Raw genomic sequence first — 144,179 nt, 5'->3', positions numbered from 1 at the left:
TTTCCTTAAAATCGGCTTATTTTGATGCTGGGTGGCTTATTTACTTGAGTTTTTACTACTCGGTTTGATGACGTCGCGACTTTGATCGTTGTGACATTTTTATGCTGAGCATTACTTAATGAGTCTTTTACCAGACGGTTTGTAGTAGACGCATCACAAAAAAGATATACGGGAAGCATTTAAAAAGTATGTAAAGTTGTGTTGTGAGGGGAGAAGATACAAGCGCAATACATTGTCGGCGTCGCGACGCTCCATTTAAAAATACATCGACGCTTCGCAAAAGCTTTTGAACACTATAGTATTAATAACTGTACTTTATAACTCTATTTAGAGAACGTGAAACTGTGAGTATTTAACTAATATATTTAATTAAAAATATGTGACTTACCTATTAGAATTTATTATCTGCCCACCATTGGTCATTCTGATACATAAAAACAAAATGTAAATACGATTTTTTACTTAGAGTAAAAACATTAAAATCTAATTATACCGTCCATAATAAGTCATTAATTTAATAGGTATTTAATAAGTCTAAATATTTATATAATCGTTAGGTAATGTATGCATATTTTTTAAATGATATTGTGGGGAGGTAACTCTCATGTATTACCATTTTTCTATCATAGTAGTCGTAATTCGTCCCTCTTCAAATGGATAGCTTTAACTTACATTTTAATCAAAATAGTTTGATATATAATATAGTTTTACAATACTGATGTTATTATTTTTATAATACGACGTAATTGGTCATAATTTATAATAAATTATGTGAATTAAATACTGTATATTATTATTTCATTTTATTATAATCAATAAATAATTTAATTCATTTGTATAAATCTGAGAGATTAAAGTTATTCATCTCCTAATCGCCAAATATGATATGAGAGTTATTTATTTTTATAATGCTACCTACCTGCGCATCAGTCAAATATATTGAAGAAACCATTTTTATATGGAGGTGGAGCCTAAATGAAGGAAAATGAAGTAAAACAAGAGGAGAAGAACCTCTGGGATCTCTCATATTCATACAAAACAATGAAATAATATAGTTGGTAGATGTTCCTGTACTTTTTCCTATAGATACTATTATTGATTTGAATTCAAACTGGAACTTGCTTCAATGTTTTTTACAGAAAAACTACAGAAGGTTGTACCTACCTGAAAGAATTCAAAATCTTTAGCATTAGCAATGTTTTTTCTAGCTGTATGGTTTTAAATATTGATTTTATTCCTTTTAGATGTGTTTGATTTATGTTTCCAATAGTAAACAATATTTCTAATTTGTATTATACTTATGAAAAGAGACTGTGTATGAAAAACCAAATTAACAGTAACTCTCGTCACCTTACCTCGGAAATAACTTTTATAGACGTAATCTGATTTAGAACTCAACCTTTGTATATTAGATGCCAAGTTACTGTGGTCTCAAAATGAGACTGTCAATAGATAGCTCTAAAATATTCACTATTATTATAAACTTAAGCGTTCCATTTCCAAATAATCATAGAAAAACTACCGTATGAAGGTGGCTATGTTACATTAGCTTAAATAGACATTATCATTTTAACCAACATAAGAAATTAATATATTATACCAATGATAATATTAACACATGAAAAGTGATATCCCATCTTTCCTGGAGTGTTAAGTAGATTTTTTTTTACAATTTTAACTAGGCACATTGGCATTTTGTAACACAATAATAACGGCGGAGTCGAAACCTGACAGTCGGAAATTTTGTATGGGCAGACTCAGCGGTGTCGCCAGATCGCTTGCAAGCAGAATGTTCATTTGAGCGTAGGATACCGATATTAAAATATGAATTTCGCCATCCGACAGACCCGACACAAAGTGAGTGTCATTTTATTTTCCAGATGCTTCGTTCATATTAATGTCATTGTATTATACAGATTCATAGATAAAGATTATTTATTAGTTTTTTAAATTATAATAATTTAAGTGTTAATAATATAAATAGATTTAGAAACATAAGAGGAATTTGAAAGAATATTTGAGTGTCGTTTAACCGCTTACTAGCAGCTAAACGATCACTCCTCCTTCCCAAACTACTTGAAAACGGATGTTGACATGTAGGTACACGTGAAACGTTGTTATGTTTAAAATTTCAGTAATAATGTTTATTAATCTTTGATAAATTGCCAAAATATAAAGTTTTCGTAAAAACGACCTGAAGATTGTGAATAATTAAAATAACATACCTAACAAATATCATATTTAAATAACATAATTTATTATGATAGGTACCTATAATACATCTTTCTTTTTCTTCTTTCGACCATGTCCGATCCTAATAGGATCATATGGGCCTCCACAGAGTGGAGGTTTGTATTGATAGACTTTTGTTTTTACGAGAAATGGATGTCAGCCACTTGCTCAACCTATTAGGTCCATACTCTGACTCATACACAAATTTAAAAACAATATGTGTACTAGCCAGACCCAGGATTCGAACCTGGGACCCTCGACTCTATGGGCCGGCATTTAAGCCACTCGGCCAACGTGGGTGCAACGTGGGTACATCAGGGTTTTATAACCTTTTGAGCTGCAACCCAGATTAGGGTAGGTACCTACGTAATAGTTTTGGTTTCGCGACCCAAGAAAATATTAATACATACAATTAAATAAATTAGTTTAATAATAAGATACCTCAATTATTATAGTGGTAACAACGTTAAATCTCATTATTTATTTATATGAACCTTGGCTTTCAGGCTACAGTCTGTTTCTGTTTTTGTTATACTAGAGATGAAACTACACAGTATGTTGTTTCAGATGTTAGTTTTACAATAAATTATTTCTTAACTAAATTTGGTATTTCTTTTTTGTTCAATATAAATACATAAAAAGGCTCTTTTTTAAAGTTGTGCTAAAACTGTTGGTTGTAAAGTTATTTATATTAAGAAAATCACAGGTCAGCAGCGGCATCTGACAGTAATGCCAGATAGTGACACATATATAAATACAGCATGTGTGGAGTCGTCATATTGGCATGTTATTAACATAATATGGCAGATTACATTATATCATCTCAAAACTATCGTTATTGTTGAAAATAGTTCGCAAACTAGTCAATATGCCAATCGAGCCAACCCAACGACCCATAAGTTTAAACCCATGTCAATGATCTACGCCGTATTTAGCTATGTTGACTGATGCCATCCTCGTAGATGGGATGAAAGCTGACTTGCAAGATTATACTCTCAAATACCTGAGAATTGCAGCGTAGCACAATAAAATTAATACTGGTCAGTGGCGTTTTCCGTGAAGCAGATGAGGTGGACGCTTTGTCAGAAAGTACGAAAATCTTAAGATGACGCGTATATTTTAGAAACTGTGTTTAAGAGAATCAATCAAAGTATAAAACAACACATTCAACAATAATTTATGTGTTTTAACACTCATTGATGGATTATCACGTGGGCAAACAAAAATATAAGGGGGTTCCAAACTTGTCAAAATCTAAAGTATCTACGTACCTGAAATGACCTCTGATATTGGTATTTCGCTGGTCTTAATAATTTGGGTGATTGTAAAGGTAAAAAGGTAGGTATGTATGTTAATTAATTTGAACGAAATATTCAATTGAAAATCTTCATTTACTACAAACAGATTACCGCATTGCATTTGAAGATAAGCAACAGTTAGCTCTACCATCAGTACTCGCAATTCAGTGCCGCGGCCTGACTATAGTGGAACTTGGATATTTAGTTTCAATACCTATTTGAATTATTTACTCTTGTTTCTGAAATTTCTGACTTTAATAATTAATGTGTTCCTAAATTTTAATAATTGTATTTTAGATAGCCGTAGCAGTGTGGCGCTGATTCCTTTGACGTGTTCATACAAACGCTCGGAAGATGTATCGTGGTGTGGGGACGGCGAAGCGTTTAAGTTTAAACCGATCAGGAGGGGCAAACGACACAACAGACAAACGGCTATTAAGAAAAACAGGAAAATGCCACCGAAAAAAACCTATTTAACATGTGTCCCCTTTTACAGGAACATCGTTCAGAAAATGTTCTCACACCGGTATAGGTTATTTAACGATGTTTTCCGAACCCAGTCTCCAAACTGTGTAAAATGGTGATTGGTGACACTGGAACACATGTTATAAATATTTCCATTTATAAAATTCAACTCACATTTCTCAATGCGCTACGATCAGGATCACAGATTGATGCTTGTCTAGTGACACACTGACTAACAGCAGTTGCGATTTTCTTTGACGGGGATGACGTAATCGATTCGTCAGAAGATTTAAAAGGGGGTCTCGAAACAGTTCCAATCAACCATTCAATTTTACATTACAAATAAGTAAAAAAATATTACCCAAACCATAACAAAATTCCTGCAACTAACATAAAAAAGGGCATATGGAAGCGCCGAGTTTCAAAATCCCCAAAAATGATTTTAGGTAGTGGTGAGAAAAATAAGAAAAACAAATATCTATTAAAATCTGTGAACTTTATGTAGTTATTATTTAATAATTCGTACATTCTAACGAGTATGTTGGCTTATCCATTTTAGGGGTATTTGCAAAGCACACCCAACCATTTTAGTAGGTTTTGAAAATTACCCTAATTTTTGATCATACGTATTGACGGTTTTTGGCGTTTTTTAAGTACAACTTCGGCCATCATATAGTTAATACAATTTCCATCTAAATACAATATCTAACTCAAAAATTTTCAAAAACCGTTTTAGGGGGATTCGAAACTAGGCGCTTCATATAACACAAATGGATACGGAAAATATTATTGATCAAGGTGATTTTTGTCGTTTAAATTTTAATCTCATTCAACTTCATAATAATTGATATCTCACTGTAGGCATGTCCCTTTGAATTTTAATGTAAATGTTACAATACCTATCAATTCTTTCAAGCAGAAATCAAATTAAAATGGATATATATCATCAGTAGGTAAGTAATGAATAGTACCTACATACATACCACATTCATAATATTATGGATATTTTGAATTAGGTATCTAATATAAAATATTTCATGACAACTTCTTTTTCTGATGCTTTAGCTGTAGTCGACAAATTCAACCACAGTAAGTCTAAAAACATTCATTTGGTGACAGAAACAGCCGTATATCAACCACAAACATTTTTCATTGCCTAAATAGCTTCATACTTGACATGTGTACGGATAAACAGACGCTCAGATGGACGAGGAGGGAAGTCAGCCCAAAGGTCTCCATGGATACTTACTTTTCGCTCAGTCTTTAAAGTCATTACAAATTACGTCATTATAATTAATTGGGTAGGTACTTGCCTATTATTTAAAACCTCCCTGGAAATTTCAGGTTATATATCAAATCCTATTTATAATTTAAATTTATGACACAGCAGGGATACTAGTTTTAATATTTTGTGCTGCCCTTAGATAAACTAAGAATGCCATCCCCTTTCATTTAAAGTCTCAAATATTATGCAAAATCGTTAGGTGCATACCTATCTATGTTATCATGGGTTTAGGACGATTCGGCGCCGGGACAACTGGGCACTACGCAATCGAATGAAATTGCAAAATAAATAGACTTTCGTGAATTATATGTACTTTGAAAATATATATTTAATACTTGGGAGAATTTAAATATACACACGTAAATAATGATTTAGTTGTGCATATTATATTTGTTCCAACGAGAAAAGAATTCTTTTATTTTTATATGAAGAGTCGGGCATAATAATTCTCAGTTAAGAGCAAAATCAATTAAAACTACTAAGTAGTAGATAGAAACTTTTCATCTACTTTCTCTATCAAATCATTACGAAGTCAATTTATTTCATTAATACGTTCACTACTGACCTGTTAATTACTTTTTAATTACCACATTTAAATATCATGTTAATTATATCTAATGGCAAACTACTGCAAACGCGCCAGTCGCGTTGTTTGCACTAAATGAGTTAATTAATATTCTGAGAATTAGAGCATTTAGACGAAAACTACTCTCGGTATATTATCTGTCAAAATTTTCTTTTCATATTTAACGTGCACGAAGTCGTGGGCAATCGCTAATTACAATTAAGAAAAAGAGATGCAGACTCAAACCCCAAACTCAAATTAACCTAAATTAAGCACACAAGGGCTTTATCAAATAACAATTGATTCTTAAAAATTCATACAACAGCATCAATTCTAATCTTGACACAATTTCCAATCAAATCCACTTGATTTTTTCTATATTTTCTGATGAGGAAAACTTAACGTTTGGATTATGTGTTGATTATAGGTTAACCATATATTATTATATTTTTATAACACGACACGATTACCTATCGTTTCGGTTTGTTAGAAACATTATTCATTGATTAACTCTAAATGAAAGCACCTAATTTATTTTTATTCCATTTCAAACTGTCATACCGTCATTAAAATGGCGTCTCAGGGAGAGAAATATTTACATATCGTTTTGACAGGCGATCTCTGAACAGATTCCGAATGCCTATGGCATGATTAATTTCTTTCATTCTGGAGTAATTTTTTCATCAGCAGATGCCGACAATACAATTATTATTATTATGAGGTCTATAAAACGGCAGCCAATTTTCTTTTTATTCTCATTTTTTGCTTTTCGAACAAGGATGCTGCTAGTATCACTTCAATTGGATTCGTATAGAATGCATATTATCACTTATCTACCTAGGTATCTATTATTAGGTATAGTTGTACCAGGCTCATCGCAACTAATTATTTTTAATTAAGACAGGCGAAGTACTTACCTAATGATGTATTAGGTACATCCCCTTATTTTATATAGGTTCAAGAAAACAAGATTGTGAATGAAAATATGTAATTGAATTAATTGGCTTAATTTCTAGTCAGTGCCTGAAGCCTCCACTGCAAAGAAGCTCACGAAGACAGACCAGATGAACTCAATTAACAGTTTCAATTTTAACGAAGCTAGATTGACAGCGGCGATTTTACTGCAAATGACGCAATCGATTCGTCAGAAGATTTGAAAGGGGGATCGAAATTACAAATTGAGTATAAAATATTTACACAAAGCATAACAAAATCCCTGCAACTAACATCAAAAGGGCATACAATATAACCACACAAATGGATACTTACGTAGGTACTTGAACACAAAAAAATCATTAATACCCACCACTGCGAATCTAGATTAATATCTTCACTCACTTAATTCTTCGTGTTATAGGTAATAACATTTAAATACTTCTCCGGTTTACTATTTAATAATTTTCCTTTTTTGAAGTATTTAAATAAAAAACGTCCAAAGGCGGTAGAATATTGGTACTTATAGTATTTTTTATTTGTCTTCAACGTTGTGGAAATTGAAACGAAATGAGAAAATATTCCATTCTCACTGCTGTCATCATAGCACTACCAAGCCAAGTTGTCTCTGACTGACAATAATTAAATGTGGATTTCGAGGAGAGTTCTTTTTTTGAATGCTGGTAGATTGAGCGGGAAGATTAAGAGATGAGCGACATCTGTCAAAACACATGTTTTTTACTGCTTTGAAGAGACAATAAAAAAATGTCAAATTATCTTTCATTTTCTTTATAATTTTAAAACAATGGCTCACGAACGAGTGCGTAATTAAGAAAAATAATAGACACTGAAAGAAGATAAACGGTGGCTAAACGCTTTCGAATAAAAAAAATATTTCCGGAAAAAAGCTTCACTAAAATAAAAAATGTTAAACTTTTATTTACCTTTCTTTGTGTTTGTTAACTTTCATTATTTTTCTAAGAAAATATATTCTATCTATCATTGCTATTTTAATAGTTAACATTAATCTATTGAAGCTATAGGTATGTGGACTATTTTTTTAAATCAAACTGAGCATGGCTAATCAGGTAAAATGTTGAAAAATACTTCGTTCTATATATATACGAAACTTAAGCATATTTAAATAAAGCTCAAAAAACAGTTTCTAATATTAATTATTAAAATAGTTTCGTTATGATGTTCTCCCAATGCTCTTCTATAGCATAAAGATATGAAAACCAGAGAATATCACGGATAATTGAAGCCCTCGAGATGTTGCTGTAAGGACGTTTCCTCAAAATTCCATGGACTGTCATTTTATAAGTAGTGACAAAGTGTAAACTTTCTCAAACAAATGAGAAAAGACCGTACACTTCTGCATAGTATCAAAATCAAAACCACAGTAGGTATCTCAGCCAAATTATGATACGACAAGAAAGCAGTATTTTCATTATCCAAGTAAATAATATTAGCATATGTAACAGAGGAAGATGCCGTAGTTTGTAGCGAAGTCCGATATCGATACTTACGAGTCCAGCTCCACCAAACTGTTCCGTCCGGAGACCAGACGATACAGAAAAAGATTGCCCATATGGTGGCTGACCTCCGATAGGGGATGGCACAAGAAGAATAATGAGCCGATTTCAAATTGTATTTTTACTTTATAGCACCCATGTTTTTTTAATAAAATAAAATTCCCCTTACCCTAAATTTCTGGATACCTTAATACCTTATTACGATCGGTGAATTCTGATAATCGCTAGAGGAATACACCCTCCCAATGAGAACTAGGTGGCCATTAGAATACCCTAAAAGGAAACTTGGACAACTGGACGCCAGAACAAGTGGGCGCCGCACTGTCTATTGAAATAACGTTCGTTATGTTCGATACAGAAAGTAGACGAGGAAGTTTAATAAGTAAGTATCTATCAATTATTTAGTAGTTTTAATTGATTTTGCTCTTAACTCATTACGTGCGTCCAATGCAACTATTGCGTTGCCCATTAGATGGCCATTAGATATAATTAGCATATTATTTAAATGTGGTAATTAATTAGTAATTAATGGGTCCGCAGTGAATGAGTTAACATTATATTTTTTTATTACGGATTGAGAATAATTACACGCCCTACGCATCATATAAAAATAAAAGAACTCTCTTCTCGTTGAAACTTAAACATATCACAATTAAATCATTATTTACGTGTGCATACCTATGTTCTCACCAAGTATTAAATAAATATTTTAAAGGTACCTACCTATAATTCACGGATGTCTATTTATTTTCGAATTTCATTTGATTGCATTGCGCCCAGTTTCCCCGGCGCCAAATCGTCTTAGACCCCCTAAAACTCACTAGATCGTCAAACTGATTAATCTCTGTTAAAAATATGATATGATAATAATTGTGGACTCAATTCTTAGAGGGATGGAAGGAACTAGGGGACGCCATCATCCAGAAGCAGATAATATAAATTACTTATTTTTGTTAATTAAGTTTCAAATTCAATCCCCTGACGTTATGTTTAGGATCCGCGAGTGATCGTTTCGAATTGCTTTAATTTCTAACTACAATTAAAACAAAAATGAAGTAGGTATATTAATGTTATATTTCTCAATCAAACAATATAACTCAGACTTGTATAAGGCTTCATAAAATATGAGTGTGTCTATCCAATTCAAAATCATCAAAATGGAGATTAAACCAAAAACAGACATTGCCATCGAATAAATCTTTTTTTTTGTTGTTGTATGTTTGGAATGATAATTAATTTCATCATTATAAATTAATTTGATTGAAAAATATACAGGGTTTTCCGAAAAATCTATTCAGTTTTTAAAAATAGATTTGGCAATTTTATAAAACTATTTAAAAGTGCATCGATGATCGAGTTAAGTGATCGACTTCAAAGTAAAATAGATACCTACATATGCAATCAAAATTATATTTTACGGTTTTCAACATTCTATAAATGAAGTCTTGTTCTCAAATAGTCCATTATTACTATTTATGATTCCAAAAATTATCTTTCTTTATTTTTAATTTTGTGTTCAGTATGTAGGTATAATCAGTCCAAAACATTAAAACTAAAATAAATAGCAACATTTTATATAGGAAGCCTGTCTATTGGTGGTATTATACTTAATTTAATGTTGGTAATAATTTAATGTTGGTAATAAAATTCTCTTAACTTTTCATACAAAGCTGTTAGGCAGGTACATATTTGAACCCTATTTGACGCGCACCCCAAGAAAGTTTCAACTTGGCCTGTCTTTCCTACAAACCTACCGGATTCCAGCGTATTGGAAAGCCTAAAGACTGTGAAGACGCAAGAAGTCGACCGACAGGGCTTATTGAAGGCCGTATAGTGTCCATATCCTCCGACTTAGGAACAGACATAGACTAAGAAAAAGGACCTACTTGATATTTTCATTTCTATGAATACCATAGTTTTCCAATCTAAATCCATAAATATTTAAGACTATTCGATTGCATTTATTGAACATTATCGGTTTTTATTATTAAAACTATTAAGATTACAAAAATAAAAAGCACCTTCTTCAATTAAACTAGCAATATATTAGAATAGATAATGTGCAGGTCTCGAAATGACCGGAGCACAGTTCCTGTTCATGAATTTCCCGAGATCCATATAGTGGAAAAATTAAATAATGGATGCCGGTTAGTGAATTTTTAAAAAGCAATTAAATTCACTTACTTTTATGAATTATTCATTTATTTTTGTATATGTTACGCCGAATGTGCGAAATTGACTATTACGTGAAATGGGTAAAATCTTGCCTAAATCATGAAAAATGCAAGCCCGTTGCCCAGTAACGTCCCGTGGGGGTAGGCAAATTGGGCGTCGCTTGGGGGCGGCAGTTACTTGAAGGGCGGCAAATCGAGGAGAATCATTCAGTATAATATATAGAAATAGGTACCTACCTAAACTTAGTAATAACGGAAATATCTTTCCATTAAAAATTGAGCTCACTTGTTGGAAACAAAATGTATTAATTAACATAAAAGGTTTAACAGGTATGAATTTTTTTGTCGAGTTCGCGATGTCTAGTTAACTTCCGTTGTCCTTGGACGTCACGTACATGATGACCAGCAATGACACGTGCATATTTGCGAATTATAGGTAGGTACATACTGACCTAATTAATTTATCCAAATATTATTGAGAGTTGTCACGTGTATATATAAATGTATCTGAAAACGTGGACACGCAATATTGTCTGATGAAGTAGAGATGGCATTTAAATTAGATTTAGTGGTATATGTTTTGTTAGTAATGTATCTGTTACGCCAAATGTGCGAAATTGACTATTACATGAAATGGGCTAAATTTTGGCTAATTCATGTAATAGTCAAGCCTGTTGCCTTATTCATGAATAAGGTAAATTTTCTGCCGAGTACATGAAGTCGCCAGGGCATGGAATTCTTAAACTGTCAACATGACAGCAGAAAAAGTAAATTTAATACGGATGATTTTATTAGTTATAATTGGACATAATATAATATTATTAGGTTAGGTTGGGTTGGGTTGGGTTAGGTTAGGTTAGGTTAGGTTAGGTTAGGTTTTGTTATTTTGAATTCAACTGAATGTCCATTTTGAGATTAGCTAACAAGTGTCAACAAACTATCACAAACATACAATCGACCATTGCATGATTGATACCCAAGCACGAATCAAATCGCGAAAATACCTTTTAATAAAATAATAATAATAATATTATATTATGTCCCATTATAACTAATAAAACCATCCGTATTAAATTTACTATTTCTATATTTATTTCTATATTTAAGAATTACATACCCTGGCGAATTCACATACTCGGCAGATAATTTACCTAATTCATGAATAAGGCAACGGGCTTGACTATTACATGAATTAGCCAAAATTTTGCCCATTTCATGTAATAGTCAATTTCGCACATTCGGCGTAACATTTATATAACATAGATAAATATGTCATTATTTTAGAAAAAATATCAAACGGTTTGTAAAATTTTCCATTTTGACCATTGATAATGTGTAATATGACTACATTACACAATTTTTGATTTTAAAATAATCAATAGGCACTCTTATTCATATTTTCATAATTACTCAGAATAATAGTGAAACGCCGCTTTCTCCAAGCATGACTTAATTGAATTCTTATCAAGTATTTATATATACCTATATATTTTTATTAAAAAAAAACGATAACCATATGTATATCATGGTAAATTAATACCATTTATTTTCTAAATTATTTTCACGTACCTATGTTTTTTGTGAATATCCTATGCCTTATCTTGACTGATTGTGTACCGTGTGGGACCAGTTTTTAGACTTCTTAATTTAAAAAAATGTCTTCTAAAACGAAAACCGGTAGCCTGGCTAATTATATTTAAGAAAGACGTATTCACAATATGTAGTTACTAATAATAATTAATGATTAGGCGCTTTTGATTTATTCAATCTCCAATTGAGAGCAATTTGTTACACAAATCCGTGCACTAACTTTCAATTAAAAAATAATAATTAGCGGCAACAAAATTGGCCACCTTGTTTAGCTGCTTCTATATATGGGTACATATAAAGCATTGTCAATTACTACAATATTCAAAAATTTCAAACAATAATAATATTACAATAATGTAGGAAACAGAGAACACATAAATAAGCTGAAAGGGGTGGGGTCTTCTAGGTGTGGCTTTAAAAAGGCGTTCAATAATAACGCAATTATAGCTTGTCGCGTAAAAAAGACGCGCATTCAATATTGGTAATATTTGAGCACACTCTGGCGGCTTTGTATTAATTTCGTTTTATAATATTATAGATAAACCAATACTGACTTCAAAGTCTTGGTCTATGGCGACTGGCTTTTTAATTACTACTATCCATATTAATTTGTTCTGTGGTAAGAACCTACCAACCAAAGAGAATGCCTGTACAGGTACCTATATTGAAAATAAGGTTCGATATTCGTACAGCTAACAAATATCCGGTGATACGAGAAGAAAAAGGTAAGCACCGTCGGCGATAGCGACCGTAGACAGTATACAAATTAGGGAATGGGACGATTTGACACCGCGAACTGGCCTCCGCCGATTGGCCTCCGGTACAATCAGACACCGACCCAATTGGCCTCCGGGACGATCGGACGCCGGTACAATCGGGCGCCGACCCAATTGGACACCGGCCCAACTGGCCGCCGGGAGATTGGACGCCGCACGGCTGAATTAAATGCGCAAAGGAAAAGACCTACGTAACGACTTGGTAGAGAAAGTAGACACGACACTTTAATGTGCTTCTATCTACTTAGTGGTTGTACCTTATACATTTTTCGCTTATGATTGATAATAATTATTACTTATGCTTTATGCTGTTTATAAAAAGAGAAGAATTCTTTCCTCGTCAGAACTTGAAGATGTGCATAATTAAGTAAGTTATTTATTGTGTATTCTATTCATATTAAAAATATATAATATATATTAATAATGAATTGGTTAGTGAAAATAATATCTTTCGGCGTTTTCTCGATTTCATGTTATTATAATTGAACTTTATATTTATTCATCATCCATAAATAAGTATTTTGAAGTTTATGAAATTACAAACAATATAAGTAGGTAAAATACTTGAAAGGTACCTACATATTACATTATATATTATATTATTGTTTGAAATGTGTTGGTCAATCGATCTTTAATAATTAGGTACAATTTATATTAATCAAGGCGTTTACGTAATAAATAAAATAAGTCTATAATAATTGACAAACTATACCGTATTCAGTACCTACATGTATTCTGTACCTACATTATTATATATTATGTTGACAAAGCGAATTTGTATGTAGGTGCATATTATTATCAATAGACTATCGTTTGAAATAGGTGTTAGGTTTCTTCGGCTTAAAATTGCTTATTCCATTTTTATTACTAAACGTATTTTATAAAAAACGCGCTAATTCACATTAGAAAAATTTCAAGAAAAGTTGACTCAAAAAATTCAGCACGGTGCATAGGTAAATGAATATTTTTTCATAGTGTGGTATATTTTTTTACATTATTTTTAAAATAACTGGAGTAGAGTGTACTAGATATTAATTTAAGTCGAAATGTTCATATGTTAAAAATTTCACCTTTAATTTAAAATGTGTACACATATTTTTGTTGAAAGATAAATAGTATGGCTAACATCAATACATTATTATAAACATGGTATTATGGACGCTAAACCAATAGATGTTACGGAGACTTGAAGCTTTCGAGATGTGGCTGTATAGATGCATCCTCAAAATTTCTTGAACTGACAGGGTGACAAATGTTGAAATTCTCAATCGAATGGGAAAGGACCAAGAAGTTCTACGTAGTATTAAAACCAGGAAACTACAGTACCTCGGCTACATTCTGAGAGGACAAAAGTACAGTATTCCCCAACTTATTATTCAAGGAAAGATCAATGGTAAGCGTAGCAGAGGACGGCGCCGCATTTCGTGGCTTAAAAACCTCCGTGATTAGTACGAGTGCAGCTCCACTGAACTATTCCAGGTAGCAGACGACAAAGCTAATATTGCCTTGATGGTTTCCGACCTCCGCTAGGAGATGGCACAATAAGAAGAAGAAGATAAATATTTATTTCTGAAGAAAATCTCACAAATGGAAAATTCACTGTTGGAATATGAATACGTATAATATAACAAAAACAGTAAAACAAAATAGTAATAAGTAGCAGTGTAAACTTAATAATTATATATCCTCTTTGACAACAAAAGTCAATACCACCACCTGTCACCTGACCAAGGCTACTAAAAACCATCCACACATTATATATATGGTGGATACAGAATGGTGACATGACTTGGGAAGATAATAAGAAAATAAATAATCTAGGGAAAAAAATTATATTGACTGGTGAAACATTTCACCAAGCATGGATTTATATTTTATGAGTTGTATTGTTTTGTGTAACTACGTCGAAATATATAATACCTATTATATTAATCACTAGGAAGCCGATGTTTGTAATAGGGAATTATTTTTAATTTTTCTGTGGAAATACCTGGGTACGTGGGAAAGCCCCAGATATTTAAAAATAATCTGATCTAACTACCTCATTAGCTCGATCAGGGGTTAAAAAATGATTGGCCTTTGTCATGAGAATTATACAACATATTTTAATAGCGTTAAAAATATTTTTAATAGGACAAGAATTTCGAAAAATGTCTAACTCATCGGCTAACAGTCTAAGAGCCGGCTGTCCAGTGAATTCGTCCAAAAATATCAGCCAAATATAATATAAAACATTGGAGTGATCCTGAAATCGATAATTCAATACCTACTTTGATTTAAAATACAAAAGCCGATTGCCAATAAGTAACGCAATTTAGAAAGTGCTTCAGAGACAATTATAAAAGCATTAGCTCACTTCGATACAAGTAGATAGGACTCGTATAGCTTAGTGGCCAGAGCACGCATCTGGGCGCGAATCCTGTTGGATGTCGTATTTTTTTAGTTAGGTTAAATAATACTGGGTAATTATTGAGTTTGGAAGAAAATAAATCATTAAATCGACATTGACTGATTATATTGCAGCACGTTTTTATAAATTAAATAATTAGTATAACACAAATTATGACTTAATAAGTAGAATTGAACAGTAAACATATTATTAAATATATCGATGACCCAATCACATGAACCTTTTTTAACTGCAACCGGTTTCGTCCACCCAGAGGCTAGTCTAGTCAGTACGATAAAAATTGCGTTTTATTAAATTAAATCAATAATAGGATTCATTTCCACCATGAATTTACAGTTAACATAATTAATAAAAGAAATATTATATTAAACAGAATTATACGAATGAACACAGTTTGAAAACCCATTTTTTTGAGAAAAAAATAGGTTTAATAGTATTATTTCGATCAGGGTTGGCGAACCTTTTTACGTACGTGGGCCAAAATTTCCCTATTATAATTATTCGACTGTCTGACATACCGAGATTCATGAGAAAAAAATGAAAAACAGTTTTTAAGAATGCTATTGATAAAGTTTAAAGATTATAATTGAGTTCTTGAGATTCTATTGTCACTGTGTTTCTAGCCGAAGGCTAATCTTTTATTCGTTCAATAATTTTTTCCTTGTTTTCAAAATTTCAAGGAGATCGTGGAAGCATTTTAGCAACGTTTCTTTCATATTATTATATTCCCTATCACTAACTAAGCGGTTTTCCGTTTTTAGCGATTATATTTGAGGTAAAATAATAAGCAGCTGTTTATATTTGAATGACTGCCGATAAATTTCACCAAGTTGTCATCATTGTTGGATGAATATTTTTATTTTTAATCTGTCATTTTTGCCTGACTTTCGTTGATTGGTAAAAATAATATTAAAAACCGAAGAAAACATTGCTCTGTCGTCATCATTTTTTAATATTATATACTTACTTATAAGAACATTAATTTATTTGCAAAACTTTCTTGTATATTATTAAATTATTGTAGGTTTTTTTCTCTTTTCAAAATAAAACATTCGCGTGCCATGAAAAATCATCTCGCGTGACACTAGTGTCACAGGTTCGCCATCACTGATCTAGATTCATTCCGCTGTAGGGTTAATGCTTTTAACTTTTGCATTATCTACTTAGTATTAGTATTTTGAGATGTTTAAAAAATACCTAATGATTATTTACCTTTGTATATATAGACCATAATTTCGGAGTATATTTTCGGGGCAAATTTTCATAACAGCTAAATATGGTAAAATAAAAAAATGTATAATCCTCGTCATAGACATTTTCTTTGATCATTGTAAGTGGCAATATAATGCAAATCCTTACTGCTTATTTTAATAATAATCTAGTTTATATTCTAAATTTAATTAAACGTTAAATTTTTTTTCTAACAGTGCTTTAATGAATTAAATTTACAGAAAAGATGATCGCATATACATTACAAGTTTTAGGTAGATAGGTAGGAAGGTACCTAATATTGTATTATTAGGTTCCTCCATTTATTCCTTTATTTTTATGGATAGTAATAAATATTTTGTGTAGTTTTCGTATGTTTTTTTGTTTTGAGGTTTTTTGAGATGAATATGTACGTATATTATGTTATTTAAATATCATAAGCAGGATTATAAAATACCCATACGATGTGTATTAATTTATGAACTGCATTTTGTTTTTATATTATTAAAATGTATTGTCTAAAATAGGTTGTCATTGAAAATAAATGTATTATTATAATTGTCGTTTTATTTATCAATTTTGCTTAGCACTGCATAATATTGTGTTTTATTTTATTATTTAATATTGGTATTGTCTTTTCATCAAGGCTTCACTGTGACTTAATACCGTTAAAGAAATTCATATGTAAGTATTATTATAAAAATATGACTTAGCAAATAGTGAATATTATTAATTACTATAAGGTTACTTTACATATTTATCCATCAACCTACTGAAATATTTACAGCAGATTATTTTCTTAAATTTTTAAAGATATTTTTATTTACCCTAAAACACACTTTAAAATGTATTGTTTTAATTTAAGAAAAGTCTGAAAGAATATTATTTTCATTCAAACTGGCTCAATTTAACTAATAAACTAGAAACAGACAAAAAAATAAAAAACACACGACGAAATAAATAACAATAGCTTAAGTGTTTTATGGTTGTATTTTAAATCATATACATTTAATAAACTTTAAAAAAATATGTACCATATACGAATACATATATTTTGGTTACTTACTGTTTTTATTTGGTGTTTTTCCTCGCTTTCTGTAAAGTTGAGTTTCGCATAACATATACTTAATTATCCCCTTTATAGGGACACCTACAGATTCGTAAATATAAATAAAAATACGTAAATTTAATTGTGCACATCTTTAAAATTTTTCCATTATTTTTATAAACATCATATATATACTATACTTAAATAAAAATGACTAAAACTTCCAATAAAGTTACAAATTCGCTTTGTCAACATAATATCTAATGTAATATATATATATACCTTTCAAGTAGTTTACCTACTTATATTGTTTGTAATTTCATAATCTTCAAAATACTTATTTACGGGTTATATACACATATAAAGTTCAATTATAATGACATGAAATCGAGAAAACGCCGAAAGACAATATTTTAACTAACCAATTCATTATTAATATTTGTTGTTTTTAATATGAATAGGTAGGTATACACAAAAATTACTTAATTATGCACATCTTCAATTTCTGGTGAGAAAAGAATTCTTTTCTTTTATAAACAGCATAAAGCATGAATAATAATTATTATCTATCATAATAAAAATATATTAAGCGCAAAATGTATTAGGTACAACCACTAAGTAGATAGAAGCATTTATTAAAGTGTCGTGTCTACTTTCTCTACGAAGTCGTTACGTAGGTCTTTTCCTTTGCGCATTTTATTCAGCGGTGCCGCGTCCAATCTCCCGGCGGCCAGTTGGGCCGGTGTCAAATTAGGCCGGCGCCCGATTGTACCGGCGTCCGATCGTCCCGGAGGCCAGTTGGGTCGGTGTCCGATTGTACCGGCGGCCAATAACCGGAGGCCAATCGGCGGAGGCCAGTTCGCGGTGCCAAATCGTCCTAGACCCTACAAATTAATCCCGTGTACTTGATTGGTATCTACGTATCTTACTTCACTGTGGAGTATGGTGACACTATGGAGTGTGTTTTAACCGTTTTGTATTACAACTCGTCGTTGCATTGGGCGCTATAGAAATTTTATATTCTATGCGTTGGGAGCATTGTATTTTTTACAACGTTTTTCTTATCTCGTATTCTTATTTGTCCCGTGGTTCTTTGTCCGGTACAAATCTTGCAATCGATTTTTAACTAACTTCCCGACTAGCTAGAATATATCAGAACACGATGCCAATGCATTTTTAATACTTTTAGCCATCTTTAAGTAGAATTGAATTCATTTCCAGTTAATTCTGTTTTGTATGAAAAGTTATTTCGACACCATTATTGGTTGCTAGAGGGGTCTGGGGTCCTAGCAACTAAATTATTAACATATACGTGCGTTACTATGGAAATCAATATGACATGTCAAAATGACATTTCAGTATTATTTCTATCAGTACAAATTGTTTTGATCGTTTAAGCTAATCAAGTCAAGTTTATATGATTCAACCGAAAATTTAAAAACGTTGTATATCAAAAGTTCTTTTTATCTTGTAATTATTTTAATATAACGTTTATGATGACCTATTTGAATATGTTGCGTTTTACATGCTTACGTACCTACATACTGTTATTTGCCTTTTTGTGACTGCTTATATAAATAAAATAATATATTGCATACAATATTTTTTGTATGCATGTAATACCAATGTAAGGTATTTCTACCACAGTGCATCTATATAATAGTATACCTACAAGTGTACCTTGTCAGTGATTTTGAAATGTCAATGACTATTTCCATGATACTTATGCACCAAATATAGTTCCTTGTTGGTTCTATCTGTCTGTATATTCCTTTAAAACTCAATAACTATTGGTCTAGTAAATTAAACTTGGGCGGCTTATAGATTGTCAGTAACAATTTACCAGAGTTTCATCGTGATACCTCAAATTGTTCCGAGGTTAAGATAAAATCCAATAATTAATCACAAGTAGGTAAAGCGATCAGAAAACACCGGCGAGTGGCCAGGTGAGGTGCGGTTAGAGGGGCGCCTACCTAAATTTTAATCAAAACAGTAGGTACTTACCATTTCTTTAATCTGCATAGTTTTATTTCCGTACTTCACGAGGGCAAAGTCACGAGATATCGCAAGTATAAAATATATCAGCGCATAAAAGTGTGAATGTGCTACAAATGTATCTGCAATGCAAACTGACTTGCAGAAATGCTTTTCTTTTCATAATTGTTAATCTTTTTTTAATTTATCTGTTTAAAAAGGAATTTCCTTCGTACTAATAATAACAGACCACCCTACATCACAGTAAAAGTAACAATCAATAGGATTAAAAATGTGTTTGGCCTCCACGCGTGGCAGAAGTAAAATTAATCGGAGCATATACCTACGCTACGCCTCCACAGAGCGGAAGGTGTATTGACAGATTTTTTCACGAGTAATGGATGTAAGTCATTCACCCAACCTATTGGTTCTTAAATTGGATCAAACACGCGTTGAAAAAACATTTGATTGGTCTGTTGGCAGCGGATTCGAATCCGTGACCCATGGCTTCGTATTTATACAAATACGGCCGCTCTACGCGCTAGCTCGGCTAGCTAGACCAATGTGTGGGTGCAATTACATCACAAGTTATGAAAAAATATTTACCTAATGTGTTTTTTTATTATTAGGTAGTAAATCGTATTCTCATATCGAATAAAGATATATTTTTTTAAGTATTGGTGTATTCGTATTGATTGTTATAATACCCATTTCATTTATTTTGGACAATCAAAATTGTTTTTTTTCTGGTTCGTTAACCCCAGAATCAAACACCTTCTTGGATATCATTGTGCCCTTATATTTTATGATTATTTCATGATGGAATTTCGGTAACATATTCCATTTCTTCGTGCGATTTACTTTACACGACTAAAAGAAGTTTTACTTAAAAAATTAACCATATTTATTATATTCTGATAATGATCTTTCGATATGTTTCCTGTCATGAAAATCATGAGTTATTTGCTACGATTAGGTGAAGAATAATACCATTATGAATATAGGTAGGTACCTTCTGAATACCACCTCTAATAACGGCCAGTGACGAATTAAGATTTTTTGTTAAATAATATAAAGATAGCCACACAATATGGATATACCTGGCCCCTACAAGCAGTGGCGAAGGGTGGAGGTATGCTGTTAGATTCTTCATAAATAGTGCACACTAAACTTTATCAGTCACGCGTATTAGTTGTTATTGAAAATAAGACTTCAATTTACAGATGGTGTTGGTCAGTTTTTAAAATTCAATTAAGCCCTGCGCAACCAAGTCATAATAGAAAAAAATAGTCAAGAAATATTCGTCTATCTATAATATAATAATTATGCAATTAAATCATACATAACTTTGGATATTTTATAGATAGAATAATATTTTTATTTATTATAATTTTGGTGAGGCAGGGTTTAACAAATTGAAAAAAAAAGATCCAACAATATGTGTAGGTAATAATGTCGTATCGCCCAAAGTGTACCTAAGCCATTGTGGTTGAATTTATGGCATTTATGCAAAATACATCACGCAATTAAAATATTTTCTATCATTGAAGAAGCATTTATCAAGTACCTATTGAACGGCTCGGCTCGTTAATGTTTTTTTTTCTAGATGCCTTTATGGATACCTCGCATTTACTATCAAGGTTTCTTAAGGACTTTGGCACGCAAACTACTCTACTTGATGCTAGTCAAATGAAAATTGTGCCAGCTGAGAGAATATGCCTTATTGAAAACTATTCTTCTACCCGCATCGGGTATTGCTAATTTGAATTCGGCCAGGGCCTATGAAACCGCCTTGCAAAAACCCTGGAAAATTCTTTGTAGCGCAAGGCGGTGATGATTGTGATGAATATTTTGTCGTATTCACTGGGAACTGAGGACTGCGATTTGTAGTCGAGTTTTTTCCTATGGTAAAAAAAATGTCGCATTAATGTTATAATCTAATAAAAATAACACGCAACCCATCACCTAATCTCAACAGCTTTAAATTTCTTTGATAATAGCATTACGTACTCTGGAATAATATACCTACATGTTCACGGTTTGCGGTAAAAATGTTTAGCAAAAATAAAATTATTTGGCACTCGTCGACTTGGGACTCGCCTAGCCAATCCGCCCCTGCCTTAAGTGGCGGGTTAGGGACTTGAAGGCCCAAACCACTACTGATTTTGAGGCTCCCCACGTTGAAAAAATAAATAACTCCTGCAACTGCAAATAATTATTATTGAATAAAGTACCTACCTAAATACGCACCTATCTACTTGAGTGGTTGGTTATGTTGTGGAATCCTATTTTAATGATAGTTTCAAGGTTTTTATTTAGCCTTGGGTGTATCTAATTGTAATGTCGTGGGTCTAATTCCGGGTCTGGTATTTGGACCCAGACTTTGAATATTATGTTGAGCAAAATACTAACATACATTTTTCGTAACAAAAAAAAACAAAAATCTGTTCATCTGTGAAGGGCCCATATTATATTATGAATTTGTCATGATCGGACATGGTTTATAAAAAATACTTAAGTACACTAAATTTTAATATTTTTGAATGACTGGTTTTAACTATTTCGAGGCCCCCTTTTAAATCTTCTAATTAATCTATTTCTTTATATGCGTCAAAGAAAATCGCCGCTGCCTTCATGCCAGTGATTTTTAATAACAAAACATATAAAATAATGAACAATGATTTTTTTTTTTGATTTTACCGAGACTTTGACTGCGACTCGCTGTCATATCGCCTCTTCTCTTCTAGAAGGGGATCCGTCGATCAGGTCCTCACTCCTATTCTGTTAAATAACTTTACAATTTTGCCTAGCTCTTCCATCTTACCCGCCGCCAGGACACCTTTCAATTCGTCGACATTCTCATATATATCCGCAATTCGCAACTGTACTCTGTGAAGTTCATATTTAGGGCATTGTAGTGCTATATGTACAATGTCCTCTAAAACATGACATTCATCGCAGAGTTGCAATTCGCTTCTTCCCATGAGGACATCAAATATTTTGCCCTTTGTGTGCCCTGTTCTTAGCCTCAGTATTAACTTAAGCTCAAAACTATGATTTTACTTTAATAATTATTTAAAAATAAAATATTGAACATCGGGCGATAAATGCGTTGTGGTTCGGTTCTGGTGGTCATTGGTCACGTCATACATACATACAAACATTGATCCCTATCGCAATCTAGTGGTCGATCGAAAACAGTAGCATTTTGGTGGCTCGAAAGGCAGCTATACTAATTTAATTGGCCGACAACAAGTCCGGTCGAGAATTCCACAAATGTTTACCTGTAATAATTAAGCAACCTGATTAATCGATACATCAGTCGATTTCAATTATTGAGCTCGACTCGCATTCACGTATCGAGTATTAGAAACTTCTCAACGATCTCTCGCGAGATAAAGCTGCGGACTGACAAGTCTTCGAGCTACGGATGATGGCTGAATGAATAGGTACATGTCAACCATTTATAAAATAACAATTAAAAATTAAAACAAGTTTTGTAAATACTAAACTTTTGAAGGGACCGAAACGTCAGAAAATAGAATCATGTTGAACCATTGCTAATTGAATGAACGTGATAACAGAATCGAATTAATAAAGACTGAAAATAGGCAGTGGCATGTTTAGTTTAGTGATATGACGCCCCGACGTACAAACTGATCACATTTAAATAACATTAATTAAGACTTTGGTATAATTTAATATTTGCATGGCTGGTTTGTCCTGTTTCGAGACCCCTATTTAAATATTCTAACGAATCGATTGCATCATCTGCGTCAAAGAAAATTGACGCTGTAATAAAATAGGTTGGCATTTACGTTTTAAACGTAATAATGATGATACTTTTTTTTCTTAGTACATATCCACTCATTAGTTGGAGCCATCGGCGGGTTTATGGCCGTGGAGACCCTACGCACTCACTGATTTTGAGGTCCTCCACGATAAAAAATAAATGAAGTAAACACTACAAATTCCAACTAGGTATGTATTTTTAATATGTTGTTTACCTTAAAACGTTCAATGAAACGAAATACAAACCCATTTACAAAGTTACCTAGAATAATATCACCGTAAGTAATTCTTTTATATTTTCCTATAACTTATAACTAAAGTATATTGTCTATGTTGATTCAGCGCTCGAAATGGAAAAGTTCACGAACCGGAGCGCTCGACAATTTTCTGAAGATATTTCCATAGTCATCAAATTTTATATGTATTTTATAAAAATAAGTGTGTTAGATTTTCTATTATATGACATATCTAGCTCAGATCGATAAAATATTTTTTTCACGAGACAGCGATAATTTTACCGATGTCACGAACCGGAACGGCGCTCCGCTGCGCTCCGGTCCATTTCTAGCCCTCGTTTGATTGGTTTACAGACCAATTGGACCCACCAACATCGTCTGTGGTTGTATTTTTATGTAGTTATGTACATTTATTTCCCGCGCAGGCATACCGAGCCGACTAACTAAATTTTCTACGACGGAAGGGTCGACAGGCAAGCAGGGGGTCAAATGCACCGTACGTTAGTTCATATATGCTTTGGGTAATATTATATATCTATTCAATCTATAAGAAACACCTTCGTAGGTATCTTTAAAAATCTTTTGACAAATCGATCACGTCATCTGCGACAAATAAAATCTGGTTAGAGCATACGTACCTTCACCACGTTGAGCCTCCAAAAATCTTTGTCGCTCGACAGTTTTCTTGAGGAAAAATTGCAAAAAAAAACTTTTGGCTTGATTGATTGATTTCAAACAATATTTTTCTAAAGCATGCGAGGCATACAACAACTTAGGGATCCCTAGTGTATATAACTAGATCAGGTGTGGTGAACCTTTTTGTGCTTACTCGAAGCGTATAAAAATATTTGTAATAATGTGTGGCGTGCAAGAGATTAAAAAGAATTAGGAACAGGGCGTTTAGCTTTGACGAAGGGTTTTTCCTCCAAATAAATTTTCCCTTACTTATAGGTGTCTAATCTTCCGACTTCCGACTTGTGTGAAGACGATTCTCAAGCGGCCACCCATAGAAAAAAGTCAAAAGCATTTTTAGTCTTTCCAAAGAAATTTTCAGTGCGATCTGCGTTTTCACCGATCTACGTTCATTCATGTTCATTCATGATTCATGTTATAACTACGTATCGTCAAGAACCTTTAAAATTCCAGAGCGTTGAGGTTTTACAATTTGTTTCGCGCGAAAGCAGAATTGACAGCCGAATTAAGGCATAGGTAATTGAGAAAACTTATTCGATACCTCACCAGAAATACGGACCTACAATCGTATCTCAAAAATGGATCGGGGAGCCACTTGCTAAATCTACCCAATCAAGACTCGCAACTGGACAGAATCTGATATTCGAATGACGTTTTCAAAATGGCGTCCATATAGTAGTTGCTAGTTCCATTTTTGACCGTTCTTTAGATAAGTTTGTAGGACGTAATTCAAATGCTTCAGTGATGACGTGCTAAAAATATTATACTAATGTAATAGATATTTTTCGGTTTGATTTATTATTATAATATTATGCATATCATTTGCCGACATCTAGTGATGAAAATGTCTTACTAACATATAAAAATTCAACCTTGGGCGCCAATAAATAAAAATATTATAATATTCGATGAGGTTTATTTTAAATAGTCAATGAAAAAATCTTGGCTATGCATGTCATCAAAATTTTATTAATTGATGCCGAAGTACAACGTAAGCAGTGATAATATGGCAATTTAATTAGCGGCATCTAATGACGAAATAGAAAATCTTTTTAGTTATATTGAATATAATAATGAGACTCGATTTTTTACTTACTTTTTATAAAAAATATATAAAAAAACGTTTTTGTTTTTAATGATTTTAGATAGATAGGTACCAACTATTGATTTTTTAATTAAAATACTTTAACATGTAAATTATCAGAGAATTGTATCGAATTACAAACTTCTTATTCCGTCGCTAGATATCGCTGGTATCATTATGTCCCCCCGTAGCAAAATATATAATGATAAACCAAAATAATGTAGTAGGTATCGTAGATTTAATTTATTGTAGAGAATTTTCTCACACTTATGTTCTTGTTCCTGTCCTTGTACTAGGGACACCTACCAATGAAATTACGAAGCATGCAATTAAATTATATATTTATTATACAATTAAATTATATATATAATTTTCTGAAAATTTACCGATAAGTGTTCAATTAATTAATAGGTAAGTACAATCAATAAGAACAATCTTGTCTAAATTGCAAATGGTACTGGTTAGTTTTTAAAATTCAATTAAACCTTGCATAATGTTTTCATTGAATTAAGAGTACAGGTTGCAGATGGTGTTGGTTAGTTTTTTTTTAAATTTATCTTATAGATAGGTACCTAATCGATAAAAAAATATTCAGTACAAGTATGTTTACTGGAAGATGACTGGAAGCCAGACGGGAACAGGGTCAATAATTTTTATAGCCGATTTTGAAATCATGACTTCTAGAAAGATAATATAAACTAATGATTATATTATTATGGCTTGGTTACACAGGGTTTAATTGAATTTTAAAAACTAATCAGCACATAACAGAATGACTGACAAAGTTTAGTGTTCACTATTTATGTCGGATCCCAAGAGCATACAGATCCCAAGAGCATACATCCACCCTTCGCAACAACAATAAATACATTACCAATAACAATGAATTGAAAAATGTTCATGATAATAAAAAATATAAGGATTTATAATATTCTAAAATATGTAGCTAAAGATTTTTTATTTTCATCAAAGATTTGATGATATCGTTTTTGGACTCTTTTTCATGTATAAACACATGAGATTCTCTAAAATTACCAGAAGAACTTATATATATAGCGACAAATAAGAAATGGAAATTGAAATTGAAAGACGCCCACCAAAAGTTCCGAGTGCAAAAGAAGACTCCAGAATTTTATCGTAGATTATGAGCTCTAGTACAAAAGTGTTAAATTCCATTTCCTAAATAATATTCTGTGGAATGTGCATTCTGCGGAATCAGAAATCTGCTTGCAAATAACTAATCGTGGTATGGTTTAGAATACTGCTTATAAAAATAGAGCCAAACATTAATATTATGGTGGCAGCGCACCAGTTCATTTTTAATGCAAATTATTATTAATTTTTTTTTCTAATTTTGTCATGATATCTTAATTTGTGAATATTATTATGGTTGATTTTAGTAAATAATTTTATAATTTATGTATCAGGGTATATTTTTAAAAACGTCTTTAATAGGTTTAGAGGTGAATAATAACCAAAGGTAAATTTGTCACTGCATCTTTTTGTTTGTTCATTTAACGCTGTGTTTCTTAACCTTTTTGATCTGTGACCCAATTTAGGGTAATAATTTTGATTCGCGACCCAAGATAAAATAAATAAAATAGCACATACTGACAAAAATTAATTTTATTTCAATACTAAACACAGATTCGGTAAACAACATTTGATCCTATTATTGTGAACCTTGGCTTTGGATAAGGTTTGAGAGCTCATCAAAGTTTAGTGTTATATTACACAGGCTGCATCTTAGGTCTTCTTCTTGCTGCAGCCTATTTCGAAATGTGCAATATGAATGAATATATAAATGAGCATCCAAACGCTGTCTTCTGACCTGTTCTTGTCTTCTCTAAAAAAAAACTGCGATCTTTACCGGTAAACTTAAATGTTTTATGTTTCGTTTCAAAATATCTTTTACGTTTATTTGGTTTCAACGATACATTACTTAAGGCCATGCATTAGTTGAGGCACGGTCTAAAAAGATCGTTGCTAGGCGATGTGCGGATTGCGGGTCGCGGGTGAAAATGACGCCTGTCAAACGAAATATTATTTCTCATATAAATCCAACATACGTCCATTTTATGTTCTGTTTATTATTCTATTAGTATCAATAATAATATATTCATTGACATGTTTGCTTTTTAAAGTAAATGGGTAAAGTTTTTAGTCATCTTTACACGATTTTAGAATTAATTGGCCCGTCGCCATCACGCAGCAAAGTGACGTGCGTCCGACTCCACGTTTTCTCAATGAATGCGAAGCAAGTACAAATTTTCGTCGCGCGTACAGTTGAACATTATTTGGCGTTTCACTGATGCGTCACCTTAATACTTCACAACATAGTACACACTGTGGCTTGTCTTCTCCGTGATCATTAATCCAGGTGAAACCTATCTCTAAAAATGCTTCTTTGTATGCACGTTTTGCCGGTGTGGATAGAATAAATTTTAAGAACTTTAATATAACCAGACTAGGTATAATATAATGGTAACAGAGAAACTGAGAAACAGAGAAGAGAACGTCGCCTCGAAAGAAATTATTAGTTTTGTTTTGACCACTGCAATCGCGTGAAATGTCAACGCTAAACAGTATTGCCATAATATTGTTATTGTATTCAATACAATATTCTTGGGTGTACTATAAAAAATGCTGGCAATAATAATATTGTTTTGTTGAGAATATTTCACGACCCACTAAATATACCAATCAACCCAATTTTGGGTCATGACCGTATACCCCGTTTACACGTGCATGAATTTACTATTCACAGTAATAAAATGTATGGGTAATATTACACCCGAATTTCTCTTTACTTCAATCCAGGCTAGCTCATACGAAAGTCATAGAGTAATAATAATCATTTATTCTCATTATTGTAGTTGAATTTTCTACTTAGTGTATTATCTGAATAAATTAAGTATTTTTTATTCGGTTTATTCCTGCGAACCTTCCAGAAGGTGTGTACGGGCACAGATAGGTAATAATTTCATAAAACACTCGTTATTCTTTCCTTTATATGATTGGTAGAACTTTTCGTATTTATTCCCTTCACAAGTTTTATAAACATAAGAGTCAGATTATCAATAATTATTCCTTTCTTCAATCACTTATTCTTTTAAACAAAGTTGTTCTTATTAACTTCTTAATTATAGTAACTATTATCCCTTATCATTATTTTTTAATTGTAAAGTTTCACTAATAATTTACATTTTTATTTAGTGCGAGTGACTGGCTAGTTTCATAGAGGGACGCCAACTAACTATTTTCCACGGGGTTCCCGCGGCTTCATTATCCTTTCTTACTGACTTAAAAGGTCTTTCTCGATTGGTCAAGTCATCAGGAGTTTTTTTGAATCGCCCATTTACGAGGTAGGCCATTTATTTGAAAATTTCCCCCATCAGAATTGTGTCGACTGAAGGCCATCTAGTGTTAACATTTTGTAAATTTTAATAACCGGTACACACGATGATATTATTATAATGAAGCTACTGAATTTAATTTGTAATAGTTTCTTTGATGATATTTGTTATGCCCATAGATGTATAAATATAGAGATAGGCAAAGAAACGGCTCACTCATGCAATCGAATGAAGCATGCCGACAATAACCGACAACTTACGAGAAAAAGCGACGGGATAAAAAAATGCAGGGCATCACGGAGGATTTACGTTGGCCCTTTGACCGTAGTTATAACGTACTCGTATAATAATATAATAATGTTCAGCGAAGGAAGGTTTAAAATAATAATAACACTGTTTAGTATAATTAATTAATTAACTGGGATTTTAGTATAATTATATTTGAAAGTTGGGAATTTATGAAAAGATTGGTAGGTTATTTAGGTACTTACTATATATGTCTTTCAAAAGTAATACAAGTAATAAAGTAATTATAATAATAGCAATAAAGTAATTAAAGTAAATAAAATTATAATAATCATATATATATTTATATTATAATAATCAAATCAAATCATATATATATATATTATAATAATCAAAAATAAAGTTTACATAAAGATATACTACCTACACATTGAAAAATAATATGAAATTCTTGCAAATATCCCATCACTGTAATTAATTCAGCCTTAATTAATTTTAACTTACATATTTGTAATTAGTTCGGGTTTAATTAGGTTATACTTACCAACATTCCAATATTTCTGTTGTGATAAATATTAAGAGAATTAATAAGTAATTTTCGAATTAATAACATCAACTAATCATTTAAAAATAAGAAACACGGATATACAAAAACATAATATAAGTAGTACGTACATATATATAGGTATATGGATTATAAATATCTGAACACAAACACGTCTCATAATCAACTAATTTGGTAAACAAAATAAATATATATACCTATATATCTTAAAAAATCTTGTGTACTGGGATTCCACGAAGAATTAACAAAAAATAATATCAAAGAATCAACGCATACAATGATATAACAATACTCAAATATACGATAAAATCAAAACGTGTTTCTTATATTCAATTATAATATTAATAATTAATGCTTTCACATAATGCGGTCCTGAGCAATACATACACAGATGCTGTGTAAACAGAGTAATATGAAACGAATTTCAGCACGCGTTATGCAGTCGAAATTATTTAAGATTATTATTTTAACATGTATAAATTTAATTAAACATACTCATTTGTGATACGTCACGGCTCCTAAGCGTTTATTCTTTTCATTGCTGTCGGTTTTACAATTTAACACGCTACACACAACCATTTTTACTGAATATTACCTACCTCAGGTGAACCTTTCACGTTGACGTACCAATGCAAACTGAGTGTCAATGTGACGCACGTTGAAGTGCTACCATAACTTGATTACCAGCCTGCCTCACCATACTTTCATATAACCTGCCGTCCCTAGGTTATGCCTATTATAATATATTATAATATAATATTATATAATATATCTATATATATAAAAGAAAGTCGGGTTAGTTACACCATTTATAACTCGAGAACGGCTGTACCGATTTTTACGATGTTTGATTTGTTGGATTTGTCTCAGCCCCGAATAGCAGAATAACTATTAAAACATCGGAAAAATTATGAAGAAAATTGACTTTCTCATACATTTTGTATGGAACGGCTTTTGAATGATTTCGATGAATTTGAACGATGAATTTGAGCATTCAAAAAGTAAGAAAGTCATAAAAAAATTTAAATCCGTATACAACGCCATCTCTGATACATGACAGAAAGAATAAACAAGAAACAAACAAACAAAAGAAAGGCGTTGTGTGCATTATCCTTTGACAGTTGATTTAGTTCAGGCTCAGATAATCCAGAAAGATTTTCGTAGTATATAGTAGTAATTGTAGATCCCGGAGAATTTTGGAGGAAGTAGTCCTACCTAAATCTCCTTTGCTTCTCCGACTGCGCTATCAAATAAATCAAACGAATGCAAACATCCCAAAATTTTCGTTCGATTAAATTTAAAGCAGATTGGTCGATGCAACTGCGACGCTCCTGCATGCGACGAGATGCGTTTGCTAGAGCCTTCATGTGATATCGACAAATGTCGACTCTGCGCATGCGCACAGCCGCACAATCGGCAATTTCTGTCTCTGTCTCTGTCTACACTGTCATTGCTCGCTCATCGCTGGTCACCGCGTTTGACGTTTGTTCATACAATCAACACAATAAAAATGGCAGACGAGAGACTATGTCTCCGGTACCAATACATAATAATCGCTGTTTCCGCGACTGATGACATATTTGCGCAATGGCGTCGTCTAGCTAGAGTATATTTTGACGTTTCGGGAGATTACGCGCGAATGCGGCGAATGTCAATGTCGCTAGAGATGTGCGAGGTTGTATCATGCAACACTGACCGGCGGGTCTAGGAAGTTTTGATTTATGGCCGTCAGGCACACAAGGCGAGTTGTGATGTGCGAGCAGGCTTCGGACTTGATTCGACAATCAATCTCCGTGAATAATCATTGAAAAATCTCTCTCTCGCATCGGACGCCGGACAGCTAGCATCGCCTCTGCTCGCCTCGGACGCGAAGCCATGCCAGCATCTTCACTGCTCCAGCCAACAAGACCGCATCGCCAAGCCGCAAGCACTGACTCTCGCCTCGGATGCCAAGCATTAGGAGCCCAGCCCGCGACACCACGTCTGCAACCCGCTAAATCGCCATTACCAACCCACCGCCAACGACAAAACCCTGTATCTACGATAAAATAAACCAGCCTCAACAGCATACACCGTGCGTTTCTCCCACCCCCGCTTCTTTGGCCATGACATTATCACGGTCTGCCATCTCCGCCTAAGCGCGAAGAAGGCCGGTGATAACTTGTATACACACGTATTCGCCAATTCTTTCCAAAACATTCAAGGCGCATTGTAACGTGGAGTATTGCAATTCAGTGAAGTTCATTAAATACATCTGCAAATATGTCACTAAAGGCAGCAATATGGCGGTTTTTGGCGTTCAAACTCCCAAAATCAAAGATGAGATCACGCACTATCAAGTTGGTCGATATGTGAGCTGCAATGAAGCGATTTGGCGTATTTTCTCATTCTCTATTCATGAACGTCACCCAATGTTGTACATTTGGCGGTGCATCTGGAGAATGGTCAACGAGTTTATTTAAACGCATCGAATGTTGCTCAACGTGCTGAAACACCTCCAGCGACAACACTGACCAGTTTCTTTTCGATTTGCCAAAGTTCCGTTTTGCACGAACGTTGCTCTACTCTGAGATGCCACGTTATTACGCTTGGAATGCTTCATCGAAGAAATTTCAACGTCGGAAGCAACGCGATGCGGTTCCTGATCATCCGGATGTGCGTTCTACTGATGCTCTTGATCGCATTAACACAGTTCATCCGAAGAATGACGAATGCTTCTACTTGCGGTTGTTGCTGGTGAATGTTCGTGGGCCGACATCATTTGAATCACTTCGAACAGTCAATGGTGTAGTGTGCCCAACATTTCGTGCTGCATGTCAACAGCTCAATTTACTTAAAAACGATACTCATTGGGATATGACAATCGCCGAAGCAATTGTTTCTGGATCTCCAAGTCAGATACGCACATTATTTGCTATCATTATTTCGACATGCTTCCCATCGAATCCACCTGAACTGTGGAACAAGTACAAGGATGACATGTCAGAAGACATTTTACATGGAATTCGTGTCAGTTCAGGGAATCCCGATCTCGAAGTGAATGAGGAGATTCATAACCAGGCTTTGCTTTTGATCGAAGACATGTGTTACCTCATGTGCGGCAGTTTGTTAGTCAAGTTAGGAATGCCAAGGCCACATCGTGGAATGAACGACGCTTTGAGAATTGGAACGTGAACGTGAATATGATCGAGATACATTGAACCAATCAGTTTAAACGAATGTACCACTGTTGAACCCCTAACAGAAGGAAATCTACGATACGTTAATGAAGGCAATTGATGATGGAAATGGTGGCTTATTTTTTCTCGATGCACCTGGTGGAACTAAGAAGACATTCCTCATGTCATTGATTTTGGCCACTGTTCGTGCGAGATCCGAAATTGCTGTAGCAGTTGCTTCTTCTGGGATAGCGGTCACGTTGCTAGAAGGATGCCAAACGGCTCATTCAGCGTTGAAATTGCCGTTAAACCTTCAAACGACTGAAAAACCGACATGCAACATTGCGAAACACTCAGCAATGGCCAAAGTTTTGGTAGCAAGTAAAATCATCACCTGGGAGGAATGCACAATGGCCCACAAACGCGCGTTGGAAGCACTCAATCGAACTATGAAATATCTGTATATATTCTACTATCTGGTGATTTCCGCCAAACACTACCAGCCATTCCAAGATCGACCGCTGCCAATGAAATAAACGCTTGCCTCAAATCATCGACTCTGTGGCGCTATGTGAAGAAACTTCAGCTGACGATAAATATGCGAGTTGCATTGCTAAACGATCCATCTGCTGAAGATTTCTCCAAGTAATTGCTGACTATTGGTAACGACCGTGTTCCTGTCGACGAATCAAACGGATTGATTTCTTTTGCGCTAAATTTTTGCAATTTCGTCTCAACGAAGGACGATCTCATCGACAAAGTGTTCCCGAACATCATTGCTAACCACAAAAATCACAATTGGTTGAGTGAACGAGCAATTCTTGCGGCAAAGAACAAAGATGTGGATCACTTAAACTTCACAATTCAAAATCAAATCGTTGGTCCACTGCATTCCTTTAAATCTATCGACTGTGTCAACAAACGAAGACGAAACAACCTACTATCCAAGTGAATTTTTAAACTCATTGGATCTGCCTGGCTTGCCACCGCATAATTTACAACTGAAGATTGGTTCGGTAGTCATCATGCTTCGAAATCTGAACCAACCAAAACTATGTACTTAACGGAACGCGTTTAGTGCTGAGAAATATCATGGGCAATATGATTCACGCGACGATAATCAAAGGAATGTTCAAAGGTGAAGAAGTTCTCATTCCGAGAATTCCGATGATCCCAACCGATATGCCATTCGAGTTTAAACAAATTCAATTTCCGATTCGTCTTGCATTTGCCATGACGATCAACAATTCACAAAGCCAATCCTTGAGTGTTTGTGGCCTGAATCTAAAAAATGAATGTTTCTCCCACGGTCAATTGTACGTAGCATGTTCACGTGTCGGCAAGTCATCCGCTTTGTTCGTTCTCGCACCTGACAACAAAACAAAAAATGTTGTATATCACAAGGTGCTTCAATGAAGGGAATCGACTCGAGTGCAACCTATCCAACAAATAGTTTAACAGAAAGTAGTGCAACAATGCTACGCGAATCATTTCGATTCGCTTCAATAAAGCAAATCCCTTGCTGCCACGTGAATTATATTCATTTCAATGTAATTAAAATACTTTTCATTTTGATTTGATTTTTACACATTTATTGAACTCAATTCATTTTGAGTATTCATTTTAACTTACTAAAAAACTGAATTCAATTCCTCTAATAAATTAACACAAGGTTTATTGGTTCTGAGGCGGTACGAGGTTCGCCGGGTCAGCTAATATTCTATATAAAACCTATTCTTTATTACAACTTATACCCAACACATTTTATTTCTTATTACTATACTGCCGTCCTAAGCGAAAGAGCAGTATCTCATTTTTTTGCGTTTTCTGGTTTTTGTTGCCTTATGTACATTCAGGGGGCTCCCAATCTATTTTCCTAAGCGATATAGCCGTATCTCATTTTTAAATAGGTATTATAAGCTAATTAAATATGGCGTATCTCAAAATCACAATGAAATCCTAAGCGCAATAGCAGTATCTCAATTTCCTAAGCGGTTTAGTAGTATCTCTGAGATACGCCCTTTTCGCTTACCATTATGACCGGCAAAGCTCACAATATTTCGCTAGCGACAATGCCATCATTGTCGGCTTGACGTTTTGGCGTGTATTATTGTGGGTTTGCCAAGCGTGTTTTTATCAAAAATATATCAAGAATGTATTCAAGAGCGATGAAAATGATGATTATGTGTCTATAAAATATAAAGGAATTAAGTAAGACAATAATTCAAATACAATGCATTTAAATTTATCAAAAAATGTACCTATGTGAGGTTATGTCAATCACTTGTCGACATTTATATTCTTTTATACTACAATACTATCAGCTATTGTTACGAAATTTGGTTGTTTTCATTTCAGAAAGTATTCAAAAATCTATATGTAAAACTGAGAAAGAATTAATAAAGAATAATTCAGCTGTTGCTGAAACGATTTTTGTTTTCAGTTCGGTACATGTTCAAACACGCGCGTTAACATGATCTTACTCCTTACTTCATTTATCGTTTGTCAACTTATGTCTACGGCCGTATCTTGTAGCTTAACCACTGGGAAATGCCAATAGAAATGGCGTATTTCAAAAAAATACTACCTTATTCTTAGGTCAATAATTATTATAAAACATCATTATTCGTAGGAAGTTTATCACATTTGAATGGTCAAAGACATAGCATATAATCAGTATCTCTAGAATTATCTTCAAATGTGTTAATAGTGCCCATTTTTTTGAATAATAAAATGACTAATTCTTGTCAAATTTGGGATCACAGAGATTATAAGTAAATATTTCACTATTTAATGTTAATATTAATTTAACTAATGATCGAGAGGTTTAAAAGAATACTATTTTATGTATTAAAAATACTTTATGTAGTCATCAAATGTTAAAAATAAATATAAAGGATAATAAGGCTTCAAAATCATTTAAACAGATTATCTACAACGTTTAAGGAATATCCAGGCTTATGCTCTTAAAATACCATCAAATCATTTTGACCTACGTGACGCACGTGGGCCATTAAGTGTGGACTAACGTCATTTCAGAAACTGTTAAATGTTCGGAACCTGATGTTGATCAAGAGGCAATGCAGAACAATTTGGGTGGGTATGGTTTCGGAAATGCCTCAGGATGAAAACATGTGTTTTGAAGGTAACTTGACAGGTTTTGTTTTAATCGATATAATTCAATATTATGTCCGTATTTATAGTGTATTTTTATTAGATAAAGACCAAGCAATAAAATAATAAAATTACGTATTATAATACGTGATTTTATTATTCCAGACCAACGTGGATGTAATATGAAACTATTTTTGGGGAGGCCGCCAGTTAGTCCTGCTACTGCTACTCCGACTATGTATGATGCTACTTCTTCGGATCAAGCAGAATCTTCAATAAATTATGTTATAGTTGAAAAACTTTCATTACTATTATTATAACTTGAGCCAGTTAATCCAGTCAGTTTTAATAACACTGTCACCGAAGATATTCGACAAATATTTATATTGGATGAGGGTGAGATCAGTGAGAATAATGGCACAGGTGAAATTGTTAGTGAACGTGAACGCAACAGTGATGTCCTTCACACAAAAAAGGGATTAATTAGAAAGAGGAAAAAAATTGATTTGTCTTTAAAAGAACGAAAAAAAAACAAAAGTTGCAACCAATAGCAGAAATGCATGCGGTAAAAAAATGGTTGTGATAATGAAAAATGTGCACATAAGTGCGCTGAAATGATATCTAAAGAAAGAAGGCAGTTACGTAACAAAGAAATTTGGAAAATAGATAGTTCTATGACAAGAAAATCTTTCATATTACATCATGTTTCCAACGTTCCTGTCAAGCAAAATGACAGTTAGTAGTGTATGCTGAGAACGATTTTAGAAGTAATAACACTTTTAACTCATTTAGTGCTGACAACGCGACTGGCGCGTTTGCATTAGTTGGCCATTAGATATAATTAACATGATATTTAATTGTGGTAATTAATTAATAATTATCTGGTCAGCAGTTTAATTATACTTTAAAAGATGAGAGTGGAATTTCTCATCGGTTTGTAAAACATTTTTTTCTAAAATGACAAGTCCTTCAAACATCTTTAAAAGTATTTCTAATTTTGTAAACATTTATTTGTACGAAAGTGTAAAAGAAATGCAAGTTTTTGAAAATAAGCGTAAGTTTTCCTACAATGTCATAAAGGCCTAGGTCGTATCTATTATTTCGAAACCAAATTTACTAAGCAAAATGGACGTATCTCATTTATTAGCTTAAGTTTTTAATTTTTAATTAAAATTAACCCATAAGCAGGTAGGTAAGTGTGCGAAGAGGTATTATATTGCAATTAAATATCAAATAAGAATTTACAAAGTGGTGCGGTTTGTATCTTTACAAAATTGCTCATAGCCAAAAGTTAACATTTTTGAGATACCGCTCTTTCGCTTAGGACGGCAGTATACATCTTTTATACAATTCAAATCAAGGCAATTAATATTATTCATCATTCATTAACGTGGGAGAAGCCGTCCAACAACAGGGGTGTAACAGTAACCATGTATCATCCCACAGTTGGAAAGATTGCGTGCATGCATCAAACAAGTTTGGAAGCTTCTGAATTTTAACATGCAAGTAAGATCTGCGCATGAGCAGTAGAATGATGATGGCAAACCTGCCGGTAAAAAAATGAACTACTCATTTTGAGGTTAACCGATTTTCAATACGTCCTGTCAAAAAAAGTACTATAAAATGACAACATCGCGTCTTGCTTATTCTTGAAGAATGGGATTGAAGAATGAGAATGAGAGTAATTTTTTTTTCTAAAACGGGGGCGGTAGGGGACCGTCCATATATGACGTCACACTCTAGGGGGGTCTGGTATGATGTGATGATTTTTGACGAAGGGGAATGGGGGGGGGGGTTCAGAGAAAATATGACGTAGTAAACAATATGTATATCGTCAATCGGTTATTTTAGGATAAATATTTAAAAAAAAAAAAAACAACATTTTTTCTGTTTTTAACGTTTGGGGGGTGTCAAAAATATGACATAATATTGACAAGATGGTAGGTACCTAAAAGGTTATGCGACGAAATGTGATGATGGAGGGGGAGAATTAAAAAATTCCCAAAATAGTGTGACGTCATAAATTTAAACGACCACTAGGCCAAATCAGTTTGGGAACTTGTGTAGATAGGTACTCAACTCATACTATATTTTTTGCCGAAATATTTGTTTAATCGTTTAATGCATGGTTTCCCAAACTATGGGTCGCGAGCGAATATTGAGTGGGCCCTCGCCACTGTATATATGAATTTAAAAAAATAGGAAGTGATAAATTTGATATTTCATTCAGCTATTTATAATTCCTAAAAATTGAAATAAACTTAAGTTACGGAAAATATTGTGATAAAATAATAATAATGCTATTATAATAAGGCTATGTGCGGGAAAAATAGCAGTGTGGTTACGAGAGCTCTTGAACAAAGTCCCTGTGCTTTGTGGACATACTGTAGCATTCATAGAGAAGCACTGGTTTCCAAAGCATTGCCTGATATGCTTTAAAAACAGTACTTGATACAGCTGTGAAAATTGTAAATTATATTAAAAACAAAACCCTTACAAGCCCACCTATTTCAAAAACTATGTGAAGAAATGGGTAGCCGCCATACATCTCTTCTTCTGTATACAGAAGTTCGCTGGTTATCCAGGGGAGAAGTACTGACACGATTAGTGGAATTGCGTAATGAAGTTACAATTTACTTGGAAGGAAAAACTGAATATATTCATCTACTGGACGAAGAATTCATTCTCAAGCTCACTTATTTGGCGGATATTTTTTTGAAATTAAACGAACTTAATTATTTGTATTTGCAAGGATCAAACGGATCAGACATTTTTACAGTTCCCGATAAAATTCGAGCGTTTATGAAAAAGCTTATGTTGTGGAAAAGTTGTATTGAAAATGGTAAGTATGATTGTTTTGAAACACTTGAAACTTTTATTATTGAAAACCAAGTGCAGCCTAAGATCAACGTACTATCTGAAATTTCCAGTCATGTATCACATTTTGGGGAAGAGATGAAAAAATTTGATTCATTGCGTTGGATTTGTAACCCATTTCAAGAGAACTTACCAACTAGTATGTCAACAAAAGCAAGTGAAGAACTCATTGATTTATCAGAAGATACGTCACTGAAAAAGAGTTTCAATCGTAAAGAGTTAACGAAATTCTGGCTCTCAGTTGCTGATAATAATTATCCTTGCCTGTTCGATGAAGCTATGAAAGTCCTCCTCCTCTTTACTACCTCATATCTATGTGAGGTCGGATTTTTGGCTATGGTTAACATTAAAACTAAATACCAAAATAAATTGGATATATCAAACTCACTGCGATTAAAATTAACTAAAGTTGAAGTTGATGCTAAAACTGTAATAAGAAACAAATACATCCTTCCCATTGAAATAACTTTGTAAAAAAACCTTGCAGGTATAGGTATTTAAGTAATATTTTTTTTTTATTTAAGTTGTGTTTCTTATTTCAACAGTCTTTCATTCATATTGGTAACATATTGGGAACACAAAAATATTTTTTTTATTTCGATTAGAACAAATAAGACAGCATTAAGTAGTTCCACGACTCGCGACTAGGGAATCTGAGCATTACCAATATTGATGCCCTCTTTTCTCTAAGATTGGAAATTTTTCTTAGATGGGTCGGAGCCCAGTCAACTTTGGGAACCACTGGTTTAATGTATTATAATTGGGTGCACTAAAAAAAGATTTCTCTATACTAAAGTAAATAATAGAAAGGTATTGGTTTTGTGGACAGAAATATCTTGACTTTTATTTGTTGAGAGAAGGTACAATTTATTAAAATTTTCCCCAAAGACTATAATGTTTAAATACCTACCTAAAGTAATAAGTCTTGACCAACTACTATAATTTAATATTAAAAAGATGGCAGCACTGGTTGGCATTGTAGGCAATAGACAAGAAATACATATTCCGTTATCATGTTTGTAAAGTAAAATTAATACAAATAAATACGCTGGTTTTTAAAAATGTATCAACCTCGTTCTTTGAAAAATTATTGTTTCACTGATGACATACATTTTTATTTTTAATTGTTTTCTCAAAATATTTTTGTCTATTACCATGAGTTTAAATTTTATCAGGCATCAGCGGAAATTGGCAACACTGTCTAGTGCGCATTTTATTCTGTGGTGTGATTGCGGAAGGTGCCGTTCTGTTTAAAGAAGTAAATTCTTTAACAATTCTATAATAATTCCATGTGAAGGTAACCAATTTTGCGTAGTATTCGTTGTATACTGTAATTTTCTTTCGATTTTTAATTAAACAGTCCTGTCGGGAGCCTCTCTTAACCTCACTTTCGACCTCGTTTTTGAATAGCGTCCTGTAAGCCAACCGCATTTTTAAAATACCTACTTAATTTAGAATCTTCGAGTTGACCGTTTGTCTGTAGGAGTATTCAGAAAAAATGTCTGGAAAGTGTGTAATTCGAAACAATTTTCGATATGTGACACTTTTCTGCTTAGTGCGTCAATCAGCATCCAGTAAGTAATGTTTTTCTAGAATTGGCGCTCAAATTGCGCATTCGCTTCATCATCGATGAATTCACGTGCTTTAACCTTCATAACCTCAATTTCATTTAAATTCACGAAGCTGTAAGTGCCCGTTTGTGCATAATTTCATAGGAAATTTTACTAAACACTATATTTCTAGAAAAAACCAAAAGATGCTATGCCAGTCCTCAGCTACAGCGATCTATTTTGGTACGCGTACCCTCATTATTTCAACGATATTCTCATCACTGTATATGGGCCTTTTATCACAATTCGGATATCTCGATTTTCGTGTAGATATACCTACATCCATAATATCCAAGCGTTTGCAGCCCGATGGCCGGTACTTCCGGAATTTTTAAATGATGATTCATGATGAATCAATCTATCATGATGCATACATGGTATTTTCATCATGTATTAATTAAATGGCTTTCATTTTCTAGCTAGCTAATGGTTCTTTCTACCGAAGGTGCTTCCTGTTTTTGTATCATTCATTTGAGCCACGATAAAACCGATTATCATTTTGAACTGATATGCACAACCACCTATTTATTTGCTTAAACTAAATGGTTGCCAGTGAAAACGAGAAATATTAAGTACCGAACAACTAGCAATACGATAACAATTTCGGTACCTATTGGATGTGTGTCTCTAGTAATTGTTTATTTAAGAAAACATTCTATGATATCTTATTAATAGTACCTACCTAGTTGTCAAAGTACCCATTTGTTTTATTTAGTTTGTTGGTGTACCTATATGGTTTATTTCAAATTATATATTCATATGACCTTTCAACCAATGAAATATTATTCATGTTTGTCATAATGAAATACAAAATATTCCAGGAAATCAAATTAATTAAAATACATGAAAATATGTAAAAATACTATACAGGCGATCCTCAACTTTCGTACAACTCTTATACATTTCTTAAAATTTAGATTTTTGTTGATATTGTCTAAACTGCGTTTCCATGCAGTCCCTTTCTCCGCTCCCCGTCACCTCAAATACGTAAAACGGTGGTATTCAACTATCTCTTGGCAAGTTTATAAAGAAAACACCTGATTGCTAATATGTTACATAAACTTTATTATACCCATATATAAATATTTTAAAGTACATTTTTTTATATTGCTCTACTTTCATACATTCAACATTCATACACATTTTCAGCAACTAATTACGTATGAAAGTCGAGGGCCGCCTATACTCCATATCATTTTTATGGTTTAAATGTTTTGAGACCAAAAATTAGTTTTGTTTTAACATTATCATTATTGACTACTGTAATTTTACTAAAAATATCTATGATGGGTGGGTGGACACTAGGCATACCTATAATTGTTTTCAATATTTCATTTGTTTTTCCTTAATTACAGTTACTGCGGGACCAAGGTATTGTCATTCAATATTGGTTATGGACATCATAATACAATGATGGAACTTCTCCGACTTCTATTAGTGTCTCATCCGAGTTGAAGTGTGATTTTTTCATCAAAATTGGTTTGTCTTAGGTCATTGTAGAACTATCACAGCCAGCTTTGTTGAGCATAATTGCATTGTAACAGCTCTCATCTCTTACACACTGGAGAATGTAAAAACTGGCATTATCCATGTTGTGTTCTTCTGCCATCAGCCCAACCATAAACTGAGCTCCTAAATGGTGTTTTGTAAACATAAGTCTCAAAGTTCGTGATGTTTACCAAATATGACTTTACATTGCAATGTAATTATTTTTACCTACTGAGCTACTACAAAAAACTACAGGTTTCACATAGTTATTTATTGCATACAATGGGCAGTATTATTTTTACTAACATTGCTGTACTCCAGAATACCAGCAGCCCAAGCTCTCCTGAGGAAGTCTATATATTGTTGAAGGAAATTGTTCCTGCCCATTTCATCAAAGTGGTGCTGAAATGTATAATTGATTATCATATCACATCACTTTGGTGAGCATGGTTGGGAATTGGCATCAACCGCAAATCATTGGGATATAGAAAAATGTTAGTTCCAATGTTTTTCTATCTGTGTCTCTCCTTACAAACAGACTAGCTTCTGGAATCCTGAATTACCATTCACAGAATAAATCCGGCTGTGTCATGGAATGTTGACAAGAAAACTGGCGAGCAGTGGGGTATTGGAAAGCACCACTTGGTTATTGATGTCCTAGAAGTAAACGTCACGTAAGAGAAATATTTTACTGTATTTAAATCTATCATGAAACTGCGTTTCGAAATATGTCAGCTAAAATACAAGCGGACCTCGACTTTCGAATGTTCGACTTTCGCACAATTTGCTATTTCGAACATTTAAAAAAACCTTTTTTTAAAACGTCGCGCTGTGGGATAAAGATATCCCCTCGCTCGCTCACAAGCAAGTGCATTTCATGCATCCTGCTTGCACCCGTCACTTTGCTTGTTAGCTAGCTAGGATAGGTTTAGTTTTGCACAGGAGCGCGTGGTGGCGTGTTGTGTTGTGCGTTTTGCTAATTTTATTCATTTGAAATATTTCACTGCAGTGTTGAGACGAACAAAAAGAAATCAAGGACTCATAAACTTCACACGATCGAGACAAAGATGGAAATTATTAGACGTTCTGATAGCGGTGATTCAATCGGACGTTCGTATGATACAAACAGGTCTACGATATGTTCAATTTTGAAAAATAAAATTAAGGAATACATTCAAAATTATGGAAATACCTATATCTTTAAAGATTGTTTCCAAAAGACAGCATAGTTGTGGATGAAATGGAAAAATCTTTGTCATGGATCGATGACCAACATCAAAAAGATGTCCCTCTGAGTATTTCAATTATTCAAGCGAAGGCTCTTAGTTTGCACAAAGATTGGAAGGCTAGATTAAAAGAAGATTTAACGGTTGGTTTAACAATTTTAAAATGAGATATTCTTTTCATAATATGTATTAAATTCACTGGAGAATTGGCTGACGCGGATACATGCTGCAAAAGAATTTATTTCCTCATTATCCAAAATTGTTGAAGATGCAGAATATTCCTCTAGCCAAATATTTAATGCAGATGGGACAGATTTATTTTGTAAAAAAATGCCTAGTCATACATTCTTATCTAAGGAAGAATCAGTTGCCCCTGGGCATAAACCTTCTAAAAACCGATTGACATTGCTTCTCGGTGGAAACTTAACTGGTGATTTAAAATTGATGCCAATAGCGGCCTGCACACACACAATCTTTTCTGTGTGAAAGTCTAGTGTGCGCGATGTCGCGTGGGAATGATCGTGTGTCTGAAGTCGCGTAGCGAACGGTGGAGACAGTGAGGTTAGGTATGTCGACGGCATATAAAAATAGAAATTTATGCGATGTGGCGTATGTGTTACGCCGAATGTGCGAAATTCACTATTACTCATGAAAAATGCAAGCCTGTTGCCTTATTCATGAATTAGACAAAATATCTGGTGAGTGCGTGAATTTGACAGTAATTTTTCTGCCTAGTCATGCATTGGTCAAATTAGATAGTAGCGCTACGGTGGTATTTTTTGCAACTAAACTAAATGTGTCAAATGCTCATGCATTAGTCAAAATGTATGTATATTATTATATATGGTCAAAATAGATGTTCGCACTCCGGTGGTGTTTTTTGCAACTAATCAAACTAACCAAATGTGTCAAATGTCATTGATTATAATATAAAAATATACCAATCAATAACTACAATGACGTTCATATCCATTTACTATGCGCAAAAAAAATCTAGAACTATAATATGACAACTGAAGAATTTTATTAAAAGGTATTTTCGCGATTTGATTCGTGCTTGGGTATCAATCGTGCAATGGTCGATTGTATTATGTTTGTGATAGTTTGTTGACACTTGTTAGCTAACCTCAAAATGGACATTCAGTTGAATAATTCAGAATTACAAAACCCAACCTAATAATAAAAATATTATGTCCAATTATAACTAATAAAACTATCCGTATTAAATTTGCTTTTTCTACTGTCATGTTGACAGTTTAAGAATTCCATACCCTGGCGAATTCACGTACTCAGCAGAAAATTTACCTAATTCATGAATAAGGCAACAGGCTTGACTATTACATGAATTAGCCAAAATTTAGCCCATTTCATGTAATAGGTAGTCAATTTCGCACATTCGGCGTAACATATGCAAAAATAATTAATTTCTTCAGAGAGGATTTCCCGAGGCTAATAGAGACATTGTAGTTAAAAAAATTCAAAGCCTTAGTGTACGGCCTCAGTAGGCGTTGCGTGCAGCGTTGCGTGCAGCGCGGCGCGCAGCGCAGCGTGCGGCGTTCTCTGATCTGTCCTTAGTGCACAGTGAGCTTTGAGCGTTTAGCCAAAGTGAAAATTTTAATAACTCTGTCTCTCTCGCCACGGAAGTGTATTGAATGTGTTTTTGGGAGTTTATATGCAAAGAGGTGTATATTAAGTAAAGCGATAGAAACGAACGTGGAACATGCTTGTCTAATAATAATAGCTACATGCATTTTACGCAATGTTATAAGAGATCTCGAAGGCAATTTTGATCATCATCCACAATAGATTTCTTAGATTTCTCTACTTAAGAACATACGGGTTCTTTCCTTGTGATAATGATAATAAAGTGAATTTCCCGACTCGTTTTCTTCTGGGTATGCTATCAATGCAATCCCTGTCCACTAGAAGAGTGATTGCTCTTTTAAAGCATTTCTTTTTACTTCTTCGTGGGTTCATTTACAATCCGTAATACTGGCAAATATTAATTTTCATGTTCCCACCAATATCACTCGTAACTCGACGGTTTTCATGATACCTCGTCGCAGGACAGATGTTATGTTTCATGATGCTGTGTATCGTGCGATTAACTTATTTGATGGTACCATAAAGGTTGATTTATTTTTTATCAACTATATAATGTTAGTAGACGTGCTAAATATGTTAAATTTATAATTGTATATATCATGTTTCTTTAATGTTTACATAAACACATGTTGTCTTTTCTATTTTCTTGTTTTAGTATTTGTTATTTGTAATTAAGACATTTTTATAATTTTGTATTTAATATGTATTATGGCGCATTGGCTAATCGCTGTAATGCCGTAATACTCTTTTATCTAAATAAATAAAATAAATAATTAAATAAATAAATCAAATCATCACATTATAAATAATATTGCTACAGAATCAACTACGAATAAATTCTCAGGTAATAGACGAAACAACAGTTCCTCCGTCACAGCGCGAGATGTAAGAAACTATTTTTTGGAAAACAGAATAACTCCGGCCTGAATAAATTTGTAATGAAATACTTAATAATGCAACGAACTTTATACTAAAAAATAAAAACATTATTTTCCTTCAATTCCGACTTTTACTGCTAATTCCCTCCACCGAATAACGAAAACAATTTGCGCGCTGAACTAAACGCTGCTAAATTTCAAACTGGTTTGTCATGAGCGCGCGCGCTCGTCAGCGCGCTGTAACAAACACAAACACCCCTGCTGTTTTTCATAGCCAGTAAGGCCACCTGCATTGCGTAACACGTGTTTGTCCTCCACGCTGCGCTCTGCACAACGCTCGTCACTGAGGCCACACACTTAGGGGTTCTTATCGGAAAGAGTTAAAAAAAAAAGTAAAGGAAAGTCGACAGCGGTAGCGGAAGAGATGAAATAGGTATATGAGTTATCATTGTGGTATTACGATCTGCTGCTCTTCACGAAGGATCAAGACCTTCCAACTGCAAACATTTCAAATATGGATTAGGAGATCGGGGATATTGAGGATAAATCTGTAATCAAATGATGGAACTGTTCATTCATAAATAATTTTAAAAATTTTTGATTTTGATTTAATGCAATTCACGAATTAAGGGTAGGTGACCAAAACACCATCTGTAGTCTTTAACCCAGACTTTTTGTTTAGACTTAACTAATACTTGCGCCTCCACAAGCTACAGCTAGTATAATATTTCTTCTTTGTAGGTAGGTACGAGGGTGGGTCAATAAGTCCTTAGAAAAGCCGACAGGTAGCGCGACTAGTACTGTAAGCGGTTTGTTTTCATGCAGCGGCACTACCGATTTAGTATGCTGCGAAGTTTCAATCAGATCGGTCGGGTTGTTGTTTTTTATTTTCGTACATTTAAAAAAAAAATTTGCTTGTTTACAAAAATGGAGAAAATTGAGTTTAGAGCTGTTATTAAACATTTTAATATAAAAGGGTTAACAGCAAAGAAAATAAAAAATGAGTTGGATTTAGTTCACGGCATATCTGCTCCTTCACTTGCAACTATTTATAACTGGTTAAATGAATTTAAACGTGGTCGTACATCAACAAAGGATGAACCACGCTCAGGACGTCCTGTAGAGGTGACTACACCAGAAATGATCAATAAAATCCACGATATGGTGTTAAGTGACCGAAGATTAAAGTTGAGTCAGATAATTGAGGTTACAGGGATCTCAAAAGGTAGCGTCATTTCTATTTTACATGACAAATTGGGCATGAAAAAAGTTTCTGCAAGATGGGTGCCGCGTTTGCTCACAGTCGACAATAAACGCAATAGGGTGGTGGCCTCTAAAGCCCTGTTGTCGCTCATGCAACGCAATCCGGATGAATTTTTTCGTCGCTTTGTGACTGTAGATGAAACATGGATACACCACTATACTCCCGAGACGAAAGAACAGTCAAAGCAGTGGATTGCGAAAGGCGAACCATGTCCAAAGAAGGCGAAAACCGTAAAATCAGCTGGTAAGGTTATGGCTACTGTATTTTGGGATGCACGTGGAATTATTTTCGTTGACTATTTGGAAAAGGAAAAACAATAACAGGGGATTATTATGCATCTTTATTGGACCAGCTAAAAAACGAAATTGAAGAAAAACGGCCTCATTTAAACAGGAAAAAAATCCTCTTTCATCAGGACAATGCCCGTGTTCACACATGTTTACGATCAATGGCTAAAATTGAAGAATTGAAGTTCGAATTGGTCGACCACCCACCGTATTCGCCAGATTTAGCCCCCAGTGACTTTTTCCTTTTCCCAAACTTAAAAAAATGGCTAAGTGGACAACGTTTTTTTTCAAATGAAGAAGTCATCGATCGGACAAATGCTTATTTTGAGGACCTTCCGAAAACTTATTTTTCTGACGGTTTAAAAAAAAATGAGAAACGTCTAACCAAGTGTATTGAGCTCCAAGGAGATTATGTTGAGAAATAAAAAAAAATACAAAAATAAAAACTGTTTTAATGCTTTTTTCTAAGGAATTATTGACCCACCCTCGTATATCCATTTATAATGTACAGATGCCTTATATAAAAATAAAGCTGACTTGTTCACGCGTAGAGTTGGGTATTTCCCGAGAAAATCTCGAGATTCGAGTTTTCCCGAAATGATGAAATTTTCAATTCTTGAGATATTGGGAAAAATCCTAAAATCAGTGTAAAAACAGGCAAATTCCAAAAAAATATTTTTTTTTATTTATGTAAGAAGACAAACAAAATAGAAGTACGAAAACAAAAATAATTCAAAACATTACTTATTAAAATAGGATTTCATAAAACAGACTGTCAAATTGCGTACCTACGCTCTGGGAGACGGAATTCCGTGATGTTGCAAAAATTGCGCTCATTTTGAGTCGATGTCGGCTTGATAGTGTTTAATGCCCCGATCAGTCTTTGAACGTTTTGTGTTATATGTCCACTTTTTTCATATAGAAAATTGTTTCAATTAATATTTGATAAAGAAATCCCGAGGGAAGATTCTCGAGATCCGGGATTTCTCAAAATGTTAAAAATTTCAATTCTCAGATTCGGGATGGGAAATCTCGAGAATTCCCGAAACACAACTCTATTCACGCGTTATATTTTGGTTATGTTGTGTGCGGAAGGATTTGATTGAATTGTTTTATCTCAAGAATGGTTTGTTTACGAAACTTGTGTTATGAACTAAATGTCAAAATCACACACTCTTACTAAAACCGTTAAATTGTTCTACGCTTCAACGACTACCACGATCAGGCTGTAATGAACGCGCGATATGCCTTAAGACGCACAATCCCGGCGCGCGCTCAAAACGTGCAGGATATAGTTGACATGTAAATTGTAGCAGCAGACATCTGACACGTGTGATATTACACGCTCAATACCGGGTTCTGGCGTGTACGCTCCTGAGCATGCGCTAAAGAATGTGTGTGTAAAGGCCGCTAATGTTAATTTATCAGGCAGAAAATCACAGAGCATTGAAAGGGAAAGATAAAGAATTGCTTCTAGTCATTTGGAAATCAAATAAAAAGCCGTTACTGCGTTCATATTTAAAGATTGGTTCACTTTACATTTCATGTCTGCAGTTAAGCAATATCGTAAAGTTAATAATTTACCATTTAAAATAAGAAAAAGAAGAATGGCAAACATAACTCTTGATGACTTTTTAAGGGAAACACCCGCAAACTCCACTTACACATAAACGCCTCTTAAACATCTTTTCTTTCTTTCTTTAGCCATATCCGCCCCTTAACTGGAGCATATGGACACCACGCGACGCCTCCAAGAATCACTGTCGCTCGCCAGTCTTGCTTCGTTCCAGGTCAAACCAGTATCCCGTAGCTCCGCCGTATACACTCTGTAGATTGTATTTAGCGGCCTTCCAGGACGCCGAAATCCGGTCGGCTTGAAGAACAGGCAAGCCAGGTTGAAGTTCTCTTCTGACATCCGCAGCACGTGGCCGAGCCAGGTCCAACGACACCTCTACACTTTCAGCGTGATGAGAGGCTGCTTGGTGCGTTCTCTTATCTCGTTGCTCGTATCTCCCAGTATTCGTCGCAAACATATTATATTATTAAATATTTTTATAAGGTATTTTATATCAAAATAAGCACAATTAGCATCCCAACACAAACCTTTAATCATTTCTTTTAAAATATTGAAGTTTTGTTTAGTGACTAGTTTAGTTAACTTAAATAGTGAAAAAACTGCAGTTATAACCAACTGTCTGCCATCACAGTTCCGACTTAATTGAATTTAGACCATAAGTTTAATAAGTTGCAGACCTTGGAGAAGTCAAAGAACAATTTAGTAAATAATATATTACTGAACAGTGGAGCAAGTGCGTGTTCATGTTGGGAATACATTAACCGCTGAGCGTACATTTGCAAGAAATATTTGAAGCTTATTTTAACTATTTAATTTATATCATGCAGTTTTCATAATTTACCATTACAATTTTAATTGGAATTGGAATATGTGGAAGTGACCTTGCCATTTTAGTTACTGTTTTACCTGTCATGTCATCCCACTTACAACAGTGAATAGCATTTTTTTTACCATGTAATTAGTTTTACATATCAACAACCAGTGTCAAAGGGTGAAGGTAGGCGGTTAACACAGTCAGTGCTCAAAATACGCCTGGCATGTGGCCATTAGATACATTCACTGCTGACAAGCTAATTACCACATTTAATTATCATGCTAATTGCTACACACGAGGCCAATCTTGAGCACTAACCAAGTTGTGGTAATTAACTGGTCAGCAGTGAATGAGTTAGGATCCACCATAAATAGTGGACACCAAACTTTGCCAGTCATATGTATTTGTTTTCGTTGAAATAAGACTAGAATTTATAGACAGTGTTAATTAGTTTTTAAATTTCAATTAGACCTGCGAAACCAAGCCATAGTAAATAATAGTCAAAGAATATTCATCTATCAATAAAATATCTAAAATTATCCAATTAAATCATACATAACTTTGGATATTTTATAGATATAATATTTTTTCATCTCTTATACAGTTTGATTTAGGCAGGGGTTAATGAATTTAAAAAAATGAACCAACAATATACCTATGTAATATTGTCAAATAGCATGATTATTATTAAACCCATTTCTATGGCTTTTAATAAAACGATTTGAGTTTTATTTATTTATTAATCTTATCTACATACAGTAGATTTTCAATTTTACGTACTTGGAATTCATGTTTTCCCGCTATTTGCTTGTAGTTTCTGCAATCCCATTTTATTTTAGCACATTTAATTCCAGTTTTATGTTTTTATTTCCCGCAATTTACGTCTCAAATACAAATTCAATTAAAATTAAGTTTATTTTTATGCATGTATGTAAATAAATGCATGGCAATCATTGAAATTTTAAGTTCCTGACGCATAATGTGCATTCCTTTTTTATAGGTATGGCTGCGGTGTAGTTGCAGCATGGGCACATGGTATTTTTTGTCATCCTCTGGTTTGGTTTGACCCGAAACAGCTGTCAACGCAGATGACTCAATTAAAGTGGGATTAACAAAAATCACTTTGTTTCAAAATCATTTAATATTTAGGTCGCATTTTGCATACATACTGTTTACATTCATACCTATAATGTCGATAATATTCAAATCAATTTATAATATTGAAAGAGATTTATAAAAAAGGCTAATTTAAATGATTTTTTAATAAAAAAATAATTTAATTCTTTCAATTTTTCAATATCCTCACATTTACAATTTCCCATTATTTTCATCAGTTCCTTCAAACAAGTTTTAAATCTGGGTTACACTATAATAACTATGAATAATTTAGGGATGCCCAGCATCTATCTATTTATTCTATCACATGTCACTGGTATATGTTTAATAAAAATGTGGTTGTGCGATATGGTGTAAAAAGAAACCTTTTTCATTGGCTCGTTACAATCTCCGAAGAGATTTTTTATGAGACATATAATGTTAGCCACTTGCTCAACCTATTGGGTCCATACTCTGGATACAAACGCATATTGAAAAGCAACTTAAAAATTTGCCAAACTGACGACTTCATAAGCGCACACATTACACCTGTCCATCGCCTTTAACAATTAAGTATATCAATATTGTTATATCGTCACTGCTCTGGCAGAAGACACTAATTCGAAAAAATTACATATTGAGTTAGATATACCAAAATGTTCCTTATTTCAAGCTCTACCATTTGGAAAACACACTAATTTTTATAAAATATACATTCGCTTAAAAACAGTTTTGTGCAAACGAACTAAATGAAATGTTGCCTGGAAATAACAACTAATTGAGTTAGTTTTTTCTGCCAGAACCATTTTTGCTTTTCACCTTATACTGGCAAGCGACTTGTGTCTATAGTCTCTAAAACAATATTATGATCTGAGAGATTGACAGAGCCTGATAAACAATTATATATTGCTTTTAATCATCACAGTCCTTTTATTTATTCATTTATTGTTTTATAATCAAAATCGACAACAAGCCACTGATGTATCAAACACATTAAAAAGATTATTTACATGTATTCCAGGTGCGTTACTAACAACCCGTATACATAATCAGAGAGACACTTTCTTCTGTGATTTGTCTACTTGAGATTATAGTATACACTAAAAGTTATGGTACCTGATCGTGACTACCAATCCTCACCCCGTAACTTGGTACTTAATGAGAATCCCGCTCGTACATGCGGATTCGTTGGAATTATATAAAGTTTGTTTTGCAATTCGTCTACCTGAGACGATAGTATACACGAAAAGATATAGCACCATGCCAAGTAGTCGACGTGGCTCCCACTCCTCACATCCTTGATGGGCACCGCGAGCGCGCCTCTGATTCACCTGCATAATATGATATACCTACACGGTCTATTTTGTAATTCGTCGACCTAAGACGATAGCAAGTATACACGGAAAGTCATGATAGCACACCGGAAGTAGTCATAAATCCAACTCCTCACTACTTAACTTGTAACTACAATTACACTGTGTGAGCATCTTAGTTTTGTATGTATATGAGAGACGCAGTATGACTATATTATTTAACGCTGGCCATTGTCTTCAAGAATAGGCATGGTGCCAGGCAGTGTATTGATTACTTTGGTGTTAGCATCATTCTTCTCCTTCATAGTAGGAACCTCGTGGCCGAAGGTCGTGACTCGAATGGGCTCCACCTCTCTGTATACCCAACTTCGTGTTCGAATTAACTACGAATTCAATTCAATTTATTTATTTTTAACATATTGTGGACATTACAAATTATAAGTTTAAAACGTTCACAACATGACATTTAGAAACAAAGAAATATATAACAGTATTACATAAAAAAAAGAGATAGATCAGTATAAAGATAGATGGTAAGTTATTAACCTTTCCCTTACCATGGCAAAAAAATTACGCGCGTTCCCATGCTGTCCACTCAGTGGACCGACAGAAAATTGGCATTTTAAAAGCTAATTGATTGCTTCAAAAGGTAAAGTATGTTTTTAAATACTGTTTAGTCATCGTTTAACATTTTATTCTGTGTATATTACATGCAATTATCTTATAATCGTGTATCATATCGGACATCGATAAATGTACGTCATAACATACGCTGCCATTTCACGGAGAGTGGGGGTAGCTAATTCATCCGAAGCGAACGAGGGATGTTATTAGGTAGGATAACATCTGTGTGGACTTGCGTTATCACGTTCACCACATAAAATAATAGTTATAATTTTGCAATATCGATTCCCTATATAATTTTAAAACACTGTGATCTTATTGTATCATGTTATTAAGTATTTTTAAAAATCGTATTTTAAAACACATTAAAATAATATACTTACATAAGAATAATTAAACAAGAAAAATACTCCAATCTTATAGTTTCCACTAAATATATTTTAATATGTTTCTTATGGTGAAATAATACACATTAATAAATATTAATCACTACGCTACTTGAACTTATACGCACGTATTAAGTCTATACCTCTAAGACTATAGATATATCATACCTACTTTTAGATAATTTCCCTAGTATAACCTAGTATATAAAAAAAAATCCTATAATTTTGCAATATCGATTCCCTGATTATAATTTATAATATAAAAATCGATATTTGTTTGTTTGTTTGTTCGTATTTTATGCGCTGCCATACCGTTCATCCGATTGCGATAAAAGTTTGTCAACTTATTGCTTGGACTTGCGCGCAGATTATAGACTATAATTATCTTATACATGAAAGAAAAGGAGAAAAAAGAAAAATGAACGTCTGTCTGTCCTATGCGTTCCTATACCATTCATCCGATTGTGATGAAATTTTGGTGAGTTATTGTGTGCACACCCGTCAAGGTTTCTGAATTAGAAAAACTCTCTTTTTCTTCTTCTTCTTCATTGTATCTTCTTTTATTCATATGGTTCCTATACCATTTATCGGATTGCGATGAAACCTTCGTCAGTAAAGTTGTTGTGGTAACACCCGCAAAGGTTTCTGAATTAGTGCAACAATTTTTTTCTATTCGTATGCGTTCTTATACCATTCGTCCGATTGCGATGAAATTTTGATCAGTTGTTGTGCGCATGCCCGCAAATATTTCTGAATTAGAAAAACTATCTTCTTCTTCTTCATTATATCTTCTTTTATTCGTATGGTTCCTATACCATTCATCCGATTGCGATAAAACCTTCGTTAGTTGTTGTGTTATCACCCGAAAAGGTTTCTTAATTAGTACAAACATCTTCTTTTTCTTCATTCTATCTTCGTTTATTTATATAGTTCCTATACCTTTCATCCAATTGAAATTAAACTTTCGTCAGTTATTATGCCCACACCCGCGAAGGTTTCTGAAGTAGTAAACCATCTTCTTTTTCATTCTATCTTCATTTATTTATATAGTTCCTAAACCATTCATCCGATTGAAATTAAACTTTTGTCAGTTGTTATGCCCACACCCGCGAAAGTTTCTGGATTAGTACAACAATATTCTTCTTCTATTCTATATTTTTCTATTCGTATGCGTTCCTATTGCATTCATCCGATTACAATAAAACTTTCATCAGTAATTGGGCCAACACCTGCAAAGGTTTCTGAATTAATACAACCATCTTCTTCTTCTATTCGTATGCGTTCCAATACCATTCATCTGATTGCAATGAAATTTTGATTAAGTATTGTGCTCACGCCCGCAAAGTTTTCTAAATTGCCACAACCATCTTTTTCTTCTTCTTCATTCTATCTTCATTTATTCATATAGTTCCTATACCATTCATCGGATTGCAATGAAACTTTCGTCAGTTGTTATGCCCACACCCACAAAGGTTTCTGAATTAGTACAACAATATTTTTCTTCTTCTTCTATTCGTATGAGTTCCTATTCCATTCATCCGATTGCAATAAAACTTTCATCAGTAATTGTGCCAATACCCGCGAAGGTTTCTAAATTAGTACAACCATCTTCTATTCGTATGCGTTCTTATACCATTCATCAGATTGCGATGAAATTTTTCTCAGTTGTTCGCACACCTGGGAAAGTTAGCATTATATAAAATACAACGTTTGTTGTTTGTTTGTTCCATCTAATTTTGAATTTTTTTACTACATATTAATACTATTAATAACGTTTGCATATTTTGGATTCGATTTTAATTTAGTGTTCTTTTGTTTGACCTTTACTTCTATTAGAATTACTTTCATAATGCCATATTGTATTACATTCATTATTATTTTTTAAATATCTAAGATACATGTTTCCACGAAGCGACCCTGTGAGAAGTCGGGTACTTCAGCTTGTATTAAATATAATTTGAAAACACTGATCTTATTGTATCATGTAATTAAGTATTCCTAAAAATCGGATTTCAAAACACGTTAAATATTTATATAAGAATTAAAAACAAAAATAATCCAATCTTATAGTTTCCACTAAAATTATTTAATGTTATGTTTATTATGCTGAAATAATTACACATTATAAAATTAAATCACTACGCTATGTGTACCTATACGCATGTAGTAAGTCTATAATATAGCCACCTTTCGAGAATTTCATAACAAGAGGTTTTCTAGTCTATGTTAAAATAAATATATTGTATCTTCATAAAAATCTACTTTCATACATATTATATATTTCCAAACTGGTAGGTGCGGAGTGTTGCGAAGGGAGACACGAAAAGTTTTACACAAATATAGCCACGTCATGATTGCAGTTTGCAAATACAGTTTATAAAACATCCGCTAGTTATAAACTACATAAAAACAGTCCTAAAAAACGTTGTTTGTAAACCTGTCTAAAGATAATATTTAGACTAATTTTATAATACCACACTTCTATACTATTGTTAAGTGTGCTCGTGAAAAAATTATATACAAGGATCAAATCATAATATTGAAATTTGAGGCAAATTTGTTTACGAACGATAACTGTTGTTAAACTTGTCTATTTAGTTAAAATTTAAAAAAAAAAGTGAATAAATCAATGCATGGACCACTAATGCATTGACTGATTTAAAAAGACAAAGTGAAGGCATACATAAAAAAATTGGAGCTTTGGAAATCAAAATTTAAAAAAAAAATTGTCATGTTTCCACTTTTAAATGATTTTGCGCCAGATATATTGAAGCAAACAAAAATCTATTTACTGAGCGCTTTGATAGTTTGCTAATGCACTTTCCCCATTATTTATTTCACAAATTTACTCTAATAGTAAAAAAATCACCTGCGGTGGTGCTACTTGATTTCAAAACTATGATATATTAAATATGTAGGTAGTTGTGCGTTTGATGTGATACCCATATCGTCGGCTTAACTAGAAAACTGCTTATCTACGTATTTGGTCGAAAAAAAGTTGAGAACGCCATTTTGTAGAGAATTTTATACGTCATCGAACTGCAAACTACGTATAATTAAAAAAAATATGGCATTTGCACAATCTTCGCTTTAGAAAAATGCGTAACTTCTAACATCATATTAGTGACAAGAAAAGTGCGTATCTGCTTTCATTCGCTCTAAGTTTGGCGAGCAGCGAGCAACGTTCCTGTTCAGACTAGTTCAATTGCTCAAATTTGGTGTTTTTAAACGAATCTTCACATTATTCGAGGTATGTTATGTCATTATAATATCATTAAATATTAAGTTTATATGAAAAAGTGCTGTTTACATGTTTAAAATGAACTTTAAATTCACTGTGGTAGATACCTACTTTTCTCATAAGAGTGTGTCAGTAGATACGCAGTTTGCGGGCGTTTGTAATACGATTAATATGATATTATTATTTTTGTTGATCCCATTTCTTGTACTAAAACTTAATTACTGACACTACAAAAGTATAGAAAATAATTTACAGTTTGATAATAAATATTATTATGGTTATTTACTTGTTTTATTAAAATTCACGGAAGGGGTTAGTGACACATTGAATTTTTATGTTACAGATATCAACCATGTCGTCGTTAAGAGCCCATAAAATTATGAATGCCCTTAAAAATTACGTCGTCAATGATGATGGTAGTCTCACAAAGAAAATTGAGCCAGTGGAGACAAGGACTGTAAATACAATTATTGATTCAAACAATCTTGAATTAGGTGAAATTTGCATTTCGGTAGCACAGGTGGAAAATGGTTATGAAGAAAAGACAACTCATTGTTTGCGCAAGCGGATACTCAAAACTATATCCAAATGGAGTCAAATAACATTTTAGAGACAACTCATTGTTTGATTGAGCAAGTGGAGACTCAAAACTACATCCAAATGGATTCGAATAACAATTCGCTAGACGATGTGTTAGTCTTTGCAGAGCAGGTGGAAGGAATACATACAAAAAAGGAGGTACAGATTAATGCTAGTCTGTCAACTGAAGATAACACAGTTGATAAACGAAGATCTCAAACGGGTCAGATGGATAAAAACCAATGGGCAATCGCAAAAAAGAGAGAAAAGGGTGAATCTTACAAAGGAAAAAAGAAAATAAATGGAAAATGGAAGTATGGCATCGGCAAAGAGAAAAGAACACTGAAAGAAAGGTTTAATTGCAGTTCCTCAAAGAAAGATCGCTCTGTTATAAAATATCAGTCGATATCAGAAGAGAGGAGAGTTATGTTTAATGATTTTTTGGAAGTTATCTTGGGCAGAAAAGAAAGTGTTGGTTAATACGCTTGTAACAGTTAATGCAACAAATAGAAAAACCAGTACGAAAAAAGCATCAAGAAGATCAACTTCCACTGTGCTATCCTTAAAATGCAGAAATAGATATGTCAGAGTGTGCAAGAAACTATTTTTGTAAAAATTTTATATGTTAACATTTTAATAAAATATTATTCTTCCATAAGTTAATAGTTCAAACTTATTTTCCTATGATTATACTTGGTAGGAGAAAAGCTTGCTATGTAGGTACTTCTTTCAGCTTGTTATATCATGCTGTTACATTCATTGTGTGTTGATAATTGGGTAATATTAGTATCCTCACACTAAATTTGCATACTTAAAATAAGTTACGCAAACTGCGTATCTCCAAATTTTATGTTGGTAAGGAAAAGAGAATAATACGTATCTGCATTTTTTGTGTTTTTTGGGAGACAGGTTAAAATTTTTCTTAATATTTGAATGCCAAATCAACAAAAATTATTATTTACGTAACATATGTAAAATTCACAACATGATATTGGTTACAACTGATTTTATTCAGTTTTTATGCTCTCCTGAACATTTTGCTAAACTGTAGATAAGCAGTTTTCTAGTTAAGCCGACGATATGATGATTGATATATTTAATGATAATTCCCGTGTATGTGTATAATTTAGGAAACACTACATTAGAACACCACACTGCCCTTAACCTCAGAGATAGGTAGGTGGGCCCGACAAATATCCTGGCCTAGGAGCTCGCTTCATGATGTGGAGCCCATGATAAAATCCATCTGTCAATGAACAATGATGAATTTGGATTGAATACTAATGAAATCTTTTTTACACATCCATCGCATGAAAAACAAATTTGAAAATGAATAAATATAATATAAGTAGTAAAACCTTGTTTATTATTTATATATTTAAGTTTTCTTCATTTTTGTATTAGTGCCCACATTTTTGACTATTTAAAAAGTTGTCTGAATTATTTAATGAAATAAAGGGGGGGAGGCGCCAAGTTTCGATTTTTTTTTTAAATGGAGGCGTAATAACATTACGTTTGGAAATCACTGATGTATATGATAGGAACCGTAATTTAATACTTGTGTATTTTTGTAGATACTAAACATTATACTTACTGACATATAATAAAACAATCATTAGATTTACTTAGATGGAAGATAACGGTGTGAAAGACCCCTTACTTCAAAAATTGTACTGAATTCCACACCACCGTGGAGGTACAGTTCAATTGCGGGTTTTTTTGAATCTGTGGTTTTCCCATTAACTCTATTTCATTGTACTACATTTTAACTTAATTTTCTAAGCATAACATATTATATAAACTACAAATGACTATATCTACATAATATTATCTAATTAAAATTTAAATGGAGACTCATAACTTTATATTATAATATAAAACAACCGAAATAATAAAACTACCTATTATTATATTTCTAAGAATAATACTCACTTTCTGAAATGCAAAATATTAAGAAAAACATTACCTACATAATATATACAAAATACATAAAAACATTTTATACAGGTGATAGAGGTATTGTTTGCAATTTACATTAAATTTAGTCAATACCATTATGTACGGACGATGTCCAAAATGGTATACCAACATAAAATGAATTGATTTTACAGACATGGGGTGCAGAGAAATAATATTATATTATGTTTATACCTACATCAGATTGAGTATGATAACATTTTTATAATAAAATAATATTATTTGGTACTTATGACATTAAAAGCAAAATTTAAATATTATTATTTAAACTTAAAACGTATTATTCCTACCTATCTAAAATTCACTGATTTTATGGACATAATAACATAGAGTTAATGTTATAGTATAATACCTACATGTAAATGCAACAGGTTCACTATAATTAATTATTTAGACATGAACTCACTAATATTATTTTGTATAAAATAAAAAAGATAATAATAAATATAAGTAAGCAATTATTCATTAGACGAAACCAACTGAAAGAAAGCATAGTGGTTTGTGCCACGAGAAAGTCGTGTATACTATTGAAAATACTAAAAATACTTTCTGCGACTATTGTATACCTACATACTTCATAAACAAAAGAATATCTAGTTGTATTTGAAATGCATGTCCTGACTAAATATTCTTTTCGGGCATAAGTTATTATTAGTAATTTATAACTACAATATAATTTATTATGGAGGTAGAATATGCAAGTACTCATAGGCACAAAGGCAAACCGACCGCTTGTTGTGCGTTTTTGTGCAGGTCACTCGAGGTAGGTATATTTTCAAATGCATATGTTCCACAAACTGATGTAAACTTTACAGACCTTGTAATAAGGGTTGGTATTGTTCTAAATCTGGGTAAGAAGGTTTTTATGACATGCCCGAGATACCAGGAATTTCCGGTAAGTGTTTAGGAATAAACGCCATATGAAGCAAAGTTAACATGATAAAATGAACACTAATAACATTACATTAAGGGTTAGTTTGGCATTTATCGTCAGATGCAGTAAACATTTTAAACTTCAAGGTTCGTTATATTATGGGAGGCTTTATACGAGCGCATCCGTCATATATTTAAATTGAACAAACACATAAATTGTTCTTGCTGTTCTAACAAATAACATTTTATAATAGTGTCTCACTTTACAAAATTATTATGTGGGTTTCTCTAACGTATATCTTTTTACATAGCCCTATCACTGTCTTATCAAAATATCGATCAGACTTTGGAAATTGATTGATTTTATATAGAAAACATTCAATTAAACTACTTGTGCATTTTTATTTTTACGCATAAGCATTTTATCTACAAATAGCTAAAAGTAGATTTTTCTGTATATAATAATAAATGTGGTATCTATGATTTAAGGACCTAAATAAAGTGCGAGTTCTTCATGGCAACGGGAGTGTTAAACAGTAGAAATGTGTTAATACAAAAAATGTAAATTAGATAGGTACAAGGAAGTACACCGGATGAGTTAAAACAGACCCTATTTTAAGAATTTATAAAACAACGTCCACCTATATTCATCCTCAAGTAGGTGGAATATATTAATACCCGAAGCAATTTCGTTGAACATAGTTATCGCCCTCCCAATTGGCATTACCAGTGGCAGGTTGGTTCTGCACCTTGGGAGAATAAACAACTGATGCTCTCTATATCTAAGATAGTTATCAGGGACACACAGGTCAACACTACCCAGAATGGCAGAGTTCTCATTTCTACCTCGTATAAGTCGAAAAAAATACGTAGCTAAATAAAGATTTCTTCTAAATTGCAGTATGTAAGCATGCCTAAGAGAAAGTCAGTTCGATAAAGCCACGGATAGTATCCATACAACCTCAAGTAGGTAAAGGAGTCTCAAGAATTTTTTCTGAACCCTCCACCACAAGGCCATACTTCAATTGATGCGGTGCCCAAACAATAGACCCACTCTCAAGTCTGCTTCGAACTAAAGAATTAAATAAAAGTTTAACATCCGAAAAGACCCGGGAAGTACGCATGACGAAGCCCAACATTTTAAGCGCCTTGTTACAAATGGTAACTATATGGCTAATAAATGTCAGTTTACTCTCAAACGTAATGCCAAGATCCCTTACAGATGATATTCGTAACAGAACTCTGCCATGCATCGAGTATTGGAAAAACAACACTTTTGAGGCTCTGGTAAACAACAAAAGATTGCATTTATCAATATTGAATTCTAGTTATGCCTGTCCCAATCTAATATATTATCTATATCAAGTTGGAGCTGACGACAATCGACCAAGGTGACATTTTCCAAAAAGAGTTTCAAGTCATCAGCGAACAACAAAAACATAGCATTTTTTATTACCAAAGCTTCTATGTCATTTATAAAAATCGTGAACAGCAACGGCCCAATATGTGCTTCTAGTAACAAAGCTCACGTGACTCTTTTAACATGAAAGACGCAGTTGTTTATTTGTGATATATCTACCCGAGGCAATAGGAAACCAGGAAAGTCATGTTTCCAGTCGTGTAGAAGTGGTCATGTCTTTCACGAATCACCACCTAACTTGACTACATGCACATGGTTAATTTTCTATCAAGCCACTGCTGAAACACTTTTTCGTAATAATTATGAGATGCAATTTATTTTATGATTCATCTGCAAGAGCCATATGCAGTAACTCAATTGATATTTTCTGGCACAACAAGTGTCTGTAGGTGGATGTATATTTGATGAAATTGTTCGCAAAGTGAAGCTGGGCTGAAATACTTTAGACCGTCTGAATAATGTCTTGACCTGTGCCTTAAGCGCAAAATGTTATGTGTGCTTCCCGTAATCACAAGTGCGTGTGAAACATGGTCCCTAAGTAAAAGAGAGACCCAGAAACTTATAGTAGCACAGCGTGGTATAGAGAGGTGCATGCTGGGCATAACGCGGAATGATTGGATAAGAAAACAGACAAGGGTTTGCGATGTAATAAGTGTTATCTAAAAACCACAAATGGAAATAGGCTGGATATATAGCTCGAAAAGGAGACAACCGATGGACAAATATAGTCATCCAGTGGTACCCAAGAGGTACAAAATGTCCGCAAAGTAGACCTAGAGGCCGCTGGATCGACGAAATGGTTTGAGTACGTGGCAACGCAACGCACAGGACCGAGAGAAGTGGAATCAGCTTGGAGAGGGCTTCATCCAGCAGTGTATTGATTCAGACTGATGATGACTCTAACGATGCTAGTTTTCCACCAATGATAGTTATTCTGAAATTCCCTTTATTAATGTGTCTTTTTCTTGTCATTATTTACACATGTACCTACTTATAATCTCTACGCTCTATAAGAATATACTATGCAGTATATTGTAACTATCTCATTTTTTTATAAAAATACCTAGATAATTTTATGTACTAAAATTTTTCCTTAAAACTATGACTAGGGCCCGGATTTGTATGCAACAAAAAACATGATTATATGCATGCACGTATGCACTTAAAATCAATAAAATATGCACTAAAACCGAAGAAATATGCAGTTAAAAATTGATATTTTTTGTGGGAAAAAATTGTAAATACCCACTTTACCCAATATTACTGACAAAAAATCGAATAACTAGTTAATAATTTTTCAACATAATACGATATCAGAACAAAAAACACAAACAAAGAATATAAAGTTAATCAATTACAATTTTCAAAATAGTTTTTTCACAAGTACCTACCTACAAATAATTGAATAATAAATGCAATGTAAACCAAACATTACTTAAAAAACAAAAACGACACACTTAACTATTCCTAAATACTATTTTCTGTTTTTTGCCCGAAAAAAAATTACATTATTTTTTTCAATATTATGCTCCGGCATTAAATTTTTCCGCATAGGTATCTGTCAGTATTTTGTTTATATGCGGAAAACTACCTCTCAACGTCCACTTGGGCAAACTTTAAATAATAGTGCCCGAGTTGACTTCACTTTTTTCACTGATAAATCCACAGCTCGGAGATGGCATTAAAAATGCAAGTGCATCTAAACTATCTTCCTTCCTAACTTAGTTATATTTCGATAAAATAATTTAAAAAAACTAAAAATATAAATTCAAAAGCTCTAAAATATGCATTTATTTATGAAATATGTACTAATGTCTCAAATATGCTCTAACGTCTCAAATATGCATTTATATGCACAATAAAATTTTATTTTTGGATTCTGTGTCTTTCAAAACAGATTTCTGTGCAACTCTCATAGCTGTGCATACACCCTAACAAAACATGCACTACCATATAAATCCGTGCCCTAACTATGACAATGGCTTTAGAATATTCTCCATTTTTCTCCTGGCAGAAAACACTAAATAACACTTAGTGTAATCAGTACCGCTGAAAGACAAAATGTGTTCTGGCAAAAAACACTAATTCGTTTTTTTATAAACAAATAAGAAAATAAACATAAAAAAAGAAAATTCTACTTTATTTTTTACTTTAACCTTCTAATAAATAAATAGTCTTTATTTTAAAGTCATCTTTTGTACGATTACTTAATAAACTCACATGATAGACCATTCTAAAGATTTGAAAAACTTCAAAGTCAAATACACTAGTAGTGTGTTAGTGTATTCTGCCAGAACAGAGACGATATGCTCATGGTATTTTCAAATTTACGGTCCTAGAATAAAATATATGATGAGTGGTATGAATTGCAGTGGCGAAGACTCCATACTAGGCGATTATTTGAAGCCTACCTTCTTAAGAAAAATATTTTTTAATTGCATATTGACTTATTTATATAATCACTTGACAAGCAGAGCCAGCTGGCGGTCGCCAGTCTGTCTTGCAGACGGCTTGCCGGTGTTCGATATTAAAATAATTGTAAAGTATGCATAGACGGCGCCATAGTTTTCCCTTCGGGATGGATTTTCATTCATCTCAGACAGTTTGACATTTCGCTGATTTGTCAGTTTTACGATTTGCAAGTCGTCACTGCCAATATAAATTTGGGGTCATATGCGTAGTCTATTCTGAAGTCTGGCCTTCACAATATCGTCTGACACCACTTCAGGCTGCTAGGCCTAGCAGAACAGCTAGCAATCACCGATTGCTACCAATGACATTTTAATACAATATATGTGTAGGTATATGCATTTAAATATGATAAATAATTATACATCTCAATCATTCGAATATACAGCAATAATATGTGATTATCATAAAAAGCGATCTGATATAACGCGAATATTAATCTCTTTCGGGTCCCATTTACATAATAGAAAAAGGTTGGCAGCATAAAAAATATATTTAAACATTGTTTTGTTTCATTGTCTATAAAAAATAAATATTTGCAGCCATAGAATAATATTTTAAAAAAATCATGATTTAAAAATTAACCTTAAGCAATATAGTTTCCCGGTGCGGGACATTCACATCGAGACAAATCGTCGCTATAGGATTTGTTTCCCGAATATCCATTTTTGTCGAAATCGACATTTTAATGCAGTTCAATTTCTTTTATCGAACTCTACCGAAATCATTTATAAAAACAATATATTTTTATCTAGGAACAGAGATATTTTTTTAAAAAACCCAAATACGCCATGTTAAGTTACAATTACTCCGTGGTGTCCTCCCGAATGTCCAACTATTCGTACCTGAATATCCAAGTTAATTTCGGTCGAAAAATATCTCTGGCTGAGTTTTTATTTCCCGAATATGACTTTTAGCCAATCAAACCGCGCTGGCGCCGTGCATCTTGCTCCCACATTCACTCTGTCTAGCTCTAAAACAATCACGCCCACTTTCATATTTTTTGGCCGTCCGGAGTGCTTTTTCAAATTTCGTCTTATTGATATTGTTTTTAAAGTTACTATTGTTTTAATAGTGAATTCATCAAATTTGAAGAGATCATTCATAGCTGATACATCACCAGTTCGTCCTGAACTTACAGTAGAGTTATGGAAGTGAGTAATTTAACCTAAATAACTGCATTTTGTTTTGATAAATGACACAAAATCCCAACAGTTATATGAATTCTATAGTGTGACCCGAAAACTACTATGACGTAAAAAATAATTATTATTTCAAATTATTATTAATCAAACATTGTTTGTCTTTATTTTACTTTTAATCTAGGTATTTCTATGAAAATAAAGGCGATGCTATTATTTATTTTTCAATGCGCTGATAGTTAATTTAATTTAATGTGTATGTTAGTAACTATTTATTTGGTGAATATTATATACTTGGATATTGGTACCTACCTAATATTAGCAGCCAATGGTAATTAATTTATACATGCTATTATTTTGTGTTGTTATTCCTTACAATATAATATAATATTATGTGGTGGTTTGTAATAAGTTTAATTGTTAATAATAGAAATATATAGATATAATAATATATAGATTTTTTTTTTGGAAAATGTATAAATATAAAATTGTTAGCCAGTAAGAGTTAGTACCATCATAAAATATTGGAGAAATCTGTGACGTCGGTTAGTAATTGAAGTAGTAGATACCTACTTTTATTTAATAAACAAAAACCGATCGCCGATAGTTGCTTGATTTTGAAGAATGCTGATGAGCAGGTATTAAAAGGCTAATAGTTAAAGTTTGTCGTCATAATTATGTCACCTCGTAGCATATTGGATAATTCGTGGACTGGGGCGTAAACCCAGGAGATGCAGGGTCGATTGCTGCCGGGTGTCTTACTTTTTTCAAAAAGATATTTTCTCAGAAGTGATTTTAAAAATTATGTTTATTCAATTATTAGAATGGTACATTCTTAAATCTTGTGAATTATTCGTTCAATAAAAAAATAGTTAATTACTTAAAAACTATTTTATTACTTAATCCGAAAAAACCCGAAAAAGCGATTGCCGCATGTTATTATTACATACGAACTTGGTTAATTATGATCATTAAGTATTTAAATAGTAGAAGTAATTACTAACAATTATCGTGTAAATAAATATAACATTTGACGCGCGTACTTTTTGACCACTCAGTAATCCGTGGGCCGTGCAGCAATACGCTACGGTCTTAAATCCCGAATGTCCGTGTTTTGTCCCGAATATCCATTATTCTGAGAGAGCGCTAAAAAATTCCCGAATATCCACAGTGAGTACTTGTAAATAAAACGCATTTTCTGTGCATTTAATGATTTATACCAGTATATTATTCTTGGAATCTATTCTTAGATAATGTTGCAATCATACAATGTAGAAAGAATGATACATCTACTGATATTTAAATATACGACAATGAAATTTGTTTTTCGTCTCCTGTAAAATTGACATTTGGTCTATTCGGGAAACAAATCCTATAGCGACGAAATGTTGATAAATAATAAAGCGATACATACCTATTCATGTTGTTAGTTAGTTTTTTATAATTCATTAAACCCTGCCTAACCAAACAACAGTAGTTAAAAATATTATTCTATCTATTAAAATTGTTACATCGCTGACAGCAGAAATGTTGTGTCTCCATTAGATATAATTAGCATGTTATTTAAATGTGGTAGTTAAATACTCTGCGGGAATGAGATATTAAATATCCAAAATTATGTATGATTTAATGGCATAATTTTAAATATTTTATAGACCGATGCGTATTATGGCTTGGTTTCCCAGGGCTTAATTAAATTTTAAAAACTAACCAACACCATCTGTAAATTGTAGTCTTATTTCAATGTAAACAAATACGTATAACTGACAAAACTTAGTCTGTACTATCTATGGTGGATCCACCCTACCTCCACCCATCGCCACAGCAGGATAGTCTAATTTTTCATACATTTAGATTATTGCGTTACAATACGTTTTATTTATTCAATTGGGAAACATATTAGATTGAAAAAAATGTAAAAAACCTATTTCTCATAATGCCTTTTAAGATACTCGTAATTACCACCCAGAAGGGGTGTGTCCATATGCTTTGCTTAGACGCAAAAATAGTATTTTATTTTAAAATTCCTAAGTACTTAATATACTAATGAATAAATTTCAACATGCTAAATTTATTATTTAACAAATAATCTGGGAAATAGAAAAAATATTATATTTATCATGTAAAAAATGGAAAAAGTAGCAAGTACTTACTTATTGTACTTAATTGTGTCGTAAAAAGGTCATAGATGACTATATTTGACTATAAGTATATTATATTTCACTTAGAAGTGATCAAAGATGAAATGTATATGGATAAAATAATGTCATTATTAAAAGAAACATTATTGCAATTTAATTTTTATTGAGTATTAATAGTTCCATATAATCCGATTTTGATCGGACATGGTCGAAAGAAGAAGATTGATAGTTACTAATGATATAAATTAAGAAGAAAGGTTACTGTAATTTCATATATAATTATTATTATAAAATATATAAACATCATTAATTTTTAATTACTTGTATTAAACTTCACATCAATTTCATTTACCTACCTAAATGTAAAAATAATACAATTATTACTGAATCAGGATAGTATGTGATACTTACTATCACAGAGCTTTTACACATTTTCTGGTGTCCCTCAGGGCTCAAACTTAGGGCCGTTGCTGTTCACAATTTTTATAAATGACATAGCATTGGTAATAAAAAATGCTATGTTTTTGTTGTTCGCTGATGACTTGAAACTCTTTTAGGAAAATGTCACCTTGGACGATTGTCGTCAGCTCCAACTTGATATAGATAATATATTAGATTGGGGCAGGCATAACAAACTAGAATTCAATATTGATAAATGCAATCTTTTGTCGTTTACCAGAGCCTCAAAAGTGTTGTTTTTCCAATACTCGATGCATGGCAGAGTTCTGTCACGAATATCATCTGTAAGGGATCTTGGCATTACGTTTGAGAGTAAACTGACATCTATTAGCCATATAGTTACCATTTGTAACAAGGCGCTTAAAATGTTGGGCTTCGTCATGCGTACTTCCCGGGTATTTTCGGATGTTACGGTATTAAAACTTTTATTTAATTCTTTAGTTCGAAGCAGACTTGAGAGTGGGTCTATTGTTTGGGCACCGCATCAGTTGAAGTATGGCCCTATGGTGGAGAGGGTTCAGAAGAAATTCTTGAGACTCCTTTATTTGAGGTTGTACGGATACTATCCATGGCTTTATCCAACTGACTTTCTCTTAGGCATGCTTACATACTGCGGTTTGCAATTTAGAAGAAATCTTTATTTAGCTACGTATTTTTTTCGACTTATACGAGGTATAAATGAGAACTCTGCCATTCTGGGCAGTGTTGACCTGTGTGTCCCTGATAACTATCTTAGAAATAGAGAACATCAGTTGAGGCGCCGAGTCGCTAAACTGGCTCCTGGCGATTTTTCGATAAAATGAGTTTTGAATGTACTTAGATGCTCTATCGATAGACCTATCGACTTTTCCAGTTGAGAGTTTCAAATTCCTCCCAATTTCATCAAAAAATCAAAATGAATATTGACGTGAGTCGCCAAGCGCGCTCTTTGAAAAAATAAAGAGTCGCTAAATTGTCTCTTCTTAACAGACCAATCAGACGCCGCCATTCAAATACTGATTTCAAACATACGGTAAAATCTCTATACAACCGCGTCCATTCGCGTCTGTGTAGTGAGAATGTCTTGATTTTGCTTCGTCTATTTGATTGTTTTTACTAATTAATAATGGATGTTTCATTAGTAAGTGTAACGGAATCTCTACCAGGAGAATCAAGGAAGCGTTTAAGAAATCCAGCTGGCTGGAAATGTAACGTGTTACGCCAAGAAAGGTATTTAAAAATTGACATTCCTAAAATTAATTTTTGCTATAGATGTTTTAATAATCCAGTGGTGTTTCATAATAATATTTTTTGTTTCATATGCTTTTATTAAATTATGTCGTAGATACATAATATTGTATATTTAGCGTGATGTAATTATTATGAGATCTCTAAGTACAGATTTTTAACATATTTTGCTTGTATCAAAAAATAATATTATTGGGACCTTTAATAATTGAACATTATTTTTTAATCACTTGATGACTTTCTAAGCGAATCCATAAGTATAATAAATTGATTTAAGATAACCGCCATAAATCTCATTATATATATTTACATAATATCTAAGTATAGTCATTATTTTATACTTTTGTATATATATTTTATTAACCTCTATCTTTACTTTTTATTTTCAAAGTTATTAATTATTGTATTTTTTATAATTTGTTGCAGATATTCATCTAAAAAATTGCCCGAGTATCCTCAGTGTAATCATGACACTAAGAACTTCAAGTGCAGTTCATTAAATGGAACTGATATTAGACATTTCCATACTGCATTTTATGAAAAGGCAGTGAAACTTGCTCAAGATACATTTATAATGAAGTATTGTGAAGGAGTTTCAGTGATGTCACACAGTGGGGCTGAAAGAAAAAAATCTTTCAATATAAAATATTATGCCCGAAAAGGTCAAACTGGTGCTTTAGTTCCCGTATGCCAAAAAACCTTTTTGGGTATTTTAAACATTAAAAAAGGTAGAATCCAAGGTGTTGTGAAGCGCTTTCAAAATAGCGCGGGAAAACTTCCCACCGAGAGAAGAGGCGGGGATAAGGCACATGCGAGTTTTATAGGGAAAAGAGCAAGTGTTGTGCATTTATAAAGGAGTTAAAAGGTAGTGAGCCACATTACTGCCGGAATAAGACGCTGAGTCGGGTATACTTATCGGCGGAACTAAATATCACGTAGTTATGGAAGATGTATAATAGCATACATAGACTAAAACACCGCAATTAATAATTATTTATTATCTGTGGTCAATATACTGTAAAGTATATTCCGTTGAAACGATTAAACAATACATTGTGTTTTATTATGCTTTCTATGTGTTATTGGGACCATCACTTATTCACATATTTGGTATACTTGTGTAATTTCTTGCTCGCTTCTCATTAATAAACACGATTCTTTATTCTGAAAAAATGCTTTTTTTCTATGTACATACATACATACCTACCGCTATAAATGCTAAAAAGATGCAATGTAAAAAAGGATTTACCGTGTAGTAGGTAAGTATGGTTGGAAAATATTTGTTTGGCAAAATAAATTCTAAAATATCTATTAATTGAAATAAATACGGCCCGCTACTGAACAGTCATTTCCGGCCGACCTTATTCCAGTAAGTGCCAAACTCGACTCTATTGACATGTAACGTCAAATTGTGAGTCACAAATTTAAATTAATAACTCTATTACCAGGTTTATTTTATCTCAGCCAGTTTTACTGGACGGCGCGAGCTTTCCTCCCAAATCGGTTTTCGCACAACTCACTACCAGACGGACCACCGAATAAACCGTACCGTAGCTTACACTATCAAATAACGTCGGTTACATTGTTTTGCTCTACTTTATAATGTGATACAAGTTAAAACGCTAAAAGGCACAGACCCTAAAAAATGTCACGCGAATGAGATCGGGCTGTAATATTTTTGTCACTTACGCGCTAGGTGATATTGAACAGTTCTCAGTTTAAAACGCAATTTACCAAAAAGTGTCGCTTACGTTGTTGTGCCGATTAAGGGTCGATAAAATAATTTATTTTGCCAACGAGAGATGCCGTATGTGTAGGAATGTATTACACAGAAAATTACAAAACAATCTGCAAAGGTTTTAAATAATATACAACAGCGCGCCGCGCCATCTGTCTTGTCGTAAATAAAGGTCGGATTATGTTTCAAATAATTCTCAATTTTTTTCATATGGACTTTACGTCACGTAGCCCCGCTCAGTCTATCGAATTGTAAGAACTAAGGTAAGCTCCGATCGCAGAGACTAAAACTAAATAATTAATAATTAGATAATTTAAAAAAATAATTTCTATGGTGTTTAATCGAATATTAATAAATATAGACAAAATCAAAAATAAAAAGAACTTTTATTTAATGATTTTTGATGTGTATAAATGTTTTGAAAAAATACGTAATTTAAACAGCTGATCGCTTAATTTTATGTCGTCAGTGTGTTTTTGAAGTTTCATTAAATTAGTGTGTTGTCATTAGTGTGTACCTATTCATTAGTAGAAATATCGTATTATCTTCTTATTTCTCGTAAGTATACCTGACAAGTGTGTTCTTTATATCAGATCTCCACAGCCTACCTCTTTCCTAAAGTCACCCTTCGCCACTGATGAATTGTAATAGTCAAAAATCGTTGTTATCTGTCGTACATGGCCAACAGTGTAATTGTGCACCCCCCAAAAAAACAGTAATTCAATTGCATTTTGATCCCATTTTAAAATAAAGACAAGTCCACTCACTTGGCCCTGCAATTAAATAACAAAATAAACATATTTCCTAACCTTATTTTCAAGAAGAAAATATAGTGATGTTATGCATTAGTGTGTAAATATGTAAATGAAACTACTCCATTTGACAGTAACAAATTTATTTTGTTTATTCAACATATTGTAGATTGGTACCAGAAGAAGCAATACATATTTTTATTGTAACACTACACAGAGTTATTTATACATGATAGATGCAGAAGAAATAAATAAAATATGAAATAACTACATACATACATTTTTCATGCTATCATTTTGTAATTTTATTACTTTGCAATTGAAATTATATCAATTATTTACAATCTACATCATACCAGGTACATTTTCAGACTAATAATTTTTTTACAGACTGATTTTCAAAAATACTGAAAAGAAGCGATTGGTCGCCACAACATAATATAATATTTTTGATAATTGTGATATTTTGTATCCAATAAGATTGTTTGGATAATATTAAATACCTACATAGATAATCACGAATTGCACATATTTGACCAAAAAGTCATTAATTATTTTGTAATTAATGTTCTTTCTAACTGAATGACAAAATATTTAAAAAATATAATGTATGAATTTACACATTCAAACCTTATACATAACTACTGTAATGTATAATAATATATAAATTAGAGTTAAAACATGTATTTCTTCTATACCTCCACCAAAACCACACTGCCATTAATATCTTTTCAATATTCTATAATTAAAATCTGAATTCAAACAACAATTATGTGCAAAGTAATCTGTAATCTTTTTTGAAAATAAATTAATATATAAATAATTACTTTTATAATAATAAAAAATCTGATTTCAAACCGAAATCAATGTATATAATTACATTGTTATTATCTACTTACATTGTAACTAATTATTATACAGGTAAACCTCGTTCATCGTGATCCGGCGAATATGAAGTTGTTCTATCGCGATCGGTGTTTAGGGAAATTTTCTTTGTCCCTTGCTTATTTTGAAATGTGCCGTATGTCAGGAATCATCATAAGTGGAATCATGCACTTACATCTTTCTCGATCGCTCACTCATGATAAAGCTACGTGCGCGAGTGTGAAAAATAAGCCGATAGATCACAATGCAACGTTTTTGCAACACAGAACAAAATGAAATCAGTTTATGGCAAAGTTGAATTACTTTTATTTTATGTATGATATTTATAGTATTTAGTTTATTCATAAATAATTTCATACTTTATCTCGTTGATCGCGACCATGTCTAAACTGTAAACTCCGCGATCAATTGGGAATTACAGTTTGGACTCTGTTTACCTGCAGTACCTAACTAGTCTACCAGTTCACAATTTAATATTACTAAGGAACAAATATAATATTGTCAATGGTTCACATGGCTCCAGCGGTTGATTGAAAATTAAGAGACAACTAACATTGAGATGACTAACACAACAACCTTAACACCACTTGTGACTAGACGTGAATGCCTATTCTTTTGCTACGTATTGAGTTATATCCACTTAGCTACCACGGTTACCAGAGACTAATGCGGCTGGCATCAGACTATCCCATCCATGGCTTATTAAATAATAATTGTAAAACTGACAAGTTGTGCGTGATTGGCTATTTCGAGCTGCATGCAATTGTTAGCCACTCACGTAGTCGCAAGTGTATTTTCGGCCTCACTAAAATTAATACTGTGGAACTTTCCTCAAAACCTCAACCTCAAAACATACCTATTAGAAAAAATATTGACACCGAGCGGAACTTGAACCTGCATCCATCGGAATCCAGACAGTATTCCTTGCCAATTTATCAAGCAATCTGTACCATACAAATTATGGTATTTTTGTATTCAATAATGAATGCTACATTCTTAAATGTGTATTATTTCAATGAAAAAAAAATAGTTTAATCAAATATTAACAAGTTCAAATGTTAAAACTAAAATTTGGAGGGATCCTTGATCCAAAACCACAAAGATAATAGTCAATATTAACAGAAATTGAAATAATACTACTGCATGATTAGTATGGCACAGATTGCACTGGCCGGAATCAGATGCAGATTTGAATCTTTTTCTAATATGCATGTTTTTGAGGTGCCAAATGATGAACTTTCATAATCGAATGCTACATTCTTCAACCATTATATTGTGGGGTTACTGCCAAAAGTTGGTAAGTCTCGAAATCATGTTATGGAATAATTGCAATTTGAAGTTTGACATAACATCTCTAAAATCAGACAATGCTAATTTCTATGTGCATGTTCTATATATTGGATGACTAGTTCTAGCATACATATTTATATATAGACACATAATCTGTTGTTAACTCTAAATACCTAAATTATTGACTTACCAACTTTTGGCAGCAACACCACTTATCATTAAATATAAAAATAGTTTAATTAAAAACCTAAGTGCATTACATAGTCATTAATGTAAGCAAAAATATAAAAGTCTAAATAATATTGATTAAATTTATATGGTGGCACGGGTGGGTACAATGAAATTTTTTGAAATGTCACTTCAATCATGTTAGCGCTTCTCTGCAAATAACCTTTGAAAATAAAGGTGTAGTTAGTGTGGGTCTTCTGGTTTCACAGTAAGCTCGATCGCCTGGTTGCTTCTGAAGACCCTCACTTTAAGTATGGGAGCGTTTTGTTCCAATATTGTATATATATTGTTAGCCGATTCAATTTCCTTTCCATTAATATGCGTCACTATATCACCGGGTCTTAGGCCACCACTGTAAAATAAATGATATCGTTATCACACTAGTTTTTGGTAAATCGATTCAAATGACGCACCATACATTTTACAAAAATCAAAATTTAATCTCTGTAACAGATGGCATTAGAATATTATTAGTTTGGTAACACATCATGTGTCATATGATTTTTGAACTGGCGCGTCGAGTTCATTCTTTACTAACTCAAAACGAAGATTTCAGGATAACATTGCTTTTCCAAAGAGGTTCGATAATTTTAGTTGGCATATTTCTAATGCACATTATAAAATAAGTTTGCAGGGGCGAATCGAATCGTTCTGGCGGAAGAACGAAAAAGATTCCGGTAAACTGATGAGTCTCAAATGCAAATCTTTTTATAGATTCCAAACAAAATATTGCAGAAATTTAAAATGTTGAATAATATCGTAATCAATAAATAATTTCGTGTTGTTACAAATTGTTCGTCTTTCTACTTTCGCTTCCAAGTATGATTCTGCATTATGCTTTTTTATATAATATTGTCACAGTTCAGGTAAAAGTCACTATAAGCAAGATTTGAGTTAAATTACTGATTGATTCAGAAAAAAAATATACTAAATAGGGCCAAAGTGAATAAATGGGATACTACTGAACCCGACCTATCAAAGAGCAAAAATCTTAAATTTTCCTACATGTTTAAACTTTTAAAGACTGCATAAATACCAATGACATGTACATGGTTGAGGGCTCCGGAAATAAAAACGGCAGTTTCCTTTCTGGGAAAATGTTGGCAAATTTGTATATTACATAATAATATAATCTTTAGAAAGCATTTGAAAATGTTGTTTGTATACATGAACATACAAGACATTTCTTCAAGAGATAAATGAAACATTTGTCAACATTATCCCAAAATGGAAACTGCCGTTTTTGTTTCCATTCATGCCATAAAATGAAATAACAAAAAAAAAATGATAACTTACACATATGCGGGAGAACCTACTATAACTTTCCACACCAATACACCATGAGCAATCTCCGAAGACATCTGAAAATTTTGTATTGTATGAATTTGTTTGTGAATTAGAAGAGCTGATATCCTTGTCATAAAATGATAATAATTATCAACAATATGGGCTATACTCTGCTATACCCTCCAGAGAAGAAAATAATATTAGAGCTACCTACAATATAACATTTTAATAGATTGATAATATACCTCTGGGTGCCTCTGTCGCAATTCTCTGAGGATATTGGGAGTAAGTGACAGCATGGTGATACCCAAATATCTCTTCGATGTCGGTGTTTTTTGACCCTCTCCTCCTATATAAAGTCAAATTTAAAAAATATATATATTTATTAACCAGACAGGATAAAAAAATATTTTGTTTTTATTAAACCTAAATTCTTAAATAGCACGATTATGGAAGCACTTTCATATCTGATTTTTTTATTTATTTGTAGTGTGCACATTTATTCAAATAAAACACTAATAAGGCAACCATTAAGTTATATAAAATTTCTGTCGTAAATCAATCTTTATGTGGTGAATACCGAGTGACATACGATGTAGTCATTTTCTAAATTTATATTTGCATTTTAAAAATTCACGAAAAATCAGATCATATCAAAAATGGCAGCACTTTCAATTGCCAAAAGCGACATTGACACAAGGCCCACTATTAGTCAGGCTGTAATACGAAACTATTAACTTCGATGGTAGTGCTAGTTATTAGTCATACATTGAATGCAATATGATGAACTGGAAAATGATGATTATAGCATATTGAAATAAACGGTAATTAATAATTTGAACAAAACATGCAATCGGACATCTTCATTATTGCAAACAGGTTAGCGCAATGTATTCAAAGATAATCAATAACTAACACAACCATCGTAATTCGCAATTGAATGTCACGGCCTGCATATAGTTGACCTTGCGTAGTCCCTATTTATCGTTTTGCAAGTCAAATCGTTACAAGACTTCAATACCAAATAATTTTTGCAACAATTTATTATTTTCTACTACTTTAACACTTAATATGTTAAAAAATCAGGATCGGTTTCGAAGACATGTTTTTACAATTATCACAATAGAAGAATCAAAATTATCATACGTTTACTTAGAAACTCTTTGGCATAGTCGATGGGGATTGCGAAAGATATTCCGGAGGTGACCTTCATACTGTTAATTCCTATTGCCTCTCCGTCCAAATTTACTAATGGACCTCCAGAATTACCAAAAGTGATTGCTGCATCGGTTTGAATGTATGACATATCCTTACCTATGAAATAAATAAATTTTACATATTTTGATAACATTATCTGATAACAGGTTATGAATTATATATATAGTTTATTCTATGATTTGATTAGTATTAGACATTAATGGATCGAGTGACTGAGATAATATTATCTTTAGCTTTGTATTAAGGCTGTTAGATCCGACATAAATAGTGCACACTAAACTTTGTCAGTAAAACGTAATATTTGTTTTCGTTAAACTAAGATTAAAAATTGCAGATAGTGTTGGAAGTTTTTAAAAATCAATCAAACCTGCCCATACCACGCCATAATAGTTTTGGTATACTATGGGGGATCCAACAAAAATAGTGCAAACTTTTTCAGCCCATACTTGTTTATTTTCATTGACTTAAGAATACATAATATTACAGACGGTGTTGGTAAGTTTTTTAAAATCCATTACGCCCTGCCTAAAGTAAACCATAATAGACCAAAAATATACTTCTATCCATAAAATATCGAAAATTATGTATGATTTAATGACATAATTTTAGATATTTTATAGATAGATGTATATTTTTTGACTACTATGTATTATGGCTTGTTTTACGCAGGGTTTATTTGAATTTAACCCAACACCATCTGCAACTTGTAGTTGTAGTTCAATAAAAACAAATATGTATAATTGACTTATACCCTGTTTACACATGCATGGATTTACTGCTGACAGTACGTATTATCGCGGCCATAACAAGAAAATGCACGTGTAAACATGACATTATCCTACAAGTTGCAAGATTGAATGCATGAATGAAAAAAGTTCGTAAGCTTCTGAATTTTCATGTGACAGTTGGGATTTGTTTGATATCTGCGTCTGCGCAGTAGAACGATAGTGGAACTACACCACGCAGAGACTCATTTTGAAGTTAACAGATTGTCACGACTCAAATAGAACCATAAAATAACAACATCGCGACTCGCTTACTCTTGAAGAATGGGATTGGCGAGACAGTCAGCACTTTTACGTGTAAACAGTTATTATTGCGATAGTTTAGAATACACACGATTGGTGCAAGTAAATCCATGCATGTGTACAGGCGCTATAAGTTTAATGTGCAATATTTATTTTGGATCTTAACAACCTACCTCCGCCCTTCGCCACTGGCGGTCATTAATAGCTGTAATTTTATAAAAATGGCTTTATATTAAAAATATTATAATTTATAACTCGATTGAGCTACATGTGGTAATTAATTTCTGATGTCTTTTAAATATTCTATGGCTGCAATTCAATTACCATAATACACTATTATAATCTCCTATATATTATTATCCTAAGAGATTTTGGAAAATACACCAACAGCTCATTTAAGCGACATTTTATTGTTATTTTTACATCTTCACTTCGAAATGTGCGCTACCGAATTATCTACCGATTGAATTGACCAAATTTGAGAAATATCCGATGATTTTCCAGAAACGTGACGTTTATAACCGATATTTTCTCATATAGCGTATACAATTTGCCATACTTCTTTTAACGCACAACAGAATGACGTCTTCGTCGCTTAAGACCTAATCCTTTATTTGACAAACAAATTCGATTATTTTTGTTCAAATATCGTAATGTAGGCATTGGCGCACTTTTTTCCGGTAAAAAAACCATAATCCTGGTACAATTCACTACGTATAATATCTTTTGACAGGAGCGTGCGCCACTGTCCGCCATTTCATAGATAACATGATATTCCAAATTTGATTTTTTTAAATACTTCTTTGTGGCTGTTACGCACTATTTTTTTTATTGAATAATTACCTAGGCTACTAGTTTCCATAGATCACAATATAGTCATATTAAACTAACAAAGTTGCCATTGCAAACAATGAAAGAAATTAATACGAATTGTTACAGTTATCAAAATGAGTCATATTGTATAATATCTACCTATTTTTATCGTCCCTATCATAATCAATCTTGACCTATCCACTGCTGGATGAAGGCCTCCTCAGCCTTATTCGACTCCTTACTTACACATGAATTGTTATATTTATCAAAATCAGTGATATTATATTATTATCTACCTATCTATATATAATGCCATTATTATCACGAGCCTCAATAAATCCACTGCTGGATGAAGGCCTCTCTACGTTGATTGTATTATTGACAGTATTGAATTTCTAATGTTATTTATCTACATATTCATATCGTCATCATAATCATCATCATCATCAACCAGGATCAATCCACTGCTGGATGAAGAGTTCCGCAACCTGATTCTACTACTATTGGTTTAACGAATTTGTGATATTATACATATTTCTATCCATCTTATCATCATCGACTTGAACCAATCCACTGCTGGATAATGGCCTCCCTAGCCCGAATCTACTCCTTTCTGTCATATGAATTGCTGTATTTATCAAAATCGGTGATACTATATTTATCTACATATTCATATTGTCATCATCATCATCATCAACCAGGATCAATCCTCTGCTTAATAAAGACCTCCATAGACTGATTCTACTCCTTTTTGTCATATGAATTTCTGTATTTATCAAAATCGGTTATATTTTATTTATCTACATATTCATATCGTCATCATCATCATCACATCGACCTGAACCAATACACTGCTTAATAAAGACCTCCCTAGCCTGATTTTACTCCGTTATGTCATATGAATCCCTGTATTTATAAAAATCGGTGATATTATATATTTTATCTGCATATTCATATCATCATCATCATCATCATCATGATCAACCAGGATTAATCCACTGCTTAATAAAGACCTCCCTAGCCTGATTCTACTCCTTTCTGTCATATGAATTTCTGTATTTATCAAAATTGGTGATATTATATTTATCTACATATTCATATCGTCATTATCATCATCATCATCATCATCATCGACCTGAACCAATCCACTGCTTATTAAAGACCTCCCTAGCCTGATTCTACTCCTTTCTGTCATATGAATTGCTGTATTTATCAAAATTGCTGATATTATATTTACCCATTCATAATATTGTCATTATCATCATCAACCAAGATTAATCCACTGCTGGATGAAAGTTATCCCAACCTAATTCTACTCTTCTTGGTCATATAAACTGCAATATTTTTTTAAATTTGTGATTTTATATACCTACCCATTTATATCGTCATTATCGTCATCAACCTGTATCAATCCACTGCTGGATGAAGGCCTCTTTAAGCTGATTCCACTTCTTTAGGTCTTATAAATTCCTATTTTTATCAGATATAATATGTATTGCTTCATTATTTATCAACATTTGTCTCAATATGAATGTCCCGCACCGGGAAACTATATTGTTTAAGGTTAATTTTTAAATCAAAATATGATTTTTAAAATATTATTCTATGGCTCCGAGCATTTATTTTTTATAGACAATGAAACAAAATAATGTTTAAATTTATTTTTTATGCTGCTAACCTTTTTCTATTATGTAAATGGGACCCGAAAGAGATTAATATTCGCGTTATATTGGATCGCTATTTATGATAATCACGATTGAGATGTATAATTATTTATCATATTTAAATGCACATACCTACACATATATTGTATTAAAATTAAAATGACAGTGGTAGCAATCGGCGATTGCCAGCTGTTCTGCTAGGCCTAGCAGCCTGAAATGGTGTCAGACGATATTGAGAAGGCCAGACTCCAGAATAGACTACGCACATGACTCCAAATTTGTCACAAATCAGCTAAATTTTCAATTGTCTGACGTGAATGAAAATCCATCCCGAAGGGAAAACTATGGCGCCGTCTATACACGCTTTACAATTTTTATATTAAAATCCAACACCAAGTCACTATGACGAAAAGCTGTCTGCAAGACCTAGCGAGACAGACTGGCGAGATCCAGCTGGCTCAGCTAGTTATTATTAATATAAGGAAGTGTCGCTACCTAACATTTTATTTTTAAACTTTTAAAGACCTTTTAAATGAAATTCATTATGGTATTTTTTCAATAGATTTAATTTTACATATTACGAGAGCTCTATGGTTTGTTATATCATTAATGAATTTTATTATGATAATCAAAGTCTAATTAAATTATCTGTCAGTTATATTAAAATTGAACGATGTTTTATATTCAATTACACAAAAAAAGCAATTACCAGTAAGTCCAAGTTCATTGGAACCTCTCTGTGTGGAACTGATAACACCTGCGGTGACAGTGTTGCTCAAAGCAAGTGGACTCCCTAGTGCCACCACCTGTAAAATCAGAAAGTTATAAAAAAATATTGAGGAACATTGTTCTCTTTTGTTCACTGTTTCATGGAAACGTGTATTTCCGAAGCATGATTAAAAGAAAGTCATACCAATCGGTCATTTTATTTTTAATACACTATACAATTTATTACAGTCACATATGTTTTCGTAAATGGCCAAAAATGTTCTAAAAATTACCATATTTTAAAAAAGTATCACTTAGTCCCATGTATTTGTTTTAAGAAAAATTGATCACCTGGACGATTGACATTATTGTTTTGTAATATTAGTGAAGCCAGTAAATCGATTTAAGTGAACAATTTATCTGGCTACATTGTTTTTTTCAGATAACATAAAACTAGACTGGTTTTGGAACAAAGTTATTTTTGTTAATTCTACATTAATTGAGTCATTTACATTGCCAGCTGTTTCGGGCTATTAACCCATCTTCAAAATAGTCAACTATAGATAAAGAGTTATAGTCAACCCTTCCGAAGATGGGTTTATAGTCCGAAACAGCTTTCAACATAAATGACTCAATTAAAGTAGAATTAACAAAAATAACTTTGTATCCAAACCATTATAATGAAGTTCTACCACGTAAATGCCAGTTTAATTAATAAGACTAGTCATTGCAAGTCATTTTAATTTTTTTTGTTAAAGATAAAATTATTTATTTTTTTACAAAAGGTGCTCACACCTTAATCAATTTTATAATAAGATAAAAAAAGATAACACAGGTAAATACGTAAGATTATATAAGTTATCAGTCATGAAGAAAATTGTCAGAAATAAAATGAAGAATTAGGTACAGTAATTAATTAGCAATAAAAAGAATAGCGGCCTTTACACGCACATTTTTTACCGCATGCTCAGGAGCGTACGCGCCAGAGCCCGGTATTGAGCGTGATATCACACGTGTTAGATGTCTGCTGCTAAAATTTAAATCTCAACTATATCCTGCGCGATAGCACAGGGTTTTGAAGAGCGCGCGCCGGGATTGAGCGTCTAAAGGCATATCGTACAAGTCGCTGGAGCGTACAACAATTCAACGGTTTTAGCTGTCAACTTATATCAAGAAATTCAAAATTACAGCTATTTATAGTGACAAAATTGGTAAAATTAGAAATAAACAAGACATAATAATTATATATTAACTGTAATCATCTATAATATTCTCAGAATAATTACATCGTAACATTTCAGAACTTAATAATGCATCTGGCGCGTACGCTCCTGAGCACGCGGTAAAGAATGTGCATGTAAAGGCCGCTAAAAAGCGATTTGACGTGTGGCACACGTGACAGATTGGACGTGACTAACCTCACTCTTTCCGTTTTTCACTACGCGACTTTAAACACACAATCATTCCCGCGCGACATACGCGCACACTACGCTTTCACGCAGGAAAAATTGTGCGTCTGCAGGCCGCTATTATTAAAAGAGAAGTTGAATACACAACACAAAAAAAAATCTTTTAGTGTAATTCTTGAATGTCTAAACTTAAGGTATTGAACATATCAATACACAGACTATTAGAAAGAGAATGACATGAAATATGAAGTTACCCATTCTCCCGGTCGTATGTCCGCAGATTGGCCCAGTTTCATAACAGGCAGTCCTTTCACAGGAATTCTAACAGTCGCCAAGTCAGATTTCATATCCACATCTTCTACTTGACCTGTGTAAGTCTTTCCATCCTGAAAAATATAAACAGAACTTGCTTGAATAATGTGCATCTACATTTTTCTGTTTGCAGCTTGCCCGATTCAAGCACTAGCTTCTTTACTCTGACACAGTTCATATTATGTATTACCACTAAATTATAATATAATAGCTCGTTTACACGTGCATGGATATACTGGTGGTAGTACATATTGTCGCGACCATAACACTAAAAAGCAAATGTAAACACGTATAATTGTGCAAATTTCAAGACTGCATGCATGGATCAAAAATGTTCAGCAGTTTCTGAATTTTCACACAATAGTTGCAACATATGCGCATATGTAGTAGAACGATAGTGCTGAACCTGCCGAAAAGAAATATGAACTACACCACACCGAACATTTAGACGTTTACTAATTTTCACAACCTGTTCAAACCTATTAAATAGCACCACACAATGAGATCAAACGCGTTCGCTTATGCTTGAAGAATGAGATTTGAGAAACACTGGGCACTTTTATGTTTAAAAAGTTATTGTCATGATAGTTTAATTTATACGCTATCGTTGCCAGTAAATCCATGCACGTGTACTGAGGCGCTATGAAGGATGTTGTATAAAAAAAATAGAAGAAATTAATAGTAAGTGTTATTTGAGTAACACAGTAATTATCACATTAAGTATTATAAATTATTGTCGGTACTATGTATGAATTGTAATAATTGTAAGTCACCAACATGAGATCAGACCAGTAAAAACTGATTTCATTTTACAAATTCAATCAGAGCTGAATCGATTGCTGAAATTTTAAACAGGTGTAACGTTTAGGGTTATGGTACACGACCTACTATAGGCTGTATGGGTATGCGACCCTCCATGTAGAGCTGTCAAAAAACTATCAATACTTTTGACCAATACTATGGCATTGATACTTTTCTTCCAGTACAACACCGGTATCGATACCTTTTGTTGAGTATCAAGTATGTACCATTTAGGGGCCATAATCGCAGCATCAATTGGGGCCCCCCATTGAAATCATTTTAAGCAAAACTAAACCACCTTAAAATTTTACAAAATAAAATATTGGGTACAGTTTGGTTATGAGGAATACAGCGGAAAACACATTTTGAAAATACCCGATATAATGGATTATTTGTTAGTTAGGATTAGTTTAGGTTAGGTTAACCTAACAAATAATCCAGTATATCGGCTATTTTCAAAATGTGTTTGCCGCTGTATTCCTCATAACCGAACTGTACCAAATATTGTTTCAAAAATGTTTATCTAGGTATTTTATTAATTCAATATTTACAGTATATACAATAGTTTATAGTACAACAATCTACGTTAACTAAGCTAATAGGTGCGACTTATATGATTACTGGTATGGTTGCTATTCTTGAGTGCACTTACATCAAGCCTATTGCGTTGATTTCTCTCGCTCGGCGCCACTCCAACTATGTCTTGTTTTATATTGAAACTATTGAGCTTTGTGCTAATATAGTATGTTTATAGTACTTGGCAACTTTTATAAAACACCTCACTACGCACCCTTGGGTTGGGAACCTGCAGTCTAGACTTAAAAGAGAATTAATGTAAGTAAAGATTAAGACAGTATTAAAAAAATACTTACTTGTAACCGTACTAAAACAATGCTATTAGGTTTACTAACAACGACGTGTGCGTTTGTCAATATAAGTCCTGCTTCGTCAACAATAAATCCAGATCCATTCGACATGGTCGCATGCTGTCCAGAATAGTAGTCAATTCGTCTGGTGTCTTTTATTTCAATGTATACCACAGAAGGAGCGGAAATATTTACCACGTCAGAAATAAAATTGAACATCTGTCTCCTGCCTTTCAATGTGGTTGAGATAGGAACTGCAGCATTGACAGCAGGAAACATTTCTTCGCGTTTATAAAATACATAACCTAATATCCCAGCAGATAACCATAGAAAATTCCGTGAAAAAGAAGACTTTGCACCATTTTCACTGCCGTAGTATTGTCTTCTAGTAAATTTGTTGTCAGGAACAGTGACATCGTGTATGAAAAGTTGTGATAATACACGGTTCTTGGGAGATATGTTTCGGCGGAAAAGTCGGGTTAAAATACCTGCCATTGTATTATCTAACCAAGATAACCTTCTTCAAAGTACCAGTTCGTTCGATAACATAAATTGAACGTTCTTCTCACTTGTATATAATATTATTGTCAACCTTATGGCTAGAATAATAAATGATGGTCACAGAATGACAGAAAATTGGTATTGGTACCAGTTTTGAAAGATGACTGATGAATGAGATAGTTGCCAGTTGTACAAATAAAACAGCTGTTTTTATTTGCTTAAAAAATAAAAACATACGGGTGTTGTTGCGGATACTTGATATGACAAGCACTACAATAATTTAGAAACCAAAGAGATCCAATCTCCCCAGAAACCCAAAATAACAGTTATTTTTCTTAATTCATTGCAGTAAATTTTATTCATTATTATGCGTAGATAGTATTTATTTTGAAAAGAAGGTTTTTCTTTCACAATATCAGACTGCTGCTTTTATGTATAAATTATTTCAAATATTTTTTTAGTGCAGTGCAACTTGGCAATAGAGTGAAAGTAGGTAGGTATATCATTATATTAGCATCAACTATTCATTTCACCGTGTGGAATAAGCTAAGGAAATTATTTACAGGTGTGTCACGTCATTAATTTAATATCAGGCAGCGCTCGAAATGGAAAAGTTTACAAACCGGAGCGCTCGATAATTTTCTGAAGATATTTACATAGGTATCGAATTTCATGTGTACTTATACACAATAAGTGTGTTAGATTTTCTATTATGTGGCCTATTTACCTCTGACGGTCAAAATATTTTTTTTCCATTAGACAAAGCGGAGCTGCGGTCATTTCGAGCCCTGATATTATCAGGTATTATAGGTCTCAACTCTTTACGTCATATAGATTCCATGTAAATTGTATTAAGTTTCATCCTAGGACGTCGGAATCTGGTAAGCTTTAAGAAAAGGTACTGCTTTAAAACAGCACAAGCAGAATGTGAGCTATGAACAAATGCTATTTGATTCTGACCGAGTACAACTGGGAATCCCAGACATTCCACATTGAGTTGAATGTTGTTCTAGCTATTCTTTACGAAGTGCCATCAATGGTGTATACCCAAAGATGTCTGCAATATTTCGCTACAATTTTTTCTATTATTTTATGTAATATCTCTAATAGTCAACTCTACGTCTCCAAGTCACCCGAAACCTTCTTAGCTCTTGGTCAAATGCTTGAAAGAGGTCTTAATGCTATACCTCAGCTGAGGCATGGTCTAAAAAGATCGTAACTATGCGACGTGTGGATTGTGCTAATGACGCGTGCCGAAAGGGACATAATTTGTCATACAAATTCAACATGCGTCCATTTAGTGTTGTTTATTGTTATATTAGTAATAATAGTAATATATTCATTGACATGTTTTCTTTTTCGAGTACAGGCATAACGTTTTTTAATCATCTTTCCACGATATAATATATTCTTACGACGCCATCACAAAAAAAAATTATGTGCTCTCACCTCGAACGCCGCTCGGCGATTCGTGATGAATGCGAAATTTCATCCCACCTATTGTTGAAAATTATTTGCCGTTTCACTTATGTATGCTCTTAGTCTTAAGGGAAATTGTTCAATGTTTTTAAGACAACCACATCTTGAATCAATCCAATCTTTAATTTTCATCTCATGAAGAAATCTGTTTAAAAACAAAAATTAGTAAGCGAAAACTTATTACTTATTTGAAATAGTAGCGGAAGAAATTTTTTTTAGGTGGTGTAGTAATAAAAATACAGATAATGTAACAAATAACTTTTATTATTCATTTTATGATCAACATAGTTTTATTTATAGAGTTCAATAAAATCCTCCCTAAAACATATTTTCATATCCACAATATTTTATGATGAAATCCAATGCCATATTTTTTCATATATGGTTTTTTATGTTAAACCTAAAAATTAGAATATGAGCACTAGTATTTATTATCAAATTGGTTTCTGGCATGATTGAATAGACTGCATTCCAATGGCCAATGCTCATGCTACAGTAAAGTTTTAGTTAAGTTTAACATTTTTTGTGTATTGTCATTGTAAAATCTATTTTTATTAATTGAACTCTGCAATTTGTGCAATTTTTTATATAAATTTAAATCATCTATTCAACATATAATTTGGGAGTTCTATCCATCTGTGTCATTCTAAATTAATATTACGAATAATACTAATAAAATTTGACTTTTTTTATAAAAATTATTTGTTGTAACAACTTCAGAGACTGTTTACAATATCAAATGTACCATAAAGATATAATAATAAACGACAGATTCAGTATGAAAGTATGGTATGGTAAAAAAGTCAGAAAATAGTGTTAGGTTTTGAAAGTAAAATTCTAATTTAGCACCATAAGCAATTTTAATTTAATAGTAAAATTTTATATTTATAATAATTGTTCTTCATCACACACATTGATAATAAAACAATAAAAATATCAAATAATCTGAATTGGGAATATATTAATAGAAAATAAAAATTATTAATAATTTAAAAACTCATCGGTATTGTGGTATCAGATTCGTCTGGCAGTGTGGGTGACTATTTAGGTGTTGGTATCGTTACTTTCAAATGACACTAACAATGTTCCAGAGTGATTTTGTCGTGGCCACAATGCCAGAAGAATCTGTTCTTGCTCTACCTTACCTACTTGAAGATTTTTTAGACACAAATATTGTAAATAAATGAGACATCATTGAATTTTTTGAAACTATTTTGGACAATCAGTAGATGCATGTCAGAATTACGCATAACATTTTTTTTTTGCAGAAACTATATTATTTATGTACATAATATTATGAAACAGTCTTCTGAAGAATGAAACAACAAGTCAATAATATATTAAATACTATTTAAAAGGATGATAATATTATAGGACTAATAAAATAATTCTGATGAATACACACGGCTATATGTCACTAATATAGTGGAAATCTAGCCGTGGTGTATCAATCAGTATGAGACATGGCTAACTATCTATAACAGGGTTTAAAAAAAATAACCATTTGCTTCAGTATGAAAAAATCTCTCATCAATATAAATACTTTTAGGAAAGAAACATTCAAGATGACAAGTTTATATTAGACAATATTCATATTTATAATTCGGGACTACCATAATAATAATTACTTATTGAAGAATAATAACGATTAATAATAAAAAGACGCACAGGTGTTAGAATATCCACTTCCGAAGCCGTGGGTTTGAATCCCAAATCTGGCAAGTTCACCCGTTGTTTTTTGATTGTGTCTTTGTAACAAGGCCAAAAATCTGTTAAAAAATCATATACAAAGAGATTGTAGAGGACCTTCCCCGCAACGGATTGTAGAGCCTATGATGTTAATTATTAATGAAAACGTCGTTCAATAATTTCATGGCGGGAGGATATTTATAATAAAAATAAATTTTAAATTGTGCATAAAAACTTAACTTCCCAAACATTTCCACCAAAACATATTTCGAGAGTCAATATAAGGACACCACAGCGAAAGTAAGGTGCATTATCTATCGCCGAAAGCGTTCATCTTTGCTGTTGTATCGGGTTGTATTTTATGGACCTTTCCCTGTTCTTTCTTGTAACTATCGGACCTTAGTTTCAATGTGGTATATGTAGTTATAATTACGTTTTATTTAATAATATAATACAATAATAATTAATCATATTTTTTTCATATCACCAAGAAGAATATGGTACAGTTTTTTCCGAGGGCTAATTTAATTGTTTTATTATCAGATGTCTAAAACAAATAAACTAGTATTTCCAAAGTAATCAAATCAAGACAGATTAGTAATATTATCAATGAGTATCTTCAATAGTTTTAATGTGTGATTGTTAATATTTCATTATTACTAGTATCATTTGTAAAAAATGTTCAGTGAAATAAAACATTTGGGTGTTTTCCACAATTGAGCAAGTATGATATTTTAAAATCTGGGAATGTGATTGTATTTTAATTGATGCATACACTTGATAGTGCACAAAGGCAGGTAAACAATCCACATACTTGAAACAAAAATGTATCTTTTAAGATTTTAAGAAGGGGTATAATACATTCCCATTTATTTCCCAGAATCATTATATCTGTTTGTAGAACCGTAATGTTGTTAACTGTCATTTTATTCTTGGTGGAAACATATTGTATCAATTAAAATTAAATACATATAATATAAAACTTATTCCATACAATTTAGTAACGACCAGAATCTGTTTCGTCCAGTTAAATAGGACTTCTCAACTGATGCCAAAAAATGCATTTGTATGATAACAATAAATAGGTACAATATTAGAAAAAATTCTCTGTTGAAAAATAATTAAATTCAATTTACCTCGTTTCATTAAATATGCATTTATATAAACAACTATTAAATCTAAAAAGATAGACTATTAAAATTGAGAATTATAAGAATAATTATTAAGCAATACTGATGCATAGGTAACATGAATTAATAATTTTATTATTAACAAAGGTTCTATATTATAAAGACAGATAATAAAAATAACCACGATTGTTATTAATCAGTTAAGAATGCCCGATCGAAGATGACGAAACCAGTACAGATCATTATTTTAAATGATGTGAAATAAGAATTATACATAATATTGTATTCTACTTTAATTAATATAATTGTGGAACTATAATACACCATCAGGTAATATTATGTTCTACATTGGACAACAGATTTGTGAAACATCATTGATGGTAGGCTATGGTACTGTTATTAATGCAAAATTTTTAACAATTTTGAGAGTAAATTGGGTTTTTGCCGTACATACCTGTACCTAACTAAGCATGCTATGCTACAACTATATTAAAAATTAAGCAACACAAATATTTTTTTTACAAAAATGCAAACAATTTACATGAATAACATTTCCCTATTCACTGGGACAGTTGACATATTAAACAGAAAATAACATTTTTACAATATTGAAATAGCTAGGTATTTAAAAAAAATACTGTATTTGGCTGTTAAGTGAGAGCTTGCAATCTTGGCATTATTTCGTTCCAGAGGGAATTTTCAATAGGTAGGTAGGTATACGTAAAATGCTTCGTTTTGAATGAACGATTTCTCCGATTCGAAAATTAAACAGTGAACATTCATCTTGAAATTGACGATCTAAAAGTGATAAAAAATAATGTCATCAATGTGGATTTTATAATAATTAATTCAAACTATTTACCCCCCTTATCAATAATAATTATTAATTACGGATGTTTTATTTTATACATACAATTTTCGTGCGAAATGACATTTCAGTTTTCATATACCTACTTACATGTCACTACGCACAAAAAACCATAATATAGGTATACTTATAATCAACAATCTGAAAGCAGGAGCTACCATGTTATAAGAGTAGTATTATAAAATTTCCAACAGCTAAGTAAATAAATAAAAAAAGTAATTTAATTAATGTAAATTTACATAATGAAAATCGGAAAACGTCCCCAGGTTATGTAACAAAAAGACGCGACAAATCAAAAATTTCCCAACATAAAAAGTCGCATAATAGGAAATCAAAGTTTATTCGACGTAATAATAATCACGCAATAATTAGTTATTAGAAGACGAAGAGTGGGCATAAGCTAATGTCAGATGCGGCGTGAGTAAATTAATATATCGATCCCGTAACATTGTACTGATATAACCAATTGAAGGCCAAGCGAATAACCCCGCGTTTCCATTGCGACCCGACTGTTTTGTTTGATCGGTTCCAAGTGGCAAGGTCATTCGATAGGGATTCACACGCGAAGAGTCGGATTCATTCAAAAAATATTTTATTCATTTACAAAACATGTTCATATAACTAAATGAAGAAATGTAAAAATTTATTGTGTGATAATATTTATTATAGACGGACGCGAAATGAACCAGAATTGTGATGTCGTAGGCTTCTAGATACAAAATAACTTTCGAGAGGCGATCATTCATATTATTTATAATTTTAGAAATTATGCTTCATACAGAAAAAAGAACGTGCACAAATAATTTTTCAAATGCGCTGCCCGAAAAGCTTGTGTGCGCGCGCACAACTTAGCTTAGACGAAACATTATTTTGAAGTAAAAAATAATACATAGTTGCAAATTAATGTCACATAAAATGTACGATTATGTTATACTTGAATAAGAAAAAACAGATACATTTATCTAGCAATTTTAAGGTAGCATACGTAAAAAATATTCAGCGTACTAGGTACTTATATAACTTTCGATGGTGAATCAGCGGTTAAATTAAATGTCGAAAAACAAGCTAGGTACGCCTGAAAATTGAACTGATAGTATGAATAAAGAAAAACATCGAAAAGAAGATTTTCTACACCCTTATTTCTGTGAGACTAGTCCATTAGGCATTAAAAATGTTCCAAATAAAAGTACTGTTAATTTCTCATTTAAAATATACTTATTCTAATTCAATGTAAATATGTAACCACAGAGTTGATGGCATATAATTTTATGTTATCGCCTTTATGTGAAAAACTATATAGAGAAAAATGACCATTCACCATCACAACGAATTTTAGAATGGTAAATACGTCGAAAGAGCAAATTATTTTTGACAACCCTGCTGAAAGCTTCCTATTTATGCATTTTCGAGACAATCGCGTAAAAAATGTTGCAATGTTTACTTCTGATATGTTGGTAAATTTATTTTTTAAATTAACTTGTTTTCTATTTATAGTACGTCCATCCTGCTTTACATTAGAAGAGTATGTCTGGGAATTTATCAGCAGTTCATAAATATTATATACAAAGACCTTATCAGCAATCAATAAATCATTGAATATTAGATCATAATATTGTATAAATAATAACAATAGCATGGACACGTTCGAAAAAAACCTTGATCTGATTAATAAAAAACACCAATATTTACAAATGACTCGATATAATTTGCATGATGCCAATTTTGCCACGTTTTTCGATTTTTGGTGCAATCCGTGCTCTTTCGTACCTATTCATTTACTGATTGTATTCGTCCAATAGCGGTGTGACAAATATTATAACTACGAATGTTATAAATAATATGAAGAAATAAAAAAAAAAATCTCAAATAATGTATTTTTTGAAATGCTAGATTCTAGACACTTTAAATTTTGAGAAAATCTAGCATTTTTTTTTCTGCTATCTAGCTTACTTTATTATTATTTGTGAATGACAGTTGGAAAAACAGGCACAGACGAAGCGCCTTTTAGTGGACTAGAAGAAGACGGGGTGCAGGAAGACCTCGACTTCTATGGCTTGAAGGCATACAGAAAAAAATCGCGAGCACTGTAAGCTGTCAATATCGAGACAAGAAGAACTGAGGAGGTTGCTTGAAGCAGCCGAGGTAAAAAACGAAGCAAATATGTTTTCTTTGGCCATTATAATTTATAAACCCAATTTGATTACATCTTGTACGTAATGTCAATAATATTTAATTAGTGTATCATATATAAAATAAAGATTTATCATTATTGTACAAATAATTTTGACAACACATGTATCACTGAAAATAATTATGCCAGAAAGCTGCATGGAAGTCAAAGTTTATCAAACGTGTTCGATAGCTACCTATTATAAAAACATTCAAATGTGGATTTCCAACGGGGATTTCTTTTTTCTGGCTACATCGGACTGCCGCAGAAGAAACGCAAAAACAAATCAATCAATGAAGGAAAGATCACATGCATACCAAGTAGGTATTGCCTCGATATCTATATGCATACACAATCAAAAACGTCATCTCTTCTTGGAAATTCAATTATAAATGATTGCTATCGAGTAGGCTGACCAGGCTTACTGCAACTCGCCAGGACTTTTATGATGCAGAAGAGTAGAGTAGGTACTTACGATTCGGTGTTGGCGAAATTAGTCTTTTGCCTCATTTATTTTTACCTACATCAATTTGAATAAATTCCCCGTGCCCCGCTCCCCCTATAAAATGACATAGCAAACGCCACGACTAATAATGTAGCTAGTCTACCTACTACAAAGTGTCATATTTCTCATGAAATCAGTCACATGAAAAAAAAAAAATATTTCATTTAAACCGCATTATGTACTATTCGACATTCATATCACCTAACAACTCACATGGGTCCAATATAAACCGCCAAATAAATTGAATAACGAACGAAAACGGTGACAGGAATAATTCATTTATTGCAAGGACTGAAGTGACTCGTTCTTCTTTTACAACACTTCTGTTATTCTCGGGTCAATTTTTTTATTTATTTAAAGAAAAATCGAGGGACGGCGACGAATAGGGAGGAAATGCTTGTCCTGACTGCATAAAATTACGCGAAGAAGACACTGGACCTGAATTAATCCAGTGTGAGGACTTGTTCTACACGGCTTGTAACAGAGTGAATATACTTCCATAAAATACTCTGCCAAAAAAAAACTGCCGCCTGAATCGGATAAGAAGCAAGTTTTCTCTTTATAATATTGTATTGTATGCCTGCGGCGCCAACTTGCACATTCAACATTACCATATCAGTGGGTAGGTACCTATAATACGACGGTTCGACGCTGTATTACGTTTCTACGATATGCGAGTACGTTATGTCATCGCGATTGATTTGATGCATTGTGAATTAATCGATTATGGAATGGAAATTTTTAACACTTGCGCGGTTAGATTATCAATTGTTAAATACTTACTAAAGTCATCCGATATAAATTAAAATGCAATAGGTTTTAATGCAAATTATAGTTAATTAAGACAAACTATGCTTCAACGTTAACATATTCACAAATAAAATACCATTGAGACCGTATGATTTGGACAGATTGACTAAATAAAGTATTGTCTACATACGGCCTGACTTTACGTCTGACCTGTCGGTTGAATTTTGCTTCCTGCCTGAGCAGAACGCATGTAACGTGTCTCATTTTAAATCGAAACACCGAAGACGTGAGACAGTGACAGCAGTCGCTTTAACTATAATGTGTGCGGAAGAAATATGAATTTAAGTTGAAAATCGTTACTTTTCAGGAAGCCAAAAGAAGATGATCTCTTGGTCGACTTTGTTTGTGAATAATATATAATATTCTTCGTGAATGTCACTCATTTAGCGGTGTTAATTTGATATATTCAACTGATAGTCATTTTTTCTGACTTATCTTCCACTTATTTACACATACGGTATTAGCAATTCATAAAAAAAGTATCCTTTTTATTCCAGGTTAGGTTAGGTTCATCCCGACAGAATAATATCACGACGACACACCCACCCGCACAAGACCTGATAACACGTCTGATCTGACCAAATCATACAACCTGTAGGGCCTTGAAGTGTAGTTGTCTATGGGTCAGTAGTAAAAAAAATAACAATAACATCAGAAACAGGATAATTAATTATAATACTCAGAAGAAGAGTCGATACTAGAAATAGTGACTGTAACCAGGAAAATCGAGATATACATGACTTGCATAATGTATAAAGTTCTAGATACCTAAACGACGTCGTCCGTACTAGGATGACCTAGCAATAATTCAGACATATAAAATTGCAGATTATAATAATACAGTTATTATTGATAATTGAGCCAGCTGTTGAACCATACATGTAATCTAGAAAACAAATTTAACCCTATAATATGAATGCAGCGTTGCCAACTTTGCATTATTCTCGATACTTTTGAATAGTCCACAAAAGGCTTAAAATTTCTTGTGTGTCGTATTAATTAGTTGCGAATCATCAAAAACTTTTTTAAACTTGGTTCTCGTGAAAAGACTTATATTCTTAACCTGTATATATTTTAGCCAACAACATTGAATATGATAATAGTCAGTATCTATGCGATAATGCATACAGTCAAATTATAGAAAAACGCGGGAAACCCGACTGGTCTAATGACACGAGGAAAGCGATTTCTGTCGTATTATCTGAACCACGATTGTCTTTCGAAATCGTGACTGTCATTATTACTACCAGTTGTCAAATATGTAGTAGCGAAATTGAATTTATAATACAACAAATAATAACGGTTGACAACGAGGTAACACACCATCGCACCGTTGCAGGAATTCAGGTCCTTGATCGTGAATTATTACTGTTGAAGGTTATGTTATTGTATACATACAAATATATGCGGGTCTACGAGACTCAGCAGCGAAGCGAAATCAACAGGGCATGAAAAATATACTTACTACAATGTCTAAAATAAGAAATATTTATTGTACACATTTTTAGCGGAAAAGTAACATGATTTTATAATGTCAAATGACATCCACTGCAAATGTTATAAAATGTACGAATCAACGAAGAAAAACGTGAGCACGATTAAGTGTATTTATAGGCAATAACATTAGGTGAGTATACCTATAATTAAAAAAAACGGAAATAGTTTGTTTACACAACCACGGTTATTTCCCTCTGGCACAAAATTTTCGACTCTTTTTGTGTGTTGTTATTCTAGTTATATGATAAAAATATAAATGGCAAAACTAATAAATGCAAAATACACATTACATTAAAATTTTACGTGAAATCAAAAACTGTCATTTTTTCCATAAACAAAAATATTTATGGGCATCTATAATTTCAACACCACCCGGGTGATTGTGGCGAAATTGACTGTTGACATAAATTAAAATTAAAATAAACAGTTATTTGCATATAATATGAAAAAAATTGGCAAGACACGTGGTCAAATAATAATAATAATCTGTCAGTCAATACGAACGCATCATTTGGTATCCTACAGTGGATCAAAGAAGCTTTTGTAGTATTTTTTCAGCAAGAAAAAAAATGAATCCGTGTTTAATCAATTGTTAAAAATGCATCGATCCTTTCGACAATAGGTAGGTACCTACTTCGAAGATGCATGCTCAATTAAGGAGTTGATTAGAAGAAGATAGTAAAAGCTAAACTATAATTTTGAGAAAAACGCGTTTAAATATTTATAATTGACATAAATAACTGCTTGAAGCGAAATGATTTTTGGTGGAAATAAAAAGAAACCACTGTACTGTACCAGCAGAACGCCTCACTTTCACTTAGGCCCTTCTTCAATCTAAATCCTGAATTATTACTGACTGTCTCCAATACTGGAGACAATCAAGTGAATACACGACGACGCTGTCATTTTCAGAGTATTTAAATTTACACTGTATAAACATAAAGAGAATAAATAAAAGTGAAAATGCCAGTTTTCATCTAGATTTATCAAAGCGTCAGCTCATTCCCAGCCAAATAATCTACGGGAGAGTAGTACCTTTCGTCTATAATATAATATTTTTTTATGAATAATAATAATATATAATATAATTATATGTACAAGGTTTTTGTTGAGGTAAATTAATCTAACTTCAAAATGCACTCCGCTCGATCACTTACTTAATCGTTAATAATAAATACACATTGAAAATAATTATTAAAATATGTCGTGTCAACTTCCAATAAACAGCGAGAAAAGTGAACAGATAGACGGCTTTATTTTGAAAACGGCTGTACAAATAAGACTAAAAAATTCAAAGACACATAGTTTAATTAAGTCTTGTATCAAATGATTCCGTGAATTAACTTGTTATTAATGAAAATGAAGATACATATATATATTATAATATGTTGCATGAACAGCAGCAAACGAATCGTAATAAACTTGACATCCGGAAAAAATTAAAATATTCTAATGTGTAGTGTGTGTACGATGATAGAAAGACCTGTTGCAGAACCGGAGTGCATTACAAAGGAAGACTAAATTATTAATCCCACTGCGGTAGACCCATATTCGAGTTGTCTCAGGCATGCTCATTGCTCATTGCTCACTAGCAGCCAATGCGAGCTGCTCTCAATCGAATTGCTTCCAAAGTCAAAAGAGACCGAAATATAATGCGTCGCATAGTTGGCATAATGTGCGAACGGCTGTTGGGAGAGCAATATTAGTGATTTATTCCGAATACAAGTCACCAGCGAGGATTGGTAAATTTAATATACAGGGGATCACGTTTCGCTGCGCCTACGTATTCCGAAGGGTGGGTACTTGGCAGTCACCGTGGTGCACCGTATTTAGGCTTAGGGTTCCGTAAAGGTTCGCGCCGCTCACCGCCGGCAGCTCCATCGTCTTCAAGCCCTTGAGGCCGTCGCTGGACGGCCCCGTCGACGATCCTCCGGACATCTCCGACTCGGAATTCTCCGCCTTCACCGAAGCCTGCGGGAGAACTAACCTCAGGTTGATGACTTTATCCTTGTCCGCTTTCAGTTTCTCGGCCGCCTTCAATGATTCGCCTTCCGTTCTGCCGATCAGGAGAAACTTGAACGTCTCGTACGTCGACCAGCAGATGGCTGCCGCGGGCATCTGATATAAGACCCTCGCTCGTATTCCTCGGAAGAAACCTGTAGGGCCTCCGATCCTCAGGATGTGTTGTACGGCGTCGAAGAATCCCTTCGCCCTGATGCCCGGTTCTTGGGTGTTGAGTACCGTTTTGCAGACGTCTAGCGGTGTGGTGGCGGCGGCGGCGATGGCTCCGGCGATCGCCCCCGATATCATATGCGCCGCCGGGTTGTACCCTCTTTCTTTGTTGGTTACATTTTGTATGAATTCGTACGCTGTGAAGTGTATTGATTGGAAGGGGACATTCATTGTTAGTTGGGTTGCGTATGACCTATAAAAGGCTTTCATGCCTTCTGTGCGATACACTTGTTTAATACAGTGTATTACACTTCTGTATGGTGAGTTGTACATTTGTAATCGTTGTTTTACCACTGTTAACGGACAATTCAAATACCAACAAACAAACCATTAGCATAGATTCGTAAAACGATAATCCAACAGAAAATACATATTTTAAAACGATAAAATATACGTGGAAAAATCATATCAGCGATTAGGAAAGAACCAAATATGTGTCAAACAAAAAATATAGAAACATCATTGATTAAAATGAATCATTCAGATTAGATGCCCATCATCGCCCAAGGATTTAACATGTAGTTGGCAACAAAACAGAGATTAGATATACGGCAAAGATGAGTTGCCATAATGAGTCAATGTTTGTTTTTATAAACAACGTGCATAACAATAATTGTTAGTTGTGGAAAATTGGTGTTATATTCGATATTATTTTAATTGTATAAAAATATTTGAATACAACCGGTGATCCGAGAAGTCAGCGTTGATTGGAGCCAGCAACATGAAATAGAAGAAAAAATACAAAATAATTAGAATCATTACATGACTAATCACAATTTATAACAAGTACAAATAGCTATGCTGCTTATTATTATTATAATATACACACAGAAATAAATATTAGTAAAGAAAAAATATCATTCATGGTTCTACGGCCTCTGTATGTTTTTACTTACTAAACTATAAGAGGATAGTAAGTATTTATTATAAACCGGTTTACATCATCAATCTATTCCATACGGACACGTTTTTTTTAATATTTAATAATACACTGAATGTTGTATAATACATTCGCACTGCCGAAAACACGCAAAACATAGCCACACAATTGAGGCAGGCAAGTAGTAGTACAATAATAAGGCGTTAGCGAAAAACAACAAACTATTATTAATTCTCCGCATTTGTCATTTACTGACAACCAATGTAAACATTCAACTTAAAAATAAACTAGGTACCTACGTAGGTAGCCACATTTTTTTAAATGTACTATAAGTTATAACATAACATAACTTTCGATTGCCGGCTAATTATTTATCGCCTGCATGTGTAAAAATAAACACCTGTTGTACGTTACTGCACCAATAAAACAAATAGACTTTTTAAATAGAATTTTAGACCACATTTCGTCAAAGTGGAATTGATTGGAAAGTTTTGTTTTACAGTAGATACTGCTCACGAAAAATATCATTTTTTATTGGACATGTTTTCACGGTAGGTATATTAAATTTGTATAAATAGCTGTTGGCAATGCCGTTTTAAGCAAACGAATCTGGTCCTGATCATTATTCAATTACGGTACGTAAAATAAGGTACTATACATTTTAATTAATACAACGTTTAAGTATAATATCTTATACCTTATTGTTGTATCGATCGTCCTAAATATATACATATCCAAGACGAAACTGATGTTCTTGGATCGTTACGCTGCAACCTAGGATAATGCCAAAAACGATATAGACGTCGTCACCGAATATATTATACTTATATCTCTGATAAAGGTACATATATGTGAAGCTGACACAAAGCGACTAAAAAAGCTTCCCAATTTGTACATATGACTTCGAGAGGTGGACCATAAAAGTAAGAGAAAGACAGAGATTAGACGCATTTGAAATTCGGTGCTAGAGGCGGTTGATTGTAAAACGGACGAACGACCCCATTATCAGCAAATCCCAGATTGAAGACAGACTATGTTAGCCTGCGCTGAACAACCTAGGAAACTCGTGGTATTTGGTCGAGTCGAAGGTTGCGGGCAGGGGGAAGAGCTACTTCCAGATGGACGGACCAAATCAAAAATGTCACGGATGTCTACTGAAATAATATGGCCTGCGACCGGCTGAATACAGCGAAGGGTAGAGTCAAGCTGTGTACATGGCTAGAGTTGGGTTTCGGGAATTTCCCGACGGGAATTCTCGAGAAATCCCGGATCTCGAGAATCTTTTCTCGGGATTCGGGATTTCTTTATTATCAAATATTAATTGAAAAAACGATTTTCTATACGAAAAAAGTGAACAGAACACACAAAACGTTCAATGACTGATAGGGGGGGCATTTATCACAATTAAGCCAACGTCGACTCAAAATGAGCGCAATTTTTGCAGCATCAGGGAATTTTGTGTCTCAAAAGCGTACGCGATTGTCAGACGCAGCGATTGAAAGTCTGTGTTTTTTGAATTCCTTTTTTAATAAGTAATGTTTCGAATTATTTTTGTTTTCCTACTTCTATTCTGTTTGTCTTCTTAGATTAATAAAAAAAAATCATATTTTTTGGAACTTGTCTGTTTTTACACTGATTTTAGGATTTTTACAAGTTTGTTTTAAATTTCCCGATATCTCGAGAATTCTTTTCTGGAAATCCCGAATCTCGAGATTGAGTTATTCTCGAGAAATACCCAACTCTAGACATGGCTGATATATTTGCAGAAGTATGAGCATTTAGGTTTAAAAATGAAACATCTATGTTATAAACAACACTAAATATGGGCTTACGGAGGTATTTGACCACATATCAGCTCATATCCTAAACCACAGAAAGTACGAGCGAATTACCGCAACAGGACTGCGTTGATATGAGTTAAATAAACTAGGGTCAATTTGCTACCGGATGGACGAATTATGTTAAGTCTATTGCAAAATTACAATATGTCTGAGATTGAGAATGAACTAGGGTTAGTAATCTCGGATCGAGCTTCATTTATTGATCAGAATTTTTGAAATCGGTTGCATAATATGATTTTCATCTGAAATAACCTGCTAAATTAACTTGAATTAAAGTACCTGTAACATGGTAGGTATACGAATATAGGTAGGTACATTCTTAATAGAACATGGCTAGTTGATAGATACGTATAGAAATGTGCGAATATTGTGATTGACTCCATATAATCATATCATTTATTATGTATCTACACTAATTTTGACAAAATATAAGTACCCCTATAATTGTACAATCACAGTACATTTCAGATTCGTATCGGTGCCAATAGAGGTGGGATCGGCAAAAAATAGGGATGTTAAAACGAAATATTAAAATATATTATTCAATAATAGAATTCTGTTTTGTTCTCTTATGGATCTTCAATCCTTATGTCAAACATTTTCATCACATTTTCACAAACATTAAACAATACGGATTGAAGATCCTATAATTCAAATTCAGTTAAATAAGTTACAGCAGTGGGTTTTCTTTTCAATTCCCGAATAATGTATTAACCATAAAGTAATCAAACAAATGGTAAATAAAACCTAGCATTAAAATATAAGAATATAAACTTTACGTTTATTTAATCCGCGGTAAATTTTCCGTGAACTGGTTTGAATTGACCCCAGTCATGAGTATTGTGAAAAATGCAGATTATTAATTGAGATAATATTAACAGATCAAGATTTGTTTGCGCAGCTAATACCCATATTTAAAGCCTATTATCACACAACCAGTAACCAAGACCCATCACAACTTATCACCATGGCCCCCGCATCTTGAAACGGGCCCCCAGGCCAGGATGTTTGGCGGTCTCCCCTACATATCGCAAAGATTAATCCAAATGTGATGTGTGGGGTATTTTTAGCGATTTATTGCATTTTTAAATAAATCCACTAGAATTCTATGGTTGTAATGTAAAAGTTCATAAGTCGCGTTTTCACGACATTAAGAGTGTGATGCCAATGTGTCTAAAGAATTATGTTCTTTTTGTGTATCATAGATTTTGTCATATTATGTAAAAAAAAAAATAGATATTTTAATTTGTAGAAATAGCTTAAATTGAAAAAAAATATATTCTAAGTAAAATAATTACTTATTCAAAACATTGAATATAACACAATATCAAAAATTTTATAATTATACATAAATAAAGTAAAAGAAATTTCAGCTGCAACCAAACTGACTTGAGCACTTTTGAGCACCAAAGAATTATTGAATTGTTGGCACTCGCCATCATTTATTACGAAGCCACTGATCGCGACCCCCTTTCATGGTAACATGCGACTCATTTTTTATTAGAAACGCACTAAAATTATTATAAAATAAAATTCTACAGCTGAATTATCATTTAATAATGCAATATAATACAAAGCACAGCCTCATGTTTTAAAACGTTAATATTATTTAGGTAAAATAGAACCGCAGGCGAATTTTTTTCAACTATTAGAGCAACTTTGTGTTATTATGGTCGACCTGCCACACCGGGCCGCCCCTAAGCCCAGGCCCTGAGGCTAAAGACCTGTCAGACCTGTGCCCCCCCCCCCTTGTGGGGGCCATGGTTATCACATAATATATATTGGTAAATTATATTTAAATAATATTGTGTAATATGAATAATATTAATTTTGAACATTACCTTCTGTTGGATTTGAAATGCCATCATGTACTAGTGACGCTAAGCACCCGGAGGCACCTGTGAAGGAAAATAAAATAAATAGTAAGTATCAGGAAATCACATAATGTTGAACATTGCAATAAAAGATCAATAAATCCGGATGCGGAATCGATCTCGCACACACAGTGTCAGATACGACCGCCGTGCCACTCACTACTCCACAATCAAAATGTGTGCTTGACCTAGAGCACGGACAATCCATATAATGGGTTGAGCGAATGGCTGACTACCTACCACTTCAAGCAAAAAAATCATAATATAATATAAATATGCACTCTGTGATAAATTGAATTGAATTTACAATATTAGTTGCACATGCATTTAATTAATTATTTGAATAATCAGTCAGATTAACGTACACGCATATATAATATTGATTGTATTACATTGTTCGTGACTTATGACAGGCATGGAGGCACTCTTGCGAAATTTACCCTGTCATACTAGTAATAGAGTTTTGCTGCAATGATTAATTCTTACACTTAAAAACCTAAGATTATTTGATTATTTACAAATTCTGAACTTTCTGAGAGCCTAGGAAAACGGCCACCGATTGTAGATATACTCATTAACAAAAAAAAAACAACAAACGTCTTAATATTTAAGCATCCTTTCACGAATAAAAATAGGGAATGGGACGATTTGGCACTGCGAACTGGCCTCCGGCGATTGGCCTCCGGTAATTGACCGCCGGTACAATCGGACGCCGGCCCAATTGGACGCCGACCCAATTGGCTTCCGGGAGGATTGGACGCTGCATAGTTGAATTAAATGCGCAAAGGAATAGACGTACGTTACGATTTGTTGAAGTAAATAAGCAAGTCAGTTTAATATGCTTCTATCTTCTCAGTAGTTATAATCGTAAATTGCGCAATTTTCCAAGAGACACAAAATTCATTCGTTCTACATAATGGTCTCTCCCGAAAAAAATTGCGCAATCGGAAAAACCCATTTTCCGCAAAAATGGGATTTGTCTCTTTCAAAAATTGCGCAATTCACGATTGCGCAACTATTGATGTTTGTGTTTTACATTTTTTTATATTTCCACAAAAATTGGGTTTTGTGTCTCTTGCAAAAATTGCGCAATTATTGATGTTTGTATTTTAAATTTTTTTATATTTCCACAAAAAAATGGGTTTTTGTCTCTCTTGCAAAAATTGCGCAATGTTTGTATTTTTTTTATTTTTCGGGATTTCGGCCTTCGGGATTTCGTCAGGCACCCAGTACCTAAGTAGTTTATCAATCAAACTACTGAAACATTTATACTTAGCAGATAACTTACTTAATATTTTGTTTGTAATTTCATACTATCTTAAAATACGCATTTATGCATAATAATATACATGTTTAAGCTTTATTATAATATTAAGTCGATAAAACACTGAAATATAATATTTTCATTCTAACATCTAACATTATTTTTAATATTTGTTGTAAATATAAATAAGTACCCATGTATAGACAATAAATTAATTGATTATGCACATCTTTAAGTTTTAACGAGGGAAGAATTATTTTCTTTTAATAAACATCATAAGGCATAATAATTATTCTCAATCTATATTAAAAATGTGTCAAGCGCGAAATGTATAAGGTACAACTACTGAGAAGATAGAAGCATATTAAACTGACTTGCTTATTTACTCCAACAAATCGTAACGTACGTCTATTCCTTTGCGCATTTAATTCAACTGTGCGGCGTCCAATCCTCCCGGAGGTCAATTGGGTCGGCGACCAATTGGGCCGGCGTCCGATTGTACCGGCGGCCAATTACCGGAGGCCAATCGCCGGAGGCCAGTTCGCGGTGCCAAATCGTCCTAGACCCATAAAAATATACCTACTAAGTAAAAGTCTAAAGTGAGAATAAAAGATACATCACAAAGGTTAAAAAAATACCAATCTCACCATAGACGAGGTGTTTGTGTTTTTGGCTGGTCATCTGACTGAGCGACTCCTTGGAGAACTCGTACGTGCTGAAGTACAGAGCATGGGCTGGTCCTGCGCCCATCACCACCGCAGACATTCCTCGAACAGGTCTGCAACAAAAACAAAAATATCGATTGTTGGGTTAATCATAATTAAGTACATCGCACGCCGCAACGGGCTGGTTACATCGCCATTAGAGAGGCCTGCTTGCTGGGGAAGGAGTCTTGAAGTGCAGAGAATAGATATAAGAAAATATGCTAGATTTTCGTAAAACAATTATTAAAAACGTCAAAAACCGCGCGTTTCAAAAAAATCGTAATTATGAACATTATTTCCACGAGAACAAAGATTAAATAGGAATTTATGGTTTGGCCACAAAGAAATAAGTCATAGGTGCAGTTAGCATTTTATTAACATTTTTGCAGGTAGGTAAAGCTTCAATTACATTGAGCTTCTTTACGAGCTGTTTGTTGGCGAATTTATAATCTGCCTGTAAAGTCGCCCAGTGTGATCATCGAACATGTTAGCTTGTTCGATGATTACACTGGGCGACTTTACAGGCAGATTATTAATTCGCCAACAAACAGCTCGTAAAGAAGCTTAATGTAATTGACGCTTAAGAAATCACTCTTTACGTTTATTTTATGAATTTAAAATATAAAGCACAATAAATGTAGTAAGTACCTACTCATTCAATATAATTTAATAACGGTCAAGACGGTTTCTTCCACCGCTTCAATACCTAAAACATTCTTAACTGATACAAAATATACCAACATCTTTACAGCTATATTAAATTTATATAAGTATAAGTACTAAGAAATTTAAACTTAATAATTATTTAACATTAATTAAATACTTAGGTATACTATTGTAGGAAATTCTCTGTTCAAAAATAAATATAATTAATTGGAACACGCCAAATTGTTAATTTTCTTGATGAAAAACTTGGATGCAGGCGGCTGAGTGGAAGTAAAAGAGAGCATAACCAGGAGTTGCTCGATAAAATGACTCCCTTTTTACTATTCTAATAAATTGGCCTGTCCCTCCGGCACCATTTGCTGGTCTCTTATCTATCTACAATTTGATATTTCAAATTATACTTAAGTAGTAATCGTAAATGTTTAATACTCCTCTGAGAAAACCGATGACTTTACCTCTGGCATCCAGCATTACCACCGATAATGACATGGATGCAGACCTCAGAAGACCAATACGGACAGCCAACATGACGTATTACTCTTGACTCCGTAAACATCTGAAGTTCAATTCTTCACACCAAATTAAAAAAAAGAATAAAAACGCGCGTGTTTTTATTTGTAATGGCATTTTTATAGATTGTTTTAATTGTCAAAGCTGGTTTTTGGTATATCATAATATGCATTATGCATCTGTCATTGTTACTATGACGTAAATAGTTTGGGTTTCCCAGTCTGATTCTGACCCCACCCGCAAAGCATCTTAAAACAATTACAGTACTTGAGGTCAGATCTTGTCACGGTAAAATACGGTTAAGTATTGAAACCTAATGATCTTAATGATCTAAAGACACATGGAAAAGTACCACAGTTTTCAGATTCTTAAATTTATACATTTTGTGTATTTTATCCGAAAACAATATCAAGCTACAGATTAATAATATTATAATGATAGGTACAGTTCGGTTATGAGGAATACAGCGGCAAATACATTTTGAAAATAGCCGATATACTAGATTATTTAACCAATATGACGTAGGTACGAGGGTGGGTCAATAATTCCTTAGAAAAAAGCATTAAAACAGGTTTTATTTTTGTATTTTTTTTTATTTCTCAACATAATTTCCTTGGAGCTCAATACACTTGGTTAGACGTTTCTCAATTTTTTTTAAACCGTCAGAAAAATAAGTTTTCGGAAGGTCCTCAAAATAAGCATTTGTCCGATCGATGACTTCTTCATTTGAAAAAAAACGTCGTCCACTTAGCCATTTTTTTAAGTTTGGGAAAAGGAAAAAGTCACTGGGGGCTAAATCTGGCGAATACGGTGGGTGGTCGACCAATTCGAACTTCAATTCTTCAATTTTAGCCATTGATCGTAAACATGTGTGAACACGGGCATTGTCGTGATGAAAGAGGATTTTTTTCCTGTTTAAATGAGGCCGTTTTTCTTCAATTTTGTTTTTTAGCTGGTCCAATAAAGATGCATAATAATCCCCTGTTATTGTTTTTCCTTTTTCCAAATAGTCAACGAAAATAATTTCACGTGCATCCCAAAATACAGTAGCCATAACCTTACCAGCTGATTTTACGGTTTTCGCCTTCTTTGGACATGGTTTGCCTTCGCAATCCACTGCTTTGACTGTTCTTTCGTCTCGGGAGTATAGTGGTGTATCCATGTTTCATCTACAGTCACAAAGCGACGAAAAAATTCATCCGGATTGCGTTGCATGAGCGACAACAGGGCTTTAGAGGCCACCACCCTACTGCGTTTATTGTCGACTGTGAGCAAACGCGGCACCCATCTTGCAGAAATATTTTTCATGCCCAATTTGTCATGTAAAATAGAAATGACGCTACCTTTTGAGATCCCTGTAACCTCAATTATCTCACTCAACTTTAATCTTCGGTCACTTAACACCATATCGTGGATTTTATTGATCATTTCTGGTGTAGTCACCTCTACAGGACGTCCTGAGCGTGGTTCATCCTTTGTTGATGTACGACCACGTTTAAATTCATTTAACCAGTTATAAATAGTTGCAAGTGAAGGAACAGATATGCCGTGAACTAAATCCAACTCATTTTTTATTTCCTTTGCTGTTAACCCTTTTATATTAAAATGTTTAATAACAACTCTAAACTCAATTTTCTCCATTTTCCATTTTTCCATTTTCCACAAGCAAATTTTTTTTTAAATGTACGAGAAACAACCCGACCAATCTGATTGAAACTTCGCAGCATACTGAATCGGTAGTGCCGCTGCATGAAAACAAACCGCTTGCAGTACTAGTCGCGCCACCTGTCGGCTTTTCTAAGGACTTATTGACCCACCCTCGTATTACCGGCAATTACGAATGCATGTGAAATGTGGACCATGTAAGAGAAATAAAAAAATGACGAGTAGCGCGGCGTTGTTTGAAAAGGTGCACGATGGGCATAACGTATATAACAACAATTATAAATTAGTATCTGTACTGATAAATTTTATAGATAATTTAATTATGCGTAAATCGTTCTTTTTGTCCACTTTCGATACAGCCAGTCTGGGAATTGTCCATGCGGAAATCTCGCGTCTGGAAATTGACACGTAATCAAGTGTTCAGTATGCGCGACTGTGTTGTTACTGACCACGGACAGATTTGGGCGGATGACTGACTATCAACCATTCCTCAAACTGATAAGAGACCGCTTCAGGAGGATGGCAAAATCCACGCTTAATTTATAGGTTAAAACGCACCAAAATATTTCGATAGTAAAAATAATTCTGATAGCTATCAAATATTATTACACGCGCCATCCCGCTAAATGCAACTAACTGCGAGATGCTGAATAATATCTACACCAGCAGGCAGGGCTATTCTAACATACCACTTAACTCCAAAATCAATAAAAAGTGTTAAATATGATATTATGTCGTATTTATGTAGTTAATTATCCCGGCAGGTTGACTGTCAGGCGTGATATTTTTTTACATGGTCGTCCTTGACCGCGTTAACCGCGGGCTGTCAAATTAATCCCGTTGATTAACACAGTTAATACGTCTAACTTAATTCCAAATGCACTCCACTAGAATATCCAATTATTTATTCTTACCCAATTGGAGACTCTAATGGAATGCATTTGGAATCAAATAAGACGTGTTAACTGTGCCAACAATTATTGTAGGTAATCAATCAACAACAGATAATCAAATTGCTCATGTTATTTTGGAGCATGATTTGGGTTACCCATCTCCACCCGTCGTGTATAATATGCAGCCGAAATTTGTGCATGGCCGTCTTCCGTGACGCTATAGACGTGTAAGAATGAAAATATTTTAGTGCTTCCCTTGTCCTGAAACGAAGCTGCACGGGACCGACGTAGCAAACACGTACTTTGGTGCTGAATTAAATATTTATTAGAAACTCCACCGGTAAATATTGATTTGAATAACTACATTCATTTAAAAACTGCGAGCACGTGTTGCTTAAATTTATTGTTTTTGTATTAAATATAAAGTTAGTGGTAATTATTTTTAGTTAATTTAATAGAAAATGTGGTTAACTATATTGTATTTAAATTTGGTCGCCGTACTGAGAAGCAACATGATGGTACCTATAATGCCGGGTCCACACTGGCAACATGTCGCGCGACAACCTCGTTAAATTTTACGATAATTATCATACTCATCGTAAAATTTAACGAGGTTGTCGCGCGACATGTTGCCAGTGTGGACCCAGCATAACGTTTCATAGTTAAGTTAATAATAATAAAATTGAGGTTCTACAATCTACTGTGTGTTATACGCAAGAAACGCGGTTTCATTTGCCGAACAATAGTCACTCTTTTTACCACGTTTTTATTAGCTCGTATTCTTGTTTGTCCAGTACAATTTTTTTCTTGTGTCTCCAGTCCTACCAACTAAATTATTAATATATACGTACGTTACTATGGAAATCAATATGAAATGTCAAAATAACATTTCAGTATTCTATATTTATTCAGTATTTTTATCAAGTACAAAAAAAAGTATATACTAATACATAGAATTGTCAAGTTTATATGATTCAAGAGAAAATTTAAAAACGTGGTATATAAAAAGTTATTTTTATCTTGTAATTATTACATATATTATTAGTCTGAGGGTGGAACCGTGTTAACTACAGAGGGGCTGAGTTTCCCAACCGCACGTAAAAATATCCTACACAACATTTCCCAACCTAAGTTAGTTAAATGTCATAGCCTTCAGAAGGAACCTAGGTACCTACTAACAAAAAACTGTATTTTTTTCATTAAACATAATATTCATAATATGAAAGTTTGAAAGATTAAATCATATTTCTTTGAATTTTTAATCTTGGCGTCGGATATAACCAATTACATATCGATAAGATAAGCACGCGCCGAAAATAATTACAATATTTTAAAAATATAATCGTATTTTATACTTATTCACCTATAGAATGATAAAAAAACTGTCGATAAACTACATAATATGATAAGGCAATAAATAAAAATTAATAAGTAAATAAATAATACACAATCAAAGTTACAACGTGTCGGTAACCTGTCAAATACATTATCGGCCATTTAATTTATCCGTGATGTGTAGTTTTTTGCAATTAGCTTATATAATAATTTGTAATAAACGTTCTGTTTTGAGTATTATAATTAACAAGAAGCACATAATAATTATTTGAGGAAACTGAAGAACTAATCAACAATGTCGATTATGCAACGAATAATTCGCTAGATTTATGAATACAATATTCTTTATTGAGCATACATAATTTGAAAACACCTAAATATACCTACATATTAAGAAAAATCTTGATAAAGATATAACGCCACCACACCAACTCCACCCTACCTAATTACAACGAAATTAAAATGAAGGCATAAACAACTGGAGTGCTTTACAAAATTCGCTAATATTGACGAGTGGCTTTTGTGGTTAGAATCAAGTTACCAATAATTATAGATAGGTGGGTACTTATCTTTATAACTAGCCAGCGTGAGGAATCCCTCCAAACGTTAGTCTTAACGTAGATACTTGCACTTGCTAATAATTTAATAAACTATTTTTGTTATTCGATCAACAACGGCCGGGATCCGATGGCTGCAGGTTCGAATCCAGTCCGGCGTCGTATTTTTTACGGGTCGATACTAATTTGTGAGGCCAGCAAGCGTAATATTGATTTTGAGATTCTTTAATCTACCAAAGCTATATTTTTATAGGTATTATAGGTACTATAGTAAGTATACAGTAGATTCGCGATTATCAAAATTTTACAAAACAAATAAACGAAAATTCATTGAACCATCATCAAAAGGTAAGTTGGACATGGACAAGGATCTCGGATATTAAAAAGAACGTGGTGAATATACCAATAATACAGTAAATTTTCTACGTCTACGTCCGAGGATGGAAGAAGCTCACAATCAAGTAATAAAAAAAATCACGAAATTTGATTGCTTCGGGTAAAAAATCGGTAAAACAGACTCCCTCTATCGAAGAATCCCAGATATTCTTAAAACTAAATTGATGAAAAATATTTTCAGTAAAATATGTTCCATAAAATGGGTACAGTACAAATAATGGATCAAGATGATATTGAAAACAGATCATTCACACGACTATTAATTAACAGCTAACGAATACCACGAAGAATCTGTTTTCACTGGACTACAAAGTAACAAAGAATTGCAATTTTGTAGATTATCAACATTGAAAAAAATGAGTACACTGAGAAAGTTCCTGGTTCCAGCTTCTTTCGACTCGGTACATATTCGGATTTTTCGTTATCTGAACCATTTTAATATCCATTTGGTCCGGATAATCGAGATTATACTGTAATATAAATTCGACACAAAAACAGTCGGCAAAAAAACCAATTATAATTTGAAAAGTATAAAAAAACTAATTAACAGAGTACATTTCGACTATTCAGATTAAAATATATGAGATCTACCAGTAGACGTAATGCCGGGGCCACACCGGCAACAAGTCGCGCGACAACTCGTTAAATTTTACGATAATTATCATAATTGCTTAAGAAATTTTACGATAATTATCATGCTTATCGTAAAATTTAACGAGTTCTCGCGCGACTTGTTTTCGGTGTGGCCGCACTTTAATGCCGGGTCCACACCGAAAACAAGTCGCGCGACAACTCGTTAAATTTTACGATAAGCATGATAATTATCGTAAAATTTCTTAAGCAATTATGATAATTATCGTAAAATTTAACGAGTTGTCGCGCGACTTGTTGCCGGTGTGGCCGCACTTTGAGACGTATGATCATCCCGATTAACAACGCATAATGATTTCTCTGTTACATTTTTTTATTATCATCACTTTAAAAAACATAACTATAATAATATCACCCCCTTTCGGAGTAAACAGTTTAAAAAAATACGACAATCGTTCCCAAAGAATATTTTTTGCACAGTCAAAAACAATATATGCCGATTTAACTTTAATATTTAACCGCTTTGTGTTCATTAGAAAAATTATCATTTTAAAAACATTCTCCTAATTAAACAATGATTAATGATGAATCTAATTGACAATACGCAAATGTTGGTAATTTGGCGATAAAAATAATTATTTTGATAGGCCATCCATTGCGGTTGTTGGCTTTAATTTAATTATTTGTTATGCAGACCAATTAGATAATACAAACACATACAAGTGCTGTCTCGAGAAAACTGGGTGTGGGTAAAGCGACAATTTCGAATTTCTTTGAGATACATAACCTACATGGCAATAAACAAAAAAAAAAACCTTTAAAACGAACTTTTGCAATATTATTTTATCATAGCAATGTAAATTAAATAATGTCGAGGAATCTAATACTGATGATAAAGAAGAAGATGGAAAGAATTGAGATGATTCATTGTTGCAGGCAAGGCGTGTATCATCAATCGCAACATAGGCCCACTGTAATTATGTAATAAAATATGTTTTTATTGTAATCTTTTTATCCTCAAATTAATCACGAGCAACCCCTCGTAACCTCATCATATAACAGAATACGAATTGCATCAATCACGGCAACTGGTAATAGTGAGCAAGAAAGAGAAAATGACAGCCCCCACGCTTTAAACTACGGCGCAGTTTCCTTTTACCGTCACGGTGTAGGCTCTTTGCACAATAGAATAACAGTTAAAACGATTAATGAAGAATATCCAAAATAGGACCGAAACGAATGGGAAATTAAGTACCTAAGTATTGGTTTATGATGATAAAATACAAGTGTTTTAATTTCAGGGCTCGAAATGGACCGGAGCGCCGTTCCGCTTCGTGAAATCGGTAAAAGTATCGTCCCATGCATTGATATACCATATCAATGGTCCCATGTCGTAGAAAAAATAATTTGACCGCCTGAGTTTAAATAAACCCGGCCAGCGTGAAAGATGAAAACTACTGAGGGATGTTTACAATATTAGAATAAATTAATAGACTATAGAAAGTGTGTCGGATGATGTCCGAACACATCTGACGACTGCCATTCTATGTTTCCATTATTCTATGAGTAGAAATCGCTTTTCTTTTATGCGCCCCTCTAGACTCTAGGGGAGTAGATACGCCACACATAAGATCCCCATGAGCCTTTAGAACACTAATAACTAATTTATTTGCAGGTAATGTTTAATACATTATACATAAATTCAAAAATAAATAGTTATTTATACTGGGTTGATTAAACCCTAGATAGAGGGGGCTTGATTGAAATTCATAGTGAGCGGAATTGGCTGCACGGAAGTTTTACAAATTCGAACGTATTGTGATTCCACTAATTCAATAATATTATTGCAACCAGTGCTCTACTGAGTACTGACAATCATTGTAAGACAAAAAGGATTGCCTCGTGCAGTGGTGTCGAACCTATGGAACGCGAAAAAAAAATCGGTGTGTGTACTTATGTACGCGTGTTAGAAGTTATACTTCTTTGGCGTAACAAAACAAAACTTATACTGATAACCTAGATTCATCGACTAGCTCTTAATCATCTTGTTAAATTACACATTCAAGAAAAGGGGCCGCTTATTGGAGCGCCGTTTGTTTATTTCTATACACTGTAACTTATATTACTAAATTATATAATTATTTCTAGTTGTTTTTATTTGTAAAGTAACAACTGTCACTCTGGCGTTTAATCGTTTGTTTACGTAAGAAATTGCAAATGGACGACAATAATAAATTCATTGCCTAGGCAACGGAACAATTCGACTATCAAACTTGCGTTTGTATACTGCTGACTGATTCGCAGCTAAATTCATACCGTCGCGCACTTTCGTAACGGTGTGCGCGCGCAACTCTCAATTTCACTATATACCAAACGCCCCAAAAGAAGTATAACTTCAATAATATACGAAACCAACTTCATAATAGGTAATAAATTATCTGTAAAAAGATGTTATGAAACAGTACATAAATCACCTTAGCGAAGAAAATAAAAATACATAATAGAAATATCGGTTCTTGTCGGTTTACACGTTTATAGGAAGCCGGCGGTAAGCAAATTTTGAAGATAACCGATATATAGGTAGCCGGTTAAGTTTTCACTCTTGAATTCATGAATTTTACCAAAATTGGCGTGGTTCTCGCCTGGCTTCCTGTAAACCCAGTTGTACCGAAATATCTACTAAATTGCAGTTGCATCCTATTTTTGATTTTTTTTTTTTTTTTTTGTGATTTTACCGAGGCTTTGACTGCGACTCGCTGTCATATCGCCTCTTCTCTTCTAGAAGGGGATCCTTCGATCAGGTCCTCACTCCTATTCTGTTAAATGGCTTTATAATTATTTTGTCTAGCTCTTCCGTCTTTCTTTCTTTCTTCTTTAGACGCCAGTGTTTTATGCACCAGAATCGCTCTCCTCCGTATCCATCCCTTCTGTATTTTCGATACATCGTGTAATCATTGAATTTCAGATAGTCTAATTCAGACCTCAGCCAAGTCTCTGAGATTAATGCTATTGAAATTTTTTGTCTTATTAAGTAGAGTTCTATATCATCCTTTTTTTGCTTCATACTTCTGGCATTCCATTTTAAAATCCTAATTTGTTTTTTATTATCCATTTTGCTCCAGAACCTCCCCTAGAATTTCCTTTAAGTGCCCTTCTTTGAATTGTTTGCATACCCAGTCCACTGCTTTAATTATTAGTTGTTTAATGATCTGCTGCCAGTCTCCCCCTTTCAGCAAGACTTTCATAATTTCTCCCATCGCGTTAACCTCTGTCTTACCCTTTGAATTTTTCTTATTTTTTGTAGGCTTTACGCTACTACCTGTAGATATTATTGTTGAGCCTGAAGCTTCTACCACCGCTTCTTCTTTCTTTTTGTTTTCCTTAGTTTTTTGAATTGTTTCGCTTTCATCTCTTCCTACGATTTTTTTTTGTTTTAATATGTCAGCATAGCTATTATTTAACATATTTTTTTTTGCTTCCTTGAACGGTATGTTCATTTTTTTCATTGCTTCTTTGCAATTCTTTTCCTCTTGCCACTTTGGGCATTTTTGGCTGTTTGCCGCGTGGTTACCTTTGCAATTGATGCACGTAATTTCCTCATTTTTTTCGCAGGTTTTGTGGTTTTCACCACACTTAGGGCACGTTTCTACTGTACGTCCGCAATTGTTCGCGATATGCCCATATCGCCAGCATTTGTAGCATTGCATAACCCTGAATACATACGGTTCTACAGCAAAAGAGACTCCATATATGTAAATTGTTCTCGGCAATTTTTTCTCCCCAAATTTAATACTGACTGACGAGGTCTTTGTCAGCTCTCCTGTATCACCTTTTCTTGTCAACCTCTTAAGGTTGATTACTTTTGCATCACTTTTGATTTCCATTTGCAGTTCTTGGAGGTCCATATCAATATCGACTTTTCTTATTACTCCATAAGAGCAGGAGTCATTCTCTTTGGTCACAAAACCGAGATCTTTGAGTTCTCCAGCTTGTTTCACTTTATCTGCTTCTTTTTCGTCTTCTACTTGGATGTACGTCTTTAAATTTTTATTGTAAATTTTCTGTACTTTTACTCCTGCCTTATGCAGCATCTGCGCTATTTTCAATTTTAATGGAATTTTACTTCCCGTCGCTATCATGACGATGTTTTGGTTTCCCTTTGGAGTGACCCCAGAGTCTCTTCTGGGTTTTTTTCCAGAGGTCACCGTCTGCCATTCTTCTTCTTTTTCTCCAACCACTTCCTCTTCATCATCGTTTCTTTTCTTCTTCGTTTTTTTGGTTTCATTCACTTCCATCGTGGTGTTTTCCATTTTATTGCTTTTGCCGTTCACGCGGTCTTGGAATTTGCGCAACAGTGTGAACAAAAAACAGTGTGGACAACCCCTCGCTTCACAGCGTTTGACGCACTCCCCGCACAAAGTGCACTATCCGTGCAACAATAAATATTTTTAACTTTTTCTCAAGCACTGGCACTGATTGTCAAAATCACATGGGACCACACATGTTGAGTTTATTGTCAAATTCATTTTCAAACAATATTATTTTTGTTGTATCCCGTATTTATAACCGTTCGCGAGTAACCAGGCGAATAGCGTCCCGAATACGCAAGCAAAGTTGTACAACCTCACTCCACCGCTGTTGGCTTCCGACTGTATTTTTGATTACATACATACTGTAAATTTACAATACATCAATAAATAGTAGATGCCGTGGCATACCACCCATTATTGCAAATATTAGTTTTCCATTTTTGACACGCATGCATAAAATTTTTCGCAATAGCTGACCTATTGTCTCAGTAACATGAAGCAGATGTTGGAACCCTCGATTCTGCTACAACGCTACATGTTGTGCGGGTTTAAATCCCATGAATTAAACTCTCTAAAACCCATTATCGTAGTCTGCTGTACGTCAATACATAATTCTTTAACCTAAAATGGTGATTGACCCACACAGAGAGCTGTCCGTATGTAGATATCTAGCCTAACCTAACCGACAACAGAGTGTCGTAGTTATTATTATAAAAAAATATTATCTATTTTAATAATCCACAAAAACAAGTAACCGCCAAATAATGACAATAATATTAATGTATGTGGTAAAAACAACGTCTATAAAATACCTACTAACATTATGTACAATGTGTTAAACTCAATTGAGAGTTAATAATTGGCACAGTGGGGTGCAAATTAGAACGAGATTAACAAGTCTGTCTCATCAGTTAGTTGAGAAAGCCAATGTCTAATCTGTTATATTTAATCTATGGTCTCATCCTATTCAGTAAATTGAAAGCGTTGACGATTTTTTTCACAAATTCTTCGACTGCTTGCAGTGAAAAGAATCAAACACTAGAAGTAGAAACGGATAGAAGTGCATGAAGAAATTAATGTGGTCGGTGAGTCATCTTTGTGTTGTCAATTGTTCTAATAAGTCCTCTCTAACACCCATTATTGCTATATATATATTGCTAATATTATCAAAAGTTGAATTCATCACCTGCCCATGGATACCGTTATCTTGAAATGAAGCAGTGTTTCCCAGATAGGTCCTTCGTGATAAAATTATTAATTACGCTAACTAAAAATATTTCAATCACACTTAAAGCTGTGTAAGACGAATTCGAAGACGAGACCCGGGACTTCACGAGAGGACACCTCATCACTCAGCCATCGCAGGCCAGACTATTATTTTTTATTAAAAGTCACCATTAAAGACACGATAAATTATAATATTACAATGTGAAGATATCGGTAATTGTAACTCGGCCTTGTTTCTAAATTCAGAAATCCGGTACTGTACCTATTACTGTGGTAAAATCAGAGATAAGAATATTTGAAATTTCGTGGAAATCCAAAATTGCACATCTTGGCGACATTCACAGAATTAAATTAAGTACCGTATATCACTCCAAGAAAAAAACGTAAATATATTTTGCGAGAGATAACATTATTTCATTGTCTGCAAACATTGCAACAAGAATAAAAAAAATGTTATACGAAAAAATATTTAAGGGGTCCCGTTATGTTGTACCTCGTACAATGAACATCAACAATACAAAAGGATTTCGAAACTAAAAATAACTATGAAACGCCGTAATAAAGAAAAGGCACATAATTCACCAGTATCCTATCCACTGTGAAAATGCTAAATTTCAATGCAACAATGACTGCATTGCTAAAATAAACACAAAAATGCCAAGCATAACCAGAGCTACTAGGTACTACTTAACTAAGTAGGTACATAATTTATAGTATAATTTTACAGCTAAGCACATAAGCTATAATATACAGAGCATTTTCAGAAATAATCAATAAAATCCTGTATTATTATTTTTTGTAAGTGTTGTTTAGAATATATCAGAACCACTATTCTGCAACACCACATAGCACACTACTTCATCAGTCATCTGCTAAGAGTCAATTAGTTATAACAACCCAAATGTGTGTTTTTAAAAGTATTCTTATATCTAATATAAGCAAAAGTCATAACATGACACTGGTATGTAGGTACCTAAGGAATGCCAATATAATATAAATGAAAATGTAAATACTGAAATACTAAATGACATAAAAAATAACCTACCTTAATCATTATGATATAATGTTTGTTATAAATAAATGTTAAATTATCAATTTCAATTCAATTGGAACATCACCCAATATCAAGAAATTAAACTAAGTTTTTAAAAATCGCACGTGCGTACAAAACTGCTGTTTGGTCAAATGCTCAAAGGACAACGCGTCATTTGGTCTCAATGCTATACTGTCATGGGTTACTGGTACTAAAGCTCGCGACGATAATGTATTAAATTGTTTTATGTACAGATTACCAAACTCGCTTAATTTCACCTCGTGAGCTATGGGAGATAATTCATCCAAACCTATTTTAATCATTAAAGACTAATACCACGATATTCAAGGTTAGAAAAGTTGGCAAATAATAAGTATGATAGACTCAAAGGTGTCGACGAAAAGCTTATATATGGATGGAACCTAAACATATGAAAGTGAAGCAAAAAATGAACCCCTGGTCAACTAATCAGTTTAGCTAAAAGTGATTTCGCATTGCAGGTACCTAGTATTGAAGATGACTTCACAATTCTACCACCCCAGCAGTCAATAATACAATACTGCATCATTGTTATTTAGTTGAAAATACTGTCTTTTTGTATATCTGCAAGCGAGTACTCAAACAGCATAAACACAATGAATTTCAAAAAAAGCGGGAGCCATCGCCTGAGTTAGGAAATCGGAAATGCCAACTTTGCGTTGTTAATAACTGTACAGTTTACCAACTAACTAAACCATGCTTTATTAGTTCGGTAAATGCGTTCAAACAATAGAAATAGTCTATAAAACTCCTTCAATATTATTATTTACTATAGTCGAAGGTATCAAAAGCTATATAGACGTAGAAGTCGCACTTTTGTTATAAAGAGCAGCACAGTCATCACACCTGTTAATATAAATGTATGTACTAAAGTATGTTATGATATAATTATATAAAACATACAGGTACTTGATAAAAAAAATGATAAAGCACATTCAACTATCCTATCAGCAAGCAGAACTATTGTTTTAAGTCATAATAATCTCATAAAATATACTAATGAGTGAAGTACATTACTTGAAAATATAAAAAGTAAATAAATGCATAATATGGTGACTGACAAGTTTCTAGAAAAGGTCTAGAAAAATAATAATACACATATAATATTATAAAACAGTAGTCTACACTCTACAGACTTTGAATTTTGATAATATCTGTAGTGTATACCTATCTTAAAAATAATGTCACACATTACATGTACATGCTTACATACCTACTTCAATAATGGTTACATTAAGTTTATAAAAAAATATAAAACGACGTTATTATAGTGTATTGCAATCATACAATCAGAAAGGAACATAATTTAATTCTTTCCTATCAAGACTTTATAGCAGTGCTCCGCAACCTTTTCTCACCCACGGCACACCAAAGGTCTTCCGAGAATTCCACGGCACACCACGCGTAAAACAATTTATACACCAAAACATGGACCCCACTTCCTGAAGAGGAATCCCAGGCCAGGATCTTTGGCGGGCCCCCTACCTATCGCTAAGGTTAAAGACAGTGTGATACTCTAAAATAGCGTTTTTCAAAAGGTGTTCGAGGAAAAATATTGGTATTGATTGTATGTTTAGCGATTTTTTGTATTTATTAATACATCCACTTGAATTATGGTTAGCTATCGGGTTGAGAACAATTTTATTATTTGTCGAGTATTGACATAATAATAAATTGTATCTTATAATCGCATCTTTTAAAATATTAATACCAGCGTAGTAAAATAGCGCCGCAGGCGACTTTTTTTACTTTTCGAGCAAAATTGTAATTTGTGTTTATCTCACTTATCTGGTTGACCTGCCACGCCGGCCTCCCCTGAGCCTGGGCCCCCACAGAGCCCTGTCAGCTCCCAATTGTAGGGGCCATGCACCATAATTACATTAGTTAATGTTTTTTATTTGATAATTAATTAAATATACAAACAACATAACACACGACGAAGAACTAAATGTACAGATTGCCATGTATTTGTATTATCAATAACTAATTAATGTGATAACTTAGCCTTTTTCAATGAACGTAAAAGTTTTATATATTTTGACTTTGGTTATAGGGAAAGAGCTTATATAGAATTTTCGGCATTATTTGCAAAATGGTTTCGAATCCAGTCGTATTGATTGTATGAAAGTAATGATGAAATTTCTTTTGCAGCAAAGTTAAATGTTTTTGAAACGGATCCAAAATTAATTGTTTGTTTTCAATGGTGGTCTGGTAGGTCCTTTGGTACATTTGTAGAGATCCTAGTCTTAAAATTATTTGTGTTTTTTTTGGGAGCAATGTACCGCGGCACACCTAGCATCGTCTCACGGCACACCGGTTGCGGAGCATTGCTTTATAGGACTGACATGGCTATTTAAAAAAAAATAGAAAACAATAATAATTGAATTATCAGCAAGTACTTAGTAGTATCACACAATTTCTGTTTTAAAACACTGTTTTGTGCCATTATATACTATTAACATTATCTTGTGGGTGTAAATTGAAATGTTTAAGACAGCCTTATCTACCGAATAATAACAATATTAATATAGATTGAATTTTTACATGAAAATAACAAGAATCAATAGTGAAATAAAAACCTTTCAAACTGTTCCCGAATTCACTGGACAAACTGAGGTCTCATAAATAACACTCATAGTACACTACTGATATTTTGATTTGTAAAGTCCATTAGTCACTTTGAGCCAGCCGATCAGCCAATTGAACTTCTAAATTCAAAAACAACAGTGTGGAATTCAGAAAATCTCCATTTCTAACATTATTCTTTTGAAACCATACAATATATGAATCTATTTATTATTGGATTTAAAAAAATGATTAAAAATAGTACTTACTAGATGTCATTTAACAATGCAATATGTTAGGAATTTGAACCTCCATTGCATTGTATGTTAATCAAAGAAAGCGTCAACGAGAAGATTAGATTTTTTTGTAACTTTGTTAAGGCATTTGTTCAAAAAATATGAGAAGAAAAATCGTTCCTTATATTGTAGAGGTAGCTACCCAGTATTAGTAACCATCCATTTCTTTCGAAAAAGTCAAAATACCTATGATACACAAATTATTTAGTTATTGATGAAATTGTTTCCTATATGGGGTGCCTAAAAACCCTACATTTAAGGCCATACGCCAGATGCAACTTTTACAAACTATATATTTTTTCAAAAATGCTAGATGGTAGCTCTGGTAGCATACGTTTTATAAACTCTATCCTGGATGACACTGTGAGTTCTCCAGAATGTCGAACATCCATATATTATGAACATATCCCATATTCGCTACAGCCCTTTGTTATAATATAACTAATATTATTATTACAGTGGAGAAATAAAGAGCAAATCAGTATAATGAGTTTAAAACAATACATGGTGTAGATACTGTCAAGTTTAGTCACATTTCGCAGAACACTCTACTTTTAATAAAAAAATATACATTACTAGATTTTATTGTGAAATGTTTGCACTGCTAAGATAGTTTTCAATAGAATTACTTAGATACGTAAGATAAGAGATATAAATAAAATCATTACGGACTGAAACAAGTGGGTACATCAAAGATGTTGAAGACAAACTTCTTCCATAAAGATTTGAAATGAAGCCTAAATATATGACAGTGACGCTGCAAAAGGACCCCAGCGCATCTATTCTACACACAAGACTGCTATTGAGGGTAGTTTATCATATTTATGTATTGAGGTTTTACAATTATTGTTACAATAAGTGCTATGTTTTAACAGCACCACTCTTGAGTGTGTTAACTTTTAGAGCAAGATTTGTTTTGACAGTTTAGACGGCTAACTTATTCTAACAATTATAATACCTCAATACATAGATTATGATAAACTACCCTTAACAGCCGCCGATAGCAGTCTTGTGTATAGAATAGATGCGCATGTCAACAAATTTTCATACAAACTCTGAAGAGTCAAGAGATCCTGGCCAGGGGGCCCGCTTCAGGATGTGAGGGCCATGGTGTAGGTACATAATATTGTTATGAATTTAATGAATAAATGGTTTGACCACAGAACAGATAATAAATAGAATACCGATTGGCTATATTCAATATGCCGTACGTCGAAGCAGGGTTTTTGAATGTGTGAGTGTCCTACGAAAATGAAGCACACATTATGCACATGCAATAGTGTGTGTAATACATCAACATTAAATGAGTGTAAATGCATAAACCGAGGGCAGTTTTCAGTATTAGACGTACAGCATATTCTTGACACGTGTGTAAATATAACCCGGATTCTTCCTTACTCGAGACGGTTACCTGCTATCGCCTCACCCGTTGGGTATTTCAGTTCCCATTATTTCTGAGTTCCCTGGGTTTGACAATAAATCGACTGGGTCTGGCAGATAAGTTAAATGGTACATATTGCATAATTAATTATTAGACTCTTCAAAATCAATTATTAATTTTATTATTAATACCATCAAACTCCTCTGCCGGGACCCTGTATCAAAAGCAACGGCAGCAACTTCATACGAATCTTTGAAAATTCAGCAGAAGATATTGTCTCCATTTCGTGGTGTCAGTGTGAGTATACTGATATTATGAAATTATCTTTAGCATTTATATCCCTTTTCTAGAGAACAACATAATAATATATCTGTTGAGAGATTAATAAATACAATATATAATTTATTGTTAGGCCAGTGACGCCACGCCATCTATCCTTGCTCTATATAAGATTCACTACCTATATCCTGTTATTTTTTCTAATAATATTTCAAAGTAGAGCAAAAGTGTAATAAAAAGTGACGCCTGATAAAAAAAAATTACCAATATAAAATTGCACACATATTAATTAAATAGTTATAAAAACACTAGAAACTAGTCAATACTTACACTTCTTTGACAATTATTCTAATTCATTAAAATGCATATTTGCATACAATCATGAATAATCACATAACTCATAATACAATAAATTTTATCTAATGCATTGATTATAATTAAAGTGAATAACATGTGACTTTTAACCATTAATTAGCAAGGTTACTCAGATATAAGTACTTAAGCAATATCATTATTCAATTAATTAATTTTGATAATAATTTACTGTCATCAACTAAGTATTTTAAAGTATCATTTCCCTAAGTTTAATATTAAATTTAAATTTACTACAAATACACGAGTATAAGCAACTCCCCTGCAGGGTTTCCCAAACTATTCCTGTGATGGATCCTTTACAAATTCTGAAATTTTAACCCTTGTTTATTTTGTAGGGTAGTTATTAATTAGGTATACATAATCAATAAAATTAAAAAAAATGAGAAAATACAATGATTATTTCTAAAATACGAGGGTGGGTCAATAATTCCTTAGAAAAAAGCATTAAAACAGTTTTTATTTTTGTATTTTTTTTTTATTTCTCAACATAATCTCCTTGGAGCTCAATACACTTGGTTAGACGTTTCTCAATTTTTTTTAAACCGTCAGAAAAATAAGTTTTCGGAAGGTCCTCAAAATAAGCATTTGTCCGATCGATGACTTCTTCATTTGAAAAAAAACGTTGTCCACTTAGCCATTTTTTTAAGTTTGGGAAAAGGAAAAAGTCACTGGGGGCTAAATCTGGCGAATACGGTGGGTGGTCGACCAATTCGAACTTCAATTCTTCAATTTTAGCCATTGATCGTAAACATGTGTGAACACGGGCATTGTCCTGATGAAAGAGGATTTTTTTCCTGTTTAAATGAGGCCGTTTTTCTTCAATTTTGTTTTCTAGCTGGTCCAATAAAGATGCATAATAATCCCCTGTTATTGTTTTTCCTTTTTCCAAATAGTCAACGAAAATAATTTCACGTGCATCCCAAAATACAGTAGCCATAACCTTACCAGCTGATTTTACAGTTTTCGCCTTCTTTGGACATGGTTTGCCTTCGCAATCCACTGCTTTGACTGTTCTTTCGTCTCGGGAGTATAGTGGTGTATCCATGTTTCATCTACAGTCAGAAAGCGACGAAAAAATTCATCCGGATTGCGTTGCATGAGCGACAACAGGGCTTTAGAGGCCACCACCCTATTGCGTTTATTGTCGACTGTGAGCAAACGCGGCACCCATCTTGCAGAAATATTTTTCATGCCCAATTTGTCATGTAAAATAGAAATGACGCTACCTTTTGAGATCCCTGTAACCTCAATTATCTCACTCAACTTTAATCTTCGGTCACTTAACACCATATCGTGGATTTTATTGATCATTTCTGGTGTAGTCACCTCTACAGGACGTCCTGAGCGTGGTTCATCCTTTGTTGATGTACGACCACGTTTAAATTCATTTAACCAGTTATAAATAGTTGCAAGTGAAGGAGCAGATATGCCGTGAACTAAATCCAACTCATTTTTTATTTCCTTTGCTGTTAACCCTTTTATATTAAAATGTTTAATAACAGCTCTAAACTCAATTTTCTCCATTTTCCATTTTTCCATTTTCCACAAGCAAATTTTTTTTTTAAATGTACGAGAAACACACAACAACCCGACCAATCTGATTGAAACTTCGCAGCATACTGAATCGGTAGTGCCGCTGCATGAAAACAAACCGCTTACAGTACTAGTCGCGCCACCTGTCGGCTTTTCTAAGGACTTATTGACCCACCCTCGTATAACACATAAAAATAGGAGATTAATGATGTCGATGATTTTGAGTCTTGAATTGCAAATCTTCCTGATATCAGACACAATATTAGAAAGTTGAATTATTATATCTGGTTTGGCATCGAACCTGTTCCTGAACTTTGACTTCGCCGCAGCATAAGAGGCATAATGACAAAATCCTGCTTTGCATAAAAATGGTGTAGTAAACAGAAGTAAAACAATAATAGCTTGTTTTGCACACTGGGCTACTTTTCTGATAAATTTGCCCAATTTATTTTTAAAACCAGAGTCACTAATTAAATCAATTAGATTTTCATCATCACTAGCACTAAGCCTACTGGTTTAACTGTCACAGAAAATGGATTCCGAACCCAAGAACCGTCCTTACTAGTTTTCGAAGTCAAACATGTTTGAATTTCTTGCACCCGTTGCAGCATATAAAGCCAATCCAGGTTTTGGTGGAACACTTATTCATGTTCCGAGGAACATAGTTTGGGAAATATAGATGGCATAGCGTACAAAGTAAATTGGAGGGCATATCGTTATACCTATACAAATGTTGCTCTCTGGATGTGATAACCGGGACCATACCATTGAAGTGAAATGTCAAGACAAGGGCGGGTTTTATAGAACTGAGAAAAATACCATGTAGCTTTTACCTAAACCGGGGAATCAAATCAATAATGATAATACCATACGGAGTGGAGATGTAGACAACACTGAGAAAACCAGAAATGTTACTTTTAGATAATATTGATTAAAGACAACGTGGTGGAAATACGTACTGTGCCTCATCATTCTTAAGACGTTCAGTGCCATCTGTTGTTCAGCTTAAATAGCTAGTATATAGACAGGGTGTGTCATTTGAACTGAACTATCAAAAACTAGCATTTTCAGGATAACATTTATTTTTCAAAGAATGCTTCAATTATTTATCACACAAATCCTGTACTTTATATATCAATTCAGTACAGACTAGCCTTTTTACCAGCTCAAAAGAATGGCTTGGTTCACTAAACGATGGTTAAGAGAATGCTACCTGGCCAACAATAGTCTCTTTGGTCATAATAATATTATACATATTATGTAAGTCAATATTCATCTAAATCTCACTGGCATTCTCTCAATCCTGGGAAAAATATTATGTTTATGGGGTTTTCAATAAATTAATTTAAAAAACGTTTTATTGCTGCAAGAATGATGCACAGCAAAAAAAAACTGCATCAGTATTATAAGGATTAATGTTCTTATGTGTATTTACTGGTTGGATGATAATATAAATTTCCAATGAATAATTCCTTTAAATAAATCTTTGAAAATAAACAAAACAAAACAAAACTTTTCCCACTGCAAATAATTATCAACATAAAAATTTCACAGTCAATAATTGTTTTTTTATTTTTTTATTTTTAATAAATGACTTCTTTAATAGAGTGACTTAATTTATAACAAAGCTACATCTCCAAAATATGAACATAATATAAATAATGAGTAAATAATATTGATTGATATACCTTGACCAAATAAATACAATAACATCAACAAACAATATAACAAAATAATATAACCACACAAACCAATTAATTTTCTTTTAGTGATAAATTATGATTATTACAATAAACTCATAAGTAATGTTTTCAAAATACACTGGCCATACTTCAAATGAGTATTTTTTTTTTTTTATTAAATTTCTATTTTTCTATTGAAGCTATAATACGCCATAGTCGCAGTAAATTTTGTGCATTAGGCATTGTTTAAAGTTGAAAAAAATTCAAGAAACAACTGACAGAATGATGACCACAAATCTTGCAAACAATGTATGTTACACAAAGAGGTTGAACTGTTCAACCTCTTTGGTATTGTCAATGTTTACAGATCCAAAGAGATCCAAAAATTAATTGTGGTGCTACGTGGCATGGAAACATGTATATTGTGGATGGTCCACAAAAGAAAAAAATGAATAAGAAGAAGACAAAAGTATGAGATGTGATAAATGTCACCAAACTGTATTATTATAGTGGATGGATAGAAGAAGAATATTTTCCAGGTCTCTAATATATAAGTATATTATAAACACATAAGAAACTATAGTTTTGTACCTTAGTAAAGAAAATCTTTTATCTTCAACATATCTAATTAAGAATTAAGAATTTCAATAACTGGAGTCAGAAAGGATTACGTCCTTGGTCCATATCTCTCCAACTTAATATTACGAAAATCAATACTACCTGACCGAAACATAGATGTCACCCCCAGAGTGAAGCTGTGCGACCCGGAGTATGCCTGGACGCTCTCCTATTAGACAACTCAATCAAGGGCATTCAAATGAGATAAGTGACAGCCTGCTTAACAATTCATCTCATTTTAGTTTGAAAATCAACATTTTGTGCAATAGCATCTGTCTCGATCCCGATTTCCCCCTCATTAGCAGCAGACAAACCATCGAGAGTGTCGACAGCTTTAAATACCTGGGAGCGAACATCACGTCATGACATGACACTTTGCAAGAACAGAACTCACTATCTCAATGGTAATGGCTAGATCAATATTCAACTTGATGTCTGAGCTACACGACTGTACTGTTCTGATGGTGCAGCATTACGGTGGTGAGTCAGGAAACTTTTGAGGGTTCGGAGCAACGGTATACTGAACATCATAAACAGATACTTGCAGCGGGTATTGGGTATACGGTTGTATGACTTTAAGAGTAACGAAGAGATAAGAAGATGGAGCCTCAACTTGGCCTGCCTTTTCCTCAAGACAAATAGATTCCGGCATTCACAAAGGTCATTAAATACAATCTACAAGATGTATACAATGGAGCAACGGTATGTTGACAAGACCTGGGAAGACGTAAAAAGACTGGCAAGCAACCGGGATTCTTGGAAGCATTGTTCGTATGCTCAAACCAAGGAGCAGACACGGACTAAGAAGAGGAAGAATGGAAAGAATCTGTTCTAATTTATCTAATCTACAACAGTCATGTGCAAATAGTCATATCAGTCACCAAATGCAATTTCTAAGGTACAGTTAACATTGACACATGCAACATTCTTATATACTCTTGATAACAATTATTAGAACTGCTATTGGTTAATTATGTTTCAATATATCAAATGATGCATATTAAATAACTATATTGTAATAATAAGTAATATCACACATTCAATTAAGTAATTAGGAACTTTTGTAACCGTCATGAAAAATAATTAAAATATCCTTCTTAATGAATATACAAGGGTTTTTACCAATTAGAGACAAGATTAAACTGGGTTTTCACTTTGAATAGGTGAAGCCACAGAACAGATAATAAATAGAATTCCGATAGGCTATATTCAGTACACTACATTTTGATGCAGGGTTTTGAATGTGTGAGTGTCCTATGAAAATGAAACACGCATTATGCACATGAAATAGTGTGTGTAATACACCAATAGTAAATGAGTGTCAATGCATAAACCGAGAGCAGATGTCAGTATTCGACATATGCATATTCTTGACACGTGTTTAAGTTTATCCCAGATTCTTCCTTACTCGAGATCGCTTACCTGCTACTCCTTACCCGTTAGGTATTCCAGTTCCCATTAATTCTGTGTTCCCTGGGTGAAGCAATAGTTATAAATTATCATTTAGTAAATAATTATTTAATATGTGAGATAATTGAATGTGACGTAAATTTATTCAATACATTCAATCCACCAACCAAGATTACACCTAGATTAACAAACAAAACGAAGTGTTGACACAAAAATGAATGAATTTTATTGTCAAATATTGAACTGGTCAGAATTATTTAATATACTCGTATCTTATTTTAAAGCATCAAATTTCTATGATATAAAATTTGGAATCTACGCTTTATGCTTCACAATTTGGAATAAAAAATTTCAGATTTTCTTAATATTTGAGGCTCATCCGCCTTCTGGGATATTCGTAGTGTCCCGCTGGGTCAATCTACCTCTCCATACCATTGTAACTCAACGTTTATTAACTTTTGTTGGGATAGAAAACACCAATATTGCTAATTTTGTATAATTAGACTGGTCGAGATAATTTTTAAATTATGTCAGATATTACATTTGCTTCGTTTAAAACAGATGATTAAAATCTAATTCAATATAATTTGAATAAATGCAATTCCTAAAGCCGGGTCTACGTAGTTTGTTAATGTATGTCAGTCGGTTACCAGGTCCTGTAACCTGGTAACAAAATGTAGACGGTATCCCGTGGTTCGGATGCTCCGATGAGATATCGGTAAAGAAACCCGGTCCGAAGAAACAAACGCGTTACCTCTTGAACAAGTTTGGACATGTCAGCTGTAACAACTAATGACGTCAGTGTGGTATCAGTCTGAAGAAAATTGAAAGGAGATGAAGTTACGGCGTCGGGTGTGGGTAAGAGCAGGTGTGAATTTGGTGATGTTACTAAATATCATTACCATAAAATACAACAACGAGTGCCTGCAATGTGGCTAAGTAACAAATGTGAGCTCAGTATAAGCAATATAGGGATTATGATTTATCCAACTACAGTACACTCTCAGTAATCCGCCGCTCGATTATCCAACAACTACTATAATCCGCCGTTATTTTTACTAGTTGAAACACAAAATCAAGCTCTATAATTCGCCGGTATTCGATTGTCAAATTCAGTAGTCCGCCGCGTACAAGTATACAACACAGATGACACGGGTTTTGGAGACTTCTCCTTCGTAAAACGTATGTTCATCGCGAAGAAAGTAATGTACCAGGGAGGAAAGTGCCCAAGGACCGCATCATAATTATTCCGTGCTCCAATGCAACCGGGACACACAAAATGAAGGTTTTGGTCATAGGGTAAGCCAGGAATCCTAAGCCATTCAAGAATATCTGCCTTACTGAACAACTGGTTGTGTCAAGTGATTTACTGTTTAATATTTATATTAGATTATAAATATGTATAATTTAGTAAATACTTGATTTTATTTAACTATTTTTATGAAATACCTGTTTTAATTTTAACCATACTTTGTATGTATGCACTATAATCCGCCGCTTTCACTAATTGGACACTGGTCTGGTTTTTGGGGTGGCGCATTACTACCTGCGCACACTAAAAATATTGTATGTATTTGAGGTACCCAAAACTTCATGCCATAAGAAAGAAATCAAACAAAATATTTTTCAGGTAATCTATCTATCATAATTCATAACAGTATGTAGATATAATGTTTGTAAATGGTATAACTTGTCTTATCATTTAAAAGTATAAAATATTTTTGTTTATTTTATTTATGGGAAAAACTATTTTGATAATGTTTCTTTCATTGGCCACTCACCACTGATAAAAACATATTGATTTTTATGATTATATTTTATTATAGATAAAAAATTTAATATATTAATCTATATAGAAACCCGGGGAACTAGCTTACGCTACCAAGTGTAGTATAACAGGTTTCAGATCTTGACTGTGGAGAAATATGGGATAAACTTAAACATGTGTTAAAGAATATATTATTTTCAATAGACACATCTGTATCATAATGTGTTAAAGTTTGTCACGTAAACAAAACGCGCATCCAATATTTAAGGCTTTGTGTTCTTTGTCATAAATAATAAAAATCGCCTGGCTTCAAAACCCTTGTCCAGGGCAACTAGCTGCCCTTCACATTTATATTTTATTAATGTGTTCTGTGTAGAAATCTATCATTGTAAGCTTCGCTTTATTAAACAAAAAAAAACAATTTTAAAATGGCCACCACTACCTCAACTATTAAGATTTCACTTTGAGAGATAACGGAGTCATATCTGCAGGCAGTTAATTTAATGCCTGAAATCATAAATGAATTAATTGTACTTCATTTATGCTTACTGGATAAAATATATTATGGCAGATATGAAAAAATTATATGCATAATGTGGGATATTTCATATTATCAATTTAATATTATACTTACGCTTAGAAATCCTACCCATCTATGATAACACCAGTGGCAGATTTGCCGGATTTTGGCTCCTGAAGGGGAGCCCAAATTCAAAAATTATTAGGAAACAATAGGTTTAAATTCCTATGTTCCATCCTAAGTGAAGCTTCAGGGAGATTGTGAAAACAGATTTTTGATTTAACAAGAAATGGATGTTAACCACTTGCTCAACCTATCAGGTCCATGCTCTAGCTCAGGGGTTCCTAACCCCGTGCCTGCGGGCACAATGGCGCCCGCGGAACGATTCGTATGTGCCCGCCACTATTCGACAGAGACAGAATTTTCACGCTAGCCTGACACACGCAGAAAACCCGAAGTGAACGAACGGCACGAACTGAGCCGATGAACGCCGAAGCACGTGACTACTGTCACGTGCTCGTACCGTCCCGATTGCTTCGGCGATCATTGGCTCAGTTCGGGTTTTCGGCGTGTACAAGGAGTAATGTGCAAATAGCATTCCCCGCCTGGAATCGCGTTGTTGTCATTGTGATTGCGATTGCTGCCCCGTTCGGGTCGCGACAGTTAGCTAGGAGACATCTTCGTCTGACGAAACACGAATTAGGAGTTTTGATATTCCTTCTATATAGTTCTAAAATGAGTGGACCGAGTAAAAGACAACGAACCTATAATTTTAACACTGACTGGGAGGAATCATATTGTTTCTTTAATGTGAAAAATAAATGCGTCTGTTTGTTGTGTGGTAGTAGTATTGCAGTGCCGAAAAAACATAATGTTGAACGACACTTTCAGACAATTCATGCCACTTTTGATGTGAATTATCCACTTAAATCTGAAGTAAGAAAGAAAAAAATATGTCAACTAAAATCAAGTCTGACTGCACAACAGACTGTTTTCACTAGACATGTGGAAAATTCTAAAAAGGCCACCATTGCTTTAAAGGAAAGGTTCTTACAAGATTTGTGAGTTTAATTGAAGAAATAAAAACATTTATAAACGATAAAAAGGAAAATTATGATGAACTAGCTGACTCTCGCTGGCTGATTGATTTGGGATTTCTCACAGACATGGAAAAATTGAATTCTTTAAATTTGGAGTTGCAGGGGAAAGACAAAAACATAGCTGAAATGATAAGCTATGTAAAGTCATTTAAAGCTAAATTGGATTTGTTGATATCACATCTGCAGATCAATTCTCTCGTGCATTTCTCACATATGAATAAAATGCTAGGTAACAATGAATTAAACGGGTCATTATTTATTAAGCATCCTCAAGTGTTAAAAAAACAATTTGAAGAGAGATTTTTGCAGTTTACAGATATCGAGCCAATTGTTTCCTTCTGTATCAATCCTTTTACTTGCCAAATAAATCTAATGGAAATGGCCGCATGTATTGCAGGTTTTGTTCAAGGTAAGACAGAAGAACTAGAGTTAGAAATTTTGGAGCTTAAGAATGATATTTTGCTTAAACCCTTAATATCAGAAGACTTTTGGAATACAGTGGACAGAGAAAAGTTCCCATTTTTGAAAAAAGCGGCATATAAAATTGAATCATTTTTCGGTTCGACATATTTATGTGAATCATTGTTTTCAAACATGAACTTAATAAAATCAAGATATAGATCTCGACTCACCGATGAGCATCTTTATGATTGTTTGCGAACAGGATTATCGTCATACTTTCCTAATTATGAGGCACTGGCCAATGATATGCAATGCCAAAGATCACATTGACATATTGATATTCTATTTTTTTATAAAATGTTTTCTTTGTATTTGTGTTTTTTGTTTACTTTGTTTACGTTTTGTAAATACATTTCTCTGTGTGTATGCAATTTGAATAATAGTTTTATTATTTTGAAACATTTTTGTTTATTATTTATTAATAAATTATGAATATAAGAAAATAAATTATGGGAAAATGAGAAGTTATGGAAGGAGTTTGTCGATTAAAAATAGGTGGTGCTCGCCACCCTACCGATATTTTAGAATGTGCTCTAGAGTACAAAAAGGTTGGGAACCCCTGCTCTAGCTAGATGCAAACACATATCGAAAAAGCAATGTGTGAATTTGAACCAGACCCCACTACGTTATAGGCAGCACATTACCTATCAGCCATCGTGGACTTGGGGTCTTCTCTGCTACAAAGAGAACAATTTTCGCATGCATACGTAATCACTGTAAACATACATTGATTAAACACCCTGCACTGGAGGCACAATGGGAGGTCGCTATTTAAAATGATGTTCAGGAGTCCATATGCACTTCATGCCAACTTTTTCGGTGGAGAACTTTATCATGAATACCAACATCAGTATATACTTGACTTTTTACTGATACTGATTTATTGGCACCATTAGTGTGTAAATTAAACTATCGGGATAATAATTGTTTACACGCAAAAGTGCTGACTGTCTCACCAATCTTATTCTTCAAGCGTAAGCGAGACGCGTTGTTGTCATTGAGTGGTACTATTTGATAAGTTGTCAAAATTCTTTGCACCGTGCAGTTCCTATTTTTTCCGACAGGTTCGCCACTATCGTTATACTCTGTAGGTGCAGATATCGTACAAGTTTCAACTATCGCTTGAAAATTCAGAAGCCGCTGAACTTTTTTGATCCATGTATGCAATCTTGCAACTTGCATGATAATACATGTTTAAAAGTGCATTTTCTTATTATGGCCACAATAATACGTACCGTCGGCAGTAAATCCATGCACATGTAAAAAGGCTACATAGACGCGTCGGACGGGTATTAGTCAGCTGGTTTTATAAGTACCTGAAGACGCCTTCCTGTTGTACCATATGCCTGAGTGTTCCAAGCACCGTCATGTTGTTTGTGACTCCAAGTGACTGCATGCGCGTCTGAAACAGGCAAATATGTACGTTAAACATTAAGTTACATTACAAGTAATCAATATATAATAAATTATATCAAGGTGCTAAGTCAAAGAAATTAGGGATGATACGGCAAAAATTAATTATTTATGGGGTTAAAATATTTAGAAGCGTCCCAAAAAATTCAGCGAGAGTGAAAAATATGTGAGGACAGTATGTCCGGAGCATAGATCGAATGAAAATGAGGTAACCTTTACCTTTTATCATTTGTGGTGACTGGCAGAGTCAGAGAACGAATTGTCAGTTATGACAAAATACAATAGTGATGATTCATGATCCCCGTGTGATGGATTCATGAAATTGCTCTAAATTTCTGTAAAATTCTATAAAAACATGCCATCTGTTTATTAAACTTAATCTAAGCAGGAAACTAATATTTTCACTGTTGCCCTTTTGGCTCAATAAAGTTGATATTGTGAGGGGTACGGAAAAGCAAAAACTAAGTACCAAGATACTTTTTTAATATTAGGCTTTAAAAATTGTAGTTTTAATGAATGTCATGATTAAAATCACACTTTGTGATAATGATAAATTTCATATTAAAGGTAATTTCATCTGTGATAATTTTGGACAAATCAGACCATATTATTATAGTGGGACTACTTAACCATGAAATTGCGCAGATTGCAATTCTTTCCACTGCACACGAATTACATAGGGCAAATTTTATTATTGTCACCGTTATTATTTCCGACTGCTCTTATCTGAAGTCTATTACATCGTTTTCTCTCGCTCAGCATCGCTTAACTAATTCATACTTTCTGTCAAAACTATCGAACTTCACGCATACGTGGTGTGTTTATAACAATAGCAAGATGATTCATAAACAAGCCAATCGTGTTATTGAATCTGTATTTTAGAATTAAATCAATAAATTTAATAATGACTCCCAAGCTGAAGGTCTCTCTATTTAACAGGTACTTATTCCTTAAGTTGTGGTTTGTTTTATACTTGAAATGACCACATAAAATGTCAGATAACTGCATATCAACTGAATCTCTTCAATTGAACAATACCATAGAAGAATAGCCTAACCTGCAAAAACAATATTAGGGAAGCTTGTTATGTCACCTAAAACCCACATAGTGATGTAGAAATAATCAGACACAATTTATTAGTAATCGTCACGTCGTATCAAAAAAGTTATTTATACAAGCACTGTAAAATCAGGAGGAAGATTGGATAGGAAGGAGGAATTCCGTCCAGTATTTACGGACTATAATGCAAACATCAATTTACAAAAATTATTCATCTTTTGAAACAATCGCTTACAACTGTTGAGAATCAATGAACTCCGGCTTCGTAAGTGAATAAATCTTACACATTAGCTAGTTAACAGTATTAACAAAGGTCCATTTTAAAGCTGCGCACTAACAGTAATAGGTATATTTATATTGTAATGCCATGAGATATATGATAAATTGGTTCTTTTACATTAAGTGACGCTCAGCCCTTGCCAGTAATACAAACCTTTTTAGTATTAAATACTTAGTTAGTTTTCCCTATTCTTTCCATGTAATTTTTTAACCCATTTCAACCATTCAACAAGACCTGGTGTTCACCAAAAATAAATAAATCAAAAAGTTTACATCGAAACGAAAATTTAATTCCATAGAAAGTGAGCTCATTTGTTTTTCTGTACAGAGTTTATTTCACTTGTGATTACCATTCCCAGTGGCGCTTCCATCACAAGAGGTCAACATTTCAAAAGGTAACATAATCAATTACGTTACAGCAACGTACGTATCTTGCAACAGTTCAAATGATAGGGAGAACATGTAGGTACATTAGCACCCACACTTATATCTCTAAAATGAATTCCCAGGATTCATTTTAATATTATAAGATTTACAGACATTACCTACTGAATTTTGTATTATTAATAACCAATATAAATTTATTAATCTTTTCTTGGGTCGTGAAATGAAAATATTATCCTAATGTGGGTCATGGCTCTACACAAACCACAACTAAAAGTTAAGAAACCCAAAATCAATAGTTTTACAAAAGTAAATCAGTTACAAGCTTGTATTAAAATTATGCTTTGTAATGGTGTTCTAATATCTTATCCAGAAACCCAGGATATCTATATACTCACGAGTAAAATATGCATTAGTTGCAGTACTGCAGACACATAGGTGCAATACAAGATTGATGGCCTATTGTCAAGCAGTAATACATACATGCAAGGATTTACTTAATAGTGAGTATTTTAAACTATCGCGATAATAACTATTGATACCGAGAAGAATGGGTGGAACTCACATGTAGGCTGGTGGGATCCTTTATCAGCATCACTTAGACCAGGGGGAAAGGTGTGACATCATAGGACATAATTATAACACAGAAACTTCGATTCAAAACCTCCGCGCAGAGGATATATTTAATTACACTAAATTATACAAGCGTGGGTGGTAATAACATTAGGGTGGACATCGATTGGTTTACATTATTAATTACACTTAAAGGAGTCTTAGATTTAGCTATCGCACAGTCACTATGTGGGAGCACGTGTTTGAACACATTAGCCAAACTGGCGCGAAAACGTTTTATCGAGGACGCGACGCGTGGTTTTGAGGTGGTTATAGGGATTATTATTAACACAATAACGGGGAAAGAGATTCACTAATTTATCATATTGGGGCAAGCGTGGCTTTGCACTTCGCGTTGAGGAGGGCCGGCCAGGCCACGCTGAGCGCGTGGTCCTAGACACCTACCACTCTCCCGGGAGAATTTGTACTGCCAGCAATTATCTACGACGAATCTATGGGGGGTGAGACAGCGGGGGGGTGAAAAGGGAAGGCGTTCGGTCAAGTCAAAACCTAACGGTGATTTTTTTCTGTCGCTCGGCTGAGCAACGATTTCGCCGGTAGGTACAGTTTTTTCCGCCCATTGAGGGTGCTATTGTTTACTTAGCTTTGTCAGAGATTCTAAACATTCGTCAGGGGCAATGGTGTTTTTGATTAAATCGCTGATCTGGAATTTGAAACTGTCGGGCACCAGGGCCTTCCTTTTTCTTTTGGTGACAAACCACCCCTCTGTAATTTGTTTCAAATTTCATATCAGCGATCATGTAATGTGAATGGTGCGTGTATTGGCAAAACAAAGAGAATCTTACTAATAAATGGCGGGGGTTTTGAATGGTTCACGTTGGTAACACATTGATATGTTTTCATTAGGTACGTTTTATGGTTATGGGGTGGGTGTCGTCGAGGTCTCTAGTTCGTCTTGCGAGATACCCTCAGCAAGTGCCAACGGTTCTGGAGGGGTAGCCGGTTTCGGTAGGGTGTCGTCACATGATCGGCTTCTTCGGACTGCTGCAGTGGTCGGGGCTGGGTTGCCTATTCAGGGGTAGGCGGAGGGTTGCGGAGATCAGGTGTCGTTCGGCGGGAGGTGCAATTTGGACGTGTGCTCGAGTCCGGCGACGCCGTCGCAAGATTGACGCGGGGATGCGAAGACAGGGCTGAGTTCTCGTGCTAGGGGTCATCGAGCAGAGGGGGGCGACCTTGACAGGCAGGTTATACCCTGGACTTTTCCAGGACCTCCGGTGTCGGTGGTCCCCGGCAGCTGCTAGTAGACGGGGGGGTGGCTGCAGCATCGTAGGAACGTCCGTTCTGTGAGAACCCACGTTCACGGCATTATCGGGTTTCGTGGCACTCGATTTCTTTTCATGGTCGTTAACATCGTTTTAATTTTTGACGGCTTGTATTTATTTTTTTTAAACACTCTTTATGGGGTTGAACGCCCCTGGTTTTGATTTTTATTTTGTTGGTTTATGCGCGAATTTGTTCTTATTGGGTTTCTTTGTCTCGCGATCCTCACTTTGTTTTATCGGTATGTAGCGTGGGCGAATATATATTTTTACGTTTGTTTAGGGTTTTTAATAGGGCGCCAGAGAATTTATTTTCATTTTTAAAATTCACAAAACTGTGGGTTTGATGTCACACATTTGGGTTTCTCAGGGCGTACGTTCGCGGAACCCGTCGGTTCCTGTCGCACCACGTTCGGGAGCCAGAATGATACCGAGAAGAATAGGTGGAGAACTCACATGTATGCTGGCAGCATTCTTCACGAGCATCACCTTGATTGAGGGTTGTGTGGACATCAGGACATATAATTCAAGATAAAACACGTCTTTGATTTGACAATTTCCCTGCGCAGGGACGTTTAATTACATTGACTTTTCAGACATTGGTTGGATTACATTATTAATTACACTTAAAGGAGTCTTAGATTTAGCTATCGCACAGTCACTATGTGGGAGCACGTGTTTGAACATATTAGCCAAACTGGCGCGAAAACGTTTTATCGAGGACGCGACGCGTGGTTTTGAGGTGGTTATAGGGATTATTATTAACACAATAACGGGGAAAGAGATTCACTAATTTATCATATTGGGGCAAGCGTGGCTTTGCACTTCGCGTTGAGGAGGGCCGGCCAGGCCACGCTGAGCGCGTGGTCCTAGACACCTACCACTCTCCCGGGAGAATTTGTACTGCCAGCAATTATCTACGACGAATCTATGGGGGGTGAGACAGCAGGGGGGTGAAAAGGGAAGGCGTTCGGTCAAGTCAAAACCTAACGGTGATTTTTTTCTGTCGCTCGGCTGAGCGACGATTTCGCCGGTAGGTACAGTTTTTTCCGCCCATTGAGGGTGCTATTGTTTACTTAGCTTTGTCAGAGATTCTAAACATTCGTCAGGGGCAATGGTGTTTTTGATTAAATCGCTGATCTGGAATTTGAAACTGTCGGGCACCAGGGCCTTCCTTTTTCTTTTGGTGACACTATTTACAAGTAAAAGTGTTAACTGTCTCGCCAATCTCATTCATCAAAAGTAAGCGAGATGTTGTCATTTTATGGTACTATTTGATAGTTGTCAAAATCGGTTAAAATCAAAGTGAGTCTCTGTGCGGTGGGTGTAGTTCGTTTTTTTTCGGCAGGATCGCCATTATCGTTCTACTGTGCAGGCAGGCGCAGATATCGAACAAATCCCAACTGTCGCGTTAAAATTCAGAGGCTTCCGCACTTTTTTGATTAATACATGCAATCTTGCAACTTGCATGATAATACATGTTTACACATGGAGTTCCTTGTTATGGCCGTGACAATACGTACTGTCAGCAGTAAATACATGCACGTGTAAATGGGGTATTACAGCGCTTTATTATTAGTACAAACGATATTTAACAATCCTATTCGCCCATTTTCTAAGAAACACATTTGTATTTGTAAATGTATCACAATTTAGACCAGTAATGTTTCCACCCACGACGGCCGCGCGGCTTAAGCGTCGGCCTATAGCGTCGTGGGCCTCAGGTTCGAATCCTGGGTCTGGCAAGTACACATATTGTTTTTCAATTTGTGTATGAGTTAGAGTGTGGACCCGATAGGTTGAGCAAGTGGCTGACATCCATTTCTCATAAAAACAAAATCTGTTAATACAAACCTCCACACTGTGGAGGTCCATATGCTCCTATTAGGATCGGTCATGGTCGAAAGAAAAACACATTGCCATTATCGTTGCCACACGCTGCAAACTGCATTTCTTATACTGCTGCACCAGTATGTCTTGTTACAGTAGTCATAGAGTCCACGGTGTGCCACTGCAACCGCCCACAAATCTATCTGCGCTTAAACATGCGTCGCTATGACTCGAGCGGTGAACACGGGGGCCGCAGTTGCATGTAGTTACATACCCAATATGTACATGCGGCTTGCGGCGACACTTATGGGAAAGCACAGCCACCAGATAGATGGTTGTGACTACGCTAGGCCTTTTTACTTTAGACTTTTTCTGGACCCTGAGAGGTAAGTATACCAGGATTATTACTAAAAAGTGACATTTTCAGTCAAAGCAAAAAATTACATTATCTCTTAAAACCCTTGCAATTGTAATGAAGTGCAATTCATTTTATACCAAACCAAATCATTTAATAATTATTAATTAAATGTTAAGACGAAAACAATAACAGAATTTCATTTTTCGTTGTAACCGAAGAAGTTGTGTTTTCAGATTCGCTCACTTTACATCTCAGCTACAGTGTTAAGTTGAGGAAAGAAAAAAACGCATTAGTTTTTCTGGTTGCTTGTCCAGAAACATTTCAAATTCGAGCATCTACAATCGCAATCATAAAAGATATCATCTATTCTACAACTAACGTGCCATAGCTAAGATTTCGTAAGAAGCCGGGGGGCATAGATAAGTGTGTGAAAGAGCTGGAAGTCTGTCGCAAAGACGTCCTCAGCCATAATATAATGCTAAGATTAGAGAACTACGCTAGGAAACTAAATTAAAAATGGTACATTAATAATTCAGTTGTAATAATAAATAATTATGACCATCATTACATAATAGATCATAACCTTTCTTTAAATTTCAACAACACAACCTAATCTTTCACCGATATGTCATCCTATAAATTGTAAAGCAAACTTGAATCAATAGCAGGTGTTGTAGTGAATATTGGAGAGAACATTGTACGGTGACGGCCACCTAATCATGATCATGCATTATGTATGATCACCAAATGGCTTGTTAGTATATTAGCAAGCAGTCATTAATTATTGGCAGGAATAATAAATTACTTGTGGCCCATTGTAAGAATTCATTAAATACCTACTTACTTGTCTGTACTGATATAAGTAAAGTACAATACACAAATCTCATTTACCTAACACCACACATACAAAGTTAGAAGGCGCATGTGAGAAGAAAAATCAATTTAATTATAATAGTAAGTATGATGTATAGACATTTTGTGTAGATAGCGTGTAGACATTTCTTGTCTGTTAAACTAAAATTACAAGCGTTTCTATTAAGTAATCATATTCATTATTAAATTTAGTAGTTTTTAATACTTGCAAAATAATAAAGATCATTTCATCTAGTTATCCTCAGTAAAACAGATTAATATAAACAAAGAGTGAAAGAACCTGAGTACATAGTAATTTTGAGGTTAGGCTGTTCCTGACAAATCATTTAAAGTACAGATGGCAAGTAATAGAAATTGTGCAAGTCGTCTGACATGAACACTTACATGTCTCTATATTAAGTGCAATCTAAAAACAATAAAACAAATAGGTAGCTAGTCTACCAAACACTTATTTTGACAGATGATTTTTTTACATACTTACCATAACAAAAGGTATTTTTATACAATTCTATAGTTATGATATACTTACCACATTTAATTCAATGTTGAAATGTTGAGTTATAGTGATATAATAGCAAAATAATTAACAAAAAATGACCAACCAGATCCGACTAATCTCATAAATGTATTTGTTTTCTAAAGTTCATATTATTTTCATATAGGTATATAATAATATAAACTCAAGAATATTGTTGTATGGCATATTATTTAAGTTTTATATTTACTTACTTACTTCAAGATAACTTGGCCATACTTAGCGATAGGTATTCAACTTACTCGCCAACTGATTGTGTAGAAAAATTCATAGGTACATAATAAAACCCAATATTAAACAAAGAGGCAGTTGTGCATAATATGGAATTATAGGCAATATTAATTTTAGTATCAACCACTCGATTTGTATCTGTTTACGTTAGTAGGTACAATAATGACAGATGTCAACACTACTGTACCAATATTATTTTTAATGATTTCCTTCAGCCCCATTTAATAAAATATGAATCAATGGAATAAAAGATTTCTTAAAATATAATTTAGAAAAAAATCTAATAGATTTAACTAGAAATACTAGTACTAACACTAGAAATTTACAAAATTAATGCAAAAAGAGAACTATTTTGAAAATGAAATATTATGTATATATATTTACGTATTGGCATGTCAAATTGAGTGGATGTCGCCTAATTTTTACATATTGACAGCTTAATTGAACATTTTGACACTTGGCAAAACATTAACAGGATGTGGGAAATCTGTCTGCACAATCACCAATTTACACGAATCGTGGATGAAACATACGGATAGTATGTGTAAAATCTCAGCAGTTTATGAGATCAACTGTTTTGTGTATTATTGCTTATTAGTAGAATGTATGACAGCCACCGACTGTACGCCACATCCAAATTTCACTTTCTACATTGAGGTTAGGTCTGGATTGAAATATCCGGAATATCCAATTATTTGGTGATGACAGCCTACAGTGACGGTAGGGAATACGATCATCAAAAGATCCGACGCCAGGAATTGAATTACCTTGACAGAATCTAATGGATACATCACGCAGTGCTCCATTACTCCCGCAATAGCTCCCGCCGTCATATGGGTGACAACATTTTGCGTCGGGAGGGTTTCATAATCCTCAAAGTTCATAATACTCTCAATAAAAACACTAGCACGAGATATAAATCAGATAATACTGTTGCCGGATGATTGTAACACGATTTTTCTCAATTTGTGTGTTACGTAGCGCGATAGATTCCGACTTCGCCGAGTATTAAAATTCAGAGCGCACAACCTCTCCGTCCAAATACTGTGGCTGACTGATTTTAAATTTGTGATTTTGAATCGCACGTTTTTCTACAGTGCGCTTGCGCACGATAAATAAAATGACTAAAATTTCAATTTATCAAGATTATTACCTAATCTACACTAAAAACAAGGTGATTTTCTTTGAAAAAATACCGTATGATTAGGTATTAAAATGAACGCGATAAAATTAAAACATAAATTATAGTATTATCAACACTAATTTTCAAATGAAATCAAAACTTGAACTACCCATCCAAGCTGTGCCATACAAGATGTCTGCAAATATTTTTTGAATGAATGTTTAACTTCGTCAAATAGAATTTAGACTAATATCAATAGCCCTAAGGAAATATTAGATACCTACTAAATCATGTTGACATTTTATAATTGTATAGTAATAAAATTGTTGTTGAAACGAAAATGTACTCAACAATTTTGTCTGCATGTAGGTAGGTACCTACACATTTGCAAATGGCGTACCTACAGATTATATAATGAGAACGTACAAAATACGAATTATAGCAGAGGTCCGATATCGTTGATTAAATATTTGATTCAACCGAAACGGAATCAACTTCATTCTCGATTTTTGCGAGATGTAAACGTACCTAGTTGCGCATGATTTTGTCATTTCAAAATGATTTTATTTTGTAATAATCTGTATTCACAAAACTTATATTATTCCAAAAAAGGCAAATATTTAAATATTCAGTCTGTTCATTTTTATTTAGAATTATACATTTTCATAAAAGTCTATGCCTATCTTGAGTATTTTATCAATGACGCCCTTCATTGACGAAAACTTCAAAATATTGAACTTTATTGGTTTCGTAAAATACAAAGCGGTTTGGCAACGTCGCGTCGCAATGTATTTCAATTCAAAGAGCATCTGTCGTAGGCGGGAATTACTTCCGACGTCATTATTTTTTCTACCGGCATGTATTGCAATAGGTAATGCAATATGCCAAATTTGTCAGGGGATGCCTTGTTTCTTAATTCACGATAATAATAATTATGATTATTAGATTTTTAAAAATATGACATTCTTTCAAAATGTCTATATCATACATGCTACATGAATTTAGATCCATTGTTGTGATTGCCGACAACGGAAATTCCACATCTCCCCGCCCCTCTGGCCGACCTTGAATTCAAAATGTCCATAATCAGGCAGACATATTTTTGTAAAAACAATGTGAAATTTGACTCGTTTTTACAGTTTGATAGGTAAGTACCTACTCAGTCGCCATTTTAAAAAAGCCTTTGCAATAACTAGATTTTCAGAACATGAATGCTGTGTGAGCCATTGGTGAGTGGTAGTGCATAAAAAAAGCACTAGGTCACTGTTTTTTTAAAAATCTCCCCCTCCCTTTTTAAGAAAAGCACGTTTTTAATATAATATCTCAAATGTTAGGTTAGGTCCATAGATAATAGTTTGGTCGTACCTACTGAATAATTTGAATGTTTCAGCTTCGAGTTTTTAAGAAGGCAATACATTTTCCCATTATCCCTTTGTAATTGGACTGACTAATAGCTTTTCGCGCTGGGTATGAATATACCTACCTATTTTTTTTCCCTAGTTAAAAGTAAAACTAAGTAAGTAGGTACCTACCTACTTACATATTTTTCTATATTCACATGATTCAAAAGAAGGTACTTTTTTAACATAATATTGATGAAAACTATAGGGAGAAAGAAGCTTGGAAAAAAGTCCCGGTTGACTGACCAGGACCGCTCCGGCTCACCTCACCGCTGGCCATAGCATCCCAACAATGCATAAGTAGATGTTATTGATAACAATTTTTTCAGCCATGTATGATATCGAAAATGTAATATTATTATCATTTCTGTCGTTCTGGTCTCGGTTTCTCTCACATATACAGACATTATAGAAGTTGATTTAGTTTTTTTTAAGACAGAATATACCTATTCCTTACAGGATTTACACACCTTAGATGCAGTAGATTCTTATTAGAAATTATTCGGAAGGATAGTTGGATTGGTAGTTTAATTGGTTAATAGGACACACCTGGAAAGTGAAATAATTGTTGAAGTGTTGTGAAGTCGATAAATGTATCAAAAATCCACTCAGTAATAAAAATTTGTGCAAATATTTACCATTTTTTGCATAAGATATTCTTTCTTGATTCTCATGCTTTTTCCCAATATGATCCAGTTGATCAGTGATTATGTTAAAGAAAGATGGCAACACTGATTGTTTCTCCTATTTATATAACACTAGCTGAGCCAGCTGGCGGTCGCCAGTCTGTCTCGCTAGGTCTGGCAGAGGGCTTGGCGGTGTTGGATTTTAATATAATTGTGAAGTATGCATAGATTTTTCCTTCGGGATGGGTTTTTTATTCACGTCAGACAGTTTGACATTTCGCTGATTTGTCATTTTTACGATTTGCAAATCGTCACTGCCAATATAAATTTGGACTCATATGCGTAGTCTATTCAGGAGTCTGGCCTTCACAATATCGTCTAACACCGCCTTAGGCTGCTATGCCTAGCAGAACAGCTGGCAATCACTGATTGCTACCACTGACATTTTAATTTTAATACAATATATGTGTAGGTATGTGCAGTTAAATATGCTAAATAAGTATACATCTCAATCATTCGAATATAAAGCAATATATTATGTGATTATCATAAATAGCGATCCAATATAACGTGATATTAATCTCCTTCAGGTCCCATTGAGATAATAGAAGAAGGTTAGCAGTGTAAAAAATAAATTTAAACATTAATTTGTTTCATTGTCTATAAAAAATAAATGCTTGCAGCCATAGAATAATATTTAATTATTGAATTAAAAATTAACCTTAAACAATATAGTTTCCCGGTGCGGGACATTCATATCGAGACAAATGTTGATAAATAATGAAGCAATACATATTATATCTGATAAGAATAGGAATTTATAAGACCTAAAGATGTGGAATCAGCTTAAAGAGGCCTTCATCCAGCAGTGGATTGATACAGGTTGATGACGATATAAATGGGTAGGTATATAAAATCACAAATTTAAAAAATATAGCAATTTATATGACCAAGTAGAGTAGAATTAGGTTGGGATAATCTTCATCCAGCAGTGGATTGATCTTAAAACTTAAAAACGTTATTACGAATGGGTAAATATAATTGCAACAATTTTGATAAATATAGCAATCATTTAACCGCTAGTAGTAGAATCAGGCTGCGGAACCCTTCATCCAGCAGTGGATTGATCCTGGTTGATGATGATGATGATTAGGATGACGATAAGAATATGTAGATAAATAACATTAGCATTTTTAATAAATATAGAATTTCAAAACTGTCAAGAATACAATCAACGTAGAGAGGCCTTCATCCAGCAGTGGATTTATTGAGGCTCGTGATAATAATGGCATTATATATAGATAGGTAGATAACAATGTCACTGATAAATATAGCAATTCAAATGACAGAAAGGAATAGAATCAGGCTAGAGAGGCCTTTATCCAGCAGTGGATTGGTTCAGGTCGATGTTGATAAGGATGATAGAAATAGGTATAATATCACAAATTCCTTTAACCACTAGTAGTAGAATCAGGTTGCGGAACCCTTCATCCAGCAGTGGATTGATCCTGGTTGATGATGATTTAAATAATATGTATATTATAACACCAATTATTGTTGAATACCTTTTAAATATTTTTGGGTTATAATGAGCTATAAATATAATATCACAGATTTTGATAAATACAGCAATTCAAATGACAGAAAGGAATAGAATCAGGCTAGGGAACCCTTCATCCAGCAGTGGATTGATCCTGGTTAATGATGATTATGATAACGATATGAATATGTAGATAAATATAATTAACCGATTTTGATAAATACAGCAATTCAAATGACATAAAGCAGTAGAATCAGGCTAGGGAGGTCTTTATCCAGCAGTGGATTGGTTCAGGTCGATGTTGATAAGGATGATAGAAATAGGTATAATATCACAATTTCCTTTAACCACTAGTAGTAGAATCAGGTTGCGGAACCCTTCATCCAGCAGTGGATTGATCCTGGTTGATGATGATTTAAATAATATGTATATTATAACACCAATTATTGTTGAATACCTTTTAAATATTTTTGGGTTATAATGAGCTAATTGAATGTACATAAGTTTCATTGGTTCAAAAAAATTTTCATTCAACAGCCGTACAAAAAAAAAAGTGACATCAAATTTTGAAATATTATTCCTTGGTAATCTTTAAAACGCCGATACGTTGTGCGCCCGCGTTTTAATGAAATAAACAGTTTTAATCGGAATTCGTATAAATGTTATTGTTTAT

The 144,179-nt window shown here is 33.6% G+C and overlaps 2 protein-coding genes across 6 annotated transcripts; both read right to left on the bottom strand.

Annotated features, from left to right (window-relative positions):
• Positions 1-70,934: 70,934 nt before the first annotated feature.
• On the bottom strand, positions 70,935-83,968 carry HtrA2 (HTRA2-related serine protease). 2 transcript variants are annotated; one of them, XM_085954498.1, is made up of 8 exons: positions 83,797-83,968; positions 83,095-83,259; positions 81,584-81,715; positions 79,922-80,018; positions 75,636-75,803; positions 74,735-74,838; positions 74,499-74,563; positions 70,935-73,554 (listed from the first exon to the last, which is right to left on the bottom strand). In XM_085954498.1, the coding sequence occupies exons 3-8, from the start codon at positions 81,674-81,676 to the stop codon at positions 73,386-73,388; spliced, it is 696 nt and encodes a 231-aa protein (XP_085810624.1). In that variant the 5' UTR covers positions 81,677-81,715; positions 83,095-83,259; positions 83,797-83,968; the 3' UTR covers positions 70,935-73,385. The 2 variants fall into 2 exon arrangements, with proteins under 2 accessions (XP_085810624.1, XP_085810623.1); XM_085954497.1 differs by lacking the exon at positions 83,095-83,259 and having other exon boundaries at positions 83,315-83,968.
• Positions 83,969-85,533: 1,565 nt separating this feature from the next.
• Positions 85,534-139,873, bottom strand: LOC147067220 (mitoferrin-like). 4 transcript variants are annotated; one of them, XR_015071521.1, is made up of 6 exons: positions 139,585-139,873; positions 131,280-131,365; positions 102,696-102,826; positions 100,752-100,808; positions 94,753-96,482; positions 85,534-88,905 (listed from the first exon to the last, which is right to left on the bottom strand). XR_015071521.1 is itself a non-coding variant. In XM_085954515.1 (5 exons), the coding sequence occupies exons 1-5, from the start codon at positions 139,699-139,701 to the stop codon at positions 95,737-95,739; spliced, it is 1,137 nt and encodes a 378-aa protein (XP_085810641.1). In that variant the 5' UTR covers positions 139,702-139,873; the 3' UTR covers positions 85,534-95,736. The 4 variants fall into 4 exon arrangements, 1 of the variants encoding a protein (XP_085810641.1); XR_015071522.1 differs by having other exon boundaries at positions 95,056-96,482; XR_015071523.1 differs by having other exon boundaries at positions 95,115-96,482.
• Positions 139,874-144,179: the final 4,306 nt, after the last annotated feature.

This window comes from Rhyacophila brunnea, unplaced genomic scaffold (assembly GCF_057557595.1).
Source record: "Rhyacophila brunnea isolate RB1 unplaced genomic scaffold, BYU_Rbru_1.0 scaffold_4, whole genome shotgun sequence".
In the NCBI taxonomy this organism is placed as follows: Eukaryota; Metazoa; Arthropoda; class Insecta; order Trichoptera; family Rhyacophilidae; genus Rhyacophila; species Rhyacophila brunnea.
The sequence above is the reverse complement of the archived record's forward strand: the minus strand, read 5'-3'. Positions and strand labels throughout refer to the sequence as shown.

Coding starts and splice junctions, on each gene's coding strand:
- HtrA2 (XM_085954497.1), bottom strand. CDS start 83,803: ATGGCAGGTATTTTAACCCGACTTTTCCGCCGAAACATATCTCCCAAG. Junction 80,019..81,583: donor ACATACGACCGGGAGAATGG/GTAACTTCATAT, acceptor CTGATTTTACAG/GTGGTGGCACTAGGGAGTCC. Junction 74,564..74,734: donor TGCGACAGAGGCACCCAGAG/GTATATTATCAA, acceptor CAAAATTTTCAG/ATGTCTTCGGAGATTGCTCA.
- LOC147067220 (XM_085954515.1), bottom strand. CDS start 139,701: ATGAACTTTGAGGATTATGAAACCCTCCCGACGCAAAATGTTGTCACC. Junction 131,366..139,584: donor ATCCATTAGATTCTGTCAAG/GTAATTCAATTC, acceptor TGCCTGTTTCAG/ACGCGCATGCAGTCACTTGG. Junction 100,809..102,695: donor ACACAAACACCTCGTCTATG/GTGAGATTGGTA, acceptor TTTCCTTCACAG/GTGCCTCCGGGTGCTTAGCG.